Source organism: Drosophila sulfurigaster, chromosome 3 (assembly GCF_023558435.1).
Source record: "Drosophila sulfurigaster albostrigata strain 15112-1811.04 chromosome 3, ASM2355843v2, whole genome shotgun sequence".
Taxonomy (NCBI): Eukaryota; Metazoa; Arthropoda; class Insecta; order Diptera; family Drosophilidae; genus Drosophila; species Drosophila sulfurigaster.
In genome coordinates this window covers 52,899,340-53,028,360 of record NC_084883.1, presented here as the reverse complement: position 1 = coordinate 53,028,360, position 129,021 = coordinate 52,899,340, and the positions used below count along the sequence as shown (strand labels likewise).

Below are 129,021 nucleotides of genomic sequence, written 5' to 3'. Positions count from 1 at the left end.
TTTAAATTGCAGCGCCCCTTCCTTCCCCCTCCCTCCTTCCTCTCTTTCACCTCTCTTCCTGCCACTCAACCCCTTTCGCTTTGCAGCCTTTGTTGCTTGGGCAAAGGGAATTATAAATTATGCCATGGCACAGTTCACTTTTTGTTCGACTAAAAATAAAACATAATTTAGCGACACTGAGCATAGCAGCAACAACAACAGCCACAGCAACGAGCACAGTTATTTAAAATCGCTTAAAATTGGCAACATGTTCAAGTTTCTCAGCTGCTTCGTCTCTTTGGCGCTGCGCAACTTTTGATTCCACCGAGTGCCAGGCACAAATTTGCATAAGTTTTCCCAGACTTTTGAACAACAACAGCAACAACAACTTCCAACTTATGCAACAGCTATGGGAAGCGAGAGTTGCGAAACGCTTAAGTTGATGCATAAAAAATTGCATAGAAATGAAAAAATTCCCTGACATTTCATATTTCATCTTCTTCACAATTTTTTTTTTCGGTCAAAACAAGATAACTGTTTGCTGCCAGCAAAGCAATTTGCCCAACAATTTGTTTTCCATTATCAATATAATTTTCTATCCATTTTTTTTTCTTTATCTCGAGTGCAGCTTCTCGTAATGCTTTCAATTTGTGAAAGCAACTTCAACATTTCCGTACTTAACTCTGCATATTTTCAATTTCAACGAGTTTTGCATTGTCTACAATTTAAAAATGATTAAATTTTCAACAAAAGGAAATTGTTTTCGGTTCAATGTATTTGTAAAAGTATCAAAAAGAGTGAGCACTAAAGGACTTTACTCAATTTAGTTTTAAATCGAAGTCAGTTTAATAATTCCAAATTATTTCAAGTGTTGAGAATGAAAAAATTACATTTAAAAAAACAATTCAGTAGCAAAACCAAAATCTCACAAAAGCTTTCGACGCATTTTAATAATAAAGATGAAATTTTTTACAGTTGATATTCCATTATATTTTGCATAAATATGCTAATAAATATTTTTGATATTTCTTCGCAAAAATGAGAAGTTATTATATACAAAATTCGACTTTCCTTTACTTTTTGTTAAAATATCCTTATTAATATTAAGGAAATTTCCAATCAAAAATATAATCTGATTAAATACAAAATTTACCAATTTCTTTTAAATATTTTTTTGTTGAAGTATGCTAATAAATATTTAAGAAATTCCTACACCAAATTTTGGTAGTTTGACTAAAGTAATTTGTTTAATGAATATTCCAATTTCTCTGACACAAACTTTTAATACACTTTGAGAAAGTATATCATTTCAATATGAGAAACTTATAAGGCGCAAAATTTGCCACACTTGATTTTCTTTTTTTTTTTTTTAAATATGCTAATAAATGTTAAATATACAAGAAATTTCCACTCCAAATTTTGATTGTTTGACTAAAGTAATATGAACTTTAACTTGAACTTTTAACTTTAATAAATATGCCTATTAAAGTCTCAGCAAATAAGTTAAAACATATTCAAAAATTATTCAGCCTGACACATACTTTTGATACACTTTAAATATATTTCATATTAATATGTGAAACCTATTTGACACAAAATTTATCACACTTGATTTTCCACAATGTTTGTTTAAATACCCTAATAAATATTTTCAAAATTGTTTACTAATTAAATACCAAATTTTTCAATCTTGACATTATATACTTTTAGGTTAGAAATGATAAAAATTTCTCCGTAAAATAAATAAATTATTGAACTCAAAATTGATGAAATTTCTCTGCAATATTATAAAATATTCACTTTGCAGCCACACCAAAACACAATGCCAAAATTTTGATTGTTTGATTAAAGTAATTTGAGCTTTAACCACATTTAATAAATATGCCAATTAAACGAAATTGCTCTGTTTAGAAATTCAATTAAAATTTCATTTAAGCCAGTTTTGTGCAATTGGCTTGAGGCAGTCAATTGAATAGGCCAAAAACAATTATTGTTTGCTAACTCTGAACTGAACAGAAAATTTGCCAAATTTTGCAATTAAAATCAAATTGCATATGATTTATGTTAACGCCATTGTTTTTATTATGTTACGCGTTTATTATTTTAATATCCCACCTGAAGCAATACCTGACGTATACGTAATATGCGATAACTTGATTAATTGCTGTGAACAAATAAACAATGGAAAAAAAAAAACAAACAAAATCGCAATTAACGCTTGAGCCAGATATGTTATTATAGTATGTTCGTATATTGTAAATCAATTCACACTTTTAGCACTTAATAATCGCGCGACACATGAAAAATTGAATGGCACACATTAACGCTTATGAGTTTTTTGCTGCTGCAGCAGAAGCAGAGGTTATCAGGAGGAGAGCTCCTGGTGCCTAAGTATCCATTGCAAGTCATTAAAGCGGCCTCACAAAGAAGGTAACATCAGCGACACTTTTACATTAATTAAACGCGTTTTTATTTGCAACACACACACTGAGGGCAAGTGCACAGTTTATGCGTGTGTGTGTGTGTGTCTTATGTATCAGGTGTATACATCACGTATGTGTGTGTATGTTATACCTGTTTATAGGTATATACCTGTATGTTTGTGTGTGGTTGTTGTACGCAACGTCGCCGACGTGGATTTCAATTTCAATAAAGCGAACAGACGCGTTTTTTTTTTAAATTCTCTCGCACGTTCGCACCGAATGAAGTCCCCAAACAGACTGAAACTGAAACTGAGACATTCGCTCGGGATGCGTTCGCAGTCTTCGTCTCGGTTTCGGTCTCGGGACGATGCCGATTCCGATGCCGATGCCGCGAAGCAACAGCTAGCAAATGTCCCTAGCACAAATATACAGCATAAGAATTTCCCCAAACTGTTGCGCGCAGGGGTAAAAAACAAATTCCCAGGCCCGGTTTGCGGCTGTGCTAAAATTGTGGACTGCGCAGTCGCTAAGCAGGGGAATTTCTTTATGTGTGCGGGGGAAATTGAAATGTTAAACAGCTGAGAAGCAACAGTTTGTTGTTTGGTGGGTCGAGACGGGGGGGAGTGTTGGTGGTGCAAGGACAGTCGGCAGTCGCCAGCCGGTTAGCCAGAAGTGGGTCTCTCAGTCAATGTCACAGTTGTGTCGCGCTTTGCAGCTCGCACTTAACACAAGTCGTCCAAACGGAAGGAAGGGGCAGCCAGTCAACTTACTGCAGATGGAAACGGGAAATGGGAAAGGGAAGGGGCAAGGAAAAGGAAAAGGGGAGCTGTGGGGGATACCGAAGAATGCGTACGAGGCCGTTGGCAGCTGATTTGACTTTTACGCTTGTTGCTTCGCTGCCTCGCTGACTTGCCTCCTTGTTGCCGCCCACTTTCGGTTAGCCTGACTGAAAAGTGCCTTCGCATTTTTCCAAAACGGGCAATTGTGCGCCCAAGGAGTCGTGTCTGTGTAGTCTTCTTCTTCTTTTTGTGTCTGTTGTTGTCTGCTTGTCTGTTTGTCCTTGTCGCCGTCTGTTGCAATTAGTATGCACAGCAACAACATTAACGCCATTTTATTTGCACATTAAGCAGCGAGTAGTGAGCACAGGTGACCTGTGACCTGAGACCTGAGCCAACGTGACGCTCATGCATCAATTCGTATTTAATTAGTTTGCCCATTTTTATGCTAGCAGATAAAACCAGACCGATCGATAGATTTATAGAACAAGTACAATTCTCTCTCTTTTATGCTAATTAATTATAGCAATAAAATACTTTATTAGCTTTGCATTATGTTCGACATAAATTTCATGCCAACAAAAAATCACTAAATTAAACGAATTAGCTAATTGATAGGTGAATAACAACAGTAAAAAGAATTTATGCACTTATCGTAAATATAAATTATAGACTCTGTGAGGCGTCAATTAAATTTACATTAAGCAGTAATGCCTCTGCGATTATCATTTTAAATAATTACAGCAATCAGGGGACTGCTAATAAATACTATCTACATTGACTTCTAATAGCCAAAGTTGCCAAGGTCGAGCTAAAAATATTCTGAAGGCTAAACACGGAGTCATATCTCAAGCGTCAGCAAGAACTTCCAACTAGCAGCTGCAACGATAACGTCAACGGCAACAGCAACGGCAACTGGAGAACGTCGTCCATGTTGCAGCATATTTTCTTTCTTTATAAATAACGCCAGCAATCATGTGGCATAAAACGATTCGTGTGGCGCCTCCGGCAAAGGAAAGCAGAGAACGCAATACGGTGAAAGTAAAATGTTGAAGTGAGAGTTAACTATGCGGGAGAGGAAATTCGTTGAGCAAGCAGATAAACGCAGCGCCCCGAAGTATGCAACATTTATTTACAGTAGGGTCTGATTGTATTTATGCATAAATCTTGGAAATCTGAAGATTATAAATAATCGTTAAGGGTGTTAGCTGAACAGGGATTTATTTATGGTGAATATAATTTAATATTATTCAGGAAAATACTAGCAGAAAAATTTAAAAATGAAATGCTTTATGGTATGCATATAATATATGTCATATATGATATAATATATATGGTATATTTAGTATATATGGTATGTATGGTATATACAGTATATATGGTATATTTGGTAGATATGATACATATGTTATATGTGGTATTTATACTATGTATGGTATATAATATTTGTGGTATATAAAGTATATATGGTATATGGTATATGTGATATATATATATATATATATATATATATATGGTATATTTGGTATATGTGGTATATAAAGTATATTTGGTATATATGGTATGTGTGGTATGTGTGGTATATATAGTATATATGGTATATGTCGTATAAATGGCATATGTATGTGGCACATATGGTATATTTGTTAAGTATGATATATATTTTGTATGTGGTATATTTTATATATACATGTATGGTATATGTGGTATATGCTGTATACTATATAAAATACATTTAAGCAGCCAACTTTTGTGTCCTTTATCATAACCTCTTCAACTATAAATAAATTTAATAAATTACCATAGTCAAAGCAAATAAATAATTTGATGCTCAAAGTGACCTCAAGTATTACATATATTGTTGCTATTATGCAATTATTTTATTTTAGTATTTACTGTGTATAACAAGTGAGCCATCATAACTATAAAAAGTCAAACAAAAAAAAGTTGAACAAGTGAAAAACAAATGTTGAAATCAATTTGACCCCACTTCTGCTACCACAACAGAGCAAAAGGTATGCCAGAGTCAATCATAACTTTTCGAACTAAAACTAAAATGCATTCTAGTGTTTACAAGTGGTAAAGTGAACCTCTTCCCTTCTCTCACTCTCTTCTGCATCAGAGCACAATAGCTGCACTTGTTTATTCACATCAATTTTCAAAAGCGACTGGCAATTTGCAATTGAAAATAAGATCACATATTGTGTAAACACACACACGCACGTTTCAATTGTGAAATTGTTAATAAATGTGCTGACAAACTCGAAATGGCAACAATAACAGCAGGGGACAAAACGACAGACGACAAACGACAGACGAGAGTCAAACAAACAAATAAACAACACAGAACATTTGCAGTGCCATTTCAATGTTATCGAGCATGAAAATGAAAGCAAAATAATATTTTGTTTAGACCTTTAAGTGGCCTCTTTGGGGTATTTTAGTGCAGCGGATTGTTATGAATTTTTGATGAATTTTAAAGAGAAATGAAAATCAAAACCGAAACCGTAAATTGAGTAAATTTTATGCGCATTTCGGGCAACGAAAACAACAACAACAAAAACAAATATAAATCATTTCCGTTTCCGTTGTGCCTACAGAAACAAGTCAGTCATGCTTGAAATTTTACAACAATTTTATGTGCCTCCTTCTTCGCTCTGCTGCCACAATTTAATTGCAAATCGAGTCACCAGCACTTGGTGGAGCAACAAGAAACTAAGCCGAAACGCTTTCCAGCACAAAGTTTTTGCCATCAATAACAGAAAATAAAATACAAGAGCGTCAAGAGACAAGAGACAAGAAAGACGGGAAAAACTTTGTTTCTTGATTTCAGTTTGAATAAACCAACATTGGTAATCCTCTCAAATGTAGGTATAGCAAAGTGCACTTGATTGAATTCAACACTTTTGAGGCACAAACCGAGATTTTTGGCTTAAATGTGTCTTGAATATTGCAAAAATTGTGCAAATGATACGAGTCTAGATATCAAAGAGATGGACTCGAAGGATTAAAAGCAGCTTTTGCCATGATACTTGTACTTTAAAAGTGGTCGTAAATTAAAAGTACACAAGCACACAAATACTCACTTTTAATGCCAAACAAATGTCTGAATTTGTAAATGGCAAAACATTTATTTTTAAAGATACTAAAACTAGTTTTCACTTTGAAAATTTGTACACAACATTTAAAACTTAAGCTTAAACAGTTCAAGTTATTCTTTTATACAAAACTTGACTGAGATTATTCGAATATTTTCCTTAAGAATGAGAAAATTATGGTACTAAATTTTAGCATATCAAAGAAATTAAAAAAAGTAACATTAAAACTGAAACTTCAACACTTCAAGCAATTTTTTAAATTTAAATTTGACCAACAAATTCTTAAAATCAATAATGAAATAAATTATGGTAATAAAATATGATCTTGGAGATTGGCATCTCAGAAAAATTACAAATAGTAACATCAACATTTCTAACATTCCTAATTAATAATGAGAGAAAGTTCATTATGTTATCAGAAAAATTAAAACTATCAGCGTCAACATGTAGTGCTATTCATTTGTATTATTACAAGTTGGCTAAGAAAAGTTCACTAACAATTTTTCTTCCAAAATAACTTAAGTTAAGTGTTAAGAACCAAATAATATTTATGGTGTTAAATATTGCAGCTGCAACACTATATTTTATATATTTGTGTGTCTAAAAAATGATGAAAATACATTGAATTAAATGCTATAATGAAAAGAAATTAAAACTTCCCACCACTACACTTAATTTCATTTATTTGTTTAATCAAAAGTTAAAATCGCAAGCTTTGTTTTTAATTATTTATTTAATTAAACGTAAACTGTCTACTAACAATATTTGCTTTAAATGCTAAAATAAAACAAAATTGTATGGTAATCAATCGCAAATACAGAGATTATCTCTCACTGCAGAGAATTAACTAAAATCCCAGTGAGCTTCATAAAATCATCAGAGTTCAGTCACCAACAATTTGCTGTTGGAGTCAAGTGAAAATTGTCACACTGCTAACAAGCTTTGCTTATCAAGAAATTGACATATAGACCACAAATATAATGGGTTATTCGGCAGCAGGAGCATCAGCAGCAGATGAAGAGAAACTCAAATAGCAGCCGTAATTATTTGTCTTAATTAATGGCTCAAATTGCTTTTCGCCTCAATGCAAATGCAAATGATTGAAGTACTCGGTGACTCTCTCTCTCTTTGGCAGACGCTTGTTTTGCAATAATCTTGGCACTTGGTAAAATCCACAGATTTGTCAGTTGGCCAAGCTCAAATTTCGCATTAATTTCGACTACCAAAGAGAGATAGAGAGAGAGAGAGAGATAGAGAGAGTGGGAGGATGCAAACTAAATTGGCCAAGTGTGTTGTGTACTGTGTTTTTGGGATGGCCAATTAGCTTTTGGGGGGAAACATTTTCATGTGTACGAGCATAACTACAATGACTTCACTATGACAATGGACCACATGTGGCATAATGGCCAAAAACACAGCAAACAACAACAGCAACAGCAGCAGCGATGACAACAAATAAGAGAGGAGTTTGGGAGAGGTCATTTTAGACTCGGATAGACAAAATGGCTAATACAAACATGAAAGTTAATTAAAGCGAAACCCGACTGACATGAATTTATATGGACTAATAATATGCCACTGGCTAACACACTTTCGGTGTGTGTATTTGTGTGTATATGTGTGTGTGTGTGTTGGGTACATGGACATGTGCCTTACGCTTCGCTTAATAGCGCAACATAATTAAAACTGACAAGAAAATTAGTTTGGCGCCGCGTCGAACAGCGAGTACAAGAGCAAAACCAAAACCAAAAACGAGTGAAAGACGTTTAGTTTAATTTTTATTAACGTCGGTATACCCGCTAATCGTAGAAAGGTAGGTAGAAGGGTATTCTAAGGAGAAGGAGGTTTCTCCGACCCCATAAAGTAGATAAGTATATTTTACGTAGAGTATATTTTGAGTGTATTTTAATATTTTTTGGTATATTTTTGGAAAATGTATAGAATATATATTTGTTAAACATGGATATCTGGTATCTCTCAGTCGGGTACAGTATATTTTAGTATTTTTTTCTGAATAATGATTAAGTTGACGTTTATAATATGGTTATTTAAAATCTCATAGTCGAGCACACTCGACTGATATACCAAATATAACCTTCCATATATTTAAGTATTTTTTAGTATCTTAATTTGGTATATTTTTAAAATATAATTTAGATGAAAATGGGTATCGGGTATCTCAAAGTCAACCAAACTCCATCTATATACTCAATAAATCGTTCAAAATATTTTAGTATTTTTTCAGTATATCAATTCGGTATATTTTAGAATATGGTTTTATTGAAAATGGGTAGCGCGCATATCACTGACGATCACACTCGACATCCCAAATATAGCCTTCCATATATTTCAGTATTTTATTCAGTATATTAATTTGGTATATCTTTAGAATACGGTTTTCTTGAAAATGGGCACACTTTACAGATATACCAAATATTGCCTTCAGTATATTTTTATATTTTTGCTGTATTTTAATAAGGTATTTTCTTAGAATAGAAACTAGGTAGCGGGTATCTCGCAGTCGAGCACACTATACTATCTAGCTTTCTTATTTGTTGTTCTTTTATTTGCTACAAGACTTTAGCGAAGAGGATATCCGCGTATTCAGAGCTTCCGACGGGATTCGCACCTGGCGATGGTTTTGGCCATGTTTTATTCATACGACTATTAACTGATTTTATCACGCAACAAATATGCTTGCACTACGCGGCGTATGCATAATAAATGCGCTGCCAGCTGCCATTGTCGTGTAAAACTGAACTGAACTGCAGTTGCTGCCACAACGATCAATTTGAATCTGTGCCACACAGTTTTATGTGTGGCACTCGTTTATGACCTTGTTTATCCTTGTCACATGGAGCGTGGGGTGCGTCTTTAAAAATCGGCCACAACTTTGATGAAGTCGTAAAAAAACGTAAAAATCTCAAGCAAAACACGAAACTGAAGAAAAAACTGTCCTTAATAACAACAGCAGACGGAGGAGTGGACCAGAGGGGGAGGCGTGCGGAGTGTGTGGGCGTGGCATGTGGGCGCGTTGTTAGCCCTGCATGAATGAGCGAATAAATTCCAAAATGATTGTCAGGCAAAAGCGTCTGAGAGAGAAATTAATGATGACTTTTATACGCGAGTAATTCGTGGCATTTTTATAATAAACCCTCCGCACCCAATTCTCAACACACACATACATCGACACACACACACACACGCACGTTGACACGCATACATGGGCAGCTATAATTTGATTTCTAAGAAGCATATGAAAATGTGCCAAAGATAAATAATTTTTGTGAACGCATGCAGGAAATATTTGTTGAAGTCGAGGGACACGAAGAGCAAAGACGGCAAAGCACATCAAATCTGTCTGTTTATGTGTGTGTGTGTGTGTGTGTTGGTGTGTTGGTGTGCGTGGGTGATTTTTAAAAAGCTTTTTTATGCTCGTTTGCATTCATTCTGATTTTTATACCGATTTAAGTCTGTTTAACAGCCGTCATACAATAAGACAAACGGACGTAACAAATACACCCACACACACAAATAGAGAAGGAGAGAGGGAGGTATAAAAAGAAGGAGAAAGAGAGAGGGAGAAGAGAAGACAAAAGGACGCTAAGAGGATAACACAAATTGACAAATTTCTTGGGCAACTTTCTCAGGTAGACAACAGTGCGAAACTTGCCCAAGTCGAAGTCTAAGTCCAAAGCGAAGTCCAAGGCGAAGACGAAGACGAAGTCACGAAGTATTTGCCACAAAAGTTTTAGAAAACTAAAAGCCAAAAAACCAAACACAGTGAGAAATGTGACAACTGCAACGCAATTTGACTTAGTGAACGTTTGGCATCATGGAAACCTCACAATGCCACTAGGGAACTATGCCTTCCCCTCCCCTCTATTCCCTTCCCATCCTCCTTCACTTCTTACGAACTTATTGCAAAAGGATTTATAGTTGATTTTTTATGCTCTCAGCTTGACTTTGGCTTTTTTTAACCCAGCTTAACCTTCACCCAAGGCAAATATCAAATTACTAAAAATTCCAAGAATTGAAATATTGCACAAATAACTTTGAATTGTTTGGCAAAACATTTCCTAAGTATTAACTTGTTGCAAATCGAGCTTATATATGTTATTTTATGACCTCCACACAAATAAATATATTTATTTATGCTCCACAATTTCTCTCTATCGACCACGCATTTCTCGGAAATATAGAAAATATCATAATAACTGCGCAATTCCGCATAAATTTCACCTCAGCAAAAGTCGAAGAATCATAAACAGCAATTGCAGAAACTTTCACAATAAATAACAGCGCAGGAAATTCCAAATAATTCCGTATAAAAATAACTAATAATTTCGTGGAACAAATTATTTAGCTAATTGTCGAAACTTTGTGAACTAAATAGGAATTTCACTTTTATTGAGGAAGTACAAAAATAAAACTTGTATTTTTGTTGCACTTAAATTAAAGTTGCAGCTTCAAAAATTAACTTTTAATTGTTAATGGTTGGATATATAACTTTTATAGAGAATTGAGAAGAATTAAGTAGTTAAGTTAGCTACAATTCTTTAATAAAACTTAGTTTACTAATTATAAATATAAAGAATAACTTTCACAACAATGAATTGCATAGGAAACTCCACAAAAAGTATTGTAAATGTGCTAGCCGCTTAAAGAATTAACTTTTGCTGTTCTTCAGTTAAATTAAAAATTAAAATTTTGTTGTAAGTCAAAAATATGCTGATTGAAATGCCAAAAAAAAAAAGAAAGAAAGAAAAAGAGAACGGACTGCCTTTATTTCTATAGCATGCTCATCAAAATGATTTCAAGTGAGTCGTAAATTGGCTTGAGGCTGATTCGATTTCAGATTATCACATGCTTGAAATCCCAATACACATTGTTTAGTGTGCTCTCGTTCTCTCTGTCGTTATACGATTTAATTCCAAGCCAAAAGATATTTACTAATAAATTCACTCAACCTGCATAAATTAGTCCCTTTTTCTTGCTCTTCCTCTTCCTCTTACTCTCTTGTATCTCCGTAGTTTTCTTTTCATGTATTTTGGTGGCTGACCTTGAAGTCGTCATTGCCCCGCGCTCAAGTGCAATCAGTTGCAAATTGAAAATTCAATTTTCGTTAATCGGCTTTGGCTAACCTCACGGCATGCCACGCCCACACGCCCACTGGCCCACACAAACGCCCAACCGCACATTCGCACTGCATATGTGAATAAATATTTTTCATATTCCATATATTCGACAGATAGAGAGAGAGAGACAGGAGAGTGAGAGAGATACGTGAATGTGTTTGTATTCATGCCTCTGCGTGTGTTTTCTGGCGAGATTTTTGAGGTTGCAGCTGCAGCAAAATATTTTGATACCGCAGCAACACGCTGTCAAAATACGCCAACTGCCTAAAGGCAGGTGAGTGTGTTTGTGTATGTGTGTGTGTACGAGTGTGTGTGTGTTCAGGTGCTACCACAAACACTGCATATTCTCTTTATTTGTGCATACCCTACAACAAGTGATGAATACTTCTGGGATTTCACTTCAAATGGACAGAGGCAAAGTTTTGCTTTATTAGTTGAAACTAGTCATAAAAAACTCAAATACAAATTAAAGTTTCTCCTGGGGAATGTTAGTAAATAAGTATGATATAGTTATAAACCCACTTAGTATACTTCTACTCATTATAATACACTTTAAAGTCTAATTTAATTGGGTTAATTGAAGTGACAAACTCAACCACAAAATGAGTTGGAATATTTAAGGTAAAATTAAAAGTGACAGAATTTAAAATTACTATTTAAAACTAGGGACTAAAAGTAAAATATAAATTGAAGTTTCTTATGGAGAAGTTATGTCTATGTCTACATACATAAATTACCTCTGCTCCTTGCACTCATCATAATTTAATTTACTTAATTTTATTGGCAAACTCAGCCACAAACTTAGCTGGGGAATTTACATAATTTTGCTTTACTATTTGAAGCTTGATAAACTAGATAAAAAAATTAAAATATAAATTTAAGTTTCTTTTGGGAATTGTTTATATATAACTTGGGTAATATAATGCACAATGTAAAAATAAGTATTATATAGGGTAATAAAATGTACAATGTATAATAAGTATAATGTAATTTGCTTAATTTTAGCTACAAACTCCGTCATAAAATAAATACTTAAGTAAAGTGAACAGTGGCGAAATTTAGCTTTATTATATAAAAGCAGTGCTCAAAAATAAAATCTAAATTCCAATTTACCCCTCGAATTTGTAATGAATAAATGTGACATAGCTATAGCCATATGCATATTTGATATATATTCTTCTGCTCTCTATAATACTGTGTAAAGCCTCATTTAAGTCCTTTCATTTAAGTTTCACACTTAGCCTCAAACTGAGTTGGAATTTATTATATTAGAAAAGTAAACAGACACAAATTGTTTATTTCCTATTTACACATTTTGTTCAAATATAAAATGTAAGTATTTTGTAATATAAATAAATATTATTTCGCTATGAACAAATAATCACATAAAACTTCTCTCCACAATACTCTATAAATTCAAATTTGATTTGACTAATTGTAGTTACAAACGCAGCCAAATTCTGAATTTTAAATATATTTGCTTAGATAAAAATAAATAATATAGAATATGATTCTGTTCATTTAGAGTATTGAAATCGCGTCATTCTCTTCACTATTCATTGCAAAATTGTCAGTGCAAAGTTTAGCTAAAGCCAATGCAACCAAGTCATCAGTTGAGTCAATATCTGTGTTATGCAATATCATATCACTTGAAAAACATTTAATACCCACTGTTAGTGTATTTAAAAGCTCTGCTTTAGTTGATTCCGAACTGTCGAACAAGCCCAAAGGGGATTCCAAAGGGAGATGCCAAGTGGAAATTTTAGCTGTTAACTGAGCTTCAACATTGGGTTTGGCATTGATTTTGGCATTCAGAAATTGTGACTCTCTGCGCGTGTATATACATATGTATGTGAGTGTGTGTGTGTGTGTGTGGATGCCAAGGTCCAAGGGCAGACAGAGGAAAATGGAAAATGCAGACACAAGGTCAAAGCATTTTGTAGCTAGGATTTTGAGAGTCGTTTTGCCCTTTTCTATTTTACGTATACTGAACTTTTAATTAGTTCGCTGACTGAACAACACTCCGGAAATTAAGCGAGTGAACTCGCTGCGAACGTATGTGTGTGTGTAAGTGTGTGTGAGTGGAAAAGTATTTTCTTTTGGCAGCCCACACATAAACACACACACACACACACACACTTATTTGGCTTTTGCAGATCGTGCGATGTTTTTTGCGCCTAGCTTTCACTCGAATAAAAGCGTAATTATGTTAAGCGCAAGAGGGGAAATCAAGAGGGGAGTAAAACATGTTTTTGCTCTGATTCCTTGTTGTCGTCCTGGCAACAACCTTCGTCCATTTGGCTTCCCTTTTTTATTCTCCCGTCCAGTTCAATGCAATGCACGCGCATAAAAGTTGGCCATTAATTAGCGCTCCGGAGTTTTTTCTCTTTTTCCTTTTTGTTGAGCTGAGTAAAAAATATTGAAATGCATTTTTCATGGCCAGCAGTTGGCTGGCTGCTGCATTTTGATGTACAACACTCGCTGCCCTCGTTTATCCCACGGAAAATGCGTAAAAATGCGATGTGCGCATGCAAATGCGGGTCGGCAATCGCAATTGCTCCAAACAGCGGCAGCAGCAACTGCACTTAAGCAACACCAACAACAACTTTTGTGGCAACAACATGCATATTGCATATTACCAGCATCTGCAACAAGCTATGCTATATACTATATATATATGTACATATATATGTATTCTCTGGACAACAGACTCCAATACCCTCGACTATAGCTGCATTTGCCACTCTTGCTGCTTCTAGCTTCCATTTGCCAGCTTTTTCTGCTCTTACTCCTATTTATACCCGCTGTCATAGGATAGAAGCAGGCGTTTTTAACCTACATGAAGAATATATATTCTTGATCAGCATAAACAACTGAAATAATATAGTTGAGATCAGATACAAATTGTGAAAATTATTCAAAATATGATATTATATTGAAAAATATGGTTGCTGCAGTGGAATCTGGGTTTACAATCTGATATATTTTAAAATCTATGGTATTTTTTAATGTGATAGTATATCGATAATAGCAATACTAATAATAGTTTTCAGTATATTTTACTATTTTTTCGGTATATTTTGATCTCTACTGTATATTTTTGATAGTGGTAATTTATCGATATACCAATAAAAGCCTTCGATATACATTAACATTGAGAATATGTATGATATATTTTGAATGTTGCAGTATATCGATATACCAATAATAGTCCTTAGTATATTTTACAATCTGGTATACTTTTTACTCTACTGTATATTTTGAATTGTGGCAGTTTATCGCTATACTAATTAAGGTCTTCAGTATATTTGAGCATTAAGTGTCTATGATATATTTTAAATGTTATAGTATATCGATATGTCATTAATAGTCTTTAGCATATTTTACAATCCGGTATATTTTGTACTCTATTGTATGCTTTTCATGTATATAGAGGTATATCGATATACCTATTACAGTATATTTTAATATTAAGTATTTTTATGGTATATTCTCAATCGAGTAGAATATCGATATACAAATTATAACCCTTGGTATGTTTTAGTATTTAGTATTTCTTTGGTATATTTTTAATCGAATAGTATATCAATATACCCATTATAGCTTATGGTATATTTCAGTATTTTTTGGTATATTAACTTGGTATATTTTTATCATAGCACCGCAATAGTTTGCTTTTATAAAAGCGAGTATTTCACAATTCTACGATATATTTTGAATGTTATAGTATATCGATATACCATTTAGAATATTTTACAATCCGGTATATTTTGTACTCTATTGTATGCTTTTAATATACATAGTGGTATATCGATATACCAATTATAGTATATTTTAGTATTTAGTATTTTTATGGTATATTCTCAATGGAGTAGAATATTGTATTTCGATAATTTTAACCTTTGGTATGTTTTAGTATTTGGTATATTTTTAATCAAATATAGCCCATTATAGCCTATGGTATATTTAAGTATTTTTTTTTTTGTATATTTTCATTATACCACCGCAATATTTTGCTTTTATTAAAGCGGGTATAACATAGTCGAGCACACTTGACTGTAGTTTTCTTGCTTGTTTCCTGTTGCTTCCACTGTTTATCTCAGTTGCTCTGAAGTTGCCTCTGCTTTGACTACCTGCACTCTGCTTTCCCTTCCCTCGCTTGCATCAGCAACTCTATTTCGCACTCTGCTTCTTTTTGCTGCTGTTGCCATTTTCCTTTTTCCACTCTCTCCCTCTTCGCTGTCTGCGTGTCATAGCTTTTTGAAATGTTTCGGCCAGGTCGTTAGCTTCGCACTTTGCTGCTGTCATTTTGTCTGTGGCACGTGGCACATGCAGCGCGCACATAACACAAGCGAGAGACCCGAGACCAACTGCATTATTTACAGACTACCTGCAACTACCTGCTCTCGCTGTACTCAACTGAACTGTGCCACATCGTAAATGAACGGTTGTAAAACATATTTAAGCCACATAATGTTCGTGCTAGAGTTGGCAGCCAACAACAACAACAACAAACACTTCACTAATTAGAGTCACGCAAACCCTTTTTTATTATCCTTTGCCTTTTCTTTTTGTTTTTGTTCGCTCTTAATTCGATTTCCGGTTTGATGCCCTCGCGCTTTTGCTCGATAGCCGGAAATTAGTTTCGTTTATGCTATGCTTTATTGTTCACACTTTCGGTTAGCTGCCATTTCCGTCAGACGAAGCTAAAGGCGTTCTCTACTTATCTCTCCTGTAGAATCCCCTTTGAGTTCTTTTTAGTGCATACTTTTAGGCTGCCTCCTACTCACTTCGTCCATTGCATACTTTTAGGCAATCTCCCACCCATTTGTTATCTCTGTTATTAAAGCGCAAAGTAGTTCTCTCCTTCTTTCTCTCTCTCTCTCACTCTTTCTATGTGCATCTCAATTGCAGCTGCCTTGCAACTTCAATATTTGCTTGGCAGCACATTTTACGGATGCATATTGACTCCGAACAGGCACTTTTGTTTGTCGACTCGGCAATCAATTTGCACTAGTAGCAACAACAAAAAAGAAACCAAGAGATGCCATAAAAATCTTGTGTTCGTGTGTGCAACGGACATGTGTGCACTTTTCTTGCTTGCAACACGAAATGTGCATACTGCAAACTATGCCAAATATGCAATATTTTTTGTTGTCTTTGCTGGGCAACATTTAATATTTAAGCACTCAGTTAATGAAAAAGTAGACAGACTTCCTGAGTCAACTTAACAGTGCAATAAATTTCTAAGATCACTTTGATACAGTCGAATGCATTCAGTAGTCAATTAGTTAAATCTTTTTCTATACAATTTAAAGCTTCATACATTTCTGAAGACTTATGGAAATCAATACAAAGATTAAATCAGTTTTCTTTACCACTTTGATGCACTTAAATGCATTCAGAAGTCAATTAGTTAAATCTTGTTCTTAACATTTTAAAGCTAAACAAATTTGTTAAGATTTATGGGAATCAATACAATGTATTTATATTTCTTTTCCATTTTGATGAACTCATAAGCATGCAAAAGTCAATTAAAGATAACTTATTTCCACACATTTTAAAGCTTAATCAACCTTTGCAGGTTTAATCAAATATTTACAAAGGTAAAGCTAGTTTATTTGATCATTTTTTTGGTCTCGTAAGCATACCAAAGTCTATTAAATATAATTTCTTTATAGATACTTTTGTAAATATTTGCTGTCTTAAGGCAATCAATACAAAGATAAACGAAGTTTTTCTGAAGCTTCAAAAATGTATTCAGATTAAAAAAAAAACAAATGGTGAACTCTTACGCATAAGAATTTATCCTACTAAAACTCATATTAGTTACTCAATATTCTGTGAAAAAATAACAAGAAATCTACAGTCGAGTGTTAACGACTATGAGATACCTGTTGTCCATTTTAAATAAAATCAAAACAGTGCGGTATTCATATTGAAATATACCAAATCAACCGCGAAATACTGTAAATAAAGATATATTGATATATTGATAGAAATTGATATTGAATCAAAATATACTAAAAAGTGCAAATTATACCGCACGTTCAAAATATACCATATTGTTCATAATATACCAGATTGTCAGCAAAAATGCGTCCCTCTGCCTGTTACATACATTTCCTCGACAAAGGTATAAAAATGCAATCCTTTTCAATCTATAATGAAATTTACAAACAAAAAATGTATTATTGCCAAACATTTTAGCCGAATTTATTTTATATATATAATCTCATCTTTACCTCTAAATTCCAATTCAACTTTCCTTCATTCACAAACTTTACATTTAAACAAAAAATAATTCTTTTAAAATAATTGAACCTTGCATTGTGATCTTAAAAGCTAAGCTGTTTATTATGTTTTGCTGCTGCAATCAAAATATAAAGGTCATTTAAATACTCGTCGTCTTTATTTATTCATTTCATGCAATAAAATGTTTTCTCTCACAATTTGCATTGTTTTTTATTTGTGCATATCGAATGCAAAACTGACGCAGACAGAATATATTATATTTTTGTTGTTTTGTTGTATTTTTCGTCAGACAAAAGCATTTACGATATGTGAGCCACAAGTTGTGCTTTTGTCTGCATATCAATTTCTTATGGTAAAATCAATCTATCAGTAGAAAAAGCAAAATGAATGTCTTGTTGTTGTTGTTGGTGTCTCGCTTTTAAGAACCGCAGGAAATTAGCTCAATTTGATTTGGTTTACTTTTACACATGCCTAATGAATTGGGTTTACCACTTCAAGTATTTTTGTTGCATGCAACCCAAGACGCTTGAGAATATGTGTGTGTGTTTTTGTTCGAGGTGTATATACGAATGTATTCGAGTGTATATTCGAGTGTATTCTATTCGTATTCGTATTCGTATTCATGAGCCCGCATCCTTTTGCCTATTGTGAGATGCCAATTTGCGTCAGACCTCAAATAGACGACACTTCGCCAAAGAGACACATTTGATATTGGCCCCATGACATTTCTCAAGTTAACTTGACACACACACACACATACATAAATGGAGCACACACATACATAGACCACACACAGCTACACACACATATAGAGAAAGCGTTGCCGCTGAGATTCGGTTTGGGCTTGTTAAAGTAAAATAACAATTCCTAGAATTACAATAAAAATCACAGCAACAGCTTTTGGCATTACCCTTTAGACCACGCCCCTTTCCCCCCCGCCGCCTTCCTCTGCCACTTGAATCTGTTTTGCTGGTTTCTCGCACTCTGAACTCTCGTCTCGGTCTGTTGCGCGTTCTGGGAAAATCTTTGCCAGCTCGCTTCTCGCTTCTTGGCTGCAGTGCGTCGTCCTCTCTCTTTCTCTCTCTTTCTCGCTCTCTCCTCCCTCACACCAAACTTAATACAAGAAGATTAAATGTCCTGTCGCAGCAGGCTTAAGCTCTAAGCCCAGGACTTTCTGCTCCTGCTGCTGCTGCGACGCTACACGTTGCCATTATGCTCTGCTCTGCTTTGCCCCGTGTCCATCTGTCCATCGATACACATGTGGCTGTGTGTGTGTGCGTGGGTATTCCCTCTCTCTCTCTCTCTCTCTCTCTCTCTCTCTATCTCTCTCTCTCTCTCTCTCCTAGCTAGCGACTTGCTTTGTGTTTGTGTTTTCGCTGCCTTCTGTTGATATTTGTATTTGTATTTAGACTTGCGTTGCCACAATACTTTTGCAAAAATATACTTTCTTTTCTCTTCCTTTTTTGCTTTTTATTTGTAGTCAAGTGAAAAGTTGAGCTTCTGTCGACGCTTTGCCCTCCCTTTGCCCCCTCACACTCGCCTCCAATTGCCGCCTCAGTTTGTAAATCAAAATAAACATTGCTTTTTGGTTGCCTTTGTTACTTATTATATGCCAGCATGCATATTCTCTATCTGCAATAAACACATACTAAACACACCCACACACATCTACATACTATATATAGACACATATAGATCGTTCATTGACATCTGCACTTAAGCGAGGTCAACCTTAACGGAACGCAAATTTAATTTAAAATATTTGGCTATAACAAAAGCAATAAAGCACAATGCAATATAATCGTTTTCTATTCAAACATCATAAAATGATTGTTTAAATAAAAATTACCAAGCAAAAATCTGGACTTGCATTAAATGCATCTTTTAATAAGGAGCTTAAGTAGCATCTTTAGTGAAACAAAAATTTGGAAAGGTGTTTTCCATTTGAGTTTTTTTTCTAATTATTAAGAATCATAGCATATTCTCGATTTAATAATATTGAAAATAGCTACGTTTTTTTTAAGCAAGTCAATCAATAAACTGTGGAATTGATTTGATTTTACATTTTTCGGCTTAGAGCATTTAGTTGTTTGAAATAAGTGAAATTATATTAAAATGTCCAAGAAGCTGACTTAATGACAAGAAGCTGAATTAATGACATTTTTATTAAGATATGGCATCAGTTCAAACCACGAATTGTACCAAAACAATCTGCCAACTGAACTAACGTTGATAGAATTGTGATTGAGCTTTAAAAATATAATATAAATAATATTATTCTATTCTTCTTCAAATCAAAGACAATCAAATCAAGCTTAGCAACTCAGTAAAGTTATTGTAGGCTTATTTTATTGGTATATATTAAAATAGTTTGTAAATATCATCAACAAATATCGCCACTTCTTCGATGGATTCAGATATCGTCGCTCCCAGTCAAATAAACATTATTGAGTATAAACAAGAAAAGAGTATAAACAAAAAAAACAGTAGACATAGAAATTGGTGCAATTTTTAAGCTGCTTTAATACATTTTGAAATGAAAGCTAATCAAAGCTAGCTCAGAAAGTCATCGAATTTATTTATTTATATTTATAGATTGTAAATTAATTTATAACCTAGCGTCAATTTACTAACGCTGGCTGCTTTAGCATTTGGCTAAGGACATCGAATTTATGAGCGTTTATAAATTAAAATTCTTTTTGTGTTGCCTTTAAATTTTACCCAATTTAATATATTTCATATTTCGTATTAAATTTGGTTTCGCTACTTTATTAATTGAGCTACCCTCGTGCTCTATATGCGATTGCTATTGCTGTTGCTTGGCTTTCACTTTGACTGGCTGCTTGGCTGGCTGCTTGGCTTTTGTGGCCAGCTGTCAAGTGCGTGCCGGCGCCTGGATGTATGCAATTCAATTTATTTCAGCACATGTGTGTATACAGCTGTAGGCACTGTTGCTTTTCCCCGCTCGTATCTCTTTCCGCTCGCAGTCGAACTGTTTCTCGCTGGCACTTTGGGCTTTTTAAATTTGATTAAAGCACTCATTTTGCCTGAGGTGCTAAGATTACATAATTAATTTGCAGCCGGGCCACGGCAATTAATTAAATGTCTCATTTAATAACGCTTTGTTGGGCAATTTTTTCACAAATGACTAAAAAAGCACAACACAAACACACACACACACACATATTTCATTTGATGGCAGCATATAAAATTACGCATACGACACGTGGGCCGCTGATTTATTTTTAACCTCAAAGCGTCATTCACTATAAAGATATATATTTTATATTTTAGGTTTATGAGCCACAAAAATAAAACGCGTTCGCCATTGTCTTCGTTCGTTTCGGTTCGGCAAACGCTGCGTATGCGCAACAATTTGTACTTGTTGCCATCGTCCGTCCGCGTCTATGCCACAAAATGTGTGTGGCAAAAGCGTAGAGCAGCCAGCGAGCGACTAATCGACCAATTTTGTGGCTGTAATTTAATACGCCAGACCAAAAGCTTTAACATGCCCATCACGTTGCAGAGCCATCTGTTTGCCCAGTCACACTCACATAGACAGAGAGAGAGTACACACACACACACACAACTACACACACACACCTGTGTCAACAGGCATTTAAATTTTTAAAGCACTTGGAACAGCTTTCGATTCATTTCATTTGCTTGGCTTATGCAAACAGCCAACAACGAGAATCGTCTGCCACGTCTCTCGAGCAGGAGCCAAACAATTTACATTGCCATTGCCCCCCGATTTGAATGCAACTCACCCTTGGCACCCTTGGCTCTTTACCTTTCGACATTCTATTGCTATTGCTGCTGATGTTGCCCACCTTCTGACACAATCAATCAACGCGTTGAACTTCTGTTGAGCCCCCTTTAGATTGGTATGGGCATTGGGACAAGGCATCCCATTGAGGGTCCGTTTTGGGTGCGACGCCGGGTCCGGGCATTCGAGCATTTGCTTTGTTCTCTTGGCGCACAATAAATGCAAAATAAAGGTACTCGAAGCGGCGTTGAGTGGCAGCAAGACAAAAGCAAAGTTCACACTGCCAGAGAGAACCCAATTCTTATTTTTTACAGCTCTCGCATTATTTATTTTTATTTTACTTTTTTTCTGCTTTTGCTTTCTGCTTTATTTTATTTATTGGGTGTTGCGGCACCGCAACGATCCCCGCCTGGATTCCCTGCCAAAGGAGTAAAAAAAAGGGTTCAAGCGACGCCAACGACCTGCATAATATTACGACAAATGTTGAAACTTTTTTCAATAAGCAAAACTTTTGCTTGCACTTGCGACTCGCACAGTTTCTGCTGCTTGTTGTCCTTGGTGTTTAGTTTTTGGTTGCTGGTTGCTGGTTGCTGGTTACTGGTTACTGGTTGCTGCTGGTGTTGGGCGCTGGCAATTTGCATAGTTGTCAGCAGGCAGCCGGCAAAAAAGTGAAAAGCAAACTAAAAAATTCATAACCAAATTGGATGGCAAATGGTTGGCAAATTCTATGAACATAAAAAAAACTGATGATGATGATCATAATCAGTATACAAATGTTGACTGTCATTCGCGTTTCGATGTTTCTAATTTGCAAGCAGCCAGCTCAAAGGAAAAAAAAAGAAGTATGAAAGCAACCGTCAAGTGGACTCGACTTTGAAATACCCGCTACTCACTTTGAATAGAAGCAAAAACTTGCTGAATTCATTTTGAAATATAGCGAATAAATACACTCAAAAAGACTAAAAATATACCGAATTGTATATTTTGTATATCGATACACAATTACATTCAAAGCAATGTTGCATTAGTCTTAAAATATACCAAATTAAAAAAACTGCAAGAATACTAAAATATACCAAAGAATATACTTTGTATTTTGAAACACAATTGCATTCAAATCAATGCGGTATTAGTCTTAAAATATACAAAATAAATATACCGCAAGAATACTAAAAATATGCCGAAGGCTTTATTTAGTGTATCGATACACATAGATTCAAAGCAATGCGATCTTAGTTTTAAAATATACCGAATTAATATACCTAAAAAATACTAAAAACCTACCAAAGGCTAAGCCGAAGGTTATATTTGATATGTCGATACTCAATAAGATTGAAAACAAACGGTATTATTCTTTAAATATATCGAATGAATATACAGCAAAAATACACAAATATACTAAAGGCTATATTTGGTATATCGATACACAATTACATTTTGAAACAATGTGGCATTAGTCTAAAATAATACCAAATGAACATACTACTAAAATATACCAAAGGCTATACTTGTTATATTTATATAGGAGTATATTTAAAATATACTAAACATACCAGATTGCTATTCGATATTTTTCGATTTGCAGGGGCGGAAGAGAATGTGGCTTATCTTTACAACAGACTTGATCTACGTACAAACATATCAAGTGCTGTCGAAAAACAATTATAACTTCATCACTTATACTCGCTGAGCTCACCGTGTTCATGCGGACAGACGGACAGACAGACAGACGGACCAGCACAAAGTTATAATACCCTTCTATCCTATGGTTAGCGGGTATAAAAAAAAGCGAAACGAGAAGCGAGCTGTGTGTACAGAGACATCATGTGCATGCGTCAATCATCTTTTAGCTTCTCGCTTTCCCCGCTCCGCGCTCCCCGCTCCCCGCTCTGCACTTCATTCTATGGCTTTGTCACTGCTGCGCCAGCTGTCGACAGTCGCATTGAAATGATTTGTCAACGCGCCAAGCGTCGCCATCAGAGTCCATCAGCAACCTGTCTCTCAGTCACTCTATCTCTCTGTCTCTCTATATGTCTGTCCCTCTGTCTGTCTGTCTCTCTATACGTCTGTCTGTCTGTCTGTCTGCTTGTCAACTTGTAGCTGCAGCTCTGTGTGGGGCTAATGCCATTTTAGCACTGCTCTGTGGCAGTTGCAAGAGCTTTTGCATTTGAGTGTAGTTTGAACTGTTTGCTTTCCACATGCTAACGACTATTTTACATTCATAAGCACATGATTATGGTAATGCATATTTATAGTATACACACACCCGCACTAATAAACATACAACAACACTCACACACATACACATACACACAACAACACTCACACACACTCCCCTCTCATATTGCATTTGCTTGATTTTCAACAGTTTGATGAATAATTAGTGAAATCAGTTGACGATGCAACCTGAAGCGGATGTTTTGAAACGATTGCAAGTAGTAATTAATAAAATATAACGAGCATATCGAATTCATTTATTTATTAGTACACAAATCACTATAATGCTGAGCGCATAAAAACAAGTTATTATTAATTAAGCGAGTGGTTAATTAATTGTTTTAATAAGCTGTTGTAAGTAAATTTGGTGTCGTATTCTCTATTGTTGATCAAATACTTTTTATGTAACACTTTTGATATAAGTAAACCTTACACTCGATAATATTATATTACATATTTTGAATAATTAAACATGCACATAATCAGCAAGTTCAGAAAGTGATCGAAACTCTTTAATTTGCTTTAAGCATCGATAAAAACAAGTAAGAAAGGTGCGGTCGAGTGAGTTCGACTCTGAGATGAACGCTACCCATAGCAAATTTTAAAATATACCAAAATAATATACCGCATAATTACTTAAATTATACCGAATTGGTATATTTATATAATACCACACTTAAAATATACCCTAGCGTACCACAATATACCATAGAGTGCAAAATATACCACAAAGTGCAAAATATACCAAAATAAGCTCCTTAAAATATATCCCGCAAATACTGCCTTGTGGCACAAAAATGCCCTTTAAGTATTTCAAATACTCAAGTATTGCATCACATTAATATAATAAAGAAAAAGGATCCTCTAAGCTAAGAAAAGTAGTAAAGTAGTTAGAAATAAGAAACTTGTTTAGGCTGTATCAGTTCTCAAATAGAATTAACCCGAGTCTTTGAGTCCATACCACATACTTCAAAGTTTTTGAGATGTTTATTTATAATTTCGTCATTAGCACATATACATGTTCTACTATAAACCGTATAAGATTGTAGGACAGATCTCATATTCAACGAATTTAGAAAAATAAAAAGACGAACAGCACATTAAAAATATATTCGTCACTTCATCATTTCTTTAAATATTCAGTATTCAGAAAGTTCGCACTTTTGTATGTCAATAAATTCTACAACTTGCCTAATTAAAGCTAACAAAATTCAACAAATTTATGAGTCTCACTTCCATCTTTTTTCCACAAATTTTCTTCATATATACAATGAACTTTAAGCAGTCACAAAAGTATGCAAGAATGACTCGCAAAATTAAATATATTTATGTTTACTTCTCAAACTTGTAACTCACCCATCGAAATCCTTTGCATCAACTACAGAAAATGGTAGGCCAACAATAGCTATGAGAATCGACAGCTGCCACACAAAACAGAGCACAACTAACTAGTTGTCGTTTAGCTGGGGAAATGTGAGAGCAATGTAAGAGCAGCGGATGACAAGCAAAATATTCTATGAATGCGCCTCGTTGCTGAGCCCTGCAGCAAATACAAATCGAAGTGAATCGATTACATTCGATTTCCATTAGCCAGATTTATGCAAGTGTGAGTGTGCCGCATTTAAATAAAAAAAAAAAGAAAGGCTGCCAACGAGATGTCCATGTGCTGGCTTTAATTATGCAAAATCGAACTTAAAATTGATGGTGCAACGCGTGTGGCAAGTGCAACTGCAACCGTGGATGGTTAATGGCATTGACAATGACAATGAGCATAACGATGACGCTGCCATTATTATGATTAAATTGAGAATGTGTTGATCATTCAATGCCATGCCGTAACCATGCCATCGTCTGCTGTCTGCCGTCTGCCATCTTGGCGTTTGCATATTTTATAATAAATGAAACGTGTGTCAGCAATGCTTAACTTTTGCCCCCCATCCACCGACAGCGACTGCGTGCCACAGATGTGTGTGTGTGTGTGTGTGTGCAACCGTGTGCTTGCTGCCTGTCAACCATATATTATTTAAATGGAACACTGCAACCAGGCGTCAGACATCCAGATCTCTCTCTCTTGTGTAAATATATACGTATGTTAAGCTGTTGTTGTTGTTGTTGTTCGTGTTGTTGTTAGGAAGTGTCAACTATACAATGATTACAGTTTCAGCTGTTGCTACGCAGACAGACAGACAGACAGACAGACAGTCTCGGTCAGTCGGAAGGACACGCACTTGACTCATGCATTGATTAGAGACCAAGCGACAATACGCTTATCTTGAGCTGTCCACTCGTACGTATACGCAATTTTTGTGCTCACGTTTCTATATTAATATGGTCATTGATTTTGATTTGGATTACGATTTGAATTCGCTCGTTTCTTGAGCGTATGCGTGTGCGTGCTTGGCAGCCTTAAGATGAAGCCATAAAGTGCCATAAAACGCCATAAAATGCCATAAAACGCATTGAGCCGTGCAAAGTGCCGCACACAAACAGAAAAACAAAAGTAGAACAAAAAATAATACAGAAGAACAACACAAACAAAAACTAACGACCCACTCGACGCCGTCTAGCAACAACAACAGCAATAACAACAACAACAACAACAATAATAGGACACACGAAAAAAGGACACACTACGCCAAACAATCAGGCTACGACAAGAAGATCAAAGCAGCTGCAAAGGCTGCAGGCAAGAAAAACCTGAAAAATATGCAAAAAAAAAAAAAAAAATAAGAATGAAAGGACCTCAATTTTTGGGGACACTTTCAGCCAGGTCATTAAAGCCCACATCCAACAAGTCAACGAGTTTTTTTTGGGGGATTATTAGTACAATGGCCTGCCAAAAGGGTTTAACTAGAATTCACGCTAGATTTTTTAAATTAAAAATGAATTATTAAAGTTTTTCTTGGGAGAAAGAAAGGGATCAACTAAGTTGGGGCAGCGCATGAAACTTAACAGCTTACATTTTAGACAGGTGTTTTAAAAGTTTTAGAGTAACTTTTTGCAATAATCATTTTCTATAATCTACAATATTTATAATAAACTTTAAAAGTTATGTATGTAATATAAAAGTAAATCGGTTTGCAAATAAGCAAAGTATTGGCAAAGTCTGAGCTGAAGTTTAATGAAATGCACATTTGTATTTATGTATTTATATTAAATTTCATTCAGCAGACTTAAATTTGCGCATATTCAAAAAATTACCATGAATAGTTAATTTCATATTTTGTTTAGCTGTTTGTTGGTATAAAACAAACCAGTAAGAAAGCTACATATGAGAGTGCTCGACTGTGAGATACTCGCTACCCAATTTGAATAAAACCAAAACAATACTGAATTAATATACCGCAAAAATACTAAATATTCTGAATATTATATTTTGTATGTTGATAAAGTATATCATAGAGTACAAAATATACCAGGTAGACTAAAATATACCGAATGCTGTATTTGGTATATTAATTTAGTACCAAAATATACCATAGAGTTCAATATACCGCATTGTCAGGTAAATCTAAAATATACTGAATGCTATATTTGGTGTATTGATATAGTACACTATTTAAAATATACCACAGAATGCTAAATATACCAAATTGTCAGCCAAAACAACTAACATCCGTAGTAAGTAGACGTTTTTGACTATACAAATTTTAAGGAATCATAACTAATTGTATGTCAGAAAATCGCCGCTCTTCAAAATTAAGCTTTTTCGATTAGAATAAATATTTGCTAGTAATTAAATTAACCGGATTAAAATGTGAAGAGATGTAAAATTTGTATTTAGTTTTGCTATTTGTATACTTTATAAAATATGGATATAAAAAGAACACAATTTATTAATTCATATTAAAAACAAGTAAGAAAGTTACAGTCGAGTGTGCTCGACTGTGAGATACCCGCTACCCATTTTTAATAAAGGCAAAATATTGCGGTATCATTTTCAAAATATACCGAAAATACTAAAAAAATACTAAAAATATACCAAATGGTATGTTTGGTATATCGATACAGCACACCATTCAAAATATACCATAGACGACACAATGTACCAGATTGTCACCCAAACCAACTCAGACCCCTAGTAAGTAGGCGTTTTTGCCCATACAAAAGTATTTCTTTAATAACTTCCACAATTTTTATCTGATCACAACCAAATTTTCAGGAATCATAACTACTACAGTAATTATTGTATATACCAAAATTCGTAGCTCTAGCTTTAAAATTACACTTGTTATTCGATTTTTTTGATTTGCGGGGGCGGAAGTGGGCGTGGCCAAAATTTGAAACAAACTTGATCTGCGTGCAAACATAACAAGTGCTGTCGAAAAAAATTATAGCTCTATCTCTTATAGTCTCTGAGATCTAGGTGTTCATACGGACGGACGGACAGACACACAGACACACAGACACACAGACGGACAGACGGACAGACGGACATGGCTATATCGTCTCGGCTGTTGACGCTGATCAAGAATATATATACTTTATAGGGTCGGAGATGCCTCCTTCTACCTGTTACATACATTTCCTGCCGGCACAAAGTTATAATACCCTTCTACCCTATGGGTAGCGGGTATAATTATTGAAGCAATATAAACAGGAAATTTGTAGTAAGATGTGAAGTCGATTTTCTAGAAATGATTATTTATATTTCAGCTGAATTAAATTTGAAGTGCGAAATCGAATTTAGTTTGGCTATTTGTAAACCTAATAAACTACATAAATAAAATAATATTTATTTGCTTAAAATAGAACACAACTCATCATCAAACAAATCAAATCGTTAGCAAAATCTGAAATCTATTCTATTGGAATATATATTTATATTTATATATAATTATTTGATTTAATGTAGAACTCAACTTATCATCAAAGACACAAATTTTAAGCAATTTGAAGTCGATTTTCAAATTTAGTTTTGCTGTTTGTAGACCTAATAAACTACATAAATAAAGTCATATTTATTTACCTAAAATAGAACTCAACTCATCATCAAACAAATCAAATCATTGGAAAAACCTGAAATCTATTCTAATGGAATAGCTATTTATATGTAAATTTATATAATTGTGTAATTCAATGTAGAACTCAATTTATCATCAAACACACAAGTTTTAAGTCGATTTTATAAGAATACAGATTTCAGCTAAATGTAAAGTTTATTTTATTATAGCTGAATTCCAATTCAGTTTAGCTATTTATAGACCTAATAAACTACATAAATAAAGTCATATTTATTTACCTAAAATAGAACTCAACTCATCATCAAACAAATCAAATCATTAGCCAAATCTGAAATCTATTCTATTGGAATATATATTTATATGTACATATAATTATTTGATTTAATGTAGAACTCAACTTATCATCAAACACACAAATTTTAAGCAATCTGAAGTCGATTTTATAAGAATACAAATCTAAGCTAAATGTAAAGTTTGAATTATAGCTAAATTCCAATTTAGTTTGGTTATTTATAAACCTAATAAACTACATAAATAAAGTCATATTTGTTTACCTAAAATAGAACTCAACTCATCTGTGCAGCGATGCCTAAACAAATTGCTCAGTATCAATTGTTGTCTCTAGGGTAACTGTTAGTTTTTGTGTGTTTTTGTTTTTCGCTTTGTACATGAAAGCCAAAGATTGCGATGATGATGACAACGATGACGATGATGATGATTGGGTAAAGCAAAGCAAAGTCCATAATTAGGCTGGCTGTCAGCGGGGTTATCAGAGACACGTGCAGAAGGAAAGGGAAGATGATGAAGGTGAAAGGGGGAGAGCTTAGACCAGACAGCTAACTAAGCAATTTAAAGCCGCGTTTTGTTCGGTCGAGCAAAAAAGTTTTAATCAGGCCGCGCCGCATAAGTCCAGTGTCAGTGTCCAGGCCAATCCCCACGAGTTGTCAGTTGCCAGTTGCCAGTTGTCCAGTTTGTTTGTTGCCTGTTCCCAATTGCCAGTTGCCCAGTTTGCTTGTTGCCCAGTTACCATCCAGATCAGGTGGGACTTTTGCTTGGCCGTGACGAAGTTTTTAATGAGCAACGTTTTGCGGCTAATAAACATTTGTGTGCCATTTGCCGCTTGTAGCTTGGCATTTTAGTTAGCCACGTTACCATGACGCCATATTTTTAATTGGCCAACGCTTCTGTTTGGCTTGGCAACTGCCCCAAAAGCCGGCCGGCCGGACCCTTGAGGACTCAGTTGAAGCCACCACGCGGCAAACGAGGCGATTGCATATTTTATTAAATTGCCCCCAAAACAGCCAGAAAGGCGCACAAAAGTGAAAGCGTAAAAGAGCAGGGACAAGAGCAACGATGGGCACATTATTGTGTCACAACAATTCATTACACAAAATGCTACCAAAAAGTTATGAAAAGCATTGCAAAACCGTTTGACATGACGCATACGCCACGTTGCCACGCTTCCATTCCACTCCACTCGCATACTCTGCTCCTGTGTGGGCATTCTCACTGAGCACTAGAGCTTAGGCTGTGAGCGTATAATAACTGAAGAGCACCACACACACACATAAACAGACACACAACGGCGCCTAACAGCCGCTTGGCGTCAACTTCGCTTTGGGAATTACAGCAACAAAAAGAACAAGTAAGAAAGCTACAATCGAGTGTGCTTGACTGTGAGATACCCGCTACTCATTTTGAATAAAAGCCAAATATTCTGGGATTATTTTCCAAATATACCAAAAATACTATAAAAATACTAAAAATATACCAAATGGTTTTTTGGTTTTTTATATCAATATAGTACCACAGACGGCACAATATACCAGATTGTCAGCCAAAGCAACTAAGACCCCTAGTAAGTAAGCGTTTTTGCCCATACAAAAGTATTTCTTTAATAACTTCCGATGTTAGCTTGGCAAAATTTTGAAACTTGCAAACATGACAAATGATGTCGAAAAAAAATTAGCGCCCTATCGCTTATAGTCTCTGAGATCTAGATGTTCATACTAAGGGACAGACAGACAGACGGATAAGCACAAAGTTATAATACCCATCTAACCTATGGGTAGCGGGTATAAAAATAATAAGTACCCAAGTTTAAGAAAGCAAACTATTTAACAAAGTAACAATCGATGCGTGATCGCAATCAAATTTTCAGCAATCATAAATACTATAGTTATTATTGTATACAATTTGCAGCTCTATCTCTTATAGTCTGTGAGATCTAGGTGTTCATACGGACAGACGGACAGACAGACAGACGGACAGATCGTCTCGGCTATTGATGCTGATTAAGAATATATGTTATATACTTTAAATGGTCGGAGATGCCTCCTTCTACCCTTTGGGTATACCCTACGGGTATAAAAAGTTTTGATTGAAAAGTTGATTACAAATCATGATTAAAGACTGTTCCGATCTTAACAAAAAAAACAATCATAAAATAATATTTTTAGCTTGGAAAAATCAATAATTTTATGCTACATTTGCATTTTAAGATTCAAAAGTTCTTAAATCAAGATTTTTAATATAAAATATTTTTCTTCATGTGCAGTAAATTGAATGCATTATACGGGCGGCATCTAAATTAGTATTCTGATGAAGATGCTCATTCGCCCCAAAGAAAAAATTATCTAGTGATCAACTGAGAAACTCAAATCCAAAATGTAATTAGAAGATTTGTTATATATATATAGTGCACTTTTCCAATAAATATATGTAAAACTGCTTTTAAGAGAGATTTGAATATATTTGGAATGCCTGAAAGAAAGAGGTGAGATTGTATTGTATGTATGTCGTTTCATCTTTACATGATCAACAATCTGGTATATTTATTATTAATTTGTTCTGTCGACTTAAATAATATCAACAACAATGTAAACGTATAATGTAGTATTGTTCCTTATCACTGTTTCACAATTTCATCTTTCGACCTCTCTTACGTTAAGAACGTTGCAATACGTATTTGTTTTATATATGTACATATATGTACATAGATCAGCAATTCAGAGCTAAGCTCTGAGTTTCAGATTCATCTTTATTTTAGTCCGATCGAAGCATTCGAAATGGGTAGAACAAAAATAAACGTAGTTTTATTAATGATCCTCAAACTATTCTTGGTGGGCACAACAACAGGAGAAGAGGTGAATATTAACATATGTGTATACAGTTAAGAAAGTGCTTAATGTTTGTTATTTTCTTCCTATCAGACGAACGAGAACGACCGACATATAAAAGAACTGAGCAGCAGTCATACCTATAAAAATGTGAACCATTTGCATTTGAACTTTTTGCGAGGTCGTAGTGAGTTAGACCAAAGTGAAATTAAGGAAAAGCATATAAGTGAAATAAATGCTGATCTTATGAAGAAGTATCATGAAATTGTAGCAATTCATGAAAAGCTCATGAAGGAGACATTTCAATTAGATGAGTATAAAAACAAAATAATAAGAAAAGAAAACGATTTGCAATTGTGTCAAAGTAAAGTTGATAAATTAGAATCTGAGATTAATTCACAACAAACAACTATAAACAAATTAACACTTAATGCAAATTTTCTTGCGAGTTATGATGAGTGTAAAGAAGAATTATCAGATAAATCTAACAAATTAGAAATATGTGAAGATCAATTAAAAAAACTGAATTCTAGTGTTATTGAAAAAGATGAGAAAATTTCTGAATACTCCGCAACAATTCAAAACATCACAGAACATCAGAAAACAATTAGTTTGAAATTAGAAGAGAAGCAAACCGTGTTATTTAAAAAAGATAAAGACATTGAAATATGCCATGAAGAAATTGTTAAATTAAATAGGACATCAGATAATAATAATATTCCTTCAAGTTGTCTCCCTTTCGGAGAACATCCTGGTGTGCATGAAATTAAAGTTTCTGGTGTTGGTTCCTTCGATGTTCTATGCGATAGTCAGTTAGCTGGGCCTGGTTGGATAGTAATACAACAGCGTATTGGTGGAAAAGAAAACTTTATCAGGGATTGGGCCACATATCGCAAAGGTTTCGGTTCATTGGATAGTGACTTTTTCCTAGGATTAGAAAAGATATATCGACTAACGAGTCAGCAGCAATACGAACTCTACATACATTTGGTTGCCGAAAATGGCAACAGCTTCTACGCTCGATATGATGACTTCAAAATATCCGATGAATACCGTGGATACGCACTAAGCTTGGGTGAATTCAAGGGAAATATTTCGGATGCGATGAGAGACAGCGAATACATGAAATTCGCAACATTCGATCGGGATAATGACCATCTGTCTGGTAATTGTGTAGTTTGGCAAAGAATTGGCTGGTGGTACAACTATTGTTTAGCTTGGTAAATATTTCAAATTGATATTTTTGATGTATTAGTATACATGTTTAATAATTTTTTCCTATGCAGTAACTTAAATGGATCATACGGCGAGTCTCTAGAATGGTGGACTGAAACTGAAACAAAAACTAATCTCAGAGAAGTTAAGATGCTTATTCGTCCCAAAGAAGAAAAAAATAAGAAAATTCGAAATCAGAATCCTTTTTTATACGATTGAAATCTGTTAAAAATATTAATGTACGCATATGATATTGATAAGTATCGATAACTAAACTTAGCAGTGCATTAACATTAACATCTGCACTGCACATAATTATGTAAACTAACATTTAATATATATCTAAACTTGAATTAACCGTATTTAATATTTTATTTATTTATTTTAATTTCAGATTTGAAATTTCGAATTTAAATTCCATTTTAATTCCGTTTTTTTGTTAATTATTTTCCTTTCTGAATATCTATGTTCTCTTCATACCCTCAATCTGTATCTATACTTTATTTATCTATTTTAATTGTAGCTTTTTTCTATTTCAATTTTAATGAATTTTGCAGCTTAAATTATTTGCTCTACTGAAATTTTAAATATGTTCTTAATCCCCCAAATAGATGTTACATTTTAAATATGCATTCCCATATTAGTCGAAACTAATATGCTACTAATTTCTTTAGGTTCCGAAAATTAGCATTTTGATATTTAGGAAACTTGCTGTAAACCCTTCGTGCTGTGGCGAACACGGTTTTCAAGGGTATTAAAGTCTTTGGCGATAGCCAAAAATACTTAATAACATTTCATCCTGCTGCTGTTCTGTTCTGTTCTGTTCTGCTCTGTTGTTTTTCCCCTGTTGCAAGTTCGTTGTTTGGTGGGGGCATTTAAATTTACTTGCCAAAGTTTTTGTTGGCTTGCCAAACTTTCTTCTCTCTGCTTTCGTTTCGTTTCTCTTTCTTTTTTCTGTGTTTTTTTGGGCAGTTCCGGTGCGCCCCTTTTTTTGATTTTGGTGGCTGGCGCGATTGTTGGTCTTGTTATTGTTATTGTTATTATTGTTGTTACTGTTGGCAGACAGCAAATCAACAAAATTATGATAAACAGCTGCAGGTAAAGGGACCCGAAAAGGAAAATCGAAAGAAGGAAAAGGAAAAAACTGACCAACTGTGCCGAAAAGTCTTCAACAGCGTCACTTTCACTTTGCAATTTCTCAATTCTTTTTTCCTTTAAGGACATTTAAGGCCGAAATACGAAATCATCTTGTTGTTGTTTTTCTTTTTTATTATTTTATCTTTACAGCAGTAGGCAAATCAAATGAAATTCTAATAAAATGAAGTAAAATATTTGCACATGTTTACTCTGTAGCCTGTTGAAGAAGGCTTTTGATCTTTATTTTTCTGCACTCTTGTTTGCGTTGTTATTAACGCTATCACATATGTATATGTATAAGTGTATATATATGTATATTTGAGTGGCAGCGTCAAGGTGACAGCCTTCTCTCTCCTCCCCTCTCCCCTCTCTCCGCTGTTAGCAACGCCTTCTGACAATTTTCGCATATTGCCTTGGAAATCATTTTGACTGTTTTTTTGCGACTCGTTTTCCCCTGAACATTTTCTAACGTTTCACTTGAGTATTCGCAACGTTCTCTCCCTCACATATACATACACACACCCGTCAAACACACACACAGACACACACTCGCAGAGAGTCTTGGTTAAGCGAGTTTAACGTTATTTTCAGGTAGCAGCCGAACAAATATTTGCATATTTGATATTTTGGTAACAACAACCTTATACAGACTGTAGATTTCCTTATCGATTTTTGTCATGTTGTTGTCCAAAAATTTCTGTTTTGTTGGCTTTATACCCTATGCAAACTTTGCTGCCGTAGTGAGAGACAAAAAAGGTGCTGACGACTATAGAAAAGAGAGAGAATATGGAATGGATGGGGATTTTAGGGCACATAAAGAAGAATACCTTTTCTTTCTAAAGATCTATTTAAATATTACTTCTATTATTGTTTATTTTCTTTAGTTTCAACTTTAATATTAGGTTGTTTGGTAATGACATACCGGTTTCTTTATTGATTTTAGATATATTATATAATATACGAGTAGACATTTTGTTTTTCTTCTTTATTTACAATCTGTCTGTTTAGACAATAAAGAAATTGTTTGCTGCGGTTTTTTTTTATATATAATATCTTAATATTTTTGAAATGAATAAAATATATCTGTTTATTTTATGTTATTGCTCCATAAAATATAAAATATATCCACTTTTTCTTTGACTGCTCATCACTTTTAAGCATGATAACGTGGATCAGCGTTGCTTTCAATATTAGAGCGTCAGAACCAAGCGAAAATATTGCTTCAGTACACATCAAAGTCAATTTATCACCTCTTCAGTGCTTTTCCAAAAAAAGTGGCAAGATAACTAAATATTATCGAGATTTTCTTTGGTACATGTCAACAGCATTTTTGTTATACTTTTATGGAAATAATATTTGAATTATCATATTTAAAGTTTCTTATTTTACCTTGAACTATCAAAATGTCTTTGCAGTCCACATTAAAATCAACCTTGAAACCTTCAGCAATAGGTAAACTGCAATCAAAACTCTTTTCTTTCTTAACTAATTCTTTGTTTAACTTTTTCAGGGTATGCACTAGTCTTAGCAATCTAAACTACAATCAATTTCAAAGCCTAGCAACATCTAATCTGCACTCTAAACTCTTTTCTTCCATTCTTAATTTTTTTGTTTAACTTTTCCAGGGTATCCACTAGTCGCACTTTAAGATCAACTTTAGCTTTTTCACTTGTTAGTCATTTTGCACACACTTGTTAATGTTTGCTCTTCACTCTGACGCTATGCGACGGCCGCACCTACACAGAGCTCCAACTAAACAGCAACAATAACAACTAAGTGTGTGTGTTTGTGTTTGTGTGTGTGTGGGCAACAACTACATTAACCACAACAACAACAAACAGTTGAAGAAGGAGCAACAGGAGCAAACGCTGTCGTCATATTCAAGCGAGCTCCGCAGGATGTGGGAGTTGAACTCATCTATAAATAGACAAGCTGGACAACTCGCTCGCAGAGTGTGGGCGCAGCGTGAAAAGCGGAAAAGCATAGTGGGAAGAGGTTGGAAAAAAATGCACGTGAACAGTGTGCGAAGGGGCGACAACTTTTCGCCCTCACTGTGCGCGGTTTGCGAGCTGACTTTTCCCGTCAAACGCAAACGAAATCAATAACAAAAAAAACAGCGAAGAATCGAAGGAAAATAGAAACGAAATTACCAACAAATCAAATTGTGGCAACAATAAATTTTATAAATCAGCCACAAGGCAGCCGCAACATCAGCAGCAGCAGCAGCACTGCATTAAATGTGGCATGCAACAAGTAGTACAATGTTTTATGGTTTCATCAGCTTCACATTAAAAGTTGACGCCACAGATGAATGGAATTTTGCATTGTTCTCGCAAGTAGCATTTAAACACTTCTTAAACACATCATGTATCGACCTCGAAATTAACAATAATCCATAAAATAATAAAGCACAGCTCGAGGCAACAAAACTAACACTTCATTTGCAGCAATTTGAGTTCAATTTGAGGAGAGCTTAGCACAAGTGATTTACACAGGTTTTGACAGCCTTTGCCTTTTGTGTTTGGGCCAAGAAATTAATCATGTGCATTATTGTTGTAAATTTAATTGAAGCACATAATTGGAGCGAAATTTATTTTCTATATACGTTATTATTATTGAATAAATTGAGACATATTCAATAATAGACAATTTCTATATTTATTTGTCACAGATGCTGAATTAATTGAAGCAATAATACAATAAATATATTTTAAATTAGCTAGAGACATTTTCTACATTTATATGTTATTATTGTAGAATAATTTGAGACATATTTAATAATTGGCGTTTCTATATTTATTTGCAATTATCGTAAAATTTATTGAAGTATGGTTAATGCAGTAAATATATTTTCAGCACAAGACATTTTCTATATTTACACGTTATTATTTTAGGATAAATTGAATTTAGTGAAGCATGTTTATTACAGTAATTATATTTTAAAACAGCACTAGACATTCTCTATATTTAATTTTTGTTATTATTGTAAGTTTCATTGACACTTATTTAATATTTGGAATACATTGAAAATCAACAGGAGACATTTTCTATATTTACTCGTTATTATTGTAGATTAAATTGAAACATGTTTAATAATAATCAATTCTATATTTATTTGTAATTATTGTGAAATTTATTGAGGTATGGTTAATGCAGAAAATATATTTTAAATCAGCACAAGAAATTTTCTATATTTACACGTTATTATTGAAGAAGAAATTGAGAATTATTTAATAATAGGCATTTCTATATTTATTTGTCATTGATGCAGAATTAATTGCGGTAAATATATTTTAAAGCAGCGCTAAAAATTTTTTATATTATTGTAAATTTAATACATATACGAAATATATTGTAAATCAGCACGAGACAATTTCTATATTCACACGTTATATTTTATGAAAAAATTGAGACATATTCAATAATAGACAATTTCTATATTTATTTTAAATTATTGTGGAATTTATTGTGAAATGTTTATTATATTAAAAATATTTGAAATCAACTCAAGATATTTTCTATATATTTTTGTACGTTATTATAGTAAATTTAATTGATACGTATTGAATATAACATATGAAAGAAATTGTAAATTTTCTAATTATATTTGATTTTTTTTTAAAAGGAATTAGGGCATATTTAACTCACGAAATATAATTTAAGCCCCCACAAGATATTTTCTTTATTTGTTTGTTATTACTGTAGAAATTTACTATTTATTTATTTACTATTATGTGTCATATTTAATGCACGAAATTATTTTAAACCTGCGCAACTCATTTTCTTTTTGTATTTGTTATTCTTGTAAAATAAACTTTGGAAATAACTAAATACATTTGAAATCAACACGACACTTTTTCTATCGACAATTAATTGTCGCTTTTAAAATAAACTTGGAAAGTTGAATGAAATACATTCACAAATCAGCATGGCGCATTTTCTATTTTCTGTTACAATGCATAAAATAATCCATAAATAAAATGCAGACATGCAGCTAAACAAAAATGACAGCAACTTTGTTGAAAAACAAATGGAAAAGTATTTCAAATAAATCTGAGAATTCAATTTGAAGGCAGTAAATGCAAGAAGTTTAGCCGTGTGATGTGCTCGACTAGCAGATACCCTCTAAGATTACCTTAACAGTTTAATGATATAATGCGAAATAATAGCAATAGCAAAACCAATATTTAATGGAGAGTACTGGACGAAAATCTACGGATCTTCATTGCTTTGGCTGTCAGTCTGGTATATTTTGTACTATTTGGTATATTTGGAATGCAGTTCTATATCAAAATATAGTTATTGGTATATTTTAGTATTTTTAAGTATATTAATATGGTATATAAGAATACTACCTCATTGTTTTGATTATATTCGAATATACATGTACCAAGTATAACTTTTGGTATATTTTAGTACTAATTTGGTATATTTTAGTATTTTTAAGTAGTTTAATATGGTACATTTTAAGAATAATACCTCATTGTTTTGGTTATATTTGAATATCCATGTACCAAGTATAACCCTTGGTATATTTTAGTACTAATTTGGTAGATTTTAAGAATAGTACTCCACTGTTTTCCTTTTATTAAAATATCAATATACCAAATATTACCTTTGGTATATTTTAGTATTCATTTGGTATACTTTAAGAATAGTACCGCTCTGTTTTGCTTTTATTCAAAAATCAATATACTAAATATAACCTTTGGTATATTTTAGTTCTAACTTGGTATATTTTAAGAATAGTATCACACTGTTTTCCTTTTATTCAAATATCAATATACCAAGTATAACTTTTGGTATATTTTAGTATTCATTTGGTATATTTTAAGAATAGTACCCCACTGATTTGCTTGTATTCAAATATCAATATACCAAGTATGACCTTTGTTATATTTTTGTACTTTTGGTATATTTTAGTAATAATTTTATTAAGTTGATCACACTCTAACTGTAACTTTCTTACTTGTTTCAATAGTTACAGGGTATTTTAGAAAGAAAAATTGTTCACTTGGCAGGGCCCAATCTGATTGACTCTGCCTTCCTCTCAGCTCATGCTGAAGGACACTTGAGTCGGCTGAGCTGGGGCCAAATGTGCATTCGAGATGCGCTCAGCAAGTGCTCTAAAACCCAGTCCAAAGGACTCACACAACTCGCATGTAAGCATAGAGAGTTGTCCTATCCGTCTGTCTGTCTGTCCGTCTGTCTGTCTGTCTGGTTGAGTTGAGTTGAGTACAAAGCATCTGCGTATATATCTACTATGCATTACAAAATGAATTACAAAATTTGAAATGCGTGTATTCAGAATGCTTCTTGTGTGCGCATGCAAATGTGCGAAATGTGTGTGTGTGAGTGTGTGTGAGAGCAGCTAGAAATGGTTGTTGGCCAAGACTTGGATGTGGGTGACTACGTGAAAGCATTGAAGCATTTTATAATATGCGCAAAGGTACCACACACACACACACCAGCACACTCACACACACTCACACATATGTACGAGGCGCGTCCTGTTGCTGAGCAATGTAAACGTTGTACACATATTGAATCCATAAATAAATCCTTAAGCAAAAATTGTAAATGTCGGATTAAGTGTATCACAAGCACACACACACACACACGCAGCACAGCGTGAGCATGTGTGTGTTGGGGGGGACGTGTGTGCGACACTAAAAACTAAATGGCAAAAATACTTTAAGCTGCTGGCTGTTGCTGCCACAAAATGTTGTCAAAACGTGGCTAGATCGAAACAAAGTTAATTCCTGTCAGCACTTACTACAACAAAAGCTCACACCAAAGTGCTACCGATAATAATTACTTGCAACATTGTAATCCTCTTAACAGGCAGATTTACAAGCAAGTTAAGTGCCACTCCAATCTCCTCTTTACCCTCCCACCTTGGTGTAAATAACATGAAGCGGCATTTTATTGTGTTGTGTGCCCCACTAATCTATTTACTCACGATTTCTCCACACACAAACACACCGAACACAATCCAATATTTTGTAGTACTCCAGTGGTAACAGACTGTAACGGCACTCGCGACGCGTTATCTAGAATCGACTGGGTATATATATATATAGGCTGTAACGATAACGATAACGATAACGATTATCCTTGCGCCAGACACGTGCACACGCTGTCAAGTCCCCAAGAAGACTGACTCTGGACACGAAACGGACGCAGTGGGATTCGGATTCGGTAACTGTTGCTCGATTTTGGAGCCTGTGCTCTACTGTTTTCTTATTATTTCGTTTTTTTTTTGTTTAGCTAACGCTATAAACACACACGCACACCAAAATGCGGAGTTCGGCACACGAAGTTACACACACACACTGAGAAACTGTTGCGTCGCAGGGGTACAAAAAATTACCCCTAAAAGGGGCGACAAATTTCCCTCGCAGGTGCTAAACTCCGCTTGCCATGGACAACCCCCAACCAAAAAACGCAACAGTTTGTTGGCATCAGGGTCAAAGCAGTTAGCCACCACCAAGAAGAACTTCATCATCATCGTCATCAGCAGTAACAACATCATTAACTGCTTTTTGCGTATCAATAGTTCAAAATATTTTCACAAGAAAACCAAACAGCAACAACGACAACGACGCGCGCATGAAACAACTTTGTCAATGTCACTGGTAGGCAGTTGTGGGCGGGGTCAGGGGGAGGCAGCGGTGTGTGTTTATGGCATGGGGTGGATACACAGCAACTAGTGGTCGCTCAGTGGCTCACATTACAGCAACAAGAACAACAACATCGACGGCAGCTACAAATTTGTTTACGCCTAATTGGGCTACGCTTACAAGCCGCAACCGCCCGAAAAAGTATGCAACATAAATTTCAATGCTGCCATATAGGGCAAATACCCAGCACCAAAGCAAGCCAAAGCGAGCATGCCTAATCGATTGAATTGGTAAACAAATTAAGCACAAATATAATTATAAGGCAACAAATAAATATAAATATTATTATTAGCTTTTTATTAAGTGCTGCCCAAAAATTTCTAGGGAACATTTTTTTGGACAATTCAAAATGGGATTATTTACCTATTAAGAATAGTATCAAATGCTACCTAAAAATAGTATTATGGTTAGCTTGGGATTTTGTTGGACGAATCATTATTATTAATTTTGTATTCATTCTGTCGACTTAAATAATATCAAGAACAATATAAGCGTTTAATGTAATATTGTTCCTTATCACTGTTTCACAATTTCATCTTTCGACCTCTCTTACGTTAAGAACGTTGCAGCTTAATCTAAATTGTTTGCAGTACGTATTTGTTTTATATATACATAATGCAATTCAGAGCTGAGCTCTTCATCGATTCGAACGAAATATTTAGTTTCAGATTCATCTTTGTTTTAATCCGATCGAAGCATTCCAAATGGGTAGAACAAAAATAAACTTAGTTTTATTAATAATCCTCAAACTATGCTTGGTGGGCACAACAACAGGAGAAGAGGTGAATATTGACATACTATATGTGTATACAGTTAAGAAAGTGCTTAATGTTTGTTATTTGCTTCCTATCAGACTTGCGAGAACGACCGAGAAATGGACAAACTGTGCGGCGGTCATACCTATAAAAGTGTGAAGCCTTTGCTAGACTACTTTAAACAAGTTCGTAATGAGTTAGACCAAAGTGAAATTAAGGAAAAGTATATAAGTGAAATAAATGCTGATCTTATGATCAAGTATTATGAAATTGTAGCAATTCATGAAAAGCTCATGAAGGAGACATTTCAATTAGATGAGTGTAAAAACAAAATAATAACTAAGGAAGATAATAATTTGCAATTGTGTCAAAGTAAAGTTGATAAATTAGAATCTGAGATTAATTCACAACAAACAACTATAAACAAATTAACATTTAATGCAAATTTTCTTGCGAGTTATGATGAGTGTAAAAAAGAATTATCAGATAAATCCAACAATTTGGAAGTATGTGAGATTCAATTAAAAAAACTGAATTCTAGTGTTATTGAAAAAGATGAGAAAATTTCTGAATACTCTGCAACAATTCAAAACATCACAGAACATCAGAAAACAATTAGTTTGAAATTAGTAGAGAGGCAAACCGTGTTATTTAAAAAAGATAAAGACATTGAAATATGCCATGCAGAAATTGTTAAATTAAATACGACATCGTATAATAATAATATTCCTTCAAGTTGTCTCCCTTTCGGAGATCATCCTGGAGTGCATGAAATTAAAGTTTCTGGTGTTGGTTCCTTCGATGTTCTATGCGATAGTCAGTTAGCTGGGCCTGGTTGGATAGTAATACAACAACGAATTGGTGGAAAAGAGAATTTTCACAGGGATTGGGCCACATATCGCAAAGGTTTCGGTTCATTGGATAGTGACTTTTTCCTAGGATTAGAAAAGATGTATCGACTAACGAGCTTGCAGCAATACGAACTCTACATACATTTGGTTGCCGAAAATGGCAGCACCTTCTACGCTCGATATGATGACTTCAAAATATCTGATGAGGACCATGGATACGCACTAAGCTTGGGTAACTTCAAGGGAAATATTGAGGATGCGATGAGAGAGAGCGAAGACATGAAATTCACAACATTCGATCGGGATAATTCTTATTATAAGTGTGCAGTTTGGTTTTATAGTGGCTGGTGGTACAACAAATGTTCTCTTTGGTAAATATTTCAAATTGTTATTTTTTATGTATTAGTATACATGTTTAATAATTTTTTCTTATGCAGTAACTTAAATGGATTTTACGGCGAGTCTCTAAATTGGTGGACTGAAACTGAAACAATAAAACTCAAAGAAGCTAAGATGCTTATTCGTTCCAAAGAAGACAAAAATAGGTGAACAACTGAAAATTCGAAATCAGAATCCTTTTTTATACGATTTAAATCGTACTAAATGTATTTGATAAACAGATTTACATAAGAATGTAGCAATGAAAAAGATGAGATTATATTGATATTGTTGTTCTGTATGACATTTAAAAACAAATTCATTTTTAGTTAAGTAAGCTTTACATCTTCAGATACTCTCAATAATTCAAAAATTCATCTTACACTTGTTGATATATATATATATCATTTGATGTACACCATTTTATGAATTTTTTTTCTACTTCTTTTGAGTTTTAGCCTTTGAAATATTTATTTATAAATACTATGAAATTATTTGTATATTTGTATATATACTTAATGCACAATAGCTCAAAGTTTAAATTTGTTTGTTTTCACCCTACTATAATTAGCTAAATTGACCACAACAAAAAGCGTTGTATTGTAATTACTAAATGCAAATAAACTAGAGTTGTATGTGTAACAAAAATTCCTGGCAATTATTAATAAATTTGAATACCTAATTTGCATGTCAAACTAAACAAATGCAATAGCAAAAAAAAAAACAGTGGTAGGTCATTATTAATTTTTTGTAAAAAATAGTTGATTATTCTCTCACTAATAATTAATACGTATTTAAAACGATCTAAGTAAATGAGAAATATGGAAAAGCAAATATTTCTAGCAAAAATTTCCAACTTTTAAAATAAGTTGTATAAAGCAACAAATTAGGGATAAGTATTTAAAAATCTGCATAAAATACTTCCTAATCCTACCAATTATTAATATTTTATTATTTGCCCCAAAATAGCCCAAAAAATTTAACTGCCTATGATCCATTTTCCTGTCAACACAGTCAACAACAAAAGGAACATAATCCACTTGAATCTTTCCCTGTATTTCAAGTCTATTCAAAACTAACAAGTCAACTGCTTAAATCACCTAAAATCCTTTGCTCACTTGAACCCTTTATATGCTCAAAAGCAACTAGAAAATCAATTTAAACTTTTGCCATACTCGAACGTATAAAAGGACACACAGACTGTTAGACAGTGTTAATTAATGCCTCAAAATGGCAGTGCAATAAATGCTGGTAAATGGAAATGGAAATGTTGATGCGTTGAAAATGTGCTGTCAAAATTTCATAGCATACTTTTGGGCCGATTGTAAATTCGAATACTCAGGTCAGGTCAGAAGTGTCGAGTGTCGAGTTGGAGCTCTGCTCTGCTCTGCTCTGAGAGTTGAGTGCACAGAGGCTATTTACCAGTTGAACTTGCATCGTTTTGCTGCAAAATGAACGACAGCACTCAAAAATGTGGCAATGTCTGAGTAAGTTTTTGTGTGTGTGTGTGTGTCTGTGTGTTTTCTTTTGTGGGGCATAAATCAGAGAGTGGCCCAGACAATGGCCTGTCATTGGCATGTTGTCTGCCCACACACATGACACACACACACACATACGCACGCATTAAAGCGAAAGCGAAAGCAGAAAAAGGGCGAACATAAGTATGACACAAAGGTGCGATGTTTTTTAGCATTTGTGCGCCTCGATGGGGCCATAAAAAAAGTTGTGTGTGCTCTGGTCTCGTTTCGTTTCGTTTCGTTTCGTTTCGTTTCGTTTCAGTGGGCAATTTATAAGGCCATCGGCAGCAATATCAGTGGCAAAAAGCAACTTTCAACTTTCACTTGAATGTGGCTTCAATTAGTAAAAGTGCTAGGCAAACACACCACAGAGAGAGACACAGAGAGAGAGAGAAACCGACAAAAGCACGTTGCACTCATTGTGGCAACTAATTGAAGCACGTTGCAAATCAAATGCAAAAGGTAAAGCCAAAGTGAGAATGAAAATGAAAATGAAAATGAAAACGATTCAAAAGGCATCAACAGATTGTCCTAATGCCAATGGCCAAAGCCATTTAATTAAATCTCTCACACACTCTCTCTTCTCTCTTGGTGCTAATGATGTGCACTTGAGCACAGAGCTTCCTCCTTTCCCCCCGGGTGGTACAATTAACAGCACATGCAATTGATTGCAATGTCAAGTGCAGCACACAACTCGTGTCTCCGTCTCCGTCTCCATTGATTGATCTGGTTGCAAGTTTAGCACTTCAATGCCACATTCAGAGACTAATCAAATTCATTCATTGCGAATTTACACTTTGGAAATCGCTGTCGATTATTTATAGCTGCCAGCCCCGGATGTAATGCCAGCCGGAAGTCAGCTGAAAGATGGCGACGATGAAGACGATGAAGGCGACGCCATTTTCTATTGCCAGCTGCCACTGCTGTGATTGCTTTGCTGCCTGTGTTAACAAGCGAAGACATGACCTCCGGGCTTCCTTTGTGTGTGTGTGCTCACGTGTGAGTGTGTGTGCGTGTGTGTGTGTGGAAAAGGTTTCTCTCTTTGCTGTGTATTAAAGCAAATTATGCCTTTTTATTATTGCAGGCTTCGCAACAACGAAAATATCCCAAAGTAGCTGCACAACGTTTCCTCTTTTTTTTTGCTGTGTGTGTCGTAGTTGTTGTTTGCTTTACTTTGCTTTTTACTCCCAAAAAAAAAAGTCCTGCTGACAGGACCTCCTCTATATGTATGTGTGTGTGTGCGTGTGTGTATGCTATTCGGCTTCCACCTGCACATAGGCAAACTCATTACGAAAAATGAGCGTCCTGCGGCGTTCAAACAAAGCAACAGTCCCCCTTGCCACATGCTTTACCTGCCTCCCCTCTCTCTCCCTCTCTCTTCCACTCTCTTTACCTTCTCTCTGTGTGTAATCATGTTTATGTGTATATGTCTACATTGCTTGTTTATGCCGAAAATCACATATACACCCAAAAAAAGAGAGAGAGAGAGACACAGCACGAACGGAAGGAAGGAAGGAAGCAACATAAAGTCTCTGAGTGAGCAAGAGACAGAGAGACAGAGAGAGAGAGAGAGAGAGGCAGAGCGAGTCAAGTGGAGTAACACCAGCAACACCATCGCAACACCCACAATATCGATTTTGTTTGATGTTTAGGCCAGCGCATAACGGCACAGGACACCAGCCAACCATCCATCCATCCATCCAGCCAAGGATCGCCACCCCCAAGGCGCAACAGTCGCTCTCATCATCATCGTAATCATCATCCTCCACATTAACATCATCATCAGTCTGCTGAATACTTCCGTTAGCATTTACTTTGCCGCCTTACATTACGCCGTCGCGTATTTTAAATATTTAAAGTGTGTAAATGCCAAATATACATACTATAAATGCATTTACAGGGTGTCCCTTGAAATATTACAAAACAAGTAACAAGTCGAGTGAGCTCGACTTTGAGATACCCGCTACCCATTTTTAACAAAAGCTAAATATTGCAGTAATATTCTCAAAATATACCGAAAATATGCTACAAAATACTAAAAATATACCATGTGGTATATTTGGTATGTCGATATAGTACCACATTTAAAATAAACCATAGACGACACAATATACCAGATTGTCGGCCAAAGCAACTAAGACCCCTAGTAAGTTTTTTTATCTTTAATAACTTAGGATGTTAGCGTGACAAAATTTTGAAACAAACTTGATGTACTTGCAAACATGACAAATGCTGTCGAAAAAAAATTATAGCTCTATCTCTTATAGTCTCTGAGATCTGGGTGTTTATACTGACGGACAGACAGACAGACGGACAAGCACAAAGTTATAATACCCTTCTACCCTATGGGTAGCGGGTATAAAAATAATAAGTACCCAAGCTTAAGATACCAAACTATTAAACAAAGTATTAATCGATTCATGCTTCAAAACTTTCCACAAGTTAAATATCTAGAACCAGACACCATTTATAGGTGAGCCTAAAAGATGGCTTGAGGTTCTGTTCCCATCTAATTTAACCAAGAATAAGTTGATTGGTACTTTTCTTAACCCAGTCTACAAACTTCGGTATAAAAGTGTAATTTATCTATTTTCAGAATTTTCTTTACGCATTAGCAACATTAAAGCGTTCTTAAAAACTTTCCTTTAGTCTAATTTAGTTGTTCCACGAAATACACACATTTTTCACACATTTCGTGGGCTAAATTGAATAGAAAACTGTCAGCAATATTACCCGTAGTGCAAACCCTTTTCAGTTTGTGATTTCCCCTCGCTCATTTAACCTATGTCAAAGCTTTGGAGTGGGAAGAACTTCCTCCGTTGCTTTAAGCTTACTTTAATCTAGTTGTCTAACAGAAACACCCTGTATTAAAGACCTGCAAACATGAAAAGTTTCGCTTTGGTGGTGGCGGCGGCTTTTTTGCTACACTTTTATTTTTACGAGCTGCTTGGCTACATTTTTATGCGAAAACAATTATACTTGAGCTGCCAAATGTTTGGCCAAAAGTTCATCTTACTGTTGTTGTTGTTGTTGTTGTTGTTGTTATTACTGTTGCTGGCTTTTAGTGAGCTCTCTTTTTTGTGGCTTGCTGCGCTTATTGTTATGTGGAGACTTCTGCTGCCGTTGTTATTTCACCTCAAGCAGATTGTCGCCCTGTTAAATCCCACACACACACGCACATAAACGCATACACACGCACACACAGCTTGTTGAGCAATTGTTGCTGTAGTTTTGCGCTTTGCTCAGTTAATTAGCTCAGGCGGATTTCTCGCCTTGCCCGTGGGAGTTCATTAAGAAGCAACGCAAAATTCTTCAAATTGCTTTTAAAAATACTCAAACTCACACACACGCATTTTATACACACACACCCACACATTGTGCTGGCTTTTGTGCTTTCGCATTTTCATTTCAAACGGCAATTGCATTGTGCGATTCCCAATCCGCTTATAGCCGCTGCACGCTGCATGTGGCATGATGTGGCATGGTGCATGCAGCAGCAGCAGCATCACATCATCTCCGAGCGACAAAAAACAAACAATGCAACAGGCAACAGCAGCCGCAGCGTTGAAGTGGTTACCAGGGCTGCACTTCGTAAGTGCTGTGTGTATGATAAAAGCTTGTACCATTTGTTGTTGTTGCGCTTTTTGTGCTGCGGTTATTGTTGTTGTTGCTGCTGTCACTGCATATGAAAAATATACCCACTCAATGCCAAACACTCCACGCCATGATACAATTATACAAGGTAGTCTCGTCGTGTGCCTTTTCGTTCGGCTTCGAGCCGTTATCGCTCAGTGCGCTCGTGCTTGTTGAAGGGAAAGGTTGTATGCGGACGATCTTTTCTCTAAATATTAACCCTTGCGCAAGGCAAAAATGTCAGATTGCAATTATATTATATATATATTTGAACTTTATGATAGAATTAAAAACCTGAACAAAATAATTAGTAATCAAAAACAAAAATAACGATTACTATCAATTTCTAAACTGTAAAAAAATTAAATTATAAAAACAATTCAACTCTTTTTAATACAGTGGAACAATTAAACCATATGCGCCATTTAAGGGTTAATCACAAAGCTCTACTGTCGATTCTTTCGCACTCACTGGGCGCAGTCGTTTCACTCGCACTTATGTATGGTATAGATAACGGATAGCTTTTGCCGACGAGACTACCTTGTGTTATTGTATCATGCTCCACGCCGCTAACCCTTGAGCTTGAGCACTTTCATTAGCTTAGCCGCTCACGGTCGCCAGCAGTTTTCTCTCTCTCTCTCTCTCTTTCGCTCTCCCAACTCTCCCACATAAAACTCCCTGAAATCCCAGCGTGTCGCAAGGTCAGCGCAACAGCTTCAGCTTCAGTTTTTGTTACCTTCAGCCTGACCGCAAAGACAGCATAATTTCCAAAGGGGCAAAGCTTAGCGTCAAGCCCGCACCAAAAATGTACTAAATAAAGTACCAATGTAAAAAGTACCACTGGGGAAAGCCGCACCGCAACGAAAGCTGCACTCAACAAAAGCTTTTGGAGGAGTTACAAGTGCAAGCAACTGTGTGCGTGTGTTTGTGCGTGTGTGTTTATGTACGTATGTGTGTGACAGCTTTGTCCTTGGCATAGCCACTGACGCAGCGCGCGTCTGCCTTAGATAAATTAACACAAATATTTTGCTAATTAATTATTTATTGCACATGAGAGTTACAAAGAACTTTTTGACGCTTGTGTGCTACTTTGAAGTGGATTTGCGACACTGACGTTGAGATTTGTCTCTGCAATTGAGGTTAAAGTTGACAATGAATGTGCAAATGGTATTTAAAATAAATTATTTATTTATAGCAAGAGCAATAATAACTGAATTAGGCAACGATATTACTAAGTAATCTCAGACTGAGTTCGCTAAGCGGGTGCTAAAGCTAATGCGCAAGCTGAGTCCAATTAGAATCCAACGTGAAAGCTTGATACAGTTAGAATCCACAAAACACTTGCTATTGTGGAATGTATGACGTGAATCAATTTGAGTTGCTGTTATCAAGAATAGAATCCACTTAGTGAGTGGCTGATAAAAACCTCTCATTCCTCCCTTTCCCTGCCAAAATTAAACAAACGTTTTAATTTTATGTATATAATATAGATATAGCGTGTGTTTTGTCTCCTCTTTATATTCATCTTCATTCTGTTGGTTTATACATGTACAATTAATCATTTAATATAATTATAATTTTGTTGCATTTTTTACATAATTTGTATTCGCATTTAAAATATATAATTGAATAAATTGTGTTTTGCTATAGATCATTATTTTGTAGAACGGTGTAAATTTAACTAAAACGGGGGCAATGGGGCAACGACTGTCATCGTCGTCTCTAGTCAGAAATTGTCTTTTGCTTAAACAGTAATTGTAATTGTAATTGTTAGTGATAAGTGTTAATTGTCACACACGACTACTATATATAGATCTTTCTCTTTCTAACACTACGAGTATTTGTTTGCTTGTTAAGCTGTTCTTAAGGGGGGCTGTAATACTTTCGACTCAGCTGCACTTATCTATCCATCATAACATCATCATATCATTATTATTACTACTACACAAGCTGTGTGGGCTTTCAACTTACGCTCTAATTCAGTCATGTCCTAAATGTGTGTGTGTGTGTGTGGGTGGCAATGTACATGTATTAGTGCACTTTCAATTCATTCAAAAGCTCGACTATACTTTACACTACGCTTGTGCTTTGAGCTTACCAAGCGCCTGTGTCCGTGTGTGCTATGTGTGTGTGTGTGTGTGTAACGGAACAATAACCAGGGACATGACTGAAGCTAAATATACAAAACGATTTTCAATGAGTGGCTGAAGTCCAAAACTAACTTCGAGAACAATTTTTCGCATGCCATTCTTAACAGGAAAATCAAGAAGAGAGAGAAAAAAAAACTCGACTCTTATGCTTAGAAGTTAACATACAAGTACTTAATAAGGCGTTACATGCTGGGCGGGGCGGCTTCAGACGTCAAACATACTTTTATAAATAATTGCAGTGTTATTTATAAGTAATATTATCGTAATATCGTTAATTTATACACGAGACATTTAAATGAATAAATTGAAATAAATAAACGAAGGGCAGAAGAAGAGCAGAGAACTTGGTAACTACTTTTAAACATAAAACTGAACAAATTGCCACAGCAAACTGTATGTGGTATGTGTTTTGTTGTGTGTTGTGTTTGTGCCACATGTGGCAAGCTGTTGTTGTTGTTACTACTCCGCCTCCAACGATAGTCGAAGAGCTGTTGTTGCGTCGGGTCATTGACGTGGCTGCATCGGCGGCGCGTGTTCCCGATAAGTCTTCAGTTTCGTCTCCATCGCCTGCAAAACAACGAGACAACTTAATTAGCAACTATTTAAGAACAACTAAAAATATACAATACTGTTAACAAAACAAAACAAACATGGATTTACAAATTATAAATTGTTTATTAACGAAAGCAATTTGTTTGAAATGCAAGCGTCAAGTTTAAAACAAAAGCCAAAAGCAAATTACAAATATCGTTAAACATATTTGTGTGTGTGTGGGTGGAAATGTGTGTGTGTGGGTGTCACAGGGTGTGTGCGGGTGTTACAGGGTGTGTGTGTCACAGGGTGTCACAGCGCCGGCGGCTCAGGCTGAGGCTCGGAAATGTCGTGAATGCTGCGCATGCGTTCCGCAAAGCGCTTGAAAATATTTGTGCTAGTCAAGCTGATGCGACGCGACTGTGCCGCAGCATTATTGCAGTCTGGTGTCCAGCTGCCTTCGCCGCTTAGCATTGTTGCCTCTGTGTTGCAAGTAGAGCTAGTGTTGCAAGTGGAGCTAGTGACACTGCCACCAAAGGCGCGACGAAACAAACTTGACTCGCTGCTGCCCGGCAACAACGCGGGACGCTCGCAAATGCAACGAAACTTTTGACACTCAGGACATAACAAGGCCTTGTCCCACTAAAACAATACGAACAAAACAATTTTGTACAACAAACAACAAAACCAAAATTAAACCAAAAAAAAAAGAAAGCTACAGTCGATCATGATTACGACTGTTTGATATATCCGCAATCCATTTAAAGGAAAAGGAGTTTAACGTATAGTATTAATATTTTATATAGTATTTAGTACAATATGTTAATTCTAGTATTATTTTATAGATTATTTAGCATTAAGTATAATTAGCATATTATACGAAATACCAAATAAAATAATAATACTAAATACCAAATAAAATAAAAATACTATACATTACACTGAATACTAAATAAAATAATAATACTATACGCTAGACTCCTTTTACTAAAGTTAAGAACTATACTGAAACATTTTACTTTACAAGATAACATATACTAAATACTATATATTAAATAGATACTAAACAGAAATGAAAAATAAAGTACACATTACTATCTAACGTTTAGAAAAATATCATCAAGGCAGTTCAATATAAAATTTGAGTTTCTGATCTACCTAACAATATAGATGACCAACTATTAAAAACATTTTTTTATAAAATGTAATTTTTGGCTTTTAAGAGCTTGATGTGGCAACTATAAAAGTCACCAAAATTCTAGTGTCTAACATTGAAAATTTAATTTTTAATCGATTTCCATTTAAAGTAAATTGCTTCAATATAATTGGGCACCTAACAGTAACAGTAGTCTACATTTGTATATATATAATACATTTTAAAAAAATAAATAAAATAAAAATATACTAATATACTGAATGGAACGGAAAAATAAGGTAGAAATGACCATCAATACCAAAAGTTTAAAATAGTATTATCAAGAAAATTCAGTTTGTATTTCGAAGGTCATGGATTGTTAAGTATTATTCTTCGCTTTGCTTTTGCTATCAAATTACCGAACGTAACTAGAACCAAAATCACTATTCAGCATAATAACTGATTTATCGGCCTAACATTATTTCCAACTGCAAGTAATCAATATTGCTGAAGTACTCTTAAAAAGATTGTCTTATCAAATTTCATTTTTTTTCATTTTCATGATAATTATAAAGACCACCTAAATTCTAGTCTCTAACTTTAACACTTTAATTTGATAACTTAAAAAGTTGTACGCCAAATATCAGAGACAAACTATAAATGCTTAGAACTAAGACAAAGATTAGGACCAAATTTGGTGGGTCTAGCTATCAGAATATCTGATACGAAGCTATTTACACAAACAGACAACTACGCAAATTTTCTAATCTCAGGATTGCGAATATATCAAATACAACACACCAAGTAACATAGAGTAGAAGGTAAGAACATGCTGGGGACTGCTTTTAGCTGCTGGAGCTGAAGCTGAAGCTGGAGGGGGACTTACGTTCAGTTTTCTTAACATGTCGGCCACAATGTTGAGCGCCGTGGTGCGGGAGCTGGCATTCATGGCATTGCCATTGATAAGGTTCTCGGGATCTGCAAAAGGAAGCAACACAACACAGTCTGGTTAGTTAGTTACTCAGAGACTAGCTCACAGTTAGTGAATGGATGATGGTTAATTACATTTAACAAATTAACAACAAGTACAAAACACACAAATTACGAACACACACAAATATTGCTGCCTACGAAGAATGGTTGCAAACTTTTGAGAATTTCGCTTACATTTAATAATTTTGTCTTAACAAATATACAAATAAAAAAAAGATGAGACAATGAATAAAAAAAAGGTACAACTTAAAATCTACAACGATGTGAATTTTGCAATGATTTGTGTGAGCACGAAGTGTGTTGTGTTCTCGTTATCGCTTAGATTAAAAATTAATACTAATAGCAATCGGTGGGAATGTGTTTCTTGGAATGACGACATGCTTTCGTTAGTTTAAGGACACGCATTAGCTTACTTTTAAGCGAATGCTGCTGCTGATTATATTCGTTTCGATTTGCTAAACTGCCGTTCAGCGCACTGACGCTGATGCTTGTCGCCTTCGTTGTGGCATTTGTGACATTGTTGTCATGTTGCAGCATTATATCACCATTGGCCACAATCCCATTGGGCAGCGATGTCGAGGAGTTCATTGAGCTATTGCCAGCCGATGCTGTTGTTGTGTTTGTACCATTCGCTGGCGTATAGCGTGACTTGACATTGAGTTCCTGCTTTAGATCTGCAATAAATTCAAAATATAATTTATATACACCTGATATATAGTATACCTCTCATAACTTACCGCGGGTCTCGTCCATTAATCGCTGCAGCTTCTCCTGCAGCATTTCCTTTTCGTCCACTTCCATCTCAAGGAGCGCATTCTTTTCATAGGCTTTGTCCAACATCTTTTCAAAGTCTACTATGCTCTCGTTGAGTATGCGATGTGCACGCTCCAGATCATCGTTCTTCTGCTCCAATTGTCGCAGATAATCTTTCATGGAGTCGCGCTCTTTCTTCACCGTCTCTAGCTGTTTATCCAGATTGGACATTTCGATGCCTTGTGTATCCAACTTGAGCTAATAAAGAGGACAAATTAGTTGACTATACTTTTTTTGCAATATAAGTCTTTGTTCAACCTTGAGTGAATCATTTTCTTGTTCTAACATATTAAGCTTGGCTCTGAGATCTTTGATTAGACTCTGTTTTTGCTCCAGAGTTGCGTCCATTTCGGCTTCCATTTCCCTAGACTGTTCAACATATTCATCGTATTCCTGTTTCACATCTGTCCATCTGGAAAGAATCGTCAGAGATAACAGATGTTAGATGAACTTCTTTGCTTTATTTGACCAACTTACTCTTTGTGATACTGTTTGGAACGCTCTTTCCAATATCTGCACTCATCCTCGACGCTGTTGAACATTGGTGGGGCCTCCATATTTTTTTTTTAATATATGTGTTCTTTATTTGTCGGTGGTCAAACTGGGTTTGATAAATAAAATGTTCGTTCGTTCGTTGCTAATTCAATTTTGTGTAACTTTCCTACTCTATACTAAAAATTGAAATTCGTTTGATTGGCCTGTTTGCTAATGTATTTTCCGATTTTCCCAAACACAGTTGTTTAGTGCAGTTTGAAAAAACGTCGAGTGATCTGAAAATGGTGAATGGTGAAAATGTGAAAAATCAATTAGGAACAGGTGTTCTTGCTTCTTGTTTTTGTTTTCGTTGTCGTCACCGATTTTTATGATTGTTGTTGTTGCCGCCCTACATCACCACAGCGTGCGGTGCCAACTAAGTAAACATTTCAGCTGCGCGTCGCTGACTCTGCGTTTCCCTTACCTAAGCTAACAACAACAACAACTACTACGCGAACAACAACATCAGCGTCATGCAAAGATACGACGAAGTTTCCAATACAACAACGCGCAGCGCAAGCACAGCAAAATGAAATCATCGCACATTTTCACACGCCTCTTTTAAGCATCTTGCAATATGTAATTTTTATTGCAACATTTGCATTTAACACTGTCATCCATTACTTACACTTTACAAATTCTTTGACTAAATTTACTTTGGTTTATTTACATTAAAAACCGCATAAAAATAGTTGTGCTTGTAAAAATTTACCACTACTCCAAAATACACAAGCCAACCTGTAGCCCTGGTGTAGTGTTGTAAAGTATTGCAACGTCGCCAGCCCTGTATGCAATTCGCTGATAATATATTCGTTGCAATTCAATTTAAAGCCAGAATTCTTAATTTATTTATATTTTCTTAAACTAATCTTATTTCTACTTATTAAGCCTACATTGTTTTATATGGCATTAATTTACGTGGCGTTTTGCGTCTACTTATTTTTCGTTTGACACTTAAATCTGATTTTTGTAATGATCGCGCTGGGAATGAGACTTGTTGTTTTAGGATCTCGCCATCGTTGCTGCTTTCATTGGAGATATACAAATCCGTGTCCACATCGTCATCGGAGCTGTCGTCAATAATTTGTGTAGCGTTCAATGTTACTTCACGCATTGAACTTGAACTTGTTCCCATAATTAGATCGTTGTTTTCCTCGCCACCAACAATTCGAATTGACAGCGCAGCATATGCGAAGCTTTGTGTAAATTTTCGAAATCGTGTTTTGCGACATAGACTCAGATTTATCTGTTGTGTCTCAGCATCACTGTCGCTGGTATTTTGATTATCCGAGTTGCTTACAATGGATATATTATTTTGAGACATTTCACTTTTGTCCCGCAAAACATGTTAAACAATAACACACACAAATCAGCTGTTGCGCTCAGCTACAACTCTGTTACAGGGCTACATAAACAGCTGCAGACTATTGCAATGCAGTTGGACCAACAGAGTGTGACCAGCAGCTGTGCAAGGCAAACACGACCATAGTGTGACCAATTGACTCAAATGTGCGTCGACGGCAGCAGCAGTGCAATTTCAACAAAATAAGGTAAAATATAGCACAAAAAACACATACAAACATTAAACAATTAGCAAAGTTGTTTGCAAAAACTGCATCCGTGAGTAAAATGGAATTTGTGTGGTGACCCGTTAAAGGTGCTGAAGCTGCAGCGGCCATAAAATTGATTATTGCGGCGCATGCCGAAAAGGGAGGATTCAACAAGGCAGCACAATAAAAGAAAAGTGTAAAACGAATAAGAAAAAACATCATTGTAGGAAAAAACACATCAAACAAAGAAAGAAATTGCTGCTGCTGTTTAGGGGCTCTCTACTATAAATATGCACAATAAGCAAGCTAGTAATAAACGGTGTGCTTTTTGCTTTTCGTTTATTTGCAGTTGAAGCATTTGCGTTGCGGTGCAGAAAGAGAGACAACAACAACAAAGCTAATTGCAATTTGGCTGCATTACTAACGGGAGTTGCTTTGGTGTGCAAAGAGAAGAACAAGCAGCAGCAACAAAAACAACAACAACAACAATATGGCCGATCCCGAGAGGCAAAGCTTGATACCTGCGGATCAGCCCCGCGCACCGACCTCCTACTCATCCTATCAAGACGATGGCGCCGAAAATCCCGTAAGCAGTGCAGTGGCCAACAACGAAGATGGTATGTGTTGATCCAACTCCCCCACTCGTTAAATAATAATCGTTAAGTGCGTTCAACTCTACGCTCTGCACTCTGCCCCTGCCCCTATTCCCGCCCCAATAGTGCGTCACCCCCGCCCGGACTTTGGGATCTTATGCGGGTCCAAAACCATTCATTGTCTCCGCTACCGCTGCATTGGAAACCCAACAAGTGTGCGGCTCGCTCTAGTTTGTTGTGATTTCCAACTAGCCTAAGTAGTCTTGCATTTCATGCCTAGATTTTCACACTTCCCCCGCATTAAACTGACTCATAATACACTTCGTTTGTGCAGAGTACGGGAGGGTAGGTGGTATGGTAGGGGGAGTGGGTTGGGTTTTGGACTGTAGCGCGACATTCGCAGAAAGTTCGTAACTTGATGCCGAATCGCAATCATACTCGCCGAGCCAATCAGTTTTCATATGGCAACAACTGCAGCTATGTATGTGATAAAGTTGTTTATCTAGTTGGAACTCCAATTGGATCAACGCGTAACGATTAAATTCCGATTTGCCAATTTTATGCATATTACATTTTTGTATGACAATCGTTTACGTTTTTTGCTCTGCATCTTTATCATTATCAGCGTCCAAGTTTATTTCATTTTTTTCTGTAATTTCAAACAAACTTATCTAGTATTGCGATTAAAAAAAGAACGCAATTTTGAGAATTGTGTAAAGTTTTTGTAAGTTCGTTGAACTTCAACAAATCTAGCAAATGTAAAATTCATTAATAGAGTATATTTTCGATTAAAAATAAATCAAACTCAGTTATGTTAAATTTTTATAATATTCCTTGCAAAATTGGTAAATCTGATTTCTCTTAGTAATCAATTTTTTGCGCAAAGTATTTTTTAATTTCCCAAATTTTCCATAATTTTTGTCATACTAAAGTAACTGTTTTTCAAGAGCATGCTCGCTTTCAACAAGTACAAATTAGCAAAGTAATTCAACAATGAAAGGTAGTAAATATATATGTTTTCTATTTTCTATCAATTTTTTTATTTTTCTATACACTTTCCACAGTCTTGCGCTTAGAAATGTTTCTAAATTTTTGCATATCTGAATTTAGCAATTCCCTTTATAATATTATTATAATGCAATCAATATTTCAAGTGCTGTGATTAAAAGTACTTATGATTAATGGCAGATCTCCAAGTACTTCGAAAACTTTCGCAATCTCCTAGAAAGCATTGCGATTAGAAATATATTTTTAAAACATTAAAGAGTATGCACACTTCGACAGTTACGCAGAGTTTTGTGATTCCCTTATTGTTTTGTTTATGCTTCCATATCACCGCAGAGTTGCGCAGTCAACAGCAACAGCAGCGTCGTGTTTAATCAGCAGCAGCGATGCGATGGTTGGCAGCAGTCGAAAGGCGTCACATGAGTCATCCGAATACTTTCCATTATCGTCAGGCTGACAACAGCCGTGGCCTTCCCTACCACACACACACACACATACACCGCTTTAGGGTCTTTGTTTTTGCTTTTGTCCAGAACCTGATCACTGCAGCCAACGAGCATCCAAGTTATTTATAGTGAATTGGTCTTGGTTCTCAGTCAATGCGCACAAAGCGTTAACTTGTTTGCAGACCACAAAGTGTGGCCGACAAATGCCGGTTTGTTGCGTTTATTTAGTTTTTGACCCACTTGCCACTTATCTGCATCGTTGTTGAATGTCGCGTTGCCTGTTCCCCCGCCCACACACGGTATCATCTGCAGCGATGTGCTGCAGCAACAATTGCATCTTAGTGCCACAGCAGTTGCAACTGCAGCCAGATGTATTTATTCTACACCAAAGGTTGCATCGAAACGTCAAAGAAAAGTTCCCAAATTCAAAGATATTCATTCTTCATTTGCAGGCAGCAATGCACAGGTGCCGTTCATTGGACCCGATGAGGTGCCACCGCCTTATCAGAGCAGCAGCACCAGCGGAGTGCCCATGGTTACCTGTCGGGTGTGTCAGAACATGATTGACATCACCAGCAAGCGTGAGCAGCATGTGGTCAAGTGCACCCACTGCAACGAGGCAACTGTAAGTCTTATGAATGAACAACACTCAAAAATGATTTGTTATTTAAAATCTCTTCTTTATGGCAGCCCATTCGGAATGCGCCTCCTGGCAAGAAGTATGTGCGTTGTCCTTGCAATTGTCTCTTAATCTGCAAGAGCTCGTCGCAGCGCATCGCTTGTCCCCGACCCAATTGCAAGCGCATCATCAATCTGGCTCCCAGTCCAGTGACACCGCCAGTGCCCACCATGCCGGGCATGTGTCGCGTCACCTGTGGCCACTGTTCCGACACGTTTTTGGTATGAGATAAAGATGAGGATACTTGCCAAATGTATGAGATACTAAACATTACTTTACTTTACTTAGTTTAACACCTATCACAATGCCCTGGCTCGCTGTCCACACTGCAGGAGAGTGTCCTCGGTGGGCGCACGTTTCGCCAACAGTCGCGGCATTCTGTTTGCTATTGTCGCATTTCTCTTCCTTCTTGGCAGCATTGGCCTGACCGTTGGCACCATCTCATACGCATCGGTGAGTATTTGAATATAGCATATGGATAATTCTCTGGCAGATGTCGCGTGCGTCGATCCTTACAGTGAAAAAAAACATAAACTGAAACAATTTTAAAAATAAGAAAAGGTTTTTCTTATAGCTCTAGATTAGTACTTTAATTAGAGCTAAGAATGTTTTGTTTTCTGTTTTTATAATTGCAAAAATTAACAAATTCGTACGCAAAACCCAAAAATGAACAAATTTATACATTTTATCGTAAAACAGAACAAGTTCCTAAAATCAATCTTAGCTCTAAATATAGTGGTAATCCATAGCTTTAAGAATAACCCTCACTTATTTTTAAAATTGTTTTAGTTTATATTTTTTTCACTGTAGCAGTCAAAGAATTACCCATATACAACTATTACAATCAATTACTGATTCTACCTTCCTCTTTATAGGATCATGGCGGCATGTATATTCTCTATATTGCACTCTTCATCATTGCGGCTAGCATGTTGGCGCGTTCCGTTTATTATTTCCGGCTTAAAGTGAGCGCCATCGATGGGCCCATGTAAGATTCGCGGTGTGTCGATTAATATGCAAAGGCATTGTTTTATTTTTATAAATATATATATATATATGCATATATATATTATTCATATATATCATTCCTTTTGATATTAAACGAAAACCGTAAATCATAAAGCAAAAGCAAATCGAAAAAAAAACCATGAAAAAATAGCAAAGAGAACACACAAAAAAAAAGAAACACATTTTTGAAAGCCATTCACCATTCTCATTCTACATCATCTGCAGAGTCCTCAGCTCCTTTTCTCAACAAATATTAATGCAAACAATTTAAAAATGTAGTTTAAAATCACAGTAAACTTTAGCTAAATCGTCCCATCCCTAAAGCAACATTTTTGAAAAGCATAATTAAGACTTTAAGCCAAGCGCATTAAAACGTAATTACAAGCAAAAAAAAGAATTAACTCTTTAAGAAGCAAATGCAGAATAACAGAAAATTGAGTATAAAATAGCAAATGCTTACAACAAAAAAAGGGAATACATTAAAAAGTAAAAAAAAGTGCTAAAATGGAAACTAAAAACTGTAGTCAGTGATTAGACCAATTAATTGACCGACAGACACAACAGACAACAGACAGGCGGATAACATCTTCTATATAGCATATATAATATATATAAAGCAAATTTTTTATAAATAAATAAGCGCTATTTTTTCATACACTTCTCGTTTTTTATACGTTTGTGTTCTTAAATGATATGTAAAAAATGAAATAATCTGTTTTCTGTTTGTGCTTGTCCCTCATTGTTTTTCGGTATTTATTCTGTAGAAAAGGAATGCGCATCGATTTGATCGTTTAAACATATATTTTTTCGCCTTTTTAAACAATATTTGTACTAAGAATTTAATATTTTGCACGTTTCTCTCAATTAACAAGAAAACAACAAAAACCAGATCAAAAGTGGAACAAATGTTTGTTCGTTCGTTCGTAATTGGGACGCGTTAGTTATAATCGAAAAGCGAATTCTAATAGTGCTAATGAAGGTACACATACTTGCATATATATACACACATATACATAAATACGATTAACTAAATATTGAACAAAATAAACAACTAAAAGAAGTAACGCTCATGCAATTTAGACAGCAAACAACAAAAATTAACAACAACAAAACAAGCGGTCAAAAACATCGTATAAATTATATAAACAAAAAAGGAAAGGTTTACTTTTGAAATATATATATATATATACAACAAACATTTATATTTAGTTATATATTTAGCATACATACACATACACTGTAAATAAAATGAAATAAAAAAAAAACAAAATGCATTTTTCTTTCAATAGTTAAGATCTAACTGGATTTAGTCTTGAAAGGGAAATTAGAGGGAGATTTGACCTACAATAATTTCCCAATTGGAAAGGGTAATTTTATGTACAGCGCTTCTGCCAAAGTTTGCATTATGGAAATGCAATTCTAAGAGATTTAGTATTTGGAAATGTATTATTTGTGTATTTACAAATAATTTATTTGCAGTATTTAAAAAATTTTATATTTTAAACACAACACTACAATTTGTATTTAAACAGCAGAATGGCAAAAAAAGTTTCTTCCAGCAGCAAAGGGACATTTCAAAATTTCAAAATGGCCTGCCAGAAATGTAACTGTCAAAGGGGACTTTTGTTGAAATGTGAATAGTGTTAGAGCAGGATCGCAACACTAACGAAGTTTTTTAGCATGTGTCAAAAAGCTGAGTACAAAAAGAAAATTTGCTGCAGCTTAAATTGAAAAGGAATATTAAAAATGTCGTTTAATCCTTTTCCCATTGGCATGCACTTGCATGTGGTGACCTGCTTTGGAGATCACTTCACAGGTGAAGTCGTCACCTACGAGCACAGCGTGAAAATGCTGATGCTGCGCTGCCGCAGCAAAGATGGCGACGACGGAGTTGCACGCTACAATCAGTGCTTAATCAATTTGGATTTCTGCAAGGACGTGACCATCCTACAGGAGGCAGAGATAGAGGCGGAGCCACCAGCTCGACTCAATTTACAGCGAGTGGGTTATTTTTTATTATTTACTTATTTCATATTTATGAATTCTTTATTTTGTTGTCACTTCAGTTGGATCATCGCCTGGAGGAGACAATGGAGCAGCGTAAGCTAATGTTGCAGACACGCAATGAATATGCCACACCACGTGGCAGGCAACTCTTCAGGCTGCTCTCACAACAATTTGGACCCAACGAGTTGGTTTGGAAGCAGAGCAAGATTGTGGTGTTGCAACAGTTGACCATCGTGCCACCATATCGTATGTGCCACATACACGGGGCCAAGCGCAACTCGAAGTTGTTGCACTACGTGCAACGTCTCATCGAGCAGCTGGATAAGCAGGCGAACAGCAACTAGCGACTGCAAAATGCTATATATACTATATAGTACTTGATTCACAGCCCACACACGTTCACAACTGTTGCCTGGCGCTTTGTTTGTCAACAAAAACATTACGATAAATACAAATACAAACACACTTTACCTTTGCTTTTTGTTTTGATTATTTATCGCTGAATTATATATATATACACTCACCACCCACACACACTCACACATATGTATATAGTAGATATAGTTCTAGGCAATGGCTGACGATGATGATAAACCAAAGAGGCATACGCTCGATTCGCTCTTTCACGTTTATTGCAATCACAAGGTGAACGCATATCCAAATAAATAAAACTATGTATATATAGAAGAGTATTATGTTCTCCTAGGTACTCAATGCCGCTGAACTGGAGAACGAGGAGTTCAACAGCATACTGCTCTCACAGCTGGACAGCTGGTTGCAGCAAGCCAAGTTAATGCCACATCCGATCACGCGAACCCAAACTGGACTTATCTACATGCGTTACAAGTAAGTCATCAGCAAACCACATCATTTAGATTTTATTAGAACGCGTGAGTCAACATTTCTCTCTCAGAAAGTGGCGACTGGAATATGAAGATTTTCTCGAGGTGCTCCAGCAGCTGTGCAGCGATACCGATCTCAACTATGACGAGTTCAAAGAGACCATGGTTGCAGCTGGTCCCCCAACCGGAGGCACCGATATCGTCGTTGTCAAGTAATATTTATACGTTGTGTTGTACTCTTGCCATTTAATTAACAAATACATAATACAAATTACAAAAAAAGTTTAGTTTACAAAGTTTATAACAATTATAACAAAGACGTAAAGAAAAAAGATTCGAGTTAAGAGCGGGGAAATATCACACAACATAGTTTCACTCCTAGAGCAGGTTTTGCAGTGACTAATGAGTATTAGCATAAAGTAAAACTATGAACTAAACAAAACCCGCTTGAAATGTGATTTTTCCCCATATTAAATCAGTTGCTATAAAGGTGCATTTCTTATTTATACGACACTGGGGGAAAAACAAGAAATTATTTAGGAAAGCAGCAATAATTCTTACAAATATAGTAAGCAGGAATTTCTTTAGAAATCTTTTTGATTTATCATTCTATGCTGAATAAAATAGAGGTATATAAATATTTCTTGAGATTCTTGTATTTCTTTAGAATTTTGTCTAATATATCTTTTTTAAATATTTGTTGATTCATATTAAATATGAAATGTTCGTTGATTTTAGTCTCTTATTTCTTAAGATTGTTACTTCTTTAAAAAAGCTCTGATATTTGTTAACAGATCAATAAACTTTGTGTCACATAAATATGAAACGCACCTCACTTCGATAGAGTTGAACGATAAATATTATTTATAGATATACTAGTTATTACGGTGTAGAGAACTTGCTTATGACGTGCTTTGTTTCCCCAACTGATTTAGTTGTAAAATATTTCATAATAGCCGCAAATTGTTCGATATATGAATAGAGAGAATGCCAATAAATATATATGTAAATGTGTATATGACTATATTATGATCTCCATATGGTTGCTGTATATATATAGCACTGAGTTTCGTATAGTTTATTTCTTTATTTTATTAATGCACATTTCAGTTTCATTTCGTTTTGTACTTGCGGGCTTTTTGGCTATTGTCAAAAGCATAGAATGTTAGAATGTGTGTGTGTCTGTTGTGTTTATAATGGGCTCAAAGCAATTTAGCCATTAGTCATTTTGACAGTCAGTATATAAATATATATATATATAGTAAGATATATACAACTATCTGGCGCTTGCCGGCAAATTCTGTTGTTGATTTTCTGGTTTTTATTCACGCTCGCTCTTCTCTCTTTGCCATTCGCTCATCGTTTTTATCGTTTATCGTAGAGCGTGTTCCAAGGTTGATTCAATTATTGTGCACATGAATTTGTATTTCCGTTCCGTATCGTGGTATATAGTTGATAACGCCGTGTTGACTTTGCTGACTGCATCGTAAGTAAATGTGGCACTTAGTATAAGATTAGTTTAAAATGTTCGATTAAAGATGAAACAGTTGCTCATCCAATTTAGGAGTAAATGGTTCGCTCCAGCCAATCGTCCAGATTGAAGAATGCCGTATCGGAATTATCAGTGTCCCGCTCGCGGAACATCTCAATGAATGTCTTCACCTTAATGGCGCACATCAGGAAATCATCGAAGGGCACCTTGCCCTCCCTCGAGCCATAGCGATGCGCCAACGCATTGAGCAGGCGATTGTTCAGATGATAACCAGCCGAGTTGAGGGCGCCACGCAGATGGAAGCCATCGATGCTGCCCGACCGACGAGTGTCGTACAATTTGAACACCGCACGCCACTTGGCAATGTCCGTCAACAGCGCCTCGAACTCCTCGAAGCCCAAGCGTCCCGAGCGATCCTTGTCCAGCATGGCAACCATCGATCGCACAGCATCCTTGGAGAAGCCATCGGTGCCAATCATAACATCACGCATCGAGTGATCCAAGATGCGCTTCAGCTCCTGCCAATCCACCTCCTGATCGTCACCAGCAACGCTGTCGAACAGACGCTGGAGGGCAATGCGCTGTGGATCGTCCTCCTCCTTGGGTGTGGGCGGTGGCAAGGCGGGTGCAATGCGATCGTCTGTCTCACCGAAGCCCACCTCGTCGTCGTTCTCCTCCATGTTGTTCATTGTCTCGGAGAAGACGCGTATGATGAACTCGCCCTCCTCATTGGGATCAAAGGTCGATGGCACAATCAAATAATTGCCGGGCGGCAACTTGAATCGAGCACAAACCTCACGCGTGTTGATGAAGTGCGGTGAACGTGCCACCGATGCACGGTACTTGAAGAAGTTCAATCCTTGCGGCTTCACCTGCATATCGCGATCCGTGAGATGGTAAATGGCAAAGCCAATGGTCAAGCAATCGATGCCCACGTTGCGTTTGCTGCGACGATTCTTTTGCATCAGTGCCACAATCACCGTGCACTTGCCATCGTCATCCTCCTCGTCGGGATCCTCCAGTGAGATGATGTACTGTGGATTGTGCCAGAAGGTCTCCAAGAAGTTACGGCAACCGCCGGCAGTGACGCCTGATGTCCATTCGCCCTCAAACATGGACATTTCCCACTTGCGACGTGAATTGTGCTCTTGTTCCTCGGTCAAGGAATCGGGCGAAAGATTGCAAATCTCCACGCGATCAAAGTGATTAAGGAAGTCCTGGAAGGACATCCAGAACTCGCCATCGCGATCAAAGTTCAAGCCAATCTCTTCCTTCTGATGCTCAGGTATAAAACGCCATTCAGGCGAACTGTCGCTCCAGGGTCCGCTCCATTCGGCATCGTTGCCCCACGGATTCCGCATGCGGATCATGGGCAACTTGCCCTGACGATTGGGTGTGGAAATGTCCAGCAGACACACCTTGGTTATGGAATAAGCATGTCCACGAATCAAACCCTCGCGTGTCTCAGCCTCAAGCACATGTGGATCGGGTTCCAGGGAGCAGCCCATCATGGAGCCGCGTTCTGCTGCCTTGGTCATGATGCTGAAGAGATTCGGAGGTGCATCCTTGATGTCGTACCACTCGGTAACGCCGCCAGTGAAGTCCTCCATGGCCTCGCAGGTGGTGCCACCTAAAAAAGTAGAATGCAATAAAGATTAGCAATGGGTTATGATAGTGCGCATTTCTTTTTGGATGAATGCCAAAGAACATATTGTGACCAAAGGAAGTAAAATGATGCAGCGGCATCACCGAATAATAAATAAATTTCTCAGAAATCATTAAGAATTTAATTATAAAGAGAGAGCACTTTTGTACGTAGCTCTTGAAAGATTATTGTCCCCAAATTTCATAGCTCTAACTTTTATAGTCTTTGAGTTATAGCTCTGTAAACAAGCGGACGGACAGAAATACAGTCACACAAAGAACTTGAACACTCCAAAATGTACAGCCTTTCTATTCTTACCTTTGAGAGCCTCATAGGAGCCATGTAGTTTAGCGTACGCCTTCTCCAGCAGCGCGCTCCAGAACTCGTTCTTCTCCGTCGAGTGCATGTAGATGAGTTCACCATTGTAGGTGGGCAGACGATCATCGATGACGACCTCCACCCACTTGCCGTACTGCCAGAAGCGGAAATGAAAGATGCCCGCATAGTTCTCCTGGAAATCCTGATCCGGCGGTATCACGCGGAAGAACAGCTTCGAGTCCTGCGTCAGATTCGCAGCTGCAGCTAGCAACCAACAATCTCCCAGCTCGCCTTGTTGCACATCGAAACGGGAATAACCCTCCACAAAGAACTGCGGATCATCGACAATGTCGCTGGGACGCAGCCACTCGATGTAACGATCCGGACGACGCGAATACATCAACGACGAATCGTCGGCCGGGAAGTCGGGATCCTCAAACATGGTTCCATTGCCCACGCATGAATCACGCAGCGATGCGAAGTCATCGCCTTGAACGCTCTTCTGACGCGCACTCGTCGCCTTGCGTCCCATCCAGAACATGTTCTGATTCTCTGGTACCTTGACACTGGTGAACTGCAGCTCGGTGATGCCCACCGATGGCTCCTCCTCCTGTGTGGGCGGTGCCGAGGGTGACGGAATAGATGGATAAATGGATGGCGTTGTTGGCGTGTTGGGCAAGGGCGCATATGGCATGGGCATGCTGGGCATTCCCATGGCACCGCCCGGATATGGCAACGACGGATAACCAGCACTGGGATAGGGCGTTGCACTCGGATAGGGTGTAGCACTTGGATAAGGTGTCGCACTTGGATATGGTGTCGAACTCGGATAAGGTGTTGCACTTGGATAAGGTGTAGAACTTGGATATGGCGTAGCACTCGGATAAGCACTTGGCATGGGCGCCAACGGTGTCGACGGATACGGCAATGGCATGCCGCCACCTGATGGCAAATTCGGATAGAGTCCGCCACCTGCACCTGGATAGGGCGCTCCCCCGGACGAAGGCGGTGGAGGCATGCCGAAACTTGCACCCGGATACGAGGCGTTTTGTGCCTGTGCTGTTTGCTTCACCACATACGGCATTCCGCCCGCTGACTCTGATGAAGGATATGGCAACGAGGGATACAGACCCGATTGCGGCGGCGCTTTGTTGTTATGCGCAGAGTTATCGCTGACTTCATTTTTGCTGTAGCCCAGGGCTGCCAAATTGACAAGGCCAATGCCGCTGGCATGATAATTTTTTGGATAATTATCAATGCCGTACATCGCTTTCACTGCTATTGCTACGTATTTCTTAGATTAAATTAAAACTTTTCTTATTTTCTTGTTGTTTTCTATTTTATTTCCGCTTTATCGATTTGTATAGCACTTGCAAGTATAAACAAATATTTTACGAAACGCAACCAGACGCAGTTGTGTGAAAACTGCTGACTCGGCTGAGAGAATTTACGTTTTAAATGGGAGAAATATCCAAATTTAACTTTTCTTGGCACCAGATGAATCACTACTTTAACCCTTGAGTGTGTCTGTACATAGATCTATCTATGTAAATTAACTATACATTTTCCATGACAGGTCCTCATAAATTTTGCATACAAACTGTAAAGTCATTAATTTTGTTCTATTATTATATAATTTTATCATTTGAAATATTTTTCAAGACATAGCATACTTTATTTATTTTGTTTTTCCGTGATAAATTCCGCTACAGGTGGCATGCTTAAGGTTAAATGTCGTTTTCAGGGATGCGCTGCTAGTAAAAGCGTTGCCACATCGTCAATGTTTAAGTATTTTGTGTTGCTGGCATTTTTAAGAAGATTTTGCATCGATAGTGTCACATCTAAAAAGAAGAAGCAGAGTAGATGAGAAAAAATAAACAATGCGGTGAAATTTTTGATAACAGCATTGAAATTAATTGAAAACTGTGCAAATAAAACGATGGAAACACTACCCGAGGTGCCCGAGGCACCGTTGCGTCCATTTAAATTATAAGTATTTAACAATGTGTGTCCTAAGGTTTTAAGTTAATGTTCTCTGTTTATTTGACAGCACGGCGCATCAGGTTGTGAGTTTGACCGGCATAAGTTTTGATCGTCGTACCGTAATTGTAAGCAAAACACTTTATTATGTTGAGCAGCGTTATATTTAATGTGTATTTAATGTTTGACAGGGCATGGTGGAGCTGACGATAGTGCCAAACAATGAGAATTTACGTTTGATTCGCCTCAATGCGAAACAACTTCGCATTTACAGCGTCGTGCTCAACGATGTTTGCCAGGCGGAATTTCATTACTTCGATCCCTTCCAGAACATTTGCAACAGTGAGCCACACAGGTGAGTGCCATATGAGTTGTCTCCTTGCCATTACATTTAAAGCAAACTCTTTTTATAGTCGATCCATGGATGTTTTTTCAAAGTGTCATTTAAATGCGGCCACTGTTACCGATCCGGATGAGAATAATGGTGAATTGGTCATCGAGGTGCCGCCCGATGGTTACTCCTTGATACAAGAGGGACGCGGCCTGCGCATACGCATTGAATTCTCCGCAGAAAACCCGAAGAGTGGCATGCACTTTGTCATCCCGGCCACGTCACCGGATGATGAGAACGGTCAAGTTAGTTCTGCTCATATGTACACCAATTGCTATGAGAATTCGTCGCGATTGTGGTTTCCCTGTGTCGACAGCTTTGCGGATCCTTGCACCTGGCGTCTGGAATTCACCGTGGACAAAAATCTCACCGCAGTTTCGTGTGGAGAATTAGTTGAAGTTATAATGACACCCGATCTGCGCAGGAAAACGTTTCATTACACGGTCTCGACGCCGGTTTGTGCACCCAACATTGCGCTTGCCGTGGGACCCTTTGAGATCTACGTGGATCCGCATATGCACGAAGTGACGCACTTCTGTCTGCCCGGAATGCTGCCGCTCTTGAAGAATACGGTGCGGTATTTGCACGAGGCTTTCGAGTTCTTCGAGGAGACGCTGTCCACACGCTATCCGTTCTCCTGCTACAAACAGGTGTTTGTAGACGAACTGGACACGGACATCAGCGCCTATGCCACAATGACCATAGCCTCTGTGAATCTGCTGCACTCCATCGCGATCATCGATCAGACTTATGTCTCTCGCACTTTTATGTCACGCGCTGTAGCCGAACAGTTCTTTGGCTGCTTCATCACATCGCATCACTGGTCGGACACCTGGCTGGCCAAGGGCATAGCTGAGTACCTGTGTGGTCTTTATTCCCGCAAATGCTTTGGCAACAACGAGTATCGCGAATGGGTGCAATCCGAGTTGGCGCGGGTTGTGAAGTACGAGGAGCAGTATGGTGGCATCATACTCGATTGCAGTCAGCCGCCAGCTCCGTTACCCGTATCCAGCACCAATCCAGCTGCTGCGGCCAGCAAGCAGGAGGAGATTGTACACTATTTTCCCATCAAAAGTTTGCACACTCTGTCGCCCAAGTATGTGGAGGCGATGCGTCGCAAGGCGCATCTGGTGATACGCATGCTGGAGCATCGCATTGGCCAGGAGTTGCTCATACAGGTGTTCAACAAGCAGCTGGCGCTGGCTACGAATGCAGCGGGCACTAAGATTGGCGCTGGCCTCTGGTCACAGCTGCTCATCTCGACGAATATCTTTATCAAGGCCATCTTTACGGTGACGGGCAAGAATATGTCTGTGTTCATGGATCAATGGGTGCGCACCGGAGGCCATGCCAAGTTCTCGCTTACCTCGGTGTTCAATCGCAAGCGCAACACCATCGAGTTGGAGATACGCCAGGACTTTGTCAATCAGCTCGGTGTGCGCAAGTATAATGGACCTTTGTTGGTACAGTTGCAGGAGTTGGATGGTACGTTTAAGCATACACTGCAGATCGAGAACACGCTGGTCAAGTCGGACATCACTTGCCACTCCAAAAGCAGACGCAACAAGAAGAAAAAGATTCCACTCTGCACGGGCGAAGAAGTCGACATGGATTTGTCTGCTATGGAGTAAGTTTTCCGGAATTTTCAAAAAGTACTTTTACTCATGCTTGCTTTACTTATTTCTAGTGACTCGCCTGTGTTGTGGATTCGTCTCGATCCCGAGATGATATTACTGCGCGATCTGATCATTGAGCAACCTGATTTTCAGTGGCAATATCAGCTGCGCCATGAGCGCGATGTCACCGCCCAGTTTCAGGCAATTCAAGCGCTGCAAAAGTATCCAACGAATGCCACACGCTTGGCGCTAACCGACACCATCGAAAGCGAATCGTGCTTCTACAAGGTGCGCTGCCAGGCGGCGCACAGTCTCACCAAGGTGGCTAATCAAATGGTCGCCTCTTGGAGTGGTCCGCCAGCTATGCTCAACATCTTCCGCAAGTTCTTTGGCTCGTTCAGTGCGCCGCACATCATCAAGCTAAACAACTTTTCGAACTTTCAATTGTACTTTCTGCAGAAAGCCATTCCAGTGGCAATGGCAGGTGAGTTGTTAATGATTGAGTAAAGTTTTGTTTAATATACATTTGTGTTTTAGGTTTGCGCACTTCGCATGGCATTTGTCCGCCGGAGGTGATGCGTTTCCTTTTCGATCTCTTCAAGTACAACGAGAACTCGCGTAATCATTACACGGATGCTTATTATAGAGCTGCATTGGTGGAAGCGCTAGGAGAAACACTCACGCCTGTGGTCTCGGTGGCTATGCATGGCACTCAGATCACTACGGACAGCCTCTCCACGGATGCCAAGTGAGTTTAGGGAACAATTAATGTGGTGATTATGTGCAAAGAGTGATAGAGCTGAAATACTTTTATGTATAGATTTGTGGTGTTCATGTGAAATGAGTGATAGAACTTAAATACTTTTATGTACTTTATTAGAAATACGTATGATGTACAAATTATGTGCAATTTATTGCACTGCACATTGCAGTCAATCAATTAATCAAAAGGACAGACTTGTTTTAAATAATTTTGAATTAATCAAGCTACTTAATACTGCTGTTAAGTTTGCTATATGTCTTTCAATTGTTCAATAACATATGAATATATTTTTTAATTACGAATGCAATTCTATTGTATTCATTATTTATTAGTCAGTGTGTATCAAACTTCTTTTAAGCTTTCCTATTTAACAAAATTAACATATAGTCCGACACTCTAATGAACTTTACTTTATTATGCGCTTAACTAACTATAAATCTTGCTTTACAGACTCGTGCTGGATGAAGTGACGCGACTGTTGAACATGGAGAAGCATTTGCCCTCCTACAGATGCATGGTTTCTGTCTCCTGCCTGAAAGTTATACGCAAACTGCAAAAGTTCGGTCATCTGCCCTCGTTGCCGCACATTTATCGCAGCTATGCGGAGTATGGCATATTTCTCGATTTGCGCTTGGCTGCCATGGAGTGTCTGGTGGATTTCGTCAAGGTTGATGGCCGCAGTGAGGACTTGGAACATCTGATAACGCTGCTGGAAACTGATCCGGATCCTGCGGCCAGACACGGACTGGCTCAGCTGCTCATTGATAATCCGCCATTTACGCGCGAGTCGCGACGTTTTGTGTTGGACAAACCGAATCTGGTGGAACGCCTGTGGAAGACCATCAACACGTTGTCCGGCGACACAAAGTTGCGTTGCGACATTGTCGATTTGTACTACGCGTTGTATGGCAAGAAGCGACCAAGTTGCATGCAGGCGCATGAGAATCAACACTTCTACCAGGATCTCATGAAGGAGAACAGCAATTCGAGCAACAGTTTCAAGAAGATCGACAAGCTGGACAGAGCGGGCAGCGAGTCAAAGGAGAGGCATAAGCCTGCCATGGTTACCATTAAACGCACAGCCACAGAAGCCTTCGAGGTGGGCGACGAAATCATTCAGTTAGAACGTAGCGAGGAGATCCAAGTGATGGATGAACCCATCAATGTGCAGTCCTACGACAGTGAGACGAGAATAAACACCATGGATGACATTCCCGGCGAATCGCAGCACATGTCGAAGCGGGTGAAAACCGAACTTTATGCCGAAGATGATAACACAACGATGGCCTTGGATGTGGGAGAATCGACGCGCTATGAAAGTAGCTACGATGAGGCCAAGTTTAAGGCGGATGGCAGTGTGAAGAAGAAGAAAAAGAAGGACAAAAAGAAGCATAAGCACAAGCACAAGCATAAACACAACAAGGACAAAGACAAGGAGAAGGATCGCGAGCGCAAGGATAAAGACCGCAAGGATCCGCAGATATCGCGACTGCAGGCAAGGGAGGCGGCCACGCCCGAAACGCTCAGTTCAGCTGACAGCAGCAATAGCAATAGCAATCCGCCACTTGGTCTAAACTAAGCGAATGTCAGTTAATAATTGTAAAATCTTGCAAAACTAGATTTAAGCAGAGTGAACGAAAGTTTCAGTGGAAATGAGTTCCATAAAAAGTTCGTTCTACATAGAAGCCTTAAGTGTCTCGTGTCAATGAAAAAGATTTCAAAGAAAACCTCAAATATATACACATGTATAAAATCTGTACTAAAAGGAGTTTTATGATGTCTCTTCATTATTTAGATTGATGTAGGAAACTTGGTATCGAAAAAAGCTATCAGAAAAATGAGATATTCTTAGTATTTATATTAATTTATCTGTTATTTTACTACAAATAACATAACATTTTATGTGTGCTAAAGCTTAACAAGCAAAGCAGCCTAATTTCTAATTAATTCCTAAGTTTATAATTTTTAATTTAGGTTGTCTTACTACTTGCTTCATAGTTTTTTTTCTTCTCACGGGCTTTGAGATAGCATTTTCTTTTTATTTCTTTAAGTGAATCCGAACCCCTTTTATTAGTTCAAAGTTAAATAGTAAATAGACAACAATGCATACAATTTTTGGGAAATTCTTATTATTCAGTCATGAATTTTAAAATAGAAAGATCACAACTTCAATTATTCGTCATCATAAAGAAGGCAAGTACTGTTGAGTGTGCTCGACTGTGAGACACACGCTACCCATTTTTAATGAAAGCAAAACAGTGCGGTATACCAAATGCTGTATTTAGTATGTTGGTAATCATTGGTTAATATACCAAAGAGTGCGAAATATACCAAAATGTCAGCCAAAGCAACTAAGATCCGTAGGAAGAAGACATTTTTGTCCATACAAAAGATTTTCTTAAAAAACGTAATCGAATATTTATCGGATCGCCATCAAATTTTCATGAATCATAAATCTTAATCTGCTTGTAAATATATCAAGTGCTGATCTTTATCTCTTACTTAGATCTCTGAGATCTAGGTGTTTAAACAGATGGACGGACAGACAGACGGACATGGCTATATAGTCTCGGCTGTTGACGCTGATAAAGAATATATATATGCTTTATGGGATCGTAGATGCCTCCTTACATTTCCTGAAAGCACAAATTTATAATACCCCTTTATTTCTGCTATACTTACTTCCTACTTACCTTGTCCGTCGCATAGTCTAATGAGTTTCATTGTGTGCGTGTTTTTTAATAGTTTTATTTAGTTTATAATTTAACGTTAGACAAGTGCTGAACATACAGAAACATTTTTTACAATACTTATGTTATACAATAACTAGGCAAAGGGCAAATAGTGAGATTAACTAAAGGAATGCAACTCATTGCCCCTTCGTGGGCTTCGGTTCCGTTGCCTTCGTCTCGCTGCCAGCGACAGCCGTGTCCTGCTCATCCCTCGGGCGGCGTTGCAAGTAGGTGACGCTGCCGCCGCCAATGCCAACAGCAGTCTGTTGGGCCTCCGCAGCTGTGGGCGACGAGATGATCTTCACCGATGGCTCCGAGGGCGAGGCGAGCGAACGTTGATGCGGCAGCTGATGTTGGTGCTGATGCTGATGGGCGGCGAGTTGACGCGAAGCCAGACGCATGATGTGAGCATAATCTACGGGAGGATGATTGCGATACTCAGGATGCTCCTTGACGTACTGCTCATAGGGCACGGGCACGGGAACAGGGACCGCTTTGACGGGATAACCCGCTTCGACGAGAGCTTGGAACTCGGCTTGGGTCAAGGGTTTGCCATTGGGTGGGGGGAGATTCAATTGCTTGACCTCGTCCAGGGTGCGCAGCTTGTGATGCACTGCAGCCGCAGTGGGCGTAACGCGCGAAGGCGTGGCAATGCCTGTACCCTGCGAGACATAGATGCTGGACTGCGAAGGAGCTGGCTGGGCGGGATAATCAATGGGCAGCGAGGTGGGAGCAACCACGGGACGATGCTTGATGGGATCAGGTGGACTGGGATAGAAGTGGGCGGCAGTGGGCGCTGGAGCAGGAGGCTGAGCACGTTCCGCATAGTCAGCATAGAGGAGAGCTTTCTCGTAGGATTTCGTCGGACTTGGTGTAGGGAGTTTGTAGTGCTTGGTACGATAGTGTTTGGCTGGCTTGGTGGCCACCGTCGGAGCCGTCTCCTGGTAGTAGTACTGCGAGGGCTGCGGCTGAGCAGGTGCTGCCGTTGGATAAACAACGGGTCCTAGTCGCTTGCCACCCTCCAATTGTTGCTGCTGCGGTTGTGGTTGGGGATAAATCGGCGTCGGCTGCTGAAAGTTGCTGAACTTGAAGAGCGACGGCACAAAAGGTTGATTGTTGGCATCCAAGAGTGAGTTGGGCGTGCTGGCCAAATAGGCTTTGGGTTGACGCAGCGCCGGATGCGACGTGGGTGCTGCTGGATGCTGTGGCGGTGGCGGTGGCAGACGTGTCACATGCTGATGCTGATGATTGACCAGCGTCGGTTCATTGCTGTTGTCCACGAAGCTCAAGGTCTGTCCGGGTCCAGGTTTATTGGCAGCCAGCAGCTTTTCGATTTCACTCTCGAGCGAGGATTTGGCCAACGGATGATTAGGCAACGTCTTGTAGCTAATCTGTGGCTGATAATAGGCAATCTGTGGTGGCAAGCCAGCGATGAGTTGACGCTGATGTTGAGGAGCGAGAGCAGGAGCTTCATCTTCTTCCTGTTGATGTGGTTGCTGCTGCGTGTGTGGCAAATACTTGGGTCCACCTCTGGAGTAAGTTGGCTGCACCAGCTGCTGCTCGGCCACATAACGTTCGCGTTCCCTGTAGCCTCCTAGACCCAAGGAAGGATCCGCTTGTTGCAGCACTTTGTGCGTGGCTGCTGTGCTGTGTATGGCAATGGGTTTGGCCAAAGGTTGAGGTTGTCCGCGTGGCGATGGTTGGTGCTGTTGCTGTTGCTGTGGTTGCTGCTGCTGCTGTTGACGCAGCTGCTCGTGATAGGCGCGCACTTGAAGCTCCTCTTCGAGCAGCTTCAGAAACTGTTCCTCGGGTATGATTTGATAAGGTTGCTGACCAGCTGCTTGTGGTTGCTGCTGTGCATTTGGAGGTGGTTGCGATTGTTGCTGATGTTGATGTTGATGCTGTGGTGCAGACAGTGGCAGTGGCAGCTGATAAGGCGCATAGGGACCACCGCGTAGTCCAAGCTGCTGTGGTTGTGGCTGCTGAATGGTCACAGCGTAGCGTTGCTCCGCCTCTTGTTCCTGCTCCTCCTCCGCCACGGGTGTCGATTTCTTCGTCTGTGCTTCACGATTGACGGCTGCTGCTTTGCCTTGGCTGCTGCTGCTGGCTGCTGTCAAAGCCTTGGGCTGATGCCGCTGTATATCTTGCAGATAAACATAGTGTTGCAACTGCGCATAAGAAAAAAAAGAAGGGGGCGAGATCAAGTGTTTGAGTGTGGGGGCGTGGTTACTAAGTGGCGCACAGCAAAGATCAACGGCCAATGCCAGCACAACAAATGGCAGCTGTTAAAAGTGGAGCCCACTTCTCAAACGGCAACAATTTGAACAACAACATTAATCACACCAACAACATCAACCGTAACTACCTTAGCAACCACATCTAAGAAGACCCAAAAAAACCGTGTCAGGTGTCTGCTGTGAGAATCGCGTGGCATCTACGAACACTCTTTATATAACACTTGCGTGTAAGTGTGTGTGTGTGGCAGCCACACAGCTGACGTTGACGTTGTCTTTGGCTGTGGCTGTGGCAAACAACCGCAGACCAGCAACGTCGTCGTCGTCGTCGTTGCCTCCCTCGCCCTAAGCTAGGCCTGGCCTGACTTCACTTCACTTCACTTGCTCTAATGTTGCAATCGATGCGCATGTCGGTGGCAACAACAACAACAACAACAACAGCAACAACATCGGCGTTGGCAGCAAACAAAATTATTTATATTACGGCTACACTGTCCATCAAAATGACTTTATTTGCTGCCATGCATTTTAAATACTATTTTTAAAGGCTGTTTTTAATGACAATCTCAAGTTTGATATTTGAATGCAACAATTTAAACAAAAACTATGAATATCAAAATCTGCATATTACAGAAATATAAGCGATCTTCCTAAAACGTTGACATATTCTACAATAAAGTTCAATACTATATGCTAAAATCAATATCAAGATCTTGTTTCAAGAATCTTTTATTGTAGATTAAAAAGTAAATTGCAAATCATAATTTAAGATCTTTCCTCTTAGGTTAAATTTTGAGATTTTCTTCTTGAAACCAGATTATAATCTTGAATTTCAAGATTGGCCATAATAAACTTTGTTTATCCCATTTTGATATCACAAAAATCTTGATTCAAGATTTTATTCTAGATTTTAGCTCGTTTTTACAGAAAGGAAAATAGTATTCAACTATTTAATTCGTCACATATCAAAAAATATCTTATTTTTACTAACTTCAACTAATCTTTTTTTTAATTATTAGAAACAACATAGTTCAATAGAACAATTATTCAAGTTTTAGCTATAAACCAAATAAGTTAAGTGTAAATGGAGCGCAGCAATTATCTTTTAAAGATCATGTTAAGCTTATGGATTTTCTAATTTAAAATAATTAGCTACATATTTTTTTTAATTTAAAAAAAAAACTTATAAGACTTTTGTATTATGTTATATCTTTCTACTCTTCATTTAATTTTAAACAATTTAAAAAATTATTACATTCTATAGAATACATTCTATAGAATGCTTTTTTTTTTGCAGCTCACTGTCATAAAATTTTAATTGGGAAGCAGCAATTACCTTTAACTATAGGTAATTTGAAGTAATTTGGTTTATATTCTTTAAATTTTGTAAAAATTCTAATAATTTTAAGAAGTCTAAAGCACTTTCGTATTATATGTAATATATTCCTTCTTTTTACACTATTAATTTAATTTGATTTTTAATTTGTTTGTTTTCATTCTTTAAAATTTTTTATTTCCTTCTATGCACCTCACTTTCAATATATTAAAAGCCTTTGTGGTATTTAAAATAGTAGATTGTATATATTGTTAATATATTTCTGCTATTATTGTAGAATTAAAAACAGCTTTGAAGTTGTCTATCTACGATCTGCTCCATTTAAAAGAGATTCCGTTTGGTCAGCAATTTATGCAAGCTTGCTCTTTGTTTCCCATGCAATTTGAATGGTTGAGTTCGAGTCGAAACATTAGCTTAAGCCTGTTGCACAGTGTTGCCTTCGCAATATTCACATTATTATAAGAAATGAGACGCTGTCAAGTCAAGGCGCCATCAGCAACGGTGGCGGCTCCCAGCGGCAAAACAGACGGACAGACAGACAGAAGTCTAGTGATTATAACGATTATGTCAACTTTCTTCCCACGAGACAAGCAACGACAATAACAACAACAGCAACAACATCAGCAACAACAGCGACAACAACACACGCCCATTGTTGCAGGCAGCCAAGAAGAAGTTGCCGCTTGCTGCAAATTGACTTGGATGTGGCATGTAGCATGTTGTTGTCGTTGTTGTTGTTGTTGCTGCTGTGGTCTAACGCGTCAACAACAACAATAATTTTGCAATTATGCAGTTGTTGTTGTTGTTGTTGTGGGTGCTCGTGACTTACATTTCGAGTGCTTGCAAATGGCATTTATTTTATTCGCTTGTCGCTTTTAATTTTGTTATAAAGCAATCTTATTTTTGTTTTTCTTTTGCCTATTTCTATTATTTTATATTTTGTAATATTTATAAACATTGTGTGTGTTGTTGATTGCGGGTAATTGCAATTGCTTTAGTCGCAATTTGTTCCCAAAATTGTGCACACAAATCTGAAATCAACTTCGAGCTAAAATATTGGTCAAGGTTTCTTCGCTGGGGGCCAGCGAAAGGCGCAATTTGACAATATTTCAATTGTGATTGGGATTATTTAGAGTTCAGTTGTTGTTCAAGTTATTGTTTTTGTTGTTGATGTTGCTGTCATAGCTTGACATCCTGTACTGTATATTTTCGCAAATAGTCGTGTAATTCAGTTGAGTCACGTTTATGCAACGCTTCTGTGACCGCAGGCCACAAAAATTGACCCTTCTCCTTCCTTCATCTCCCTTCTGACTTACCTCCTGACTTTGCTCCAGCAATTGTGCGGCATGTGGACGCGAATTGGCTGCGACAAAGTTGCGCAGTTGCGGCTCCTGATGCGATTCATGCTGCGCATGCTGATGCGGTGCAATGGGGCGTATGATGAATTGATTCGGTTTCGTGCCATAGATCGTCTCCTGTCCATCCTCGGGATCATCAGAGCGCTCCAATGGAGTTGCTGCCTCGCTACTCCTATGATTGGGATACAACGATGTCTCCTTGCTGCCCACCTGTCGCTTGTCTTTCGTTCCCTCCGATCCAGAGGCGGAGGCGGAAGCGGAGGCGGAGGCGGCAACGCTGCTATCGCTGCTCTCGCTCTCGCTCTTGGCTTTGGCTTCCAGCGCTTGAACACCGAGGTGGCCTGAGTGTCGAAAGTAAGTAAAAGAAATGACAACAAAAAGTAGCAGTGACAGTTTAAGGCAGCTTAAGAGGATTGGCGTTAAATAGAAAGGAGCAACACAGCAGGGACAATGACAATAAAATCGACAACACATAACATTGGCAAATTGGAAAGGAAAGCAAACATTGCATAATCCAAGAGTACATTCTAATTTCAGGTCAAACTCTTGCAATAAACCATCAATATAGACTTTTATTGATGTGACTGCCTGCAAAATTAAACATTAAATGAGATTCAAAAATAAAATTTAAACTTGCATACGTTGTGCAACTTCCGATTTGAAATAAACACTTTTTTATATTTCTTGCCAAAATGATTGTTTTTAAATGTATTTCAATACTCATCTACATTAAAGCATCATTAGTTTGTTCAAAATTAATGATTTAATAAATAATTAACGTTTCTATTTAGCAAAAATTGTTTAAATTTTCAAAAAAATTCGTGTTATCAAAAATTTAAAAATAAAGTTTCCTTCTTAAGCACTTTAAATTTAATTTGAATTGATTGTCATGAGATTTACAATAAAATATTATATGAAAAATACAATTAGAAATGTGAAAACACAATTAGGAATTTATATAAATATATAAATATAAAATTTATAATTTTATTTTATTAAAGCAATGTTTGTTAATAAATTGGCAAACATGTAACAAGTATAGAAAGTTTAGTCTGAAGACTAATTAAGCTGATAATATTTACTCATTAATTTTATGGCCTGCCAATAATTTTAAATAAAATCTAAATATGCATTTTATGATATTCATATGAGGTATTTTTAAATAATACAGTGTTGCACAACAAAATAGCAGGCATTAAAAGACCTTAGTCATTGATTATTACAATAAAATGATAATAATAATATTATTGCTGGACATTATAAAGTCTGGAATCTAAATAAATATTCCAATTAATGTGAATTGTCATGATACATAATTATATCTTCAGCTGTTCATTGCTCAGAAAGAACTAAATTTATTTCGAAAAGCTTTTTGGCTGTTTGATAACTATATAACTATATAAAAATATTTAATGCTATATAAAAATCTTTAACTAATAATTAAATGAATTAAAGGACTAGCTCAGTTTTATTCTTAATTGTTGAAGCATTTTCTAAATGGATATTTTGTTTGGCCCAATAAAGTTTTTATGCTTTGCTTAGTCATTAGCTAATATAATAAAAAGCAATATAATTCATTAAGCGTCATAATACTGTGGTTTCAACTAATAGACAAATCAAATATCAACGAGATTAAGCCTTTAAAATTAAACAAATTTCAATTCAAATTTGTTAAATCTTTTAGTTATTATTATCTTTTTAGTTCATGTCGTCGCAAACAATTAGCAATACAAAATACATCGATAACAAATATTAAGTATTTAAAATAAATCAATTAAAATTCGTTAAATCTATTCATTATTAATATCATTAATTTCTATATCGTAACAAGCTTAATCAATTCAACATTCATCGATAATAACTCTTAAAATATTAGCATTGTCTTAATTAAATTGTAACTGAAACTCAATTAAAGCAAAAAACAAGCAGTAATTACAATCTGCATTTATTACCAATCAATGCAAAGCTGACTTTAAATACTGTTAAACCAAATTTACGACTTGGTGTTGCCATTAAAACAATGTTTATTCAGCTGCACTGAGAAAAAACAGTTAATGAAGAGATATTTCTTTTAAATAAGAAGCGAAATATTATGAATTGACTGCAGTTGACTTGGGTCAACTTATTGTTGGCCAGGCAAAAATAAGATGTTGACTGTGGCTCATTGTTTAAGTCAGATCTCAATCAGGCAATTAAAGTGGAAAATATGTACATAGGAGTATGGTAAATAAAAATAAATAAACAGCAGACAAATATGCATGCACGAAGTCTCTGTTGAAGTCTCGAACTCACCCAGCAAAAGTGTTAAGGCCAATATTTGAATTCTCATTGTGATGTGTTGAATGGGATGCAAAAGACAACGGAGACTAGTAATTGAATATCTTTCTTCAGTTCGTTGCTCGTTCGTTCGATTGTTGTTGTTGTTGTTGGTGTTGTTGTTGTATTACTTTCACAGTCACTTTGGATGTGTTTCCTCTTTTGTAATTCGCCTGCCTTGGCTTCAAAAACTGCTCGCAAATCGGATTACAACAGCATGGCGCATTGTTGCTTTCTGCGGAAGAAGACACAGAAACATTTTTGAGGATCTCACACAAAAAATCAACTCGTCTTAGTTATATAATATTGTTCAAGATTCGACACAATCCGCTAAGCTCGACTGTAAATTGAGATTTGTGCAACGCATTTGCATTTCTTATATTGTCTTTTATTTTATTTTTTAATCCTTTTCGTTGCGCACGCGTCTCAAATTTCAGTGGGAAATTTGTAACGCTTTAAATTTGCGAAAATAGATGATGATCAAGAGTTGAGTTTAGCGACGACGTTATACCGATTTTGTTTGTTGTACTATAAGTTTTGTATCTCTCCAAGCTTGGCAGCTTGGTTAGTTTTGATCGCGCGCGTTGCACGTTCGACAAACGAATCTTTGCCATTGTGCGGCCAACACTTGTATTTATAAAAAGCTGTGGCCCAGAGACACACACACACAGAGACGGAGACGGAGCTAAGCCGAGAGACCGAGACTAGAGACCGAGAGCTAAAGCCACGAACCGTTGCCGACCTTTGCGGCGGGCAACAAAGAGAAAGGTTCGAGGCAGCAGCAGCCGCTTCAGCAGCAACAACATCTACTGAAGCAGCAACAGCTACAGCTAAAGCTTCTCTATTGGTTGTCTTCCAGGGGGCTACTTTGGTTAATTCAACGTTGACGTCCAAGAAAAGCGAAACCGCTAGTTAGGCGCTCGTTTAATGGCCACCCGCCGCCTGACAGCAGCAGCCTCAGCAGCAGCGGCAGCAGCATCGCCTGTCTGCTCCACAAAATGCTAACGTGACGCTAAATTGCCCAGTTCAAGCCACCAGCCAACAACAACGAGCAACAGTTGCAGCTTGCATTGGGCTTGGGCCTGGTCGAGGCTAAAGGGCAGAGTTGCTGTTTTAGTTGGCTTTGGCAAATGGTGTGCATTATATTTAACAAGCGTACAAATTTGCATTTACATTGCATATTTAATAACACTCCGCCTTCGCAAGTTCGCTGCCTAAGTCTTTCGTTTCGTTTGACATTTGCAACTGCCACCGGGCAAAACGTTTTTTCAGTGCATGCGTGGGGCAAACTGCGACTGCAACTGCGACTGCAACTTCGATTCCAGCTCCAATTTGGCCAATTGCAAATGCGATTTAATTCCAACAACAACAACAACAAAAAAAGTCTCTTACCCAACGTTAATTGCCTGTCTTCGTCTTCGTTTTGGTTTCTTTGGTTTTTGGTTAGTTGGCAGTTGACGGCAGTTGTTGGTGGTGTCAAAGTTAACACGGTAGCTGTGAAATCTGGCGCTGAGGAAATCCGCTTAAAGTGGCTTGACAAATTATAGAGTCAATTCCAGTCTCCTTCTTGCTGTCTCTTTCACTCTTTTTGGTGCTGCATTTCCTCATCCTTAACAAATTGATTAAGACAGTCCAAATAAATAAGTTGATAATTATGGCTGAAGATTTGTTCGTGGCAGCCGGAGAGCAGCATTTGCGCAACATTTAGACATCGATCAATTGCAGCCAAGCTTATTATAAATTCACCTTGTTGTTGTTGTTGTTGTTGCTGTTAGTTTGCTCACATTGTCATTTAGTTGTCTGCGTGCTGCTTGTGAAATTGTTGCATTGCATGCGAGACGAAGACGACAGCAGCAACAACAACAACAACAACAACCACAAGTGCTGCAACAGCTGCTGCTGCAACTATGTAGCTTCAACAACAACAACAACAGTGGCAACATCTTCTTTTCTTTTACTGTTATTTATTATTATTGTTATTGTATTATAGTTTTGTTTTTTTTTCTTGCCGCATTTTTCCTTCTCGTTTTTCTTAAACACTTTTTTTCATGTTGTTTTGCTGCAATACTTTTGCAGTTTGACTTCACTTAAATCAATGATAATCATGCTCATAATGATCATAACAATAATGATGTTGATGATGTTGATGCTCGAGAGACGACAGAGACGACAATTGCACTTCGCTGTTTGGCATTTGCATTCAGTTTTATTGGTAGAATGTTGTCTGGCGATGTCTTCCAACTGCCGGCTGGCTGCTGTCTGCTGTCTGCTGATGCATTTTGCACTCGACAGTTTAATGCTCTAAATTTTATGTGTATGCATTTTTTATATCGCGACAGTCAGGCTCAGGCTCAGGCTCTGTTGGACAGTAGTCAACCTTAGCATTTAGTTGATGCTTTTTGATATACACACTATACCATCTGATACACCAACAACAACAACCATCGAAACGAAAAACGAACTTACATGAGATCTTAATTGGCCAAACGCTAAGCGAAACTATTTCAAAGTTGTTGTTGCTTGTGTTGTTGCTGCTCTTGTTAATGAAATGTACTGGACAATGGGGATTGCATAATGGCAGTGTGCATATGTCAAATGTGTCTCGTAAATTGTAGTTGTTATTTGGATCGCTCTCTGCTGCTAATAATTATGGCTCATGCGAGACTATAATTTAAGTGCGACAAGCGGCTTATTAAATGACGTACAATTTTAGGCTAATTTACGGCGATTGCCAGTTGGAATATTGACGTAGTTAACTGAAACGCACTTTAGCACTTTGCTTGCAAAAGAAGCTCAAACTGCTTGAGCAAGTAAATAAACTATTAAAATGCTATAAATACTTCAAAGCAATTGCAATGCGGACATTGCATTCTACAGCACAAATTTCATTGCATACTTTCGAGCGCAGCAGTAAAAGAATTGTTCTGTTTCCCACTGTTTCACTTCCACGTTCCGATTTCGTTTGTTCGCTTCCCTATTTTGCCTATCTGCCGCCATAAATCAAAACTGTCAAAATATCAGTTTGCATTAATTAAAAATGAAGCAAAGCAGCGCATTCTAATTTATGTGGAAGTTAGTTGCTTGCCTCATTGGGTCGCAAATACAATTAATATGGCTTAAACATAAACGATTTGTTTGTTTGTCTTTTATTGGACCCCATGAGAACCAGTCGGGCGTAAAACCGCCATAAACATTAACTTTAACTCGTGATTCATACAATTGCAGCCTGCGGGCAAGCTTAAGACAAAGCAACAGACACCCAAAAGAGGAGTTCGCAATTTGCTTAGTACACAAGTTTATCTCTTATTTGCAATCACAATCACACAAATCTTTAGCTCTAATATGTATCTATAACTTTGTCCGGGGATCCGGGTTTTTTGAAGCATGTCTGTGCCAGAGTACGAGTATGTGCATAATTTGCTAATGAGCCTCGCGTCCAGTCAACTGTAGACAATTTCGATTGGCATTACATGAATGTGTGCTATGTTTGGGTTGTGTTGTGTTGTGTGGGTCGGGGGCATGATCATTTTTTTGGGTCTGACTTCTTTGACTCAGTTCGTGAGTGGTTATATGATTTGCGTTTTCCTGGTATTGCTTTATTTGGCTTCTCGCCATTTCTTCAACGCATAATCACAGAGGCTGGTGCGAGTGGAGCGTCGATTTAATGATCCGTTTAAGCGCTGCACGCTTGGTGGCAGCTTGAATTTTCACCTGCTCGCAGTCGGTCGACGTAATCCGTAACCCATAACCCGTAGCATAGAAAAACAAAACGCTGAGACAATCAGCTTACCGAGTTAATGCTTTTTATTCACGCCACGATTCAAACAAACTAATGCGTTCGATAATGAGCCGCTGCCAGACAATTGATATCGATGCTCAATGCTTGATGCTCGATGCTCGATGCACAGCTCAGCATGTGGCCAATGTGCGACCTTGTGAAAATTTATTGCCGTTGGCAAACGGCATCAGGCATCAAGCATCAAGCTCGTTAAATGTCAAGAGGGCAAAAAGGAAAAGCACAGGTTGAATAGATCGCATTGCGAAGAGAGTTATGACTATTACGCATACGCCGCATTGCACAATGCATCGGTTGCTGACTTGAATAAAGAAATCAAGAAAAGCGTTGCACCAGGCAACTCAACACCCAAATACCCAAATTCCAATATAGACCCAAAAACGCCATCATCAGGGCACACAAAACAATGCACATGCACAATGGCAGTTATGAATGACGACGACCACGACTCCAACTCCAACTCCAGCTCGAAAAGAAAAAATAAAATAATCATAGAAGATAAACAACACAGCAAAGACACAAAAAATAAGAAATCGAAAAAAATATATTTAAGAAAGTGTGCTTAACTGTGAAATACCCGCTACACATTCTCTATAAAAGTAAAACAGTGCTGTAATATTGGTATTTGTTCTAAATTTTGACCAAATTAGTATACTGAAAATTCAGCTTTCTGTACGTATGACTATTTTCGGTATAATAATATACCAGAATAATGCATAGTGTATTAGTATTTTTGGTACATTATACCGAAATACTATATTAGTATATTAGTATTTTTGGTATATTATACCGAAATATTATATACTATTCTAATAGTTTTCATAGTATCATAACAAAATAATTTTAAAATATACCGAAAGCTGTATTTGGTATACCGATTTGCTATTATATCAAAATAATTTAAAATATTTGAAATATTGATTTAAGGTCAAATAAAACTTTTAATATTTTTTCGGTATATTTGTTCAACATAGTATATCGAAAATACTAAAATATTGTGTAGTACTTTGCTACAATATACCGATAAATGCTAAAATATACCGAAAGCCGTAATTGGTATATCAATTTAGTATTTCTTTCAGCATACCTTATAGAGTATTAACCAGATACCAGAAAAAAAAGTGTTTTAAAAAGAAAATTGTATCTTCATCTCATATAGTTCATACGGACAGATGGCTATATCATCTCAGCTGTTAATGCTGATCAACAATACTTATATTTTATGAGATCGGAGGTAGCATTTCCTCTGCCTCTTACATACATATCCAAAGTTATAATACCCTCCCAATCTATGGCTAGCGGGTATAGAAAGATTTTCACACTACAAAGAGCGAGTCGCTAGCGAAGCATGTAAACTCGTCTTTGGCTTAGCATTAGCAATAAGCTGTCTTATTCCCTTTCTCCCCTCTTCACTTAGCTGTCCCCAAAGTGCCTTCATTTACATATTGGGCGTGAGAAGACTGAATGAAGCTTGCAAAAAAAAACCAAAAAAATATAATATATATGACAGGCCAAAATAGACGCTATGTGCATCTTTCCCAGATGCAGCTAGATACACCTGGTCTGCTTTAATTAGATCTGCATACGTTTATTTAGCGCACCGAGCACCGCCCTTGCTGTATCTATGCAAAGATCAACACACATCCATGTCTCATTTTCAATTGCATGCTAAAAATTGCCAGCTGATGTAATAGATTTTTTTTTTTATTTCTTCGGGGTTTTCGCGGAACTTTTGTCGAGGAATTTTTTTGCTGTATGAACTACGTATCAATTAGCATGCGGAGTTTTCCCAAAAGACAGCTATTTGCCTGGCCATGGTTTGTTTCTCTGTGGTCTCTGTGGCAGCAGCACAACAATTAAATTCTCTCCTCCATTAAGATGGCTTAAATGCCCGGTGATCAGGCAAAGCCACAAGGCTGCCAAAGAGTCGCGTGTGAAATATTCACACATTACACTTAAGCATTGAGCATTGCAAAAAAATAAAAAGAAGAATGGCCAGCTGAAAATGCGCAATTACATAAATTTTATCTTTTGATAAGTCTTGGCTATTGTGAATATCAAGGATTAGTATTTTAGGCGATCATCATCGATCTATCTTAAGCTTTTAACATTGTGTGCTATTTTGAATTTTTGCTTAGAAATTAAAACAATAAGAGAAAAAAAGCAATTACATAAATTTTATTTTTCGCAGCGCATTGACAAATCTTGGTTATTGTGAATCAACAAGGATTAGTGAAGTAGCCGATCATCATCGATCTCTGTTAAACTTTTTACAATGTGTTAACAGATCACTTTTGCAATCTCTAAGAAATGAAAACAATGAGAGAAAAAAGCGCAAATACTAAAATTTTACATTTCACTATTCGTATTTATAAGTCTTGGCTATTGTGAATGAACAAGGATTAGTGAAGTAGCCGATCATCATCGATCTATCTTAAGCTTTTAACATTGTGTCCAATTTTTAATATTTGCTTAGAAATGAAAACAATAAGAGATAAAAAAGTAATTACATAAATTTTATTTTTCGCATTCGCACTGACAAATCTTGACTATTGTGAATGAACAAGGATTAGTGAAGTAGCCGATCATCATCGATCACTGTTAAGCTTTTTACAATGTGTTAACAGATCACTTTTGCAACCTCTAAGAAATGAAAACAATGAGAGAAAAAAACGCAATTACATAAATTTTACTTTTTGCATTGAAAAGTATTGTCAATGAAGAAGGATCATCATCGATTAAGCTTTTAGCATAAGCTCTTAACGTTGTGTTAACAGCGCGCTTTTGCAATGTCTAAATTTGAATTTTTGCTTAGAAATGAAAACAATGAGAGAAAAAAGTTAAAAGAGAGACCTTGCGTTACAAAACCGTTGATTATCAAAAGCACTTTGTATAGATACAAAATGTATGCAAATTCCACATCTTTTGAGTGTCAAGGCTTTTTACAAGAATTACCCACAAATGAAAATAAAAATAAACCTCAACTTAACGATGTGAAAATGTGTGTATGAGTAAAACAAAAGCTTATTTTTAAATACCAGCAATTAGGCACGCACCCGCACAAAACACACAACAAGAAAAAAATAATCACGACATCTCTGGCAACACACATGGAACAATCCATCCATCCATCCATCCATTCACTGGCATTTCAATGAAGTGGCCAAATGATTTAATTTAACAACTATTTAAGATACAAGATGAAAAATGTCAATGCCCAGAGCGGTAAATGCGTAACTAGGCAGCCATTCAATACACTTTAAAGTGCGTTGCCTGTTGCCTGGCATTAAAAACACACCGAGACACCAACTATTTTTCGTCTAGAAAACTTGATTTTGGCCAACAAAAAGCGCAACACCAGCTCCCACCTTGGCATTTGAAAATGTGGCAAAGTGCACAGCAGAAAAAAAAAGCTGCACAACAGGAAGATGGCAAAAAATAAATATGTATAAAATAAAAGCACCCGTTGAAAATTTCTTAATAGAAGCGCCAAAAGCAGCAACCAGTAAACAAAAAATAAAAAAAACTTTACAATAAAGTAAACACACAAACCGCAGATTAAATGCTAATGGTAACGGAGGCCCCTCAAGTCAAAGTTGAAGCCGGCAAGCGGCAAGCTGGAAACCGGATTTTTTGAGGCACAGAACAATGCGCGCATAAATCTTGAGGCAGCTTGAATGCAATTTAACCAAAGCGCCGAATGAGCGATTGCCAGGGATTAACTTTTGTTGCTGGCAACCAGCAACCAGCAACCAAGTGGACAGACAGACTTGGCATATCATAAAAACCAGGTAGACAGACAGACAGACAGACAGTCTGCAAATAACCAAATCAAAACTTGACATTGTGATTGTCTCTCAGTCATTCGATACAACAAAAAAAGGAAGCAACTGCAACAGCAACCGAGGTGGCAATGTTGCTGCTGCTGTTGCTGGCTGCTACTGGTGAGAAAGGCGCCCCTATATATTAACGCATATTAAGTGGCATATTGTGCAATGCTGTGGCACATGCAAAGCAACTACAACTACCACATAAACAACAACAACTACAACACCATCGACAACAACTACAAAAGATCCAACACATCTCGCCACATTGGCGGCTCATTCGTTTAAAAATCCACAATCCTACGTGACATGCCAGTGAAAGTTAATTTGGCGAAAAATTATGAAATCCAAATGAAATGTTTTCCTTTCAGCTGCCAGTTGCCAGCACATTGTCTTCTTGGAGCGGAAATAAACAGGCAATGCCAACTGTGGCTCCAACTCCCAATTGCGGTAACAGTAGCAACAGTAACACCAGCAGCAGCAGCAGCAACATAGTTTTGTCCAAGGTTAATAAATACATCCGATAAGATGGTGGGGCACCAGAAAAATCCACTTAATCAAATTAAACAACTGCCATTTCTTTCTCCCTCTCTCTATCTCTATCTCCAGTTGACTGTTCATGCCCTGTCTGGCCCAGCAATTCCCATTGTTATCGTCTAGTTTAGAAAGGCCACGCGACAACGCTCCGAGTGTGCCACATGCCGCACAGGTGGCTGGCTGGTTGCTTTACTTCGGTTTGTTTAGTTGATTTAAGTTTAAATTTATTAAACATGACTCGCACACATTGTGCAGCTTTCAGCCATACATATTACAATGTAAAAGTTGAATTTCAATTGTTCATTTTTTTGTTTGTTTATTGCAACCAAATCATTGGTTGCAGTTAACTACATGTGTATGGACTAAAGACTTGCTGTTCGCTATTTCTGCTGTTGCTCGGGATCATTTTGTCTCAGCTGCCGACTTGGTGGCCCCCTTAATAGCCGCCGCAGAGGTGCGTTTCAAGCTGACCATAACGTTGCGTTTTGTTGATGCCGGTCCGGGTCGAGTGGCCTTGGCCGCACTGCTGGTTGCCTTGGGCGTTGCTTTCTTGGCGGCCACTGGCGACTCTTGTTTGCTGGCTGCCTTGGTTGGTGTAGCAGTTGTTGTGCTGGCTTTCTTCTCGCTTGATTTGTTGGCTGATGCCTTAGTCTCTACTTTTCCCTCATCAGCATTGCCATTGGCCTCATCCTTGTTAGCCTTGTTCTTCTCACTGCAAATAGTCCCAATAAGTTAAGGTATTGCTAATTAAATGATTAAATGTTTACTACTGACCTCTCAATGTCAATATTCAGGACGGACTCATCTTCATCCTCCTCGTGTTCCTGACCTAGTGGTTCCACTTCTGCCAAGAGGTCACCGAGATCTTTATCCACATCCTCCCAAAGTGCATCATTATGAGTTTCGTCTACATCCTCTTCAGCCTCGTAATCTTCATCATCTTCCTTCATGTCCATTTCAATATCTTCATCGGCCTCAGCCTCGTCTATATCTTTCGGTTCATGCAAATCTTCATCGCCCTCCATTTCATCATCGCCCGCTTCGGATTTACTCTTTTTCTCAGTCTCTTCTTTGTGTCGCAAATATTTCTTAACATGCGAGTGTTGCAGAGAATGCTTCTTGATGTACTCCTCCAAGGTCACATCGCCCTGCTTTTGGGAGTAATGATTGCACAATTCACAGAAGAATGTTTCCACAGACTTAATAAAGTCCATGCCAATGAGGCCGCGTTTGCGTGTCTCCTCATCCTCGCTCTTTTGAGCAGTTTCAGCCTCCAGCAGCATAGCATCTACGTCGGCATCCATGATGTCATCATCGATCTCACCCACCGAATCAACTGTGAGGAATTTGTTCAAATCTATCTCACGCTCATCCACGCTGTCCTCTGATCCAGACTCATCATTGCGTGCCTTATTCTGTGAAAGAGAAAAAAAGAGTTGGTAAATCTTTGACAAAACTGGTTTATCTCCTGACTTACTCGAATGTGCTCCAAGGAGCAGCGATGGTTCTCGTACAGCATGGCATTCTTAAAGGCCAAATGACAGGAGCCACAGTAGGGCATCAAGAACTTCTTAATGGACTTGTGGTGCTCCGATGCCTGATGCAGATTCTTAGGTTGGCGATAGGCCAAACGACAAAGGCGGCAATAGCGCGACTCGTACTCCTCCTTGCTGTTCTCCTCAATCTCACGCTGTGTGGTCCGTTGACGGGCGCGCATGCGTTGCAAGTCGGCACGTTGCCTCAACGCCACTGTGCGCATCGAGTTCTTGTGTGTGCGCGAGTTGAGATGATAATGATATTCCTGTTGTAATAGAATAATATAATTAGTATCCTGAACCAACTATTGATTAACTTGTACAACTTACCTTAAAGGTCACACACTTGATGCGGCAGTGGACGCAGGTGAGCTTGATGAACGTGCGCTTGCGCAGATTGTTGTGATCCTCGTCGCGATGACGAGAACTAGTGCGACGCTCTTTGCGCTCCTCATCGCTGTCGTCCTTCTCCTTGCGCGATGAACGATCCTTTTTGCTGGACTTCTTTGACTTGGACTCTTTGTCATCGCCATCTTTGTCCCTCTTCTTTTTACTTGACGACTTTTCGGCTGTACTCGACGACTTGCTCTTCTCTTTGGGCTTATCAGCAGCATCGCCAGCATCATCGGTCTTGCCTCCCTCATCATCTTCCTCATCGTCGGACTTCTTTTTCTCCGTCTCATTGCCAGCATCGTGGTCATCGTCATCGACCTCTTCTTTCTTGATCTTGGCCTCATTGGACTTTCCCTCAGCATCATCATGGGACGATGTTTTGGTGCTGCGTTTCTTGCTTGGCGACGACTTTTTAGTCGTCTCGCTCTTCTTCTCTCCATCTCCATCGGCTGCATCTTTCTCGTCGTTGACATCATTGTCGTCATCCTCATCCTCATTATCATCCTCGCCTTCATCATCGTCATTAGCTTTCTTCTTCTTGCTTTTCTCAGTATCGCCATCCTTGTTATCAGAGTCATCGTTGTCATCGCTAGAGCGACCGCTGCTGTTCCCTCCCTGGCGTTGACGACGCAACGAGCTAACAATCGGCAACATTATCGATATCGTTATCGTTACCGTTATAGTTTTCGATTTGTTTTTTAAATTGTGTGAATTGAGTTAAGAGGAGGGAGTTTGTGATAAGTACACAGTGTATAATATTAAGATGGAAGCTAATAAATATTTGTTTTTGTCTTAGTGTCGTGGTTTCGTTTTCTTTGATTGACATGATCTATTAGATTACATTATACATAATAATTATATATCGAAGTTTCTCTCTCAATCTATTGGGTTTTACAAAAAACATCTCACATCAGTTTGTGAATTTAGCCAATAATTGTTCATAACACTCGATGGCATATAATATAAATATTTATAGTGTTCATATCACGCACACATAGTTGTATTATATTGTCTAGTATCTGACGATCTATCGCAGCACTTTTTCATTTTCTGCTGATCATTTTACAGTACACAGAATTTGACTTTACTCTTATTCTGATTTGATCTGATTGAATTTGGATTTTATACTTTTGTTTAGGGAATGTTTGTTTTAAGATTGTTTGGTTTTTATACTTTTACTTGTTTGTCTATTTACCTTTTCAGCTGTTGTATCTTGAGCAAGCGTGCCCGATCTTTTTTGCTGGGCATAGAGCAGCTGGCGGCGCATGGTGCGCAAATCGTTGGATTCATTGATGCGTGGACGCACAATCCTCATGGTGCCCATGCCCCGCATGTTGTTGCGTATTATGCCGCCGCGTATGGTCATTGAGCCTCGCGGTCTCGATATATAATTGCTGCCAGCAACACTTCGCAACAGCGGGCGCTTTGGCGGACCCATCGAGGAGTCGCGTTGATGTCGCTGACTGCCCGATTCTTCACGTGGCCTATACGAACTTGAGCTGCCGCCACCGCCGCTGCCACTGCCACCACCGCCGCCGCCAGTGCTGCTGCGTGGATGGTAACTGGACGATGATGAGCCCATATTCTGCGATGATGACGATGGGCGATCGTTGTGATCATTTGACGAGGACGTGCGACGATAATCCTATGACGATTGATGAGTAGGAAGGAGTGTAGAGGAGCATTGTTTTTGTTGTTTTTGTTTTGAAATTTTTGGATTTTGATTTCATATTCGAATATACATAGGTAGTTAGATATACATAAACATACACACCATGGATATATGGTGCATACAATTTGCATTATTTTGTTGGATGATAAAGAATTGCTTTATAAATGTTTATATATATATTTGTATGGGGTTATCTCAAATGCAATACAATCGTTATCCTGCAGCAAGTGTGTGTAGTAGTAGTAGTTATAGCATGATGAACAAACCTTACGACTTTTGAGCTATTTAGATAGATTAGATTTGATATAAATTGACATATTCTCTACGCATCTAGACGTTTATTCATGGGCTTATATATAGCGATATCTGATGCGATATCTGCTGTTGTCGGAAGGAAGAAACTGTCTGTCTGTTGTCACATATATGCATTTATGAGCGATATAACATTAATGGTGTTCACCATTTCAAGATTCAAGATTGATCGCAGCCCTCATGAGGCCGCTCTTCAATTTCTCTTTCTCTCTGTCTGGGATTAATCTCCCTGTCTCTTTTGGAATATCAAAATCGATCGCAGAGGCAAAATCTTTGCTATATGCGTTATTGCTGTTATATATAATATGTGCTTTATATATATATATATAAAGATTCTCAAATTGCTCTTATCTGGCAACTTTGAGGGGCAAATTCCATATTAATTTTTATAATCCGGCGTTAAACCTTCACAAAATAGTGCTATAAATATTTGGAAACTCATTAAAATCACACAGACATTGACCGCGATCCTTTAAATCGTATAAAAAGCGAATAATATACACATAAATCACTCTAAAACAGAACTTACGTCTTGACGAGGCCGTTTGCGGTCATCATTGCGATCCCTAGATGTATCCTATAAGGGGCATGGTGAATATTATCAAAGAGTTCAAACGATAAATATATATAAATAGCAGTTTACACTCACATAGCTACGCTTGTGGCTAGAGCCGGAGTCATAGCGTCCACCAGTGCTTGAATTATGATGATTGAACTTGTCGCGATTCCGATTATCATAGTGTTCATTATTGGAGTTACCGCTGCCTCCGCCTCCACCACCACCTCCACTGTACCGATTGTTGTTATAGTTGTTCTCGTAGCGTCCATTGTTGGGACGGTAATTGCCCTGAGTACGCGTATTCACGTAATTGCTAGAGTTGCGATTGTTGTAGTAGTTACCGCCACCGCCACGCATAGTTCCGTAGCCACCTCCACGTGGAACATATCCACCGCGTCCTCGCATTTTGCTAAGCAAAACAAAACACACAAATATAGACAACCTATTACATATGTATACATACAGCGGGTAGTTTGCCCGAAGCACCCTGTGTTCGTTAGGCCGCAAGGTGCCGGCGACGAAGTGGCAAAAAATCAATACTGTTTTGCCACCGTAGTCTGTTGAAAAAAATCACACTTTATCTACACTGCAAATACCTTTTATCTATTTTATTACAATCACTAAACGTTTCACAATAAAGTTTTTAGGTTTACTTTGCCCTGCTGGCAGAATTATCTGCTTATTTTATCACACAACTTTCGGAACTGACTGCTGTTCCCGTCGAAAAATGAAAATTTGTAACAAAGGCTGGGAGGAAGAGAGTGACCGAAACTTTGCAAATGTAAATCTAATTGTGTGCCCATAAATATACCGAAAATACCGAAAAACGTGCGTTATTACATTCAGCATAATTTTCGATTTTCAAAATTGCTTGCACACATTTTAATGGGTATTTTTTTTTTATTTTTTTGAATTGTTTTAAAACTTTATTTCTTTTTGTAATAGAAATTGTTGCGTAAAAGTTGCAGCTTATTTCAAAGTCTCATATCATAATTTTATATACACATATGTATGTGTATGCATACGTACCTTCTTCTTTAAATTGTATTATTGAAAATATTTATGTTTCCTTGATAAAAATATTTTATCAATTTATTTCTAAATAAAAAATTAAAATTTGGATTATGTCAGCAACAAGATTTAGTCTGCGAACTTCGCGATCCCATTATTCTATTACCCTAAGGTAAAACTAGGAGGTACGACTTATATTTAATACTTAGTAAAGACGTGCAATTGAATAATTGAATAACTCGAGTCAGAGAATTTTGTAGAATTTTTGTTTTAGTAATCTTACATATATTATGCAGTTTTTAGATATACATATTACAATGTAAAAGTTAAATTTCAAATATGTTATTTTCGTTGGTTTATCGCAACCAAATCCTTGGTTAACTCTATGTTTACGATATATGTATGCATCTCTAGACTGTTGCTGTTAGCCCCTGCTACTGATCGAAATTATTTTGTCTCAGCTGCCGACTTGGTGGCCCCCTTGATCGCCGCCGCCGAAGTACGTTTCAGTACGGTGCGTTTTGTTGATGCCGGTCCGGGTCGAGTGGCCTTGGCCGCACTGCTGGTTGCCTTGGGCGTTGCCTTCTTGGCGGCCACTGGCGACTCTTGTTTGCTGGCAGCCTTGGTTGGTGTAGCAGTTGTTGTGCTGGCTTTCTTATCGCTTGATTTGTTGGCTGATGCCTTAGTCTCTACTTTTCCCTCATCAGCATTGCCATTGGCCTCATCCTTGTTAGCCTTGTTCTTCTCACTGCAAATAGTCCCAATAAGTTAAGGTATTGCTAATTAAATGATTAAATGTTTACTACTGACCTCTCAATGTCAATATTCAGGACGGACTCATCTTCATCCTCCTCGTGTTCCTGACCTAGTGGTTCCACTTCTGCCAAGAGGTCACCGAGATCTTTATCCACATCCTCCCAAAGTGCATCATTATGAGTTTCGTCTACATCCTCTTCAGCCTCGTAATCTTCATCATCTTCCTTCATGTCCATTTCAATATCTTCATCGGCCTCAGCCTCGTCTATATCTTTCGGTTCATGTAAATCTTCATCGCCTTCCATTTCATCATCACCAGCTTCAGATTTACTCTTTTTCTCAGTCTCTTCCTTATGCCGTAAATAGTTCTTAACATGCGAGTGTTGCAGAGAATGCTTCTTGATGTACTCCTCCAAGGTCACATCGCCCTGCTTTTGGGAGTAATGATTGCACAATTCACAGAAGAATGTTTCCACAGACTTAATAAAGTCCATGCCAATGAGGCCGCGTTTGCGTGTCTCCTCATCCTCGCTCTTTTGAGCAGTTTCAGCCTCCAGCAGCATGGCATCCACATCGGCATCCATGATGTCATCATCGATCTCACCCACCGAATCAACTGTGAGGAATTTGTTCAAATCTATCTCACGCTCATCCACACTATCCTCTGATCCAGACTCATCATTGCGTGCCTTATTCTGTGAAAGACCAATCGTAATTATCAAATCTTTGACAAAGCTAGTTTCTCTCCTGAGAGACTCACTCGAATGTGCTCCAAGGAGCAGCGATGGTTCTCGTACAGCATGGCATTCTTAAAGGCCAAATGACAGGAACCACAGTAGGGCATCAAGAACTTCTTAATGGTCTTGTGGTGCTCCGATGCCTGATGCAGATTCTTAGGTTGGCGATAGGCCAAACGACAAAGGCGGCAATAGCGCGACTCGTACTCCTCCTTGCTGTTCTCCTCAATCTCACGCTGTGTGGTCCGTTGACGGGCGCGCATGCGTTGCAAGTCGGCACGTTGCCTCAACGCCACTGTGCGCATCGAGTTCTTGTGTGTGCGCGAGTTGAGATGATAATGATATTCCTGTTGTAATAGAATAATATAATTAGTATCCTGAACCAACTATTGATTAACTTGTACAACTTACCTTAAAGGTCACACACTTGATGCGGCAGTGGACGCAGGTGAGCTTGATGAACGTGCGCTTGCGCAGATTGTTGTGATCCTCGTCGCGATGACGAGAACTAGTGCGACGCTCTTTGCGCTCCTCATCGCTGTCGTCCTTCTCCTTGCGCGATGAACGATCCTTTTTGCTGGACTTCTTTGACTTGGACTCTTTGTCATCGCCATCTTTGTCCCTCTTCTTTTTACTTGACGACTTTTCGGCTGTACTCGACGACTTGCTCTTCTCTTTGGGCTTATCAGCAGCATCGCCAGCATCATCGGTCTTGCCTCCCTCATCATCTTCCTCATCGTCGGACTTCTTTTTCTCCGTCTCATTGCCAGCATCGTGGTCATCGTCATCGACCTCTTCTTTCTTGATCTTGGCCTCATTGGACTTTCCCTCGGCATCATCATGGGACGATGTTTTGGTGCTGCGTTTTTGCTTGGCGACGACTTTTTAGTCGTCTCGCTCTTCTTCTCTCCATCTCCATCGGCTGCATCTTTCTCGTCGTTACCATCATTGTCGTCATCCTCATCCTCATTGTCATCCTCGCCTTCATCATCGTCATTGGCTTTCTTCTTCTTGCTTTTCTCAGTATCGCCATCCTTGTTATCAGAGTCATCGTTGTCATCGCTAGAGCGACCGCTGCTGTTCCTCCTGGCGTTGACGACGCAACGAGCTAACAATCGGCAACATTATCGATATCGTTATCGTTACCGTTATAGTTTTCGATTTGTTTTTAAATTGTGTGAATTGAGTTAAGAGGAGGGAGTTTGTGATAAGTACACAGTGTATAATATTAAGATGGAAGCTAATAAATATTTGTTTTTGTCTTAGTGTCGTGGTTTCGTTTTCTTTGATTGACATGATCTATTAGATTACATTATACATAATAATTATATATCGAAGTTTCTCTCTCAATCTATTGGGTTTTACAAAAAACATCTCACATCAGTTTGTGAATTTAGCCAATAATTGTTCATAACACTCGATGGCATATAATATAAATATTTATAGTGTTCATATCACGCACACATAGTTGTATTATATTGTCTAGTATCTGACGATCTATCGCAGCACTTTTTCATTTTCTGCTGATCATTTTACAGTACACAGAATTTGACTTTACTCTTATTCTGATTTGATCTGATTGAATTTGGATTTTATACTTTTGTTTAGGGAATGTTTGTTTTAAGATTGTTTGGTTTTTATACTTTTACTTGTTTGTCTATTTACCTTTTCAGCTGTTGTATCTTGAGCAAGCGTGCCCGATCTTTTTGCTGGGCATAGAGCAGCTGGCGGCGCATGGTGCGCAAATCGTTGGATTCATTGATGCGTGGACGCACAATCCTCATGGTGCCCATGCCCCGCATGTTGTTGCGTATTATGCCGCCGCGTATGGTCATTGAGCCTCGCGGTCTCGATATATAATTGCTGCCAGCAACACTTCGCAACAGCGGGCGCTTTGGCGGACCCATCGAGGAGTCGCGTTGATGTCGCTGACTGCCCGATTCTTCACGTGGCCTATACGAACTTGAGCTGCCGCCACCGCCGCTGCCACTGCCACCACCGCCGCCGCCAGTGCTGCTGCGTGGATGGTAACTGGACGATGATGAGCCCATATTCTGCGATGATGACGATGGGCGATCGTTGTGATCATTTGACGAGGACGTGCGACGATAATCCTATGACGATTGATGAGTAGGAAGGAGTGTAGAGGAGCATTGTTTTTGTTGTTTTTGTTTTGAAATTTTTGGATTTTGATTTCATATTCGAATATACATAGGTAGTTAGATATACATAAACATACACACCATGGATATATGGTGCATACAATTTGCATTATTTTGTTGGATGATAAAGAATTGCTTTATAAATGTTTATATATATATTTGTATGGGGTTATCTCAAATGCAATACAATCGTTATCCTGCAGCAAGTGTGTGTAGTAGTAGTAGTTATAGCATGATGAACAAACCTTACGACTTTTGAGCTATTTAGATAGATTAGATTTGATATAAATTGACATATTCTCTACGCATCTAGACGTTTATTCATGGGCTTATATATAGCGATATCTGATGCGATATCTGCTGTTGTCGGAAGGAAGAAACTGTCTGTCTGTTGTCACATATATGCATTTATGAGCGATATAACATTAATGGTGTTCACCATTTCAAGATTCAAGATTGATCGCAGCCCTCATGAGGCCGCTCTTCAATTTCTCTTTCTCTCTGTCTGGGATTAATCTCCCTGTCTCTTTTGGAATATCAAAATCGATCGCAGAGGCAAAATCTTTGCTATATGCGTTATTGCTGTTATATATAATATGTGCTTTATATATATATATATAAAGATTCTCAAATTGCTCTTATCTGGCAACTTTGAGGGGCAAATTCCATATTAATTTTTATAATCCGGCGTTAAACCTTCACAAAATAGTGCTATAAATATTTGGAAACTCATTAAAATCACACAGACATTGACCGCGATCCTTTAAATCGTATAAAAGCGAATAATATACACATAAATCACTCTAAAACAGAACTTACGTCTTGACGAGGCCGTTTGCGGTCATCATTGCGATCCCTAGATGTATCCTATAAGGGGCATGGTGAATATTATCAAAGAGTTCAAACGATAAATATATATAAATAGCAGTTTACACTCACATAGCTACGCTTGTGGCTAGAGCCGGAGTCATAGCGTCCACCAGTGCTTGAATTATGATGATTGAACTTGTCGCGATTCCGATTATCATAGTGTTCATTATTGGAGTTACCGCTGCCTCCGCCTCCACCACCACCTCCACTGTACCGATTGTTGTTATAGTTGTTCTCGTAGCGTCCATTGTTGGGACGATAATTGCCCTGAGTACGCGTATTCACGTAATTGCTGGAGTTGCGATTGTTGTAGTAGTTACCGCCTCCGCCACCGCCACGCATATTTCCGTAGCCACCTCCACGTGGAATATATCCGCCGCGTCCTCGCATTTTGCTAAGAAAAATAAGTCACGTAAACACTAATTAGCTATTATATATTATCACGGAGGGTTTGCACGGAACACCCTGTGTTAGGTAAGCCGCAAGGTGCCGGCGACGAAGAGGCCAAAAATCAATACAGTTTTGCCAACGTAGTCTGTTTCAAAAATCACAGTTTATTTGCATAGCACAAACCTTTTATCTATTTTATTATATTCACAATACGTTTCACAATAATGTTTTTAAGTTTATTTTATGCAATCGTAGAATAACGTTCTTATTTTATCTCACAAGTTCTAAAACGGACTGCCGCCTCTGAAGAAAATTTTTGACAATGGTTGTGTACCAACAGCGTGACCGAAACTCTCCTTTTCGAAATATACTGTTTTGGAATGAGAAAATACCAGCTCTTTTCAAATTATTTTAATTTGGTACACAGCTATCGATTTAATATCCCGCACTTTTAAATAGTGTATAGAAAAAAGAAACCCAGTAGAAAACAAACGTAATTTTAACAATAAATGCTATACGAAAATGGCATACGACAACACTTGAAGAGCAAGAGATATTAAGCAATCTTATTAATGCGAAAATAATGCAAATAAATTTATGCAACTTTAACAAAGCGATTTTCAATTAAAACATTTTTGTTGCATACTAAAGTTGATGAAATTTCATCTACCTTAATTTATGACAATTGAAACTATAGTTTACCAGTACATATGTATATTTTAAATCAATACAAAGCTGCGTAAATGTAAGAAAAGTTAATGCTAAATTAAGAATTACATATGATACAGATACACAGAGACATCGGCCACAGTTACATTATTAGCATAAGGACTAAATACTCTTTGGAATGCGCCGCTGATGCAGAAATAGTGTTGGCAAGTTGGCTGGGCATTCAATATTCACACAACTCCCGTTGGCCGGACATTGGTCGGTGGGGCGCCTGCACTGGGTTTGGTCATCATGTCAACGGCATTCTTGAAGAGTTGCGTCTTCACAAAATCTGTGGCGGCGCTATTCAAATCCTTGCCTGCGCCATAGTTGCACTTGATATATCCGTAGAGATTGGCCGCATTCAGGGCTATGGCAATCATGACTAGCAGCAACCATTTGAACTTGAGTCCAAAGAGTGCCATCAGAAAGAAGAGACCCCAGAACAGTGGGCATAGTATGAGTCCAAGCCAGAAAATACGCTGTTCATGTTTGTTGACACGACCCTGATGGGAAGAAGACTACATTTGTTACATTTATCATATAGTTTAAATCATATGTAAACATTCGAGTGACTCACGTTCTTCGACTCGAACACCCAATGTGATTTGCCATCGTCATCGACGTAATTCCACCACCGTAATCCAACTAAAAGTCGGCCAGAGATATTCTTCACAGTCCAGAAATCGGCGGATAAAAAGAGCACAACGAAAACAAAACTGGTAATGAAGGAGTCGCTGAACCAGCCGCAGAACATGTAGATCACAATGGATGCACCGCGAAAGAATAAATGAAAGAAAGTGACATAAGGGTGCCTAGCAATAGAAAATACTTGAGTTAAACACACTTTATACTATTTCACAGGGTTTGCTTACGTGTATTTCTGACCAGCTTGGCTGGGATCACGCATATCATCCTCCTCGCCAAAGGGTATCGTATCATCGTCCAATAATGGCACCTGTTTCAAACCATTTAAGCATATTAATAATGTGGCAAACTTGACGTCAATTCATTGCATGCAAACTATTTGTGTTAAACTTGCAACGTTGTTTTGATATTTGGTGACGGCAGCTTGCTGTGCGTTGTTTTTAGTAATACGTGTGGCATACATACATTTCTTACCGTTGCGGACGCCATGATTTATGTGCTGGCTGTGACTAACTATTTCACTAATGTACAAGTTGCTCGAATTGAAAAATAAATATTAATTTTAACACATATTTTCTTTGCTTGCTGCTTGCGTAGCTGTCTATCGCACTATCGCATATACGATATCGATAGCAGACACCCCTTATGCATCGATTGTTGCAAGTGCGACGGTCTGGCAACATTAACATCATAATTGTTTACTTTTTTGCTGATAATAGCAAGCTGGAAGAGAGTAGCGAAGACAGCGGAAGAGCGCAGAAGAACTTGCCTAACTTTGCTTTGGTGGCAGTAATGAGAACAGTTGATAAGCATGCAACAATGCAAAGTGAGTGCAGCAGCATCAGCTAGCGAGCAGTGATAAAACATAGCACTTAAACACAAATTGATAAGAGCCTCGCATACTTACATGCTGCATGTATGTATGCTTGATTGCGGACGCGGAGCGGAAACACAAGTTAAAAGCGTTGAGCACAACGACAGCAATCAGTTGCGAGCAAACTGCCCAGCCAAACAGACGTAGAAAATAACAACAAAAAATCGGCAAATGAATGAATGAACAAACACACAAAGTGCAAGAAACGAGTTACGTTAATAACACACTTAACTGAAGAAGCGCCCGCAGTAAGAGAAAGACAGACCGATAGAGAGAGAGCGAGAGAGAGAGGTCAGCGATCTTTTTAAGCTAATGACGAGACACCAGCTAAAAAAAAGCGTGTGTATTAAAAACAATTCAATTTCAAGGGTAGACGACGACTCCAACAACGGCTGATTCAGCAGATACGCGCAGTCGGACAGACAGACAGCTAGATAGCCAAGTAATTATTGGTTACTGAGGTGAGTACACAACACATAAACACACACACATTCGTACATTTACACACACGTTGGCAAGCACCGTTAACGAGAATTCTTCCCGCTTGCACAAGTGTGGCGTGTGTGTGAAGCGAATTTTTGGTGACGTCAATTAGAATTTCGCTCGAGTTAACCCAATTTTCACTTTCCAGACCGTTTCCAAAACAGTATCAATTCGAAGCTTGAGCAGAACACAATTCCAATTCTTTTAACGATGGCACCACCCACTGTCTTGGTCACTGGCGGCGCCGGCTACATTGGCTCACACACCGTGCTGGAAATGCTAAACGCTGGCTACAATGTCATCTGTGTGGACAATCTATGCAATGCTTACAGCGGTGGCGCTGCCAAGTTGCCGGAGGCGTTGAGCCGAGTCCAGGAGATAACCGGCAAGAAGGTCAACTTCTATCGTGTGGACATCACGGATCGCGAGCAAGTGCGCTCCGTCTTCCAGGAGGTAATAAATCAATCAAGTGTCGTGGCCCAATTGGATATATATTTTCCATTGCGTGGCACATTTGTCACATCTTGCTTATCGGCATTGTTGGCGCTATCAGCAGCAACCAGCAACCAGCAGCAACAACTCGATTGTTTACTCAACTGTTCAACGTGACCTCAGTCACATAACTTGTTGTGCTGGCAACGCGACAAACACTTCGACAACGTTGCACTCACAATAATCTCTACCGTTTTTTTATTTTTATGATTGTTTACTAATCTTGAATGTGCCCTTGCACTTTTGTCATTTGCTGCAGCACAAAATCGACATGGTCGCTCACTTTGCCGCCTTGAAGGCTGTCGGAGAATCGTGTCGTATCCCCTTGCAATACTATCACAACAACATGACGGGCACCAATGTCCTGCTGGAGGCCATGGCCGACAATAATGTCTTCAAGTTTGTCTACAGCTCCAGTGCCACCGTCTATGGTGAGCCCAAGTTTCTGCCCGTCACCGAAGAGCATCCCACGGGCAATTGCACATCGCCGTACGGCAAGACCAAATATTTCACAGAGGAGATTCTCAAGGATCTGTGCAAGTCGGACAAGGTGAGTGTTAGAAAGAAATGTAAAGAAAAGACTAAATCCACTAATCACTTCACCATTTTAGCGCTGGGCTGTTGTCTCGCTGCGTTACTTCAATCCCGTTGGCGCACACATCAGCGGACGCATTGGCGAGGATCCCAACGGTGAACCAAACAATCTGATGCCCTACATTGCCCAGGTGGCGGTCGGACGTCGTCCATGCCTCAGTGTTTATGGCAGTGATTTCCCCACAAAGGACGGAACTGGAGTGCGAGACTACATTCATATCGTGGACTTGGCCGAGGGTCATGTGAAGGCCTTGGACAAGTTGCGCAACATTGCAGAGACTGGTTTCTTTGCCTACAACTTGGGCAGCGGCTCTGGCTGCTCCGTGTTGGAGCTGGTGCATGCCTTTGAGCGTGCCTCTGGCAAGAAGGTCAACTATCAGCTGGTCGATCGTCGTGCTGGCGATGTGGCCACCTGCTTTGCGGACGCCCAGCTGGCGGAACGTGCCTTGGGCTGGAAGGCAACGCGTGGCATTGACAAGATGTGTGAGGACACGTGGCGCTGGCAAAGTCAAAATCCCAATGGTTATGCCAACAAATAATAGTCGCCCCTTTCTCCACTCTCTGGTGTCATCTTGCCCACCCCAAACTCCGTCTTCGTCTCCACCTCCCCACAAATTATTTCCTGCAAAATCTTTCTGCAAGTTCCTCTACCAAACTCCGCAATATCATATTATGTATTTAATTATTCTAATTAGCTAAATGCTTGCGTATGTAACTAGTTATGTAAATTTCTCAGTTCTTTGATTTTTTGTGTCAATTTGAAAGTGCAAAGTGTTACAAAATTAATTAATGTATTGTCGATATATATGTATGTATGTTATTGATAACTGTATGTGTATGTCAAAACCCAAAAAGTACTTTGTAATTAAAATGCAACAACAAGCTGCACTCGTCATCGAGTTGTGTCTTCAATCGGAATGCGGTCACAAGGTCAAGGTCGAATCGAGTCGATCAACAACCTACAAATGATCAGATGTAGTCGACTACGAGATACTCGGTATATATAACGATCGTTTATCGAAGAACTTCCTCATTTATTATGCAATTGCAATAAAATATTCGGGACACATTCGTACTCATAAATTATAATGCAAGTTTGTTGACTTATAAATTATAGTCACGAACAATTTTATATATATTTTTTCACCTTAAACAACAAAGAGGCAATCGCAAGACTTTGTCGACTAAATTGCGGAATCACTTCTGGATTGTCAATTGTAAATTATAGATGAAAACAATTCTCTGCTTTTCTAGAGGCAAACATTTATTCAATGCAATTTAACATTTAAAAACTGATTTTAAAATTACTTAAAAAAGTGTATTTATACATATTTATAAAAAAAAATAAACACATCTGCACAATTAACGGCATTTTATCACAATTATGTACTATTTAGTTTTCAACAACTTTGCGTTTTGTTTTTGGAATGCTGCTGATTGTAGATTGTATATAGGGCATGTATCTGCATCTGTATCTGTGTGTTTGTATCTGACAAGTGTATAAAAGTACAAAATTGTTTACAAAAGTGTTGGGCGAGCTGAATACACTGATTTGTAGTTTCTATATTTAATTGATTTTTGAGAATGTACAATGAGAAATCTTATTTATACACTTTGAAATGCTTCACTTTTTTTTTGTGGTTTTCGTTCGGTTTGGCAATTTGAAGAGTATTTTTAATTTTTTTTTGTATAACAACCTAGAACTTGAACCAATTCCAAAGTAAATTATTCAATCTAACAAGAAGCTTTCACTACACACTACATTCACATATCTAATATTTCGGTTTTCTTTTATCTTATGAGTGCGCGATATGCATAATGCTTTAGGGTAAAAAGTATTAGGTGTAAATGCTTATATAGTAAGTAAATAATCAGTATATATATATTCGCAGAGTTGCCAAAAGCGCTGGTAGGAGATAGATCGATAGAGCGAAAGAGATCCTTAGCTATGTGTGGAGACAGTTGATAGATAGTTGAGTTCTATACCGCATGAATGCTCCAGATTCCAATTATGAATTATGTGGATGTGACACCCTTGCGTGCCACAAGCATATTGAGTATGGGGTTTTTCCTGATGTAGCTCACAGCCTTTTTGTGGGTGACCATTGTAAAATCATAGCCATTGCATTGGAGTATCTTGTCGTGGATGCGAAGTCCAGCACGAGCAGCTGGACTGCCCTCATGCACCTCCGTCACATAGATGCCCTAGAGCAGAGAATATAAACATATAAACATATCATGTAAAATTGATATAAACTGCTTTGAAGATTGAAATCTAAATAATATCGATGCCACCTCAATCAATTTCTTTGATTGTAATCATTCCTAATCAATCGATCCAAGATGATGACACCTTAATACCAACAAACTACTCACGTAATCGGTGTAGCCCTGTGGACTTTTCTTATAGTCCTGATCGATGCCACCGCCAATTTTAAAGCCACACTTGAGTATCTCTCTGCCCTCCTGATCGTAATCCTGCTCCTTGTGCAGCGTAATAGGAATCTAAAGAGCGAGAGAAAGACAGCAATAAGAATGTGAGTAACAAAAATGGTAGCGTGAAAGTTTTGTTTATGCCCAATTTCTATGACTGTCGTCGACCCATTTTCACAAACACGACTCATTCACACACATACATTAAAGCATACACACCTACATATAGGCAGCCAACAGGAAGAACGCTAGCTGTTGCACCTGTGTTTGTGTGCGTGTGTGTTTGTGAAATTTACAACTTACGCTTAAACATTCCATTGCCGTGCCGGCCTGATGCTGAAATGCCATTTTCGCCATGATGTTGCTGTTTTATTGTTTTATTCAAATCACTTTTCGATTAGAAAATACAAATCAGTTTTTCACTAGACGAAGAAATGAGAAAGATGCTTTTGCTGCCGTCCGCTTACAAACACAAACTGCTGGCTTGCTTCTGCTCTCTCACTCTCGCTCTCTTACTGCATCACAAATGCGAGCAGTGTTGTACAGCGCAGAAAAAAACAGAGTATTTCGAGTGTTTTGCTCTTTTATTACAATTTACATAAATAAACAAGAGTTTGGAATTAATTGGAATCGATAAACTTATAAATCTAAGAGCGTCGCATTGCGAGCATCGTATTAATTTCCCATATAATAATGCGTGTTCTATCAATTATTTCACGCAATTGTCGGTTTTTCAGCTTAACCGTTTCGATGAGTTCCTGATTCTCTTGCAGCACTTTGCGATATTCGTCGCATTGCGAAGGCTCAATGCGCGGATCGGGCTCATCACGATAGGGTATCAAGGTTTCGGCATTCATATAGTCCATGCCAGCATCATTGCACTTCTCATAGATGATACGCACACGCTTGAACAGCAATCGAATGGTGCGAAAGTATTCCTGCACCTTTTTCTCCGTGTTATTGTCCCGATGTGAGGTTGGTTGTATGTTCTTGAGGGCCGAGAAGACCTCTTGGAAGCGTGAAGCAATGTCCTGCACTGTCTCCTGGCCCAAGCGCGACAACTGAACAATGTTAATCTCCTTGTGTGGATTGGGCTGCGAAATTGCCATAATATTATTGCCTCCACCGCCGACGCCGGCTGCACCTGTGACTGGATTGTGTTGTTGTTGCTGCTGCTGTTGTTGTTGTTGATGTTGTTGCTGAACTAAGTTGGACTGTTGCTGTTGCACCATGCCTACGCCGCCGACGCCCACTCCTTGTGGTCCCATCATTTGTTGTTGCGGCATATTCGACATTGGCATCCCAACTCCACCTTGCATCATTTGCTGCTGTTGTTGCATTTGATGCTGCGGCGACATGCCCATGCCTTGCATGAGACCTGGTGGTCCACCTCCCACATTGGGATTCATTTGCATACCTCCCGGGCCACCTCCTGGTCCTCCGCCGGGGCCCATCATATTCATTTGGTGTTGCTGCTGTTGTTGTTGCGGTGACATATGCATGCCGGCTCCACCTTGCATGAAGCCGCCCATTGGCATCATGTTGGGGCCACCGCCTCCGCCTTGTCCTCCCTGTGGGCCTTGGTTCATTTGATTTTGTCCATATTTCCACATTTTACAAACTACAAATATTTATGAAATGCCGCAACCACCAAAACAATATTTCAAATGAGATTTACCAGCACTGCACAAGCAGTACAGCGTGACCGCATGCAGCATTTAGAAATATACATCATAAATATACCGACAATTCGATGTTTCAGCCACTTTTGAAAACATCGACTATTATGGAAGAAACGATCGATGTTTTCGCTATTTTTATTTTTATATAATATTTATATAATATAAATCTAAGGATTAATTAACGATAATAAATGTTGTATACTTCTGCTTGATTAAAAAATAAGTTTTAATAAATTTGTGAAATCTCTATAGAAGTATAGCCAGGGGGAGTTCTCAGCATATTTGAATTTTTGTTGGTCTATTCCATCGGCGCCAAAACGTTTATTTTCGAAGCACTGCTATGGTCACACCTCCACAAATAAATCAAGCTCTTTTAAGAAACGTCAAATAAATTGTTGGCGGAATAAGTGAAGATTAAAAATAAAAGCGATGGGTCGCGACGATGACAATGGATTTGGCGATTGGGTAAGTGGACCCTATATCTAACTCTTCAAGAGCAACGTAGTTATTCAATTGGTGTGTGTTTTATAGGGCGGTTACTTTGAAGCCAAGAAATCCAAGCTCGAGGAACAATTTGCCGCCGCCAGCGATCCGTTTCGCAAGTCGAATATATTTGATGGAATTTCCATATTTGTCAACGGACGCACAAATCCATCAGCTGACGAGCTGAAGCGCATTATGATGGTGCACGGCGGCATCTTTCATCACTATGAACGTTCGCACACGAATTTCATCATTGCATCCAATTTGCCGGATGTGAAGGTGCGTAAAATGGACACCAGTAAGATTATAAGTGCCCAATGGGTTGTGGACTGTGTGAGTGAGTCACGTGTGCTCGACTATAAGCCATATCTACTGTATACCAATCAAAAGACGACACAGCCGCGAATTAACTTTTCCAAAGGCAAGAACAACAATTCCACTGCCACGGATATGGATATGGATGAGACCGAAAGGTTGTCTAAGGAATTGGGTGGCGTACTCAAGGAGCTGCAGCAGGCTGTAGCCACATCGCCCGACAAGAACACTACCAACATCAGCAACAACAACAGCATCACCAATATATCTGCTACCACAAATCCAGGCCGTGCTCTCACTGCTGTCGATCCGGCATTCCTTGGCGAGTTCTACAAGAACTCGCGACTGCATCACATTGCCACACTTGGTGCTGGCTTCAAACAATATGTCTGCGACTTGCGCCAGTCACATGCTAACAAATCCTTTGAGAAACGTGAATCGATGCGTTCGTTCCTGATGAAAAAGCCCAAGCCGCTGTTGCCCGCAACTGTCAAACGTCGTGTGATGCACATTGATATGGATTGCTTCTTCGTATCGGTGGGTTTGGTCAATCACCCGGAGTTGCGTGGCTTGCCCGTCGCGGTGACACACTCCAAGGGCGGCAGCGGAGCCAGCGATGTGCCAGTCCATCCGCAAGCCAATCGTCAAGTGGAGCAGGAACTCTTCGCCCAACGCTTTGAGCAGCATTTGCACAACAATGTGCTGGCGGACAAAGTACGCGGCGGTTTTGATAAGAAGATGTCGCTGTCAGAGATTGCGTCCTGCAGTTATGAGGCTCGAGCTAAAGGCATTCGCAATGGCATGTTTGTGGGCCAAGCTCTGAAGCTGTGTCCAGAGCTCAAGACTATTCCATACGACTTTGAGCACTATCGTCAGGTGAGTGCTTTTAATCGATGTGTCTAAATTCTTACTAATAATTGACAGACTCAACTCAAACGGACAGAGAAAGAGAGAAAAAATCCAGCCTTATTGCACGATTAACTTATACAAAGTTTACCGTGTAATAAGACTGCATTTTTATACCCGCTACCCATAGGGTAGAAGGGTATTATAACTTTGTGCCGACAGGAAATGTATGTAACAGGTAGAAGGAGGCATCTCCGACCCTATAAAGTATATATATTCTTGATCAGCATCAACAGCCGAGACGATCTAGCCATGTCCGTCTGTCCGTCTGTGTGTCTGTCCGTCTGTCCGTCTGTGTGTCTGTCCGTCCGTCCGTATGAACACCTAGATCTCAGAGACTATAAGAGATAGAGCTATAATTTTTTTTCGACAGCATTTGTTATGTTTGCACGCAGATCAAGTTTGTTTCAAATTTTTGCCACGCCCACATCCGCCCCCGCAAATAGAAAAAATCGAATAACAAGCGTAATTTTTTAAGCTAGAGTTACGAATTTTGGTACATACCATAATTACTATATTAGTTATGATTCCTGAAAATTTGGTTGCGATCAGATACAAATTGTGGAAGTTATTAAAGAAATACTTTTGTATTGGCAAAAACGCCTACTTACTAGGGGTCTGAGTTGCTTTGGCCGACAATCTGGTACATTGTGCCGTCTATGGTATATTTTTAATGGTGTGCTGTATCGATATACCAAACATACCCTTTGGTATATTTTTAGTATTTTTAGTACATTTGCGGTATATTCGGTATATTTTGAGAACAATGCCGCAAAATATATTGCTTTTAATCAAATTGGGTAGCGGGTATCTCATAGTCGAGTACACTCGACTGTAGCTTTCTTACTTGTTTTTAATGTGTCTATTTTGACAATCTTAAAATGCAAATGCAATAATGAAACGTTAATTTAATGAATCAAAATCCAGCCTTATTGTATGATAGACTTATTCAGAGTTAAATCGTGCAATAAGGCTGGATGCAAATGCAATAATAAAACGCTAATTAAATACATAAAAATTTGTAAATGTAAATAATTCATATTTTACAAAATCTATAGAGTCAATTGTAACGATTGAGAAATTACTACAACAATAATTCATTGCAGGTGGCATTCGCTTTGTACGATATTGTGGCAAGTTATACGCTAAACATTGAGGCTGTTAGCTGTGACGAAATGTTTGTTGATCTCACAGATCTGCTGCAGGACTTGCAGGTGGATGCCATGACCTTCGTATCCCTCTTGCGTCAAGAAGTGCGCAAAGCTACCAAATGTCCCTGCTCCGCCGGAGTGGGCGACAACAAGTGAGTATATTTTAATTGTATTTAAATAGTAAACATCAAATAACTTTTATTTTTTCCAAGATTAATGGCTCGTCTGGCCACCAAGGTGGCCAAACCAAATGGTCAGCATTTGCTGGAGACTGAAGATGCAGCCAATTATATGACCTCTCTGGATATAGACGTGTTGCCCGGTGTGGGCAGCAGCACGACCTATAGACTCAACCAAGCGGGCATGAAGACATGTGGCGATGTGCAGCAAGCTTCGCTGGTGAGTCTGGAGATGCTGCTGGGCAAGAAGATGGCGCAAACACTGTATCAAAATTGTCGTGGCCTAGATCCGCGTCCCTTGGTCTATGAGCAGGTGAGTCACTCGCTCAATTAGCATTGAAGTCGTATAAAATGTATGTATGTTTGCTTGTAGCAACGCAAATCTGTCTCAGCTGAGGTGAATTATGGCATACGCTTTACGAAGAACGAAGATCTGGAGACATTTCTACAGCAACTGAGCGTAGAAGTTCATACTCGACTCATTGAGATTAAGCGCAAAGCCAAATCGATTACACTGAAGCTAATGGTACGCGCTGCTGAGGCGCCCGTGGAAACCTCTAAATTTATGGGTCACGGTGTCTGCGACAATCAGACAAAGTCTGTGCTGCTCAAGCAGAGCACCAATGATGTTCAGGTCATTACATCGAATGTGCTGCGCATGATGAAGGAGTCGGGATATCCGCCGCATGAGCTGCGCGGCATTGGCATACATCTAAGTAAGTTGGACGATGTTGTCGAGTCGAAGAAGGAGAATGTCATCAAGAATATGTTTGTGAAAATGTCAGAAAAACAAAAGAGTAAGTACAAATTCAAAATTTTACGTTGAAACTTCAATTTTTTACTTTTTTGATTTCAATTTATAGCTAAACCAGTAGATGTGTCCATAGCCAAGGTAAAGGAGCCAGAAGTTGAGATACCTAAGAATTCAGGAAAGGTCAATGTGCTTACGATGCTAATGACTGCGGCAGCAAATCGACAACGCAAAGGCTTTGAGCAAATACCAACGGGAAATACACGCATATCCATGCGCAATGATTTGTTTGAGGAAAGTATCGAGGAGGAGAAGAAACAACAACTTGACGACAGTCCAAAGAAGGCAACCGACTTGCGGTTTAAACCCGCAAGGACATCAAGGCAAGCAACAATAGAGCAGTTCGATCCGGAAGTGTTGGCTCAACTGCCCGAGGATTTACGTCGCGAAATTCTCAGCTTTCCGGATGAGTATTTGCCATCAGCCAAAGTTGATACTGAACTGAGCAGTCGCGTAAGCCGTCGAAAATCGCCTTTAAAGACGCGACGAATGCGATCGATTAGTCGCTCACCTTCGCCTCAGGAGTTCCTCCCATCGACGCCTCCAAATTCGCCACCGTTACCAGGATGGCGACGTTCGTTGTCCCCCAGCACAAGTCCTTTGAGTGTGAGCGATCTGCAGCCATCGACTTCGAAAGTGGCGCTTGAGCGGCAGCTGAAACGCGCCGCTTGTCGCTCCGATCAAATTGTGGTGGATTACGTGAAGAAATTGCCAAATCACATGCATCCCCAAATCCTGCAGTATTTGAAGAATACCAAAACAATTCCAGAAGGGATAATAGAGCCAGCTGAGCCGGCTGCCAAGGAAGTAGCCAAGGTAGCATCACCAACACAATTGATGGGGGAGAACGACGGAGTTTATCCTGAATTCAAGAAAATGATAATCACCTGGGTGAAGACTGAGGACACGCCGCAGCCAGCGGATGTGAACTTGATGTTTACGAGCTTCTGCCATCTGGTGAATGACAACAAAATAGACGAAGTCTACGAGTTGATGAAGTTTCTGTGTCGTTTGATTAAATCGAAACGTGGCAACAACTGTCGCTGGCACATGGCCTACAATGAGATCGAGTCGAATGTGCAGGAAAAGGTTTACGAGGTGCTCGACTATCACATCTACTTCACGGAGGTCATCGGCTGTTGCAAGTGCTCTTAAAACGAAGAAACTGCAGAGCAGTTAATTGGAGATTAGTTGTAATCATTACGGAACGATGGTACAAATGTTTTTGTTTTTAAGTTTTGCATGTTTTTATGTTTTTGTTTTGATTTGAAATACAACGAAGTAGTTGTGGCAATCGAAGTTCAGCGCTTGGCGCCATAAATTTATTTATAAATTGTGCAAAGAGCGCTAATTAATGTTGCAGCGGATGACGACGATCGGCGTTGATAACTTTATATCGAGAGAAGAAAAGGGCGGCGATGGATGGAGAACGAACAGTGAACAGCGGCGGCGACTAAAGACAAATAGGACAGGCCAACACCTGGCGGAACTGGCAAGTCATAATTTGCACTTTAATGAAAGCGCTCACACACAGATTGAGACTGTGAGACTTGAGAGAAAGAGAGAACAGGTAAAGTCACTGCAGTTAATCGCCGGCGACGTCGATTGCCGGGCTTGAAGCAGAGTCTCTGTGTGTAATTGATTCGCATGCCTCGCAAGTTGCAGCTTCTCTACCTCCCCACTTCCCACTCCCCACTTGACAAACTATAACAATTACAGTGCCAGACACAGCAGCTGTTGCCTTTAGCTTTAGCTTTTAGCTCGCAATGGTAATTAAAAATAGTCAAGCTGCATTTCTGGTCTGCCGCATCCGGTCAACTATTCGAACTAGTCTCGAATCTCAGCTCTCAACTTTGCAGCTCTGCCTCCATTTTCCTCCTCACATTTTGGATTTACATGAGCTGCGCTTTGTCTGATTTAATTATGTGAGCAAAAGGCGTCGTTGTTTCATAAATTTTATGCATCCTGTTGTTGCGCACAGTAGCTTCATGAAAACAGGAGCAGTTGTTGCTGCTAGTCGTCTGTCTGGTTTAACATAAATAACATACGAGTATATGATGAACTCGACCGGCAAGATGCAAATTGTTGTCAGGTTTTGATAGACTTGTTGGCATGATTTGTCAACGCCGGCCGCGATGCTTGCTGCTGAGTCTTGCTGCTGAGTGTTGCATGCTCCACTGATGCGAGCTCTTTTAATTAGCTCTTTTAGCTTAGCACTCCCTTAAGCATTTTGCTATGGCATTGATAACATTTTTCTATACCTGATAGTTTTAAATTAAATGGGTATAGTAGTTTAGTGCTAACTGGGAATATTTTTGTAAAAGATAAAAGACTGAAACTTCAATTAAATTCATGAATTGTCTTAGTTTGATCGGTATCAGTTAAGGTGATTTTGCTTTAGTGGGGTGTCTGTCTGTCCGTCCATTTAAAGACCCATATCTCAGAGATTATAGGAAGTTGAAGACTGCCTTTGGTTGGAATATACTTATTTATATTAAATGCAACTCAATTAATAATATATAATTAGCATACTTTGCTAGCATACATATAATCACCATCAGTTAAGGCGACTTTGCTTTATCCGTCTGTCTGCATGACCGCCACCCTAAATCTCAGAGATTATAGGAAGTTAAGGACCCCAAATATGTGGACACTACTATTTTGTATTAAATGCAACTAAATTCATCTAATTGGTATTGATAATCAAAATATTTTATTAGAATCAGCATAAGTTCAAGTGATTTTGTGTTATCAATCTGTGTCTCTCCGCCCATTTAAACTTCTAGATCGTAGGGACTAAAAACTCATGACTCCAAATTTGTGGACAATTTTTTGTATCAAACGCTACTAAATTTATTTTGACGGCTCGATAAAATGGTTAATGTAATGTTAACGCCAAATACCATCATTTTGATATTGATAATCAGAATACTGTACTAGAATCAGCATTAGTTAAAGCAATTTGGCTTTATTCGTATGTCTGTCTGTCCGCCCATTTAAAATCGAATTTCTCAGAGACTATAAAAACTAAAGCCACCATAGTAGAGCCAGAATACTTCTTTTTATGAATTGGAACTAAATTAATCTAATTGATAGTGATAATTAGAATACTTTGTTAGAATCAGCATCAGTCAAATGGATTTTGCTTTATCCGTCTGCCTGTCTGTCCGCCACATATAACTCCAAGATTTCAGCGACTAAAAGCTTAAGACAATAAATTTGTTGACAATACTTAAGTGTGTTCAATGTAACTTAATTTGTTTATTATGAATAAAATCACAGTCTCTAACCGCTCTATAAAAAGTTAAATGCAATGTGAAACATAGAGTTAATTTCGATATTGATAATTACAACATTTTATTCAAATAATAAAATAAAAACATTTACAAGTGAGTTTGCTTAATATTACAAAAGAAAAGATTGTTGGTCAATGTTGTTTTTTTTTTTTAAACGTTAAATTAAAGAAGAATGTAAGATTTGATGGAAAAAAAGTATTTATATATTAAGTATGAATGGTAAGCAATTTTTTGTGTATTCCCCCTAAAATTGTTCAGTCGGTATCTCGCAGTGAATCAGACACAGAACAGTAGCGTTCTTACATGTTGAGTTTTTGGGCCAAGTTGGCAAAGTTTCCCACGCTGTTGCAACTAACAGTAGCTGCTTAAAGCTGCGGGAAACTGTCAGCGTAATCAGACGTGGCACTCGCGACGACAAGATCACTGCCAAAGTCTCTGGGCTTGGGCAACATACGAACGAGTAAATATGCATAAGGCACAGCGACAACCACAAGCAGCAGCAACAACAACAATGAGCAGCGGGATTTGATAATGCCTCGCTGACGTTGCTACCAAATAAGCCGAAGCAATAACAACAACAACAGCAGCAACGACAACAACAACAGACGCTGCTTTGCCGCCAAAGTTTTTGGGGAGTTGCATCTAGTATGTATGTAAAACTTCTAGCCAATTAACTTGCGGCAGACGAGAGAGCAATGCGGTTGTGGTTGCTGCTGTTGCTGCTGTAGGAAAACCGCAACAACTGTTGCTGCTGCTGCTGCTGTTGTTGTCGCTGCTGGTGCCTTATGATTAGAATCGTCGACAGCAGGCCGCCAAATGGGCACGCCAGCAACAACAACTAACCAAAGCTAATGAACCATGTTGCCGCTGATGAACCCGAGCTGATTAATGATGCCTGGATGGCGGATGGCTTGGACCCGAAAGGGAACTTGCATAAGTTGCATGCAACAGCAGCAGCAACTGGGATTGCAACTGCAATTGGGAGTATTTCGCTGGCTTTGCTCCCCGAGGGCAGCTAACAACTTAACTAGGCACGGATGGTGGGCTTAGGGTCGCAACTGGCAACAACAATTTTTGGCTGCAGCTGTAGAAGAAGAAGAAGCTGTGTGTGTGTGCAAAGCAGAGCCATTGGCCATTGGCGAAGAAACAAAAGAGACCTGGCGCACCTGAGAATGTTGATAGCCCCCATGGAGCTCACTCTCTCTCGCTCTCTCTGAAGTCCAAGTGCAAGTCGTTTTTTATGCCACTCAAGCGACAACAACGACGACGACGACGACGACAACAGCAACTAGGGTTAAAGTCAAAGTCGAGTTTGGAGCCTGCGCTCAGCTCGTTTGCGGAGCCCTTTATCACATGCGCACATCATTTACTTGGACGTGGACGCAGCGCGCGCACTTTAGCAATTGTTGGCTGTTGCTTTAAAGTGTTTGCGTCGTGACAAAATCAATGTTGCTGCCCCCAGACACAACAGCAACAAGCAGGCAGGCAGGCAAGCAGGCAACAGACGGCGCAGTCGAGACAGCCTGACAGGCTCTTGGACAGTGATTCATGGTTTATTAAGCGCATTATGCCGCAGGATACTTTGAAGTTGCAGCAGCAGCAACAAAGGCAGGCAACAGCAACAGCAGTTGTTGCACGTGTTTGGTAGCCCTTAAAAATGTGGCAACTGTGGCCGCACATTGCCTTTGGCATTGGCAATGAACACTTGGCTTCCATTGCATTGTACCGTCCAGCAATTGATTACTTAACATGTTTTATGCGTACGGCGAGTTATGTGGCGACTGGCGCGTTAATTTGAGCCTGTTGCAGCCAGCAACTGTTGGCCTTGGCAACATCTCCTCTGCTTGCTTGCTTTGTGGCAGTCAAACAAATTGCTGCGCGGCAGGCGCTGGGCCGTAAATCAGCGCACAAGTCAAAACACATCAACATCAGCATCGACAGCAGCAGCCAAAGTCGAAGTCGAAGTCGCAGCAACATCGAAAGCAAAGCCATCAACAACTTCCCAGGCTAGACAACAGCAACAACAACACTTGCCAGTGGGCGTGTCTAATGCGCCCCAAACGATAAGTCAGCTGCACACTTCAATTTTAACAGCTTTTTGGTTTTTTGTTGGTTTGGTCTACGAGGCGTATGCGCAACGTTTGCATGTGCAAATGGAATTAATTATGGCAAATGCATATATATTTGTTTTTTTTATAACCAAATCGAAATCCACATCCGAAATCTGAGTGTGTGCATGAGAATGAGATGAATTGCCAGCAAAAGATGCAGGCGAGCGATAATAAACGCGCCGAAAACGCGCAGACACTTGATTTATGCAACAAACGTTTTGTGGCACATACTCTGTAGCGCAGTCTCGATGCGGCATGATTGCTATTTAAATCATAAAGCTAATAGGTTCTACAACAACTTTAGATTGCTTACAAACACTTCATTTACTTAGCTTAGTAATAATTAATTGCGACCTATGATGTGTTTAATTCTTTAGGTAAACTCGAAGTTTATTTATTCTTGCGACATGTCTATCTAAAAATCAATCACATCAAATTATTCATATTTATATTCTTAAAGCTGTTTAACAAAATAAGTATACGTATATATCTAAAGCTGTAATCTTTGAAATAGCAGTGCTAGTGACCTGCGCATTTGAAATTGAAAAATACTATTATAAACACAATTTCCAGACAAAATTATTGCTATTTAACAAAAAAAAAAGTATAAAATACTGTACTACTGTATGGTAGAGAAAAAAAATATATTTTCACTTTTCAAGCTTTGCAATATTTCAAAGAAATTTGATTGTTTTGTTGTTTTAATTCTTAGTAAACTGAATTCTCAGAAAATTGCCAATTTTTAAATCATAAATCATAACATAATTTGTTTTATCTGCTTAGCAAAAGGCTTCTACTAAATTGCTATATATATTTTTATATTTTTATTATATTAGCTTATCATATTTTGAAATAAAATAATCAAATTGTAAATTAAACAAAACTGACTACCAACTACTAAGAATAAAAAAAACCTTTTTTAAAACTAAAACTGACTTTCTAACTATATTTCTATTTTTTTGACTAGTACAATAAAATTAGAGGATAAATGAAAAAATATCTTGTATGTTAAAACATTAAACTAAAATCCTGCGTTTAAATAAAGTTAATACCTCATTTAGTTTGGCCAGAATACTTATTCAAAGTTGTCGGTTGGTGGTGGATGAAAAAAGCTGTGAATTCAGTAGCATTCATATATTTTAAATTTGCTTTAATAAAGCGTGAGTTCTTGGTATATTAAATATTTAACACAAGGCTTCTATTTAATGCAATCAGTTTTTGGCACTAAATAATATCATGAATAAAATTTTAAAATCTTGACAGCTTAATATTCGGATGATGTTGACAATTAGATTTACCATATCTTGTATTAATCTCAACTTTAATTATCCTTCTTTTTTTAAACAAAGTTTGAATGAGTATTTACTTTTAAATTTAAGCTATTATACAAAATATCAGCTTAGAATGAAGTTCAAAGCCAAGCCTCAGCAATCTTAGGCCTTCAGACTGAGTTTTTGGTATTTAACAAAATTAGTTTCTGATCTACATTAATGAATTTAACTCTTTAAGTTGAAAACTCTTTAATGCCCACATATCCAGGGTATGTCTTAGTCTTGTATTTACTTTAGCTGCTTGCTGTTGCATTACGTATGCCAAAAATATGCAAATTGGCAATTTGAAGTGTGAACGCCGCCAGTGGCAAGCAGCAAACAGCAAGCAGCCAAAAGCAAACAGCAACAAGCAAACAAGCAATAACCAGCAACAACCAACAACAGCAGCAGCAGCAGACACGACAACAGCAACAACAACAGCAACCGTAACTGCAAAGGCGACGGCAACTTTCTGTGAATTATGCCAAAGAATTGGCATTAGCTGTTGCTGCTGCGTCGGCGTCGTTGGCGTTGGCGTCGACAGCGGCATCGACGTTGCTGCACTTGTCATTAGAATGCAATCGAAGCGTCAGAAATAAATTACAAAACCATGTAAAGTGCAAACTGGACTCGCAGTTTTGTTTCTCCTTTTTTTATTTTTATTATTTTTTTCTCTTTCTATTTTTTTCCTTTTTTTTGACGTTTCGCTGGAACTCTGTAATCGCATTTATGGCCACATAAATCTTGGCTAAAATTTGCCGTTGCCTAACAAAGTTGTCGTTGCCGCCACTTGTTGTTGCTGTTGTTGTTGTTGTTGCTTCTGAGTTGATTTTGTTGCTTGCAGCTTTTGCATTTTTATCAATTGAGCCGCTCTTAAAGTGAAACTGGTCCACAGTTGAAATGCTCCCCAGGCTTTGATTTATTTATGGAGCTGCCGCTGCTGCTCTCCAACCAACCAACAACTCTGGGCGATAACATAGCATCGACGCTTTCACGCATTTTTAATTCCCCCGCCCCCATCGCCTCGTTGCTGCTTCCGCTGCGAAGTTAAGCAAAATTGGTATCGAGTACAATCAACAGCAGATACGAGAAGTATGTCCCTCTCTCTCTCTCTCTTTCTCTGTCTTGGGGTCTTGTAATTGAATTGATCGCATGAAATATGCTAAATATGCAACCGCAGCAGAGACACGCCCACAATTGTCGCAGTGGGCGGCGGCTGACAGCTGACAACAGGTGCAGGGGAGTTACTTTGATTAGTCAGCGCAGAGTTATGTTAATCAGATCAAGATATAATGACATACACACACATTGCCATTACATCAGCCGCGGCAATTTATTAAGGCTCATTACAGCAGCAAGAATGTTGGCCAAACCGAGAGGGGGAGAGAGAAGTGAGGAGGCCAGATGGTGGACCAGATGAGGAAGGAAAGCAGCGATGCACATAATTCAAAATGTAATTGAACTTGGAGGAGTTATTCGCATTCTCTAAGGTAAAATGGCTATGCAAATTGCTTAGCAAATTTAAATATAAAGAGAACATATAAATCTAAACTAGTGTGAAAAAATATTAAATGAGGAAGTGTTGATTTAGAAATGTTTATACATAAAAGTAAATAAGTATATAGATGGGGAGTAAGTAAAAGTAAATACAATCGATAGATTTAGAAATGAAATTTTAATTATGTAAGAAGAGCATATTTTTACTTTCAAGTATCTAAAAAACAATCTGAAACTATTATTTAAATAATTAGAACAAAATAAACCAAAAAGTTATTAAGGGATAAATGACATAAAAGACTGCAAATACTAAAAATCACACAAGCAAAATTGAAAATGAAAAATTGTAGATTTCATTTCTCTGAAACATATTTAAAAATTAATAATAAAAATTCAAAATGTATCAAAAGTTAAAATTAATTTATTTAGTTTTTATTGATTGTAGATTAAATTCTAGGGTATAATGTGCAAAGCCAGAGTAAATGAAATTCTTTAAGTGTTTAGTTTAACTTTTATATTGTATGGTACAATATTATATTCCATTCGCCACTTAAATGAATAATAATACATATGTATATATACAATTGATCATTATACTAAATAAAGATTTCGGTATATTTTTGTATTTTTGATATATTATCCTGGTACGTTTTAAGAATAAAGTCGCACTATGATATGTCACATTATAGTATATAAATATACCAAATAAAAGTTTTGGTATACTTTAGTATTTTTAGTATATTATTCTGGTATATACTAAGCATAATGTCGCACTTCATATTCATATTTTTGGTATATTGGCTAGGTATATTTAAAGAAAATTATAGTAAGCCAATATACTAAATAAATTCTTTTGTATGTTTTAGTATATTTTAATATAATAGTTCGGTATATTTTATGTCGCACTGTTTTGCTTTCACTTAAAATGAGAAGAGGGTATCTCACAGTCGAGCTCACTCGATTGAAGCTTTCTCATTTGTTTGTTTTGTTAAAATTTGTTCACTGCCTTTTGCGAGTGATATTTATGAATTACACTTCTACAAATTATTATTTTAAAGAGATCGTTTACATACATAAATAGAAAAGAAGATTTTTGAAATAAAAAAGTAAATTTCGTAATTCTAAAGTCAGTGAAAATAAAGAAACAAAATTTAGTAAGAGGAGTTGTATAATAATGTAATAGCAATAAATTTAAGATTTAAACACAATTGAGTTGATAAATCTATTTATTATATTTAATAACCAAATGATAACAAGATAAAGTGAAATATTAAGCATTTAATCAAATTCAAATTTATCAGTACAGGATATGAGCTGGCGGCAATAAATTGCTCATATAATCGATGGCAAAGATAAGCGATATTATTAAGAGTAATAAGTAAATCCAGCTGGCTGTCACTTTTCACTGGCAGCAACTGTTGCTGGTTGGCGTTGCTTGGTTAATTTCCTATCGAATACAACTCGTGGCAGCAACAAGCAACAACAAGCAGAAAAAAAGGCAATCAGGGGAAACATTTAGTCATTCCAAATGCTACATAAACTGACAGTCTATTTGTTTTATGTCAAGCCTGAGCTTCAGTTTGGGGCTCAGCCGAATGCATATGGCCAGCCAAGCAGCCAGCAGCCAACAGCCAACAGCTTAGTGGTAGCAACAACAACAACATCAGTTGTTGCAGCCACGGCAGCAATCGTTGCTGGTTGTCGTTGACACGCCTGCAATTGCGCTGATATGAATCACAGCAAAAGCTACAGCAAATGAATGAATAAGAGCGGGAGGAGGAGAAGGTGAAGAGAGGGGTGCCGAGTAGCATTATCTAGATAAATAATTATTCAACTTAAATCGAAATCGTAATGAATTTTGTTCACATTTCGTTTCGTTCTCTCAGTTTACACGCTTTTCGCGGGAGTGTCAAAGTGACGGCAATATGCGCTCATTGTCAGTGCTTCGTTAGCAATATCGCTTTAAAAAGTTTCATACTTTTTGGTTGGCAACATGTTGCTGCCACCGCATGTTGCTGCCTTAATTGGACAGCGATACAAATCGCGCTGGGCGCTGGATTTAGGACTCAGACTCTTGACTGGCCTTTGGGTCGCTCTTTCGCTGTGTTCGGTGTTGTGCCACGCCCATTCAAAACACCTGCAACCGTTTACACGTCGACTCCAGTTCAGTCTGATGGCAATTTGTCAAATTTTCCGAAGCTCACTTAACGCCCCAGTTTGGGGCGATGCAATTATCCTTATTAGCTCGCTGAACATGTTGCCCGTTGGCCGCCAAAGGGTTTCGCTTTTCGCTTTTTTCGCTTTTAGCCAGGATTTCGCTTAGCGCTTAACGCTTGTTTGCACTGATAAATGCTCAGCGCTGTGGCAACACCTTTTGAACCTCTCGCATCTAATTGCAATGCACGGCCAAAAGCTGTGTTTTCTGTCTTTTGTTCTCTCTTCTGTTCCACGAAGGCCAATTTCACACCAATTGCGTTGCTCGCCTGTGGTTGCTTTTCACTTTTATGTGGCAGCACCTATCATTAGACTTTGGCCAGGCAGTGCATCAATAAGTCTTTGACTTTTAGTCGCTGTCTCTGACTGGGCAATTATGGAAGGTTCTCTGCTGTCTGTCTGTCTGCGACGTCGCGTTGTCGCGTTTTGTTGGCCATGTCTGGGCATTGTGGCGCATTTATGGCGCCGCATACGCCGACAATTAAACAATTCGCTTGACCAGCCAGCAGCCAGCCAGCAACCAGTCAGCAACAATGCGCCTTTTGGCCAAATTAAGCATTGAATCGCCGCCTGTCCATAGTTGGTCAATGGAATCGAAACAAGTTGTAAGCGATAAGAACGTTGCCATTGTTCACATTGCTGTTGTTGTTGCTATAGTTGCTGCTGCTGCTGTTGTTAGCATTGTTGTCGTCGCTGCGCTTTATAATTATGGAGATTATTGTTGTTGTTGTTATTGTTGTTGCTGTTGCATACAATTTACATGCTGTTGCGCCTGCAGCTCGCTTAATAATCAAAGAGGCGGCACCATATTCACACACAGCTACCGAAAACAGCAAGCAGCAACCAGCAACCTGCAACCACAAAAAATTAGCAACAACCTGCTGTGGCTGCTGCTGCAACAACTGGCAACAATAATAAACAAGATGTATTACATTTTACGTGTGCAGCTGAGTGCATTGATTACCTGATCTCAACAGTTCGTCAGTTCGACGCCTGTGCAACAGCAGCAACCACATCAGCAACCACAGCTGAAATTACAGACAATTGGCATGGCTAACTGGTTCATCATCATCTCAGCTTGTTGGCCATCATTGTGGCGATTGCAATTGTCAACATGATTTGAAAGTCATTTCGCCAAAGGACATCACTTTTAATGTTGCCGCAATTGCTGACTCTGTCATTACTCTGGTTGCCGATGGTAATCATACCACCAGCAACAGCAGCAGCAGCAGCAACTATATTTAGTCTATAATGAGCTGACTTCATTACAGCATTATTTTCGCATTTAAATTTATCATATTTTTAAGTGGCTTTTAATACGTTGTGGTTACCGAAAGTAGTAATAAAGTAATGAGATTTTATTTCTTCATATTTTTGTACAGAAACTGTTTTCACTTTTTGGTGGGAAAGATTTCTTTGCTGTATTACTTTTAATAAGTAAGATTTCCATATAATAAACTGCTTACTTTTGCTGTTATTTTCATAATATATTGTAAGGATTTTGTAACACTTTTAAAGTAGTTTAGTGAAGGATGAAGAAGAGTTCACGCTATGATAGAAGTATCATGAGGCTTGATTTTTCATACTATATAAACTAATGTAAGTTAAGAGTTTGTACCTCACTAAAGAAGTATCTTAACCACATGAGAGTTTTGCAATTATGTAAAGCAAACCTAGTGATCAGGACTATTATAATTAAAGGCTTTTCATTTTAATAGACAAAAGGTTGAGTGCATAATTTGAATTCTAGGAAAAATTCTTATATAATATTTATACATTTATTAAAATAAATCGTAAAATTCAATTATTAGCTTTTACAGTTCTGCTATCTTCGACCCCATAAAGTATATATATTCTTGAAGTTTTAGTACATTTTATAAGAATTCTAGTATTTACCATAAGAATCCTGAATAGTAAATTGTGATCCGATAATAATTGCCGAAGTTATCAAAGAAATATTTTTGTAAGGCAAAAAACGACTATAAAATATACTAACTGTCAATCTGGTATATTTTGTACTCTATGGTATATTTGGAATGTAGTATTATATCGATATACCAAATATAGCCTTCAGTATATTTTAGTATGTTTGTGGTATATTTTTGGTTAAATTGTAGAATCTGGTTTTATTAGAAATGGGTAGCGAGTATTTAATAGTTGAGTACACTTGGTTGTAGCTCTCTTACTTGTTTATTATTATTTTAAATTATTTATATCATCTTAACAAAAAGTAGAGATTGAGCTCTAAGATATGAAGTTTCTTTTTTTGCATTACAAATCACAATTAAAATAAGAATTATTGATTTATTATTTATTATTACTATCTTTGACAATGCTTCGCAAAATAAATATGTTAAAAATAGACAGCAATATTCAAATAAACTTATCATTGTTTAAAAAGCTATGTTCATTCATTTGTTACAGTTTTCATGTAATTGATTTACTTGCAAATTCCAGTTTGCATAACAAGCAGTTGATTATCTAGCAATTTAGTTAGTTTCATTGCAATCGTGTAACAATTATAAACAGGAATTATACAAATTGTTTATAATTAGCGACTGAGATTTAATATAGATAAGCTTTGCAGCTGAGTTACTCGTACTGTGTGCAAACTTTGCTAACATTCTTCAAATAGTTGTGGCAAGTGCGACGAGGCCTGAATGAAATATTGTTTATGGGCAGATCCTTGACTTGACTTCGAGTTGACTCGACTTGACTTTGGCCAAAAAGCGGCAAGGAGTCTTTTGGCTATTATCGCTGTGTTGGGTCTGCAGCCATCATCGGTGATTTATGCGCTCAAACAAACGTTGCAACTGCAACGAGTGGTGGCATGCAACAGCAGCAACAGTTTGAGCAGCAACAGCAGCAGCAGCAGCACAATGCCTGCTGGTTGTGGCCCCGGAGCTAATTAATTTGCCATTTGTGTCCCATTAGCGTAATTGTCTGTCAGTTAAGACTCGCCATGTTGCCCCCTTTGACTTTATAAACGGCCAGCAGCAACAGCAACAGTAACTCCAGCAGCAGCAACCACAGCAACAGCAACAACAACAAAGACTGCGATGACAACGTGGTCAACTAGTCGAAGCTGAAGCTGAAGCTGTTGCTGACCAGCAGCAACCTTTGCTTGCATTTTATGTGTCACCATTGTTGTTGGCTGCTGCTGCTGGTTGTTGTTGTCGTGATTGTTGTTGTGCTGGCTGTGCATAATTTGCATACATGCTAAACACAAGGCGACATTTATGTGACGCGCCACGCATTTAATTTGAATTTGTTGTCAGCTGGCGCCTTTAAATTAACTTCACAAGGCGTGGCCAGCCAGCCAAGAACTGCAGCAATATCTATGGACAATTGCAATTGCTAATGGCGCCCATCAGTCTATGGAACACCTGCATAGGTTTGCCCACGCAGCCAACGCCCTGCTCGGTCTGCTCCGTCTGATCCTCTCCAGATTTTGTACAGAACATTCGAACAAGAGTAAGCGCAGCTGCAACTCTAGACACAAAGAGTTGCTGTCGGCTCGTTTGCCTTATAAAGCGAGAGACAACAACGTTGTTGACGTTGCTTGTTGCTTGTGTCGTGGACTCGTGGAGAGATTGCTGGCGCAGATGTCGCCGGGCAACTGTCTGGCGACCCTTGTATGTGCCAGGAACTTGGCCCACGCACTTGTCTAGGCATTGGCAACACACACACACCAACAACACACACAGACAATCGGCAACCAATACTGGCTGCTGCAACAATGTTGGCTGCGTGGGCGTTGCATTGCTCCCAGTTGGTTGCCCACAACTCAAATTGCATTGCCACAGGCGCAACTGCATTTCTCTTTAATCTCAAGTCTGAGAGTTTCATTGGTTATATAATTCTTCTGCTCTTCCAACGGCACTTAAACGTTTTACGTTTTATGTTTTATGTTTTAAGCTTTATGGCCTCGCCACGGGCTGCAGTCGAACTCCAAAAAATTCTGCTGACTGTCTGCCCCCTGCTGTTGCAACGACTCTTGCCACATGCTGCTGCTGCTGTTGCAGAAGTGGCCACAGGTTGCTGCCCTTTGCTCATTAAAGTTTCGCCTTATTTGGGGCGTTATCTTATCATAAAAATGCAGTTGCTTCAACACCTGCGAACCGCATCAAACACACATTTGCACTCTTCATGGTATTTTCTGTTCTGTTTTTTTTTGGGGCACGACGGGGCTCCACAAATTTCAATCAGCCGTAATAAACTGTAAAGTGTTTTTTGGCCAATATCGCGAGGGGGATTTACAAAAAAAAAACCAAAAAAAAGAAGAACACCTCGAAAAGTGCTTCGATTTTTTTTAGGTGAAGGATTAAATGAGAAATTTTAAATACGATTTATAATCTTTTCGAGCTGCATATTTTAAGAATTTTAAGCAAGCGCTTAAAATGAATGCAACTCATTATTGATGTAAATCATAAGAGAATGTTCTGAAAGTTAACATAAAATTTAACTGTTAGTAGCAGAGCTCAGACGATTAACAGAGTTATGGTTAAGTTAGTTAACAGCAGCATTTTAATGTGATTCCAAAGTGACTTGAGTGCACATAAAGTTGATTGAAGCTTTAAGCAAAGTTAGTGGCAATTTCATACTCGAAATGTCTATCAATTTAAATAGAAATTGTCTCCATTTAAGTTTATATTATTTTTACTTAAACTTATGTTATATTCTACTTAAAAATGTATTTTATATTATAGAAATTTACTATATTTGGAGAGATAATAAAACTTTGCAATCATTCCACCTGCCTCATAAGAAGTTATTAAGAGTTGCTGATGAAACCATGTTATAAAATGTAAATACATAAAAGTAGTCAGATCTTTACAACTCAAAATTTAAAAAATTAAAAAAAAACTAGTTAGTTCATTGAAATTATTATTTATCATCTGTGAATGAATAAAACAAAATTTGTTGTAAAATTGTTTTATTTTATTTATTTATTTTGTTCACAAATGTTTATGGATATAATTTGATTTAGTCCAAACTTAATTATTTATTTATTTATTATGTTAAATCTAGTATTGAATACTACATTTCATTTTCGAATCAAGTCCAAACTTATTTGGACCTTAAGCTGCATAAAAAGGTTCCTTTGATAATCCAGCGAATTGCGAAATTCATTTTTATTTATTATAAGATGATTTATAATTAAGTAAGCAACATACTTCAAACATCTTAATTAACTCCTTCATGTTATTTAAATGCCACATAAGCTTTCATTCTTCACTGCCATAATAAAGCTGCTGAAAGCTCATCTCCATAAAATTGACTTTTAAGTTTATACTTCAGAGGAGCTTTTTCCTTCCAAAAGAAATTCAAATAAGGAACTGTTTCAGCATTTGACATAACTTTGAGGCCATTTACATTCAAGTTACTAAAATGACGCAGAAGCGTTCACTGCCCTAATAAAGCTGCTGAAAGGTCCTCATCATAAACTTGACTTTTAAGTTTACACTTCAGTAAAGCTTTTACCTTCCGAAAGAAATTCAATTAAAGAACTGTCTCAGCATTTGACATAACTTTGAAATCATTTACATTAATGTTACTAAAATGACATAGAAGCTTTCATTCTTCACTTCCCTAATAAAGATGCTGAAAGCTCATCGTCATAAACTGGACTTTTAAGTTTACACTTCAGAGGAGCTTTTACCTTCCGAAAGAAATTCAATTAACGAACTGTCTCAGCATTTGACATAACTTTGAGGCCATTTACCTTTGGGGTCGCAACAAATCAACGCGGCTGCCGCCTACGAGCTGGCATCGGAATCAGATTCAGATTCAGACGCAGGCTTGAGCTTGGACTTTCGGCTGTGATGGCAGTCAATGACTGAGTCTGGACCACAGCAGGGTGTGGCGCCTGGAACAGAGCAGGACATGACCATGGGCCGTTTGCTGTTTGCAGTTTTCAGTTTGCTGTTTGCAGTTTGCCATTTACCATTTTGCCATTGACCAAGATGCAAGTGGTCAAGCGCATGCGCAGCGGGTTTTATGCATTTTAATGCCGCTTCGACATCGCCATCGACATTTTGGTGTTGCCCTGTACCCTGGATCCGAAGTGGAGACCTCTTGAGACCCAGCAACTGGCGCAGCCTGTCGATCGTTGTTTATGTTGGTGTTATTTTCATTGCAAACAAATGATGAGGAACACGCAAACGCACTCAGACACTGGCAATCTGTAGGCTGCCAAACGGACAGACGGACAGACGGACGGACAGACAGAAGAGCTTGGGTTGAAATTGAAATCACAATAAGTTGTATAAAGCCACAGGGCGATCGACAGTCGAGAACGACACAACATTAAATTGCCAGTAAAATAAAAAATTTAGCAAAAATTATGGCTGATTTTTAGGTGGAAAACGAAATTCATTTTATGAGCCCAAATTGCGAAAGGGAACAGCTTTAAACTGAAGTAGCTTCTACTTAAATGGAAGGCTAAAGAACTGCATAAGCAAATATACATGTTTATTATTATTTAATATTTATACATTAAAGTAAACGAGTAATAAAAAAAAACTTACTTATAGAGTAGCTAGAACATTATCACTTTAATTAAGTTGGGTGTAATTAAAATTTATATTACAAATGGAAATTGCTTGCTACAGATCGTAACGGCTTGGAAATAATATAATCGTTAAATTAAGTATTCGAATTACAAGTTGCAATAAATAAACTAGATGTGTATGAACTGAGCTTAAGCCACAAGTAGAAAAGCTTTAAATAAATTATTTTTTTCCTGATAGGATAAACTAACTTAATAATATATACTATTATAAAAGCATAGATTACAAATTAATTTATAACCAAATCTATAATATAAATATGACAAATACGTTAAAATAGTTTATGTAATTATGAAATAATTATAAGCTTATTTTCTAGTTCTAAAATTGATCATAAAAGTACAGCAATTAAATTATGCTTTATGAATTATGCGGAAAACTAATTTTAGGAAAATAGTGCTGAGCTAAAGTTATTATTTGTGAATTATTATTATATAGTATGTAGTATATTATGTTTCAGAAAAATAAATATGACAATGTAATTTTAAAGAAATAAATAATTTTAGAATAAATAATTGTAATAAGTGCTTAATAAAAATAACTGTGTAATAATAATGTAACATATAATTACTAAGAATAATTACAAATGAATTGATTCCCGATAAATTAAACGATAAACTATATTCAAGTTGTCAAATAGCTTAACACTCTTAACTCACTTAACACTCATTTAAGCCTAATTTAATTGGTAAAAACCCGTTAAATGAATTGCTGTTATATACAGATTTTAGCGAAGCCAAAAAAATAAAAATAAGAAGTCGAGTGAGATTCCGGCGCTACCCAATTTAAATAAAAGTAAAACAGTGCTTTATTATTCTTAAAATATATACCGCGAAAATATACCGAAGACCATATTTGGTATATCGATGAAGTACTACATTCGTAATATACCATAGAGGTCAAAATATGCAATTTTATATACAAACATATAAAAATTGTCAGCAAAAACATCTAAGATTCCATTCTTATCAAGAATATTTGTACTTAATAGGATCGGAAATACCTTCGTTTGTCTATTACATAACATATGTATATTTTCTGCCTTCACTCACTAGTAGTCCTTACCCTATGTTAAGTGGGTATAGAAACGATCAAATGCTTAATGAATTCTGCACTTATTCACAATTTTAATAAAAGTAGAATAGAAGTTGTAGTTGTAAAGTGATTCCTAGTTATTGTGAATCACAAAAAGTTATCACAAAATAAATTACGACACTGTCAATCAATTAATTCGCAATAAATTACTTGCTCTATAAAATAGCCTCATTCAAATGCTTTATTGTAAAATAAATAAATTTAATGACACAGATTTTAACACACAAAAAAAAAAC

The 129,021-nt window shown here is 37.9% G+C and overlaps 15 protein-coding genes across 24 annotated transcripts; 8 read left to right on the top strand and 7 right to left on the bottom strand.

The window, feature by feature from the left end:
* Positions 1-31,654: 31,654 nt before the first annotated feature.
* On the top strand, positions 31,655-33,279 carry LOC133844688 (fibrinogen-like protein 1). Its single transcript, XM_062278776.1, has 2 exons — positions 31,655-31,765; positions 31,832-33,279. Exons 1-2 carry the CDS (start codon positions 31,688-31,690, stop codon positions 32,960-32,962), a joined length of 1,209 nt encoding a protein of 402 aa, XP_062134760.1. The 5' UTR covers positions 31,655-31,687; the 3' UTR covers positions 32,963-33,279.
* Positions 33,280-41,441: 8,162 nt separating this feature from the next.
* LOC133844903 (fibrinogen-like protein 1) lies at positions 41,442-43,162 on the top strand. The gene is made up of 3 exons (XM_062279189.1): positions 41,442-41,555; positions 41,627-42,750; positions 42,817-43,162. The coding sequence occupies exons 1-3, from the start codon at positions 41,478-41,480 to the stop codon at positions 42,926-42,928; spliced, it is 1,314 nt and encodes a 437-aa protein (XP_062135173.1). The 5' UTR covers positions 41,442-41,477; the 3' UTR covers positions 42,929-43,162.
* A 7,310-nt stretch (positions 43,163-50,472) lies between these two features.
* Positions 50,473-54,926, bottom strand: LOC133844538 (nuclear distribution protein nudE homolog). 4 transcript variants are annotated; one of them, XM_062278591.1, is made up of 7 exons: positions 54,692-54,913; positions 54,007-54,299; positions 53,788-53,941; positions 53,454-53,727; positions 53,130-53,390; positions 52,610-52,701; positions 50,473-50,624 (listed from the first exon to the last, which is right to left on the bottom strand). In XM_062278591.1, the coding sequence occupies exons 2-7, from the start codon at positions 54,084-54,086 to the stop codon at positions 50,562-50,564; spliced, it is 924 nt and encodes a 307-aa protein (XP_062134575.1). In that variant the 5' UTR covers positions 54,087-54,299; positions 54,692-54,913; the 3' UTR covers positions 50,473-50,561. The 4 variants fall into 4 exon arrangements, with proteins under 4 accessions (XP_062134575.1, XP_062134574.1, XP_062134573.1 ...); XM_062278590.1 differs by lacking the exon at positions 50,473-50,624 and adding an exon at positions 50,836-51,230 and having other exon boundaries at positions 54,776-54,926; XM_062278589.1 differs by lacking the exon at positions 50,473-50,624 and adding an exon at positions 50,836-51,230 and having other exon boundaries at positions 54,692-54,922.
* Positions 54,927-55,463: 537 nt separating this feature from the next.
* Positions 55,464-59,610, top strand: LOC133844539 (type 1 phosphatidylinositol 4,5-bisphosphate 4-phosphatase). Of its 3 annotated transcripts, none has more exons than XM_062278593.1 (6): positions 55,464-55,613; positions 55,963-56,230; positions 58,110-58,282; positions 58,348-58,557; positions 58,625-58,789; positions 59,212-59,610. In XM_062278593.1, the coding sequence occupies exons 2-6, from the start codon at positions 56,104-56,106 to the stop codon at positions 59,326-59,328; spliced, it is 792 nt and encodes a 263-aa protein (XP_062134577.1). In that variant the 5' UTR covers positions 55,464-55,613; positions 55,963-56,103; the 3' UTR covers positions 59,329-59,610. The 3 variants fall into 3 exon arrangements, with proteins under 3 accessions (XP_062134577.1, XP_062134578.1, XP_062134579.1); XM_062278594.1 differs by having other exon boundaries at positions 55,572-55,683; XM_062278595.1 differs by lacking the exons at positions 55,464-55,613; positions 55,963-56,230 and adding an exon at positions 57,925-58,048.
* A 1,383-nt stretch (positions 59,611-60,993) lies between these two features.
* LOC133844541 (LSM12 homolog A) lies at positions 60,994-61,734 on the top strand. Its single transcript, XM_062278596.1, has 2 exons — positions 60,994-61,345; positions 61,411-61,734. Exons 1-2 carry the CDS (start codon positions 61,091-61,093, stop codon positions 61,693-61,695), a joined length of 540 nt encoding a protein of 179 aa, XP_062134580.1. The 5' UTR covers positions 60,994-61,090; the 3' UTR covers positions 61,696-61,734.
* A 115-nt stretch (positions 61,735-61,849) lies between these two features.
* On the top strand, positions 61,850-62,718 carry LOC133844542 (uncharacterized). Its single transcript, XM_062278597.1, has 3 exons — positions 61,850-61,996; positions 62,058-62,197; positions 62,265-62,718. Exons 1-3 carry the CDS (start codon positions 61,925-61,927, stop codon positions 62,407-62,409), a joined length of 357 nt encoding a protein of 118 aa, XP_062134581.1. The 5' UTR covers positions 61,850-61,924; the 3' UTR covers positions 62,410-62,718.
* On the bottom strand, positions 62,420-67,339 carry LOC133844537 (calpain-B). The gene is made up of 2 exons (XM_062278588.1): positions 65,649-67,339; positions 62,420-65,315 (listed from the first exon to the last, which is right to left on the bottom strand). Exons 1-2 carry the CDS (start codon positions 66,913-66,915, stop codon positions 63,754-63,756), a joined length of 2,829 nt encoding a protein of 942 aa, XP_062134572.1. The 5' UTR covers positions 66,916-67,339; the 3' UTR covers positions 62,420-63,753.
* A 142-nt stretch (positions 67,340-67,481) lies between these two features.
* LOC133844536 (transcription initiation factor TFIID subunit 2) lies at positions 67,482-72,163 on the top strand. Its single transcript, XM_062278587.1, has 7 exons — positions 67,482-67,637; positions 67,702-67,756; positions 67,820-67,983; positions 68,042-69,646; positions 69,707-70,119; positions 70,173-70,383; positions 70,849-72,163. Exons 1-7 carry the CDS (start codon positions 67,588-67,590, stop codon positions 71,975-71,977), a joined length of 3,627 nt encoding a protein of 1,208 aa, XP_062134571.1. The 5' UTR covers positions 67,482-67,587; the 3' UTR covers positions 71,978-72,163.
* A 972-nt stretch (positions 72,164-73,135) lies between these two features.
* Positions 73,136-80,714, bottom strand: LOC133843864 (mediator of RNA polymerase II transcription subunit 15). Its single transcript, XM_062277611.1, has 3 exons — positions 80,351-80,714; positions 78,017-78,399; positions 73,136-75,298 (listed from the first exon to the last, which is right to left on the bottom strand). The coding sequence occupies exons 1-3, from the start codon at positions 80,385-80,387 to the stop codon at positions 73,268-73,270; spliced, it is 2,451 nt and encodes an 816-aa protein (XP_062133595.1). The 5' UTR covers positions 80,388-80,714; the 3' UTR covers positions 73,136-73,267.
* Positions 80,715-88,732: 8,018 nt separating this feature from the next.
* Positions 88,733-99,260, bottom strand: LOC133840135 (probable WRKY transcription factor protein 1). Its single transcript, XM_062271797.1, is given in 18 exon segments — positions 88,733-89,246; positions 89,309-89,949; positions 90,012-90,335; positions 90,400-91,099; positions 91,658-91,698; positions 91,700-92,107; positions 92,976-93,023; positions 93,096-93,414; positions 94,465-94,764; positions 94,827-95,467; positions 95,533-95,856; positions 95,921-96,381; positions 96,384-96,594; positions 96,596-96,617; positions 97,175-97,623; positions 98,491-98,538; positions 98,611-98,935; positions 99,115-99,260. Coding segments are annotated over 17 exon segments (5,568 nt in total). The 5' UTR covers positions 98,932-98,935; positions 99,115-99,260; the 3' UTR covers positions 88,733-88,936.
* A 368-nt stretch (positions 99,261-99,628) lies between these two features.
* On the bottom strand, positions 99,629-100,916 carry LOC133841140 (uncharacterized Golgi apparatus membrane protein-like protein CG5021). Of its 4 annotated transcripts, none has more exons than XM_062273443.1 (4): positions 100,762-100,916; positions 100,515-100,597; positions 100,220-100,454; positions 99,629-100,160 (listed from the first exon to the last, which is right to left on the bottom strand). In XM_062273443.1, the coding sequence occupies exons 1-4, from the start codon at positions 100,774-100,776 to the stop codon at positions 99,831-99,833; spliced, it is 663 nt and encodes a 220-aa protein (XP_062129427.1). In that variant the 5' UTR covers positions 100,777-100,916; the 3' UTR covers positions 99,629-99,830. The 4 variants fall into 4 exon arrangements, with proteins under 4 accessions (XP_062129427.1, XP_062129429.1, XP_062129426.1 ...); XM_062273445.1 differs by having other exon boundaries at positions 99,629-100,145; XM_062273442.1 differs by having other exon boundaries at positions 100,753-100,911.
* Positions 100,917-101,067: 151 nt separating this feature from the next.
* Positions 101,068-103,625, top strand: LOC133841133 (UDP-glucose 4-epimerase). Of its 2 annotated transcripts, none has more exons than XM_062273435.1 (5): positions 101,068-101,452; positions 101,535-101,622; positions 101,793-102,097; positions 102,396-102,686; positions 102,748-103,625. In XM_062273435.1, exons 3-5 carry the CDS (start codon positions 101,855-101,857, stop codon positions 103,267-103,269), a joined length of 1,056 nt encoding a protein of 351 aa, XP_062129419.1. In that variant the 5' UTR covers positions 101,068-101,452; positions 101,535-101,622; positions 101,793-101,854; the 3' UTR covers positions 103,270-103,625. The 2 variants fall into 2 exon arrangements, with proteins under 2 accessions (XP_062129419.1, XP_062129420.1); XM_062273436.1 differs by having other exon boundaries at positions 101,530-101,622.
* On the bottom strand, positions 103,361-105,652 carry LOC133841142 (tax1-binding protein 3 homolog). The gene is made up of 3 exons (XM_062273447.1): positions 105,467-105,652; positions 105,107-105,235; positions 103,361-104,935 (listed from the first exon to the last, which is right to left on the bottom strand). The coding sequence occupies exons 1-3, from the start codon at positions 105,518-105,520 to the stop codon at positions 104,747-104,749; spliced, it is 372 nt and encodes a 123-aa protein (XP_062129431.1). The 5' UTR covers positions 105,521-105,652; the 3' UTR covers positions 103,361-104,746.
* A 76-nt stretch (positions 105,653-105,728) lies between these two features.
* Positions 105,729-106,852, bottom strand: LOC133841136 (mediator of RNA polymerase II transcription subunit 30). Its single transcript, XM_062273437.1, has one exon. It carries the CDS (start codon positions 106,774-106,776, stop codon positions 105,811-105,813), a length of 966 nt encoding a protein of 321 aa, XP_062129421.1. The 5' UTR covers positions 106,777-106,852; the 3' UTR covers positions 105,729-105,810.
* A 301-nt stretch (positions 106,853-107,153) lies between these two features.
* On the top strand, positions 107,154-111,989 carry LOC133841131 (DNA repair protein Rev1). The gene is made up of 6 exons (XM_062273433.1): positions 107,154-107,310; positions 107,377-108,519; positions 109,656-109,852; positions 109,913-110,192; positions 110,253-110,676; positions 110,743-111,989. Exons 1-6 carry the CDS (start codon positions 107,275-107,277, stop codon positions 111,843-111,845), a joined length of 3,183 nt encoding a protein of 1,060 aa, XP_062129417.1. The 5' UTR covers positions 107,154-107,274; the 3' UTR covers positions 111,846-111,989.
* Positions 111,990-129,021: the final 17,032 nt, after the last annotated feature.

Coding starts and splice junctions, on each gene's coding strand:
- LOC133844688 (XM_062278776.1), top strand. CDS start 31,688: ATGGGTAGAACAAAAATAAACGTAGTTTTATTAATGATCCTCAAACTA. Junction 31,766..31,831: donor GCACAACAACAGGAGAAGAG/GTGAATATTAAC, acceptor TCTTCCTATCAG/ACGAACGAGAACGACCGACA.
- LOC133844903 (XM_062279189.1), top strand. CDS start 41,478: ATGGGTAGAACAAAAATAAACTTAGTTTTATTAATAATCCTCAAACTA. Junction 41,556..41,626: donor GCACAACAACAGGAGAAGAG/GTGAATATTGAC, acceptor GCTTCCTATCAG/ACTTGCGAGAACGACCGAGA. Junction 42,751..42,816: donor TACAACAAATGTTCTCTTTG/GTAAATATTTCA, acceptor TTTCTTATGCAG/TAACTTAAATGGATTTTACG.
- LOC133844538 (XM_062278590.1), bottom strand. CDS start 54,086: ATGGAGGCCCCACCAATGTTCAACAGCGTCGAGGATGAGTGCAGATAT. Junction 52,702..53,129: donor GCAGCAGCATTCGCTTAAAA/GTAAGCTAATGC, acceptor TTCCTTTTGCAG/ATCCCGAGAACCTTATCAAT. Junction 51,231..52,609: donor ACATGTTAAGAAAACTGAAC/GTAAGTCCCCCT, acceptor GTATTGTTTTAG/TGGGACAAGGCCTTGTTATG.
- LOC133844539 (XM_062278593.1), top strand. CDS start 56,104: ATGGCCGATCCCGAGAGGCAAAGCTTGATACCTGCGGATCAGCCCCGC. Junction 56,231..58,109: donor AGTGGCCAACAACGAAGATG/GTATGTGTTGAT, acceptor CTTCATTTGCAG/GCAGCAATGCACAGGTGCCG. Junction 58,790..59,211: donor GCACCATCTCATACGCATCG/GTGAGTATTTGA, acceptor TCCTCTTTATAG/GATCATGGCGGCATGTATAT.
- LOC133844541 (XM_062278596.1), top strand. CDS start 61,091: ATGTCGTTTAATCCTTTTCCCATTGGCATGCACTTGCATGTGGTGACC. Junction 61,346..61,410: donor CTCGACTCAATTTACAGCGA/GTGGGTTATTTT, acceptor TTGTCACTTCAG/TTGGATCATCGCCTGGAGGA.
- LOC133844542 (XM_062278597.1), top strand. CDS start 61,925: ATGGCTGACGATGATGATAAACCAAAGAGGCATACGCTCGATTCGCTC. Junction 61,997..62,057: donor ACGTTTATTGCAATCACAAG/GTGAACGCATAT, acceptor ATGTTCTCCTAG/GTACTCAATGCCGCTGAACT. Junction 62,198..62,264: donor CTTATCTACATGCGTTACAA/GTAAGTCATCAG, acceptor TTTCTCTCTCAG/AAAGTGGCGACTGGAATATG.
- LOC133844537 (XM_062278588.1), bottom strand. CDS start 66,915: ATGTACGGCATTGATAATTATCCAAAAAATTATCATGCCAGCGGCATT. Junction 65,316..65,648: donor CTCCTATGAGGCTCTCAAAG/GTAAGAATAGAA, acceptor CTACTTTTTTAG/GTGGCACCACCTGCGAGGCC.
- LOC133844536 (XM_062278587.1), top strand. CDS start 67,588: ATGGAAACACTACCCGAGGTGCCCGAGGCACCGTTGCGTCCATTTAAA. Junction 67,638..67,701: donor CCGTTGCGTCCATTTAAATT/ATAAGTATTTAA, acceptor ATTTGACAGCAC/GGCGCATCAGGTTGTGAGTT. Junction 67,984..68,041: donor TGCAACAGTGAGCCACACAG/GTGAGTGCCATA, acceptor CTCTTTTTATAG/TCGATCCATGGATGTTTTTT.
- LOC133843864 (XM_062277611.1), bottom strand. CDS start 80,387: ATGAGAATTCAAATATTGGCCTTAACACTTTTGCTGG. Junction 78,400..80,350: donor GGCCTTAACACTTTTGCTGG/GTGAGTTCGAGA, acceptor TTCGACACTCAG/GCCACCTCGGTGTTCAAGCG. Junction 75,299..78,016: donor TGCTGGAGCAAAGTCAGGAG/GTAAGTCAGAAG, acceptor TCTTATGCGCAG/TTGCAACACTATGTTTATCT.
- LOC133841140 (XM_062273442.1), bottom strand. CDS start 100,776: ATGGCGTCCGCAACGGTAAGAAAT. Junction 100,598..100,752: donor CGTCCGCAACGGTAAGAAAT/GTATGTATGCCA, acceptor GGTTTGAAACAG/GTGCCATTATTGGACGATGA. Junction 100,455..100,514: donor CAAGCTGGTCAGAAATACAC/GTAAGCAAACCC, acceptor TTCTATTGCTAG/GCACCCTTATGTCACTTTCT.
- LOC133841133 (XM_062273435.1), top strand. CDS start 101,855: ATGGCACCACCCACTGTCTTGGTCACTGGCGGCGCCGGCTACATTGGC. Junction 102,098..102,395: donor TGCGCTCCGTCTTCCAGGAG/GTAATAAATCAA, acceptor CATTTGCTGCAG/CACAAAATCGACATGGTCGC. Junction 102,687..102,747: donor ATCTGTGCAAGTCGGACAAG/GTGAGTGTTAGA, acceptor TCACCATTTTAG/CGCTGGGCTGTTGTCTCGCT.
- LOC133841142 (XM_062273447.1), bottom strand. CDS start 105,520: ATGGCGAAAATGGCATTTCAGCATCAGGCCGGCACGGCAATGGAATGT. Junction 105,236..105,466: donor CGGCAATGGAATGTTTAAGC/GTAAGTTGTAAA, acceptor CTCGCTCTTTAG/ATTCCTATTACGCTGCACAA. Junction 104,936..105,106: donor CACAGGGCTACACCGATTAC/GTGAGTAGTTTG, acceptor TCTCTGCTCTAG/GGCATCTATGTGACGGAGGT.
- LOC133841136 (XM_062273437.1), bottom strand. CDS start 106,776: ATGTGGAAATATGGACAAAATCAAATGAACCAAGGCCCACAGGGAGGA.
- LOC133841131 (XM_062273433.1), top strand. CDS start 107,275: ATGGGTCGCGACGATGACAATGGATTTGGCGATTGG. Junction 108,520..109,655: donor ACTTTGAGCACTATCGTCAG/GTGAGTGCTTTT, acceptor AATTCATTGCAG/GTGGCATTCGCTTTGTACGA. Junction 110,677..110,742: donor AATGTCAGAAAAACAAAAGA/GTAAGTACAAAT, acceptor TTCAATTTATAG/CTAAACCAGTAGATGTGTCC.